The sequence below is a fragment of the Salvelinus namaycush genome, chromosome 18, assembly GCF_016432855.1.
Source record: "Salvelinus namaycush isolate Seneca chromosome 18, SaNama_1.0, whole genome shotgun sequence".
NCBI lineage: Eukaryota > Metazoa > Chordata > Actinopteri > Salmoniformes > Salmonidae > Salvelinus > Salvelinus namaycush.
The window spans coordinates 4,071,597-4,215,775 of NC_052324.1; the positions used below are offsets into that span (position 1 = coordinate 4,071,597).

The 144,179-nt window shown below is 42.7% G+C and overlaps 1 protein-coding gene across 2 annotated transcripts; it reads left to right on the plus strand.

Annotated features, from left to right (window-relative positions):
• Positions 1-6,934: 6,934 nt before the first annotated feature.
• LOC120063029 (semaphorin-6A-like) lies at positions 6,935-99,363 on the plus strand. 2 transcript variants are annotated; one of them, XM_039013139.1, is made up of 19 exons: positions 6,935-7,327; positions 43,063-43,206; positions 43,646-43,763; positions 55,015-55,075; positions 55,702-55,764; positions 56,248-56,349; positions 59,065-59,155; positions 67,466-67,585; positions 68,016-68,104; positions 69,816-70,033; positions 70,716-70,847; positions 71,626-71,781; positions 72,873-73,046; positions 73,922-74,062; positions 74,229-74,306; positions 76,143-76,201; positions 76,754-76,774; positions 79,012-79,167; positions 95,869-99,363. In XM_039013139.1, the coding sequence occupies exons 2-19, from the start codon at positions 43,107-43,109 to the stop codon at positions 96,984-96,986; spliced, it is 2,997 nt and encodes a 998-aa protein (XP_038869067.1). In that variant the 5' UTR covers positions 6,935-7,327; positions 43,063-43,106; the 3' UTR covers positions 96,987-99,363. The 2 variants fall into 2 exon arrangements, with proteins under 2 accessions (XP_038869067.1, XP_038869068.1); XM_039013140.1 differs by lacking the exon at positions 79,012-79,167.
• Positions 99,364-144,179: the final 44,816 nt, after the last annotated feature.

Sequence of the window (144,179 nt, forward strand, 5' to 3'; positions counted from 1 at the left end):
CAAGGCAATCAAACAAGCAAAGTGTCGGTATAGGGACAAAGTGTAGTCACAATTCAACGGCTCAGACACAAGACGTATGTGGCATGGTCTACAGGCAATTACGGACTACAAAAAGAAAACCAGCCCAGTGTAACGGCAGCCTTCCTCCTCTTCGTCTGAAGGTGTAGCAGGGATCGGACCAAGACGCAGCGTAGCTCGTGTTCAACATGTTTTAATAAACAAGACGAAAACGTGAACACTTAACAAAATACAAAAATAACAAACGTGGCAAACCGAAACAATCCTCTCTGGTGAAACGAACACAAAGACAGGAAACAACCACCCACAAAATCCCAACACAAAACAAGCCACCTAAATATGATTCCCAATCAGAGACAACACAAAACACCTGCCTCTGATTGAGAACCATATTAGGCCAAACATAGAAACAGACAAACTAGACACACAACATAGAATGCCCACCCAGCTCACGTCCTGACCAACACTAAAACAAGTAAAGCACACAAGAACTATGGTCAGAACGTGACAGTACCCCCCTCCTGAGGTGCGGACTCCGAACACACCACCTAAAACTCTAGGGGAGGGTCTGGGTGGGCATCTGTCCGCTGTGGCGGCTCCGGCGCTGGACGAGGATCCCACTCCACCATTGTCTTTGTCCCCCTCCTTAGCGTCCTTTGAGTGGCGACCCTCACCGCCGACCTTGGCCTAGGAACCTTCACCAAGGTCCCCACTAGACTGAGGAAACTCCTCCGGACTGAGGGACAGCTCATGACAGAGAGGTAGCTTATGACAGAGAGGTAGCTTAAGACAGAGAGGTAGCTTAAGACAGAGAGATAGCTCAGGACAGAGGGGCAGCTCCGGACTGAAGGGCAGCTCCGGACAGAGAGGCATGACTGGAGGGCAGCTCATGACTGGAAGGCAGCTCATGACTGGCGGGCAGCTCATGACTGGCAGGCGACTCGGGTCGCTCCTGACTGAGGGGCGGCTCCGGCAGCTCCTGACTGGCGGGCGGCTCTGGCAGCTCCTGACTGGCGGGCGGCTCTATCAGCTCCTGACTGTCGGGCGGCTCTAGCAGCTCCTGACTGGCTGGCGGCTCTGGCAGCTCCTGACTGGCGGGCGGCTCTGGCAGCTCCTGACTGGCGGGCGGCTCTGGCAGCTCCTGACTGACGGACGGCTCTAGCGGCTCCTGACTGACGGACGGCCACCCAGCTCACGTCCTGACCAACACTAAAACAAGTAAAACCCCCAAGAACTATGGTCAGAACGTGACACCCAGTCACAGACACTGACGTCTTGCTTCCAGACAAACTAAACACCTTTGCCTGCTTTGAGGATAATACAGTGCCACCAACATGGCCCACTACCAAGGACTGCGGGCCCCCCCTCTCCTTCTCCGTGGCCGACATAAGTAAGACATTTAAACGTGTTAACCCTCGCAAGGCTGCTGGCCCAGACGGCATCCCTAGCCGCGTCCTCAGAGCATGCGCAGACCAGCTGGCTGGTGTGTTTACGGACATATTCAATCGCTCCCTAGCTTCAAGATGGCCACCATTGTTCCTGTACCCAAGAAGGCAAAGATAACTGAACAAAATGACTATCGCCCCGTAGCACTCACTTCTGTCATCATGAAGTGCTTTGAGAGACTAGTGAAGGATCATATCACCTCAACCTTACCTGCCACCTTAGACCCACTTCAGTTTGCATACCGCCCCAATAGGTCAACAGACGATGCAATCGCCACCCCACTGCACACCGGTGCCCTATCCCATCTGGACAAGAAGAATACCTATGTAAGAATGCTGTTCATTGACTTAAGCTCAGCATTCAACCCCATAGTACCCTCCAAGCTCATCATTAAGCTTGAGGCCATGGGTCTCAACACCAGGGGTGTCAGGAAAACGACCTCTCACGCAACGTCAACAAAACAAATCAGATGATCGTGGACTTCAGGAAACAGCAGAGGGTGCACCCCCCTATCAATATCGATGGGACAGCAGTGGAGTAAGATGGAAAGTTTTGGGTTCCTCGGCGTACACATCACGGACAAACGCAGGAGGCTGAAGAAATTTGGCTTGTCACCTAAAACCCTCACAAACTTTTACAGATGCACAATTGAGAGCATCCTGCCGGGCTGTTATCACTGCCTGGTAGGGCAACTGCACCGCCATCAACCGCAAGGCCCTCCAGAGGGTGGTGCGGTCAGCACAACGCATCACCGGGGGCAAACTACCCGCTCTCCAGGACACCTACAGCACCCGATGTCACAGGAAGGCCAAAAATATAATCAAGGACAACAACCACCCGAACCACTGCCTGTTCACCCCGTAGCATTGGATAGAAAACACTCGGAAGTTTCTAAAACTGATAAAATAATGTCTTTGAGTATAACAGAACTGATATGGGAGGCGAAAACCAGAGGAAAAAAGTTTTTGAGGTCACAGGCCATTTCAATGCTAACCTATGGGAAACCAGAACCAGATTGTATTTCCAGTCTCTAGAAAGGGTTTCAGGCTTGTTTTTTGAAAAATGAACAAGTAGTTTTTCCAAGGTGTCCCTCATTAGAAAAGGAGTCTTGTTGCCTGTGTGAATGAGGTGTGCGCTCTACGTTATTTATCTTTCCTATTGAACATACTATTCTCCGTCTTTAATTGTATAGTTTATTTAGATATTAGAGTACCTGAGGATTAATTTGAAACATTATTTGACTTGTTTGGACAAACTTTACCGGTAACTTTTTGGATTCATTTGTATGCATGTTGAACGAGTGGATTACTGAAATCAATTGCGCCAACTAAACTGACTTTTTTGATATTAAGAGGGACTTTATCAAACAAAATGACCATTCATTGTATAGCTGGGACCCTTGTGATTGCAAACAGAGGAAGATCTTCAAAGGGATTTTGGGATTTTGTGATGCCTGTGCTGGTTTGAAAAAGTATTTTGATGTGGGGCGCTGTCCTCAGATAATTGCATGGTATTCTTTCGTCGTAAAGCCTTTTTGAAATCTGACAACGGGGTTGGATTAACAAGAAGTTACGTTTTTAAACGATGTAAGACACTTGTATTTTCATGAATGTTTAATATTACAGTTTTTGTTTTTTGAATTTTGCGCTCTGCAATTTCACCGGATGTTGTCGTAGTGGCACGCTAGCGAAACACCGATCCCAAAATGGTTATAACAGCTGCACCAACGTATAGGTACTCACACGACCAACGGACATGGGAACAATAACTGACAAAGACAGAGGGAACAGAGGGCACATATAACATACTAATTAGGGGAAATGGGAACCAGGTGTGTATAATCAGACAAGACAGTCCGGGGTTGATGATAATGAATCCCGTTCAGTGAAGCCTAGAAAGCCAGTGACGTAGACCTCCAGAACTTGTGAACAGAATGAGCATCAGTACCGGGGGGTTCCGTGACAGGTAGTTGTTGGGGAATTGTTAGATTACTTGTTCGATTTTACTGCACTGTAGGAACTAGAAGCACAAGCATTTCACTACACTCACATTAACCATGTGTATGTGACCAATAACATTTGATTTAGATTTTATTGGATATCTAAGGGTTTCAAGCTAGTATAAGCATATGTTTTGTTTTGTTTTATTTTATTTGTCCTGTTATTTCCATTTAGTGATGTCATCAGTATGGTTATGTCATGTTTGTATACATTGATTCTGTAATGGTGGCAGCCATGGTATAAATAATATTACCACACATAATTACAGGTGTGACATCATTCATAATCTCGTTAATTTATGTAAAATGCACTTGACCTTTGCAGCATTATACCATTTCACCATTAAATCATTTTTTATGTTGTCCACACTATCAAATAAATGTAGGCCGAGAACATATGGCACAACAACTTGAAAGAGACAACAGTCTGTAGGCCTACTCATTTATCTGGGATAATAGTTTATAATCTTTTGGCCATTGACTCACACACAAGGATCCACCTGCAGTGTAATTATGTAATAGTGAGTTACTCAAATTGCAGACTTGAATTCGCCATAATTCAAGAAGATAAAGGCGAAATGCTGACATAAATCAGTTTACATTACTGGACTGGAACCATGAGGAAGGTGTACATTGTAAATTATATCAGCATGTCTAAATACAATTTGTTGCAGCAAGCATCTGGCCAAGTGGCTATAGTTTAAGGAACATAACTAATGCAGCCATCCCCATTGGGCTGTTATTTCATAAAGCAAACATTCCCAATCTGAGCATGAGCCATTATGAATCCTTGGCCTTCTGTCTTAATCTAGTCCGGTGGTCCGGTCCTCTCCTGGCACTGCACAGGGTTTATTATCGCCCTTTAGCTGGTTCCACATAGTAGTTTGTGGGGTCCTTATCACACACGTGTCTAGTTAACTTTTACCGCCTCTCAACCCCGGATCCGGGATCACCCCCCACCCCCCCCACACTGATTAGCATCGCTAGCATAGCGTCACAATTAAATAGTAGCATCTAAATATCATTAAATTACAAGTCCAAGACACCAAATGAAAGATACAGATCTTGTGAATAAAGCCACCATTTCAGATTTTTAAAATGTTTTACAGGGAAGACAAAATATGTAAATCTATTAGCTAACCACGTTAGCAAAAGACACCACTTTTCTAACTCCATCAGTTTCTTACTCCATCAGGTGCTATCACCAATTCGGCCAAATAAAGATATTGATAGCCACTAACCAAGAAAAAACCTCATCAGATGACAGTCTGATAACATATTTATTGTATAGGATAGGTTTTGTTAGAAAAATGTGCATATTTCAGGTAGAAATCATAGTTTACAATTGCACCCACCATCACAACTCGACTAGAATAAATACAGAGAGCAACGTGTATTACCTAATTACTAATCATAAAACATTTCTTAAAAATACACAGCTCACAGCAATGGAAAGACACAGATCTTGTGAATTCAGACAATATTTCAGATTTTCTAAGTGTTTTACAGCGAAAACACAATAAATCGTTATATTAGAATACCACATATGCAAACGTTACCCGAGCATTGATTCAAGCCAAAGAGAGCGATATCGTTATCATCGCCAAAATATATTAATTTTTTCACTAACCTTCTCAGAATTCTTCCGATGACACTCCTGTAACATCATATTACAACATACATATAGAGTTTGTTCGAAAATATGCATATTTAGCCACAAAAAAACGTGGTTATACAATGACAATACTAGCAAAACTGGCCTGAAAATGTCGGGCGCCATCTTTCACAGTGATCTTGTCTCATGAATAACTATTCATAAACTTGACTAAAAAAATATAAGTTGGACAGCTATCGAAAGACAAATTAGTTCTTAATGCAATCGCTGAATTACATTTCTAAAATTATCCTTACTGTGCAATACAGGGTTCGCCAAGCGAAGCTATACCAAAAAAAATGGCGGAATATGCGTTTAACATTTTTCGACAGAACAACGATTTATCATCTTAAATATTTCTTACTATGAGGTGATCTTCCATCAGAATCTTGGGCAATGTATCCTTTCTTGGGTCTAATCTTCTTTTGGTCGAAAGATGTCCTCTTGTCCGTCGAAATGCCCACTAACGTTCGACCGGGACCCCGAAACGTGCCCGGCGCTTCAAAGTGCATCACATAGAAATGCCTCAAAATCGCACTAAACGGATATAAATTGCTATAAAACGGTTTAAATTAACTACCTTATGATGTTTTTAACACCTATAACGAGTAAAAACATGACCGGCGATATATTACTGGCTAAACAACAGCTTGGAAAGAGAGCAGGTCCGACGTCCATCGTGCGTCAGGCGCAGGGAGCAAAAGAACGGTACATCCGGTCTTTGGCCTTTTATACAGGCCCTGATTGCGCAATCAACTCCATTCAAATTGTCACCACTTACTGACATCTAGAGGAAGGCGTGGGCAGTGTTTGTATCCTCATAGGATTTACAGGGACTTTAAAACTGACCCGGGACCAGAGGCCAAGATTTCTGAAATCTCACTCCATGTCAGGAAAAGTGCTGTAGAATGAGTTCTGTTTGACTCAGAGACATAATTCAAACGGCTATAGAAACTAGAGAGTGTTTTCTATCCAATAATAACAATAATATGCATATTGTACGAGCAAGAATTGAGTACTAGGCAGTTTAATCTGTAGAGCAAATTATGCTAATGCGAAACAGCACCCCCTATAGTGGCAAGAAGTTTAAGTAAAGGTTCAATAAAAATACGTAAATACAATTATCAGAATAACAGCAAATCCCTCTGAAGTTGCAGCTACTTTTGTTTTTATGTCTACTACACGAAAAACAAAAACATGTTAATCTCTAGATTGAGGCAAGACGCATTGAAATCAGTCTTACCATCTGTTACAAGGTGCTTACACTCTAGAAGGCCAAGGATTCATAATGGCTCATGCTCAGATTGGGAGTGTTTGCTTTATGAAATAACAGCATATAAACCCTGTGCAGTGCCAGGAGAGGACCGGACCACCGGACTAGATAAAGACAAGAGAGGCTTTGAACATGGTTGCATTCCGTTTCGCATTGGCCCGGCACGGAACTCTCAAAGCAATGGGGGTACAATGCGTAACTGTGGGCATCATCATTGTCACAACAATATTGTTTCTGACAGTTTCCGTGCAAGCCAGATAGGCTTGTGCTTCACGTTTCCATTGCCTATATAAATGTAATACATCGTTTGTTGTTATTTCTCTTAAACGAATAATAGTCTGTACATAATTATTATATTTTGTCATTTAGGCTATAATGATTCGATTTTTGCATTATGTCAATGTCTTTTCATGGAATAACAGTGTACATCTAAAAATACAGTCGTCATAAGAGGCACCCATGAAACAAAAGATCCTATTCCACCAGCACGCTCCGGTCTAGGGCTTTATAGCTCCTCCCTGTGTGTAGCGGGTGACAGCTGGGATCGCTGTGCACTAGTAAGAAGGCTTCATCTCCAAATAGGATGACCAGCAGCTTTTGTTAGGGGGACTGAGTTCGGTTGCCACGAATGGTTCGGAACGCTCCATTGTTAATTCTTGAACGCCAGGTTGGTCCTGCTCAGTTTTCTCAAATGAGTTTTTAAAACCGCTGGGTTTCAAGTGTATTTCCGATGGATATTCCGATTTGAAGAGGTGCGTAGCCTACAAGAGCGGCATGTAACAAAAAAGCACCAAGAGGTTTAGAAAAGTAGCGTTCGCATAGTTTTTTCTCTCTCTCGAAATGAGCACTGTCTGAACTGCCTTTTGAGCATTCGTTTTAATGGATTAAAGGAAGAGCAACACATTTACCCCAAGGCATATCCATTCATGAGCTGAAGGTATTGTATTTTGATTTTTAACCTTGTATGTGCATAATAGTAGCTTATTTCCGTAGAGCCTATAAACTATAGCCTAATGTTTTCCAAATCACTGTAGGCTATTACAAGCGCACAACGCGCGTATAACAAGGTAGTCTACGTCACTTCAGTAACTTTATGAAATATCTGTCTGTTGCAGTTAATCAATAACCATTCATTGGGAAAGCGTAGGATTATCTCGTAAAGATATTAGGTATTTTGGCAATTTATATATAGAATGTTTGTGCGTAAATAAGCATTTACACGTAGCCTATTAGCCAAGCTGTCACGGGTCCATTCAATATAATTTTAAAGAATTTCGACGTGCTTGTAAACCTTCAGAAATGATAGATTATTATAGACAACTCTCCGACAATTTTCCCCAGGTTGTGAAATCGTTTATAATTTCAACGCCTGTCATTTATGGAGACAAACTCTCCCTTGCTTTTACTGTGCTGTGAACTTAGGCTAGCAGGACTCAACATTATAGTCTACTTAAATCATCTGAGCTCTCCTTCGTTGTTGGGCCCTCCATGGCTGCGCAATGAGATACAATTGTCATGTGTGAGAAGACAGACGGGCATTTGGATTGTCAGTGTTGGCTAAACGAATATCACCTGTTTCTTTTCCAGTGGAAAACAATGTATTTTATCGCAGCAGGTTATTTCAATGTATTGGCCTTTATCATTCTTCAACACATCATACATTATTTATTGATGTGGAATTAAATATAGAGTAGCTATTTCATAAATGTATTTTCACTTTTATTTAACCACAATTGGGTCCAACTGATTTCAGACTGACATTTCTTCAACTGATGTACTGTAGATGGTTTCAGTTACACCACTTGTCTCTCCGTCTCTCTCTGCCTTTCTCCGTCTGCCTTTCTCCGTCTCTCTCTCTCTCTCTCTCTCTCTCTCTCTCTCTCTCTCTCTCTCTCTCTCTCTCTCTCTCTCTCTCTCTCTCTCTCTCTCTCACACACCCACCCACACACAGAGATAGAGATTAGGAGCGAAGCGTTGTCCACACAGGGTGTGTTTAGTGACTACAGGCTTTAAGGGCCATTTCAGGGATGGTCACTGTTGTAATTCCTCCATTGGGCATCAAATATGTGTTACATGTATGTAATGTATTTCCTTTAGAAAGAGATACAGCTGGTGTGAGCAGCCATATATACTGGATGCTGAGTTTACCCCTTATTTTTTATTAGGTGGGCAGGGAGGCCCCATGCAACACGCAGGGCTGCTAACACCTCAGCTCTCTCAGCCAGTTTGAATATGTCTGGGGTTGTTGTATTTACAATGGGAATCTAGTTAAGGATAAGGGATGTTTCTCAATATGTTGAAACCTCCCATTTCCTGTGTGTTTATAACAACAAAATTAGGAATAGTGCTAAATGGCTGTGAGCAAAATATATTTATTCACGTCGTCTGTTATTGCAACAGTAATATGTGATATTTTGGGGGAATTATTTATAAGATGGGATGGTCTTGTAAAAACATTGATAGGAAAAAGAATAGTCTGTGATCCATTATTTCATGAAATCATTGGAAAAAATATTTGATGCATTCCCATTCTCGGCACTACTGCATGGATATATGGTGTAACAGTAAAGTTGAGATGAGATACTGTAGAGGATATGTACTATAGGTATCTCTGTGAGATATACACTACAATATTCTTACAGTGATGGGCAATAGTCCTGGAGCCATTTTGAAACACCTGCCACGATACATTGTTCACAAGACATACTCTGAAAGCAGATCATCCTGCCATTGATGTATGTGTACATGTGTGTCCGCCACTGGGTGACTGACTACCTTTGGAGAAAGCATTGTTTTTCTCTTCAAGCAGACAAGAGGAGAAAACCAAAACACCAGCATGCATTGTGGTGCCTCTATTCGGAGCTATGCTCTGTGAAACATTTGATCTGCAGCTTCCCAACAATAGCAATGAGGTTGGCATTGTGTGTGACTGATGTGGATTTGTCACACTTGTGTGCTTGGATCCGCTGTGCAGGGGTGTGGGTTGGTATTTACATTTGTCAGTCAAGGATAGATAGACTTGCTTGGTCTTGAATAATTGATCAATGGCATGCCGATGTGTAATGAATTGAACTCAATTACCCAAAGCGAGGCCTTGTTAATCATTGTGTTCTAATTTAGCGACAATACTGTAGGTCCAATAGATTTGTGTATTTCTGCATCTTTTATGAATGTATGTTTTATTAATGTGCATCCAGTGTATATTTTGTTGTTTAAACAATTCGTGTATGAGAGCATCATTAAATTCCTCACACTCATCAACATGTGATTTATTTATGATTAAACCTTTATTGATTTATTATTTTTATTGCAGTTCTCTTTATACTTGAATCATTTAAAATTCAGCTTTCATCGCATTTTTGATGGGCTACCATAGTAGTCCACTGATAGCAAAATAAAATACATTTTAATACCATAATCCTTTGGGGAAATTATATCTCATGTAGCCCATATTTAACTAGGCAAGTCAGTTAAGAACAAAATCTTATTTACAATGACGGCCTATCCCGGAAGATGCTGGGCCATAGGGCAGCGCACAATGACAGCCGGACGTGATTCAGTCTGGATTCAAACCAGGGACCGTAGTGACACCTCTTGCACGGAGATGCAGCGCCTTAGATCACTGTGCCACTCTGGGGCCCAGTGGCAGGATATAGGCTAAGTTTCAATGTGACATGAACCGTCTTTCACTGTAGCAACTTTCACCTTCTTGCCAAATGGAAAATGCATTTTTTTTTGTGTGTCTATTTCCATGAGCAGCTCTCTGTGTGCCTCCTACTGATATAAAATGTTAAACACCTTGCATCCTCCATCCACCCCCACAATAGAATGGTGTCAAGCTCAGATGAAACAAATAGCATGCTGGTGTTCAGAAGCTGCATGACATTCAGAGAAAGTTTTTTTTTTCTCCACACATTATTCCCCATATTGCAAATAACATGACATTGGCATCATATTTAGTGGGAAAGCTCCACTCAAAGGTGAAATAGCAGAACCCATCCCATAGTATCAAACACTTGACCATTGCTCTGACAATAATATGTTCAGTGAAATCCAAAGCACAGTTTGTATTTGGTTGTGGGATATGGTTCATCCTGTTCTGTATACCTAATTTCAAGTGTAATACTTTGTTCAATTGTAACCTACTGTAGCGTCTGTTTCTCACCTGGCATTACCCCCCCCCCACCCCCCCCCCCTAGAATCTTAATGCACTGCTTCTCTTTCTTGAATTAATAGGCCTTGTAAAATTCCCTTCCCTTAGACTTGTTAAATTAACATAATGGAGCTCCTTTTTAGTGTCAGAATAGCCAAGGATGTACAATATGGAGCTGATTTTTGACAGAACCTCTTAAGCCAATGGCTGAATTGGTAGAGTGTCTTTTGACATGCTCACCGTTGCTCTTAAGCTATACTTTGCTTATAGAAATGAACACAATTAAATTGTGATTGGCAATCCTAGGAGGAGAGTTGATGTAGCCGACCTGCCTGTGTTTCATAGAAGTTATCAGAGATGATCCACTTCTCTGGGATATGTGTTCGCAGATAGACAAGTGTTGATAAGGCACCTAATCTGATGCCAGACAACACCGTTTTATAGTATGTACAGTTGAAGTCGGAAGTTAACATACACCTTACCAAATACATTTAAACTCAGTTTTTCACAATTCCTGACATTTAATCATTGTAAAAAATTCCCTGTCTTTGGTCAGTTAGGATCACCACTTTATTTTTGGATTGTGAAATGTCAGAATAATAGTAGAGAGAATGATTTATTTCAGCTTTTATTTCTTTCATCACAGTCCCAGTGGGTCAGAAGTTTACATACACTCAATTAGTATTTGGTAGCATTGTCTTTAAATTGTTTAACTTGGGTCAAACGTTTCGGGTAGCCTTCTACAATCTTTCCACAATAAGTTGGGTGAATTTTGGCCCATTCCTCTTCACAGAGCTGGTGTAACTGAGGCAGGTTTGTAGGCCTCCTTGCTCACACACGCTTTTTCAGTTCTACCCACAAATTTTCTATGGGATTGAGGTCAGGGCTTTGTGATGGCCACTCCAATTGACTTTGTTGTCCTTAAGCCATTTTGCCACAACTTTGGAAGTATGCTTGGGGTCATTGTCCATTTGGAAAACCCATTTGTGACCAAGCTTTAACTTCCTGACTGATGTCTTGAGATGTTGCTTCAATATATCCACACATAATTTCCCTTCCTCATGATGACATCTATTTTGTGAAGTGCACCAGTCCCTCCTGCAGCAAAGCACCCCCACAACATGATGCTACCACCCCTGTGCTTCATGGTTGGGATGGTGTTCTTCGGCTTGCAAGCCTCCCCCTTTTTCCTCCAAACATAACGAGGGTCATTATGGCCAAACAGTTCTATTGTTTCATCAGACCAGAGGACATTTCTCCAAAAAGTATGAACTTTGTCCCCATGTGCAGTTGCAAACTGTAGCCTGGCTTTTTTATGGCGGTTTTGGAGCAGTGGTTTCTTCCTTGAGCAGCCTTTCAGGTTATGTCGATATAGGACTCGTTTTACTGTGGATATAGATACGTTTGTACCTGTTTCCTCCAGCATCTTCATAACGTCCTTTGCTGTTGTTCTGGGACTGATTTGCACTTTTCGCACCAAAGTACGTTCATCTCTAGGAGACAGAAAGTGTATCCTTCCTGAGCGGTATGATGGCTGCGTGTTCCCATGGTGTTTATACTTGCGTACTATTGTTTGTACAGATGAACGTGGTACCTTCAGACATTTGGAAATTGCTCCCAAGGATGAACCAGACTTGTGGCTGTCTACAATTTTTTTTCTGAGGTCTTGGCTGATTTCTTTTGATTTTCCCATGATGTCAAGCAAAGAGGCACTGAGTTTGAAGGTAGGCCTTGAAATACATTCACAGGTACACCTCCAATTGACTCAGAGGATGTCAATTAGCCTATCAGAAGCTTCTAAAGCCATGACATAATTTTCTGGAATTTTACAAGCTGTTTAAAGGCACAGTCAACTTCTGTATGTGAACTTCTGCCCCACTGGAATTGTGATACAGTGAATTATAAGTGAAATAATCTGTCTGTAAACAATTGTTGGAAAAATTACTTGTGTCATGCACAAAGTAGATTTCCTAACTGACTTGCCAAAACTATAGATTGTTAACAAGAAATGTGTGGTGTGGTTGGAAAAACAACTTTTAATGACTCAAATCTAAGTGTATGTAAACTTCCGACTTAAACTGTAAATAGTTAAATGTGTACTGTACTTATACAGGTGAGTGACCATGAGTCACAAATGGCGCTTGCTGTGAACACTCATTATGAACAACTGTGGCTTCCGGTTGTGTTTAGCTCATTGGGTGCTCATGAGGTATGCATCGATGCTTGCATAGGACTACATGGATGCTCTACAGCAGCTTGTCCTGGGAGAGTTCCATGACACTGTGTTGGGGGGGTGCTTGTTGCGTGCTTTGCTGGCCCTCCTTCCACCTTCTGTGCCTCGGTGTGTGGCAGTGTATCACAGAGAGGAGCGTGCATCTATCCCCCTCCCTAGGCCCATCGCGATTGGCACTGCATTTCTCATCTATTAATCATTGAGGCTGCTCTCTTATTCCGTTGCCATAGTTTCAGGGCCTGATACGGTGTTGGGGTGCCCAGAGAAGGCCAGGAGAGATTGCAGGGCAGCACTCGGATCAGCACTCTCCATGGGTGTCTGCTTGAAAAGGCAAAATGGTTTCCACTTTCATCTCACAGCGGTGCGCTCCCTCTATAGAAGGAGGAAGAAAATGTAAGGAGGCTTTCACAGTAGGCCTCATCCCTGGAATCATGTGTCTTTCACTGAAGAGGCTGACGCTACTGTATGTTTACTGGAGACAATATGGGTCTTATTGTCCTCCTGGGTTTGCAATGGGTGATCTCAAGAGATAGAATTGGCCTCCATTATTACACAGAATGTGTTTAGAGAGATTCCTTTTGTTGTCTGGTTTAAGAAGACAACCCGTAGAGAATTTGTAGAAGATGGCGTCACTCACCAAAAAGAAAGATGTCAGTATGTTGAGGCTAGTAGTGTGTTGAGCATTTGTTTTTCATTCCTCTAAGATGGTCTTTCTTGGCCGTGTTGTACCTCCCACATGAGTCTGTCATCTCTGTTTACTCTTGTAATGGTTTAACGTCGCCATATTGTTGCTGTATCATATTCAACTTTGCCTGTGGTATTTTCAGGGGAGCTTCGTGGGCAGAGCCCTCTAATCATGGGGACTTTCTTCTTGGCCTTTCATGTGGGCCACATTAAGAAGAAAGAACCTTGTAATTGTTAGTGCCATTGGGATGTAATCCAAGCCTGGGTGATTTAGACACTGCAATTCTCTCATCTGGGTGACCTTTCTGGAGGGACTCCTACCATGGGTTTACAATGGAGAATTGGCCTGTTTGCTCAATTTACCCATGCAGACGTTTTATGGCTTTAAAGTGATATGATTGTAGACTCAGTGACATAATTTTTTTTAGGTGCAGGTGACTGGCGAGAGGGCAGGGCTTGTGGATTATTGTCAGTCTGTTATTTATGTGGAGAAATGCACTGTGTAAAGTGCTATGTGAGGGATGCTGCTCTGAGGCAAGGTCTATCTCGAAAGCTTTTATCAAAGTACACCCGTGGTTAGTAAGTGTTATTTAATAGAGCAAATGTCATTTGTAATGCCCTCCCAAGTCATGTAACCTTTCAGACTATGACAGATTATGTGCAATATTGCTTTATGAGGTACAGCATTTCCACATTACTTATTTTACCTATATGAAAGCAATCTCATCAATTGATGGCTTTTACATGTTAGTTTATTTAAAGATAAATCAAATTTACATAGATTTTTCATTAGCTCTAAGTAAAGGATGTTACTACAGACATACAAGAAAGAAGGCTCAGTCACAGTTGCTGGCTACAAATAAAAACCCTGAGAGTCTTTTTCCATTTCTGAATCCAATCAGGACAAGAAAGTGAACAATAATACCTCTGTGTGTACATTTATGACATACCTAATGAACAAATTGCAGTCATGTGGCGTGGTCGTGTGGCTGGTAGGAGACGCACACGACCACAAGGCCCCCAGTGTTTCAGCACTCCTGCCTATCCATCAGCTCAGGTGGACCGGTGGGCTGGGAACACTTATCCTCACTCTCATAGAGGCCACACAATGTCCCCCTTGCTCACATTTCACTCAACCCTGATTAAATGTATGGCAGCGGATGCTGCATTGTTCCATGCATAGTGATGTGTTCATTATCTAAATCCTCATCTTATTAAGCAAGCAGCACAAGGTTAGTGTGTGCAGGCGGAGGAATATGCTGTTATTATGAGGCATGTTGTTGTGATTGAGCTCTACATTTTATTGAGAAATGCACAAACAGCATTCCCAACACTGTTGACGACTACCATACTTTTACTATGCATTTCAGATGAATGTGAACGCTCTGGATGCACTAGCCATTTGATGTGTTTAAATGGTAGTATTTAGATCAACGTCACTTGTTTACATCCTGTGTACAACCATCAACTCGGCTCTTTATTGATTATGCTGCTAAGATCATTGAACGCTTGCTTATTTAATTGTGTTTGGAGACCGTATTAAGATGCATGGCCCTATCCTCAGGTGTAGCAGTCGCTGAGAATATGGTTTGACTTCACAAATGCAGGTCTTTCGTGAATCTTGTTCTGGAGGCAGCTCTGCAGAATGGTCACTAGCTGGCACAGCCACAAAGTCATAAAATCTGATTTGAACCTAACCTGAACCCTAAACTTAACCACACTGCTAACCCTAATGCCTAACCCTAACTTTAAATAAAGACCATAAAGCACATTTTTATTGTCATGAATTTTTACAATATAGCCAATTTTGACATTGCAGTTGGCCTAAGGATAAATCACTCAGTTCTGCTTCCAGGACAAGACTCATGCTTCACAAACAGTCTGAGAATCTTTTAGAGCATTCTCCCATTTGTTTTCTTCTGCATGCCATTTTATGAGTTCAAACAGGTTCCTCAACGACTGTCCATTTTAAGTAGGTAGTTAATTATGAAAAATGACCATCAGCAATTCATTAGTCACCCCCTCTTACGTTTCGGTTGGCTCCCCTGTCAGTCGGTTAGTGCACGTGAGCTAATGCAAGGTAACCAGAGAGGAAGGAAGGAGACAATCTACAGGCAGCTCAGCACAGCTCCTGTTCATCATCTGACCTACATAAGAGAAGGATCCTCTGGTGCTGTTGTTTCTGGAACAGTATTTCTTTCTACCTGACTTTGATCTCCACTCCTCTCAGGGTGATGCTGTGTGGATTTCTTTCCCTCTGTAGGCCCATTGAGGTGCAGCCTGCCTGCCTGCATCCATACTGGGCCTATGTCCCAGGGCCAGCTAGCCAGCTAACTAAATTCCCCTGCATGATGGTGTATGTAGACACTATCTAAAGCAAACACCATGTAATGTGGCCTCGGTAGATAAGATGGGTCATTGCTGTTAAATGGTGGCGCCGTTGTGTAATCACTCAATTCTCACACTAACAGGTGAATGGCTTAATGTGGCCTTGTGTTATACAGGCTGGCTGCTCCTGACTGTGGTTGAGTCACTGGCAAATGAATGGTCAAAGATAATGGACGCTGTAGAAAAGGTTATGTTGTTGAATCAGGGTTTCAGTTTCAAAATATTGTTTGTGCAAGAATGACTATAGAAGTAATTAGCCAATGATTGGTGTAAGAGTCACTTCATGTCATTCCATGAAAGCGGAGATCAATTGAGTTACTGATTTCAACAGATATTTCTAAAAATCATCTGCTCAAGAACTACCTCAGGAAAATCAGGACTCGTGGTAGTGCCAACTACAGTATCTCTTAGGGAGGGCTGTGATTGTTCCAGAGTAACAGACAACCAGATTAATTACCCAAGGACCCCATAGTTCTCAGCTCCACCATGACTGTAGTAATAAGGCGTGATTTTTCTATCCAAAGTGCTCATTGCTTTCCCTTAAGGCAATGTCGACAGTTATTACTGCATCACGGTAATTTCCACGGCTATAATGCTGGACTAATTGATAGAGTAAATACTACAGCTGCATCACTCTAAAATATTTCCTGAATGGAAGTATGAATGGAGCGTGGCTCTATTCTTTCCCCACCGTACAATTCCCCACACAGTTTTAGTTCCTAATTCTTCACGCCACCATATTGAAATTGAAGAGAGGTTGCGGTTGGAGGAATATTGACTTTAGCCAATAGAATGTTAGCAGAATCTTGGGTGCTTTTTATAGCCATTAGTAATGATTATTTATTCAGCTGGACGCATTGTATTACATCTTGGAGGTTATTGCGCGGACGCAGAGATACTAATCAATGAGAGCATTAGTACTCCTGTTTGTCCTGTACTCTCAAACGACTGCCTCCTCGCTCCCCCAGAGCCAAAAGCTTTGACAAAGAACTCGTGTTGTTCAAATGGGCCAATGTGTTTTGTCATCGTCATGTGGGTTGGTCATAAGAACGGCCTTGCCCTAGTTGCCAATAAAGATCAAAATCGGCCCAAGAGGAGGTTATTATTCAGAAGGCATGAGTAGAGAAAAAAGGGCCTAACATAGAATAATTAAGGTGGAGTTACATTTTACTTGAAAACAATCGCAAACTGCCCGGGGAATAGATATACTGTACGTGTGTCTTCGTATTGGATAACATGGATATAGAACCCCATCCTCAGTCTCTAGAGTTGGGCCCTGATGTTTGACTAGATACCAGAGAATGCTAATGATAACATAAGCCTTTTATGGCATTGTGACGGTTGAAACTCAAGATGACAAACCCAGTTATAAAACAGTTGTTGTTGCTGTTTTGCTTAAGTGCCCTTTGGGTGGGTTATGGCATGGTCTGGGTATGTTAGCCACTCTGGTATCTAATGGGCAGGGCATGGCGTATAAAGTATCTGTTGGAAATGTACTGTGGGTCAGATATCCTAGTGGTCAGATGAGTGGCTGATCCCGTGGAAGACAGACTGATTAGGTTTCCTTGGTATTGTTGGGGTCAGATGTCTGCTAGAACTCCTCAATCGGTGCCATGTTTGACTATCACATGTATGCGGTATATGAAATGGTGTATCCTACATGTGATATGATGAACATGTATTCTGTCAATGGAACTACAACTGATTAAAGTTCTCCATTTCAGATTATGTTTCCACCCACCCCATAGGTGAGAATGTAAACTAGAAGTTGATCATAATAACCTATTCACCAAACTTCCCCCTCCCCAAAACAGATCAAATGAATAGATAAGACAAATAGGCCCATGTTGTGTATAGGGTCAACAACATGATATTTCCTGTGTTCACGATATGGATGCTGTTGGATGTGGTGGATTATTGTGTCAGAGGACTGATATGATAGAGAATCAGAACAAGGTGGTGATATTACATTCACCTTTACATTCTCAAGTGTGGATAAGGAATGGCATCGTTACGTAAAGAGATCTCCATGATTTTGCCTGGCCTCCCAGTGCACAGTATGGTAGGTAGTTCATTGTGTGTGTGTGTGTGTGTGTGTGTGTGTGTGTGTGTGTGTGTGTGTGTGTGTGTGTGTGTGTGTGTGTGTGTGTGTGTGTGTGTGTGCCCCCTGTGAAGCAACGGTGCTTGCATCCTGTGCATACAGCAGCAGGGCACACAAGCGCTCATTGTACACTTCAAATAACAGTGCTTGAGTACAGACAGTTTTGTCCCAGTGGAGATCTGTCAAGGTTATAAATTATTCCACAGTTTTCATATGGTAATAATTTCTGAACTTTTCAAATGGAGTTGTTTTAATGAAAGTAGTCGTTCATTGTATGCTCCTTAATGTACTGTTTAGGTGGCTTAATTGGCCCTCCATAGAGATTGAAGGGTAGAAAGGTGAAAGGAAGAGGAGCCTTCCTTATAACACAGCCAACACGCTTCACTGGCATTTCTAGTTCGTATAAAACCCATTGTTTTATTGGTAAACACAGAACAATAGACGGATGCACTGAACTTCCCTCTTTTAATGAGGACATTGTCAAGAATTATCATCATTATAATGACATTTCTGTTGATTTCCTATTTACTGTATACAGTAGCCATTACAATGACGGGGTCTGAATTCGTTTTTTTGTTGCCAGTTACAAATGTTTGTCTGTGTGCTTCATCCAGTGAGACATCAACTGTTTATGTGAGATTTTCGAATCATTGTTATTAAGTCATATTTTCCTGGAACCAAGAACACTGATTGACCCCGGTAGGTTTTGTTTATGACACCAAGTCCTAAGTGGATGTGGTTAATGTCGTTGTATGTCTATGCCAGATTAAAGCTATCTTGGCTGCAGAGACCAAGTTAAAAGGCGAGGTGCAAGGCCACAGGAAGGCTGGCAGTCCTCTTTCCATCTGTCTCAACCTGGAGGTGGCCTGTAATCAAAGCTGGCGACCAGCGAGACCTTCCCAGACCTTGCTGAATAGAAAGCTTTTCCTTTATTTGGCTTAGTGGCACCCAATCTCTGTAGCTATTTTAAAGTGATGCTCTGGAACTTTTGTTTCATTTCAACCAGTAGTTTTGGAATTGGTGCTCACGAACCAAAACTGGTCCCCGTTTTTTGTGTACTACGTCATTCAATTGTGAACGATGTCATCCATTTCGTATGATATGTTACGTCCTGCAAATGTAAATTTTTGGGCCAATTTGATTAATATGTTATGAATCCAATTCGTACAATACTGTATGTTACACATTTGTTGTGCTTAAGATCTCGTACTTCGTTTTTAAGGCACCCTGAACTTCCCATGCTCTGACTGTGGGGATCGACAAAGTGGTGGTTTCACCTTCATATTACAGGTCAATATGAAAGTACATCATGGGAAAAACTTTTAAATTACACCCTTAACCAGGGGTGAAAGTAGATTTAATTTCTTACCGGTACTGGATACCCAAGTTTGCGCACACATTTATTTTTATACTACAAAACGTACACGGTAGCCTACTCTGCCGATACTGACAAACAGATCAATAAAAACGATGTTGTCCATATAATTGGTCTTCGAAAAGGGGACACACAAATAAAATACAACGTCTATCGTCTGGAGGAGGAAATTATTATCCAAAAACAAACAAAAGTGGCACTGACCCAATAATAATGTCTGCATATGCACACTCATCGGGATATGGCCAATGTTCTCCGCTGGTGCCAATAAGATAGGCTACTGTTTGCTCAATTAAGATTGGAGTCTTTTCATTGTTATCTCTTTAAAGCAATAGCCATTTGCTTACCAAACAGTTTTTTCCCAATTGTATTTTTAAATATTGCGATATGCCTGGCTGGGTCTCTCTGCTTTTCACTGACAGTCGCAACTCAACAATCATCTATCTGGTATTTGCAGCGCGCGCTGCCCAAATTGCGGGCACTTCCGACAGTAGGCTATGCGATTTTAAAACAATCCACAGCTTTCTTTTTAAGAAGCTAATGATCCTCTGTGGCCAAATCATGCTTTCTGATGTAGTAGCCTATTTTGAATAATTGTATTTATTTATGTATAGACGGGAGTAAGCTAATTAGGATATATCATTTTGGCAATTTAGTTCAAATTACTTTAGGGAAAGCTTAGCTTCCCCTAGCCTTATGGACGTGCCGCCTACGCCTTTTAATGTGGCATAAACACAACCAGTCATGATGTTTTCATCTGATTGTCAAACAATCACTTAACAAAGGCGCTCCTGTAGGCTACCCGTCCACTCACAAAATCATTTCACCATCCAAACCACAACAGTGCACTGTGCACCCGCTTTTTGATGAAAGGAAAGAGACAACTGTTAACAAACACCAACGTGTATTGTAATGACAATGTGATTGTCATTAGGCTTACACTTGTAGCCTGAGTTGATGCATGCACTGTTGTCCACTCATGCCTCGATTTCGGTCTTGTCATCTCCGCCTTGTCCGTGAGCATCTCGGCCACTCATCTCTGCCTTGACAAAATGTAAGTGTTTTTCTCAAACCACAATGCAATCTGGAGAGTATACCACTCGGTTTCCAGTCAATTCGCAAATGTTTCATGTGGCTGACATACAGAAATGTTAAATAACGGTCTAATAGCCTATAGTTTATTGGGCATGTTGTATTAATTATGATAGGCTCACGTTTTACCGGCATTATCCCACTATTTATTTTGCCGGGACGCCGTACCGGACCATACCACCTTACTTTCACCCCTGCCCTTAACTTCACATAGCCCTGTCAACTTTTTCACTCAAGAACTCGCTAACCTCCACATGAGAAGATCATGTTGAATTTTAGGCACTCTGAATCTGCATAACTCCTCTGGCTTATATTGTTGCAAAATTCAGGTCGGTATTTCTCTGGCGTGTTGACTAAAAGAAGGATAAAATTCTCACTGACTGACCAGTGGTGCATTAAATAGCCTGCCTGAGCACGGTTGATTATGAATAACAAAACCGTATGTGCGTCACTCACCGTGAAGATAATTCTTTTTCACCAATTTTTTTTTCTTCTCTGAGATTTAAAAGGGAGAGGAGAATGTTTTTGTCATGACTTTTGCCGATGTTTATTTTCCTCAGATTGGTGCACACAGGCCTAGAGTGTGGTATAGTTTGGGATGATGTTATTGGCGTGAGTTAGTACCAGCGACAGTTCCACAGTGGGAAGCCAGCTCTGGTGGGGAGACCTCATGTCCAGATTTGGCCTACATTCCAGACACTCAGTGGTCAGTCTGAATTATATGGCCTGAGGTGAAAGAACTGGGGGAAGGAGTCGAGGTTAGTCCTGGGGTCAGTTTGTATGTGGCTGTGGGTGTCTGTGCATATGCCTGTGTAGAAGCAATTTATTCAAGATAGATGTACCATAAATGAAAAGATATGCCTGTGGTGCTGTCGGTATTGCTGTAGTGGATATCCAGGTGTATTTAAGCAATTCTCTGGAGTATGATGGAGAGTAGATTAGCTATTTTGGATGTTGTAGGAGGACTGTTTGGAAAATCTACAAATGAAGTTGCTGCATTGTAATTAAAGGATGTCTAAAATGTACAATACCAGTAGGATGGATGTGGCAACACAGCAAATATGCTTCTAGGTTGAATACAGAGTAATGCCTACTAAGACCTTCTCTTTCTCTGAAAAGGTTTGAAGTCAAATGGCTATAAAAGCTGTTGATGTGGCTTGTCCATCTTGTCCATCTGCAGGTTAAGTCACCAGCATGCTGCCTTGTTTATTTGGATACGGGATGTTAAGCACTGTTGTTGTTAGTGTCACTTGGTGATTGATGGGAAAATCCACCTCAACTGACCTGGAAAGCCAGCATGCACTGCTGTTTACCTTGTGAGACATACCGAGACAAACAAGGTATTGAATTTCATAACAACGTGTAACTGTGGTATCCAGACGTACAGTATACTGATTTCAAAAACTAGAAGCATTATACTGCACTGTTAACAGTTAAGGCTTCATAGGCATAACTGAGGTTATATGCATGGACTGTTTGGAGGTCCCTCTATTCATTGGCCATGTCCCCCCATAGGGGTTGGCTAATTGGTCGTCCCGGCTAGCTCCTTTTTGTCCTGGGCTCTCAAAAAGGTGTCTGGAGGGAATTATAGAAGGCACACATGGGGGAAAAGGGAAGCAGATTTCCTATACAAAGCTGTGCTGGGAAGAGCTGAGCCGAAGGGGGTCTCACCGGTTTGGGGGAACAGATCCTGCCAGTTGTTGGCCTCCACAAGTTAGCCTTGACCCACATAGCCACCCATGTGTGAGCCGTTTCTTTACAGAGCTCCTCTCACTTGAAACATTGAAATATGGGTGTTCCTGAATCTCCCTGCTTGTTTTCTCCACTGGGACCAAGAGGAGGCCCCATGTGGGCTGACATTGTTCCCCCCCCGACCCAAGGACAATAAGCCAGTTGGCTCTGCCAAGCAGAAGAGTGCTTCAGTCTGGGAGAGAGTATTGATTATTCTATACGCTGAATGTCTTCAGCTGCGCTAGGATACAGGGGGAGGTCGTTATTGCTCCTGAATCATGGAATCATAGACGTTAGTGGGTCTTTAACATACTCCATGTTGATTACGCTGGTAGAAGAATTATATGTTTTTTGAGGATAATGCATTCTGTGTAATTCGCACCTGGCCTCTAAAAACACATTCAGAGACATTACACTGGCTGGGTAAGGGCTGCAAAGCTATGTGATTCAAGAAGGGATATGCTGAATGAGAAAATGGCTAATTTCTCTACTGCTGATTTTATTGTCCCTTAGGCTTTTTCACCCATTTAGGAGTCAGTGTTTTTTTTGTGTGAAGAAGCCGATGACCTAATCTTGATACTTTATCTTAAAGGCATAAAGACTATGAATCAGTGAATTGTGAGCGATGAGTAGGTCATGGATCATTTATAATTTACCCCCTTTCCATTTGGCCATGATTAGTGTTCCACCCGTACGGTCTGAGACCATATAATTGAAGTAAGTCAAGTGATTGTGATGATAACTTAGGCAACATATACCTCCTCACCCGTTTTACCACACACACACACACACACACACACACACACACACACACACACACACACACACACACACACACACACACACACACACACACACACACACACACACACACACACACACACACACACATATACAGAGGGTTGGGTAGGTTACTTTCTAAATGTAATCAGTTACAGTCTTTAGTTTTTGGATTACAGTCTTACAGTCTTTATCTTTTTGGATTACTCTGATTACTTTCAGTTACTTTGAAATTACTTTCCCCTTAAGATGCATTCGAAGAAGACAAAAATGTATATTACCATTTGAACAACATATATTGCAGGATAAATCAATGTTAGAGTTTACATAGCTGGCCATAAATGGATGTTGTATTTGACTTTATGGGTTATGTAGGATTCTTCTGACCCATTGCTTTCTACTTCAATACAGAAAATAATAATATTAGTCTTTACATTAAAAACCAAAGTCTGTCAGATTTCCAGTCATATGGAAATATAGATTAGCCAAATTGTTTTACCTGAGCATAACCCAAAAACTAAGGATGTATTTACTCTGTTGTTTATGATTTTGTTTTCATGGAGGACTGATTGCTTCGTGTTGAAAAATACATTCTGTTCTCATGGAATGGCATACTTTGAGCACTATGGGGAAAGTGCTATTTAGATGTGAAAACTGATTCGGTGACACTTTGAAATCTCGATCATTTGCAGCTGTTTAAGTCTATCAAAAGTGTGTGAGTTTGCGCATGTGTCCATTAGGCCTATGGACTTTTTAAAATTAATCAGCACAAATTAGAATGAGCAATAAAAGCCCCACTCGGGGTCTTCTTAAATTAAACTTGTTTTTGACAGTATGGAGCACAATACCACAGAGTTTAGAAGAGCTAATTTTTCGCTTACTGCCCACAGGTCGCAAAAACAGTGATTGAAAGGCAGCTTCAACTTCTCCAATTCAACCATTATTGGGTTAAAATACACCTATACATTTGTGAACAGCCATCCACAACAACCACAAATAGCCAAATGAGAGAGCAGTAGTGTGATTCACATCATTGGGCAATGTAGATTTCAATAATAAGTGATATCCGTATGGCCATTAGGCCACACCACTGGTGTCATCTTAACCTCCAAGCGTTTATTCAAATCGGATGCATAATCTTTGGATGTCGACAGTAGTCGCACCATCGGAAGACATAGCTTGCTTGGACTGTAGCCTACAGAAGCCTATTCTTGCTCTTTTCCCGTGATCCATCAAAACACATTTGGTGTGCCATCATAGTAGTCTCTGATTGTGGTCAGACTGCAGATTCTTGTCAGCTGCCATGTTTTGGGGGTGACTGCAAAGATCCAACCATCTTCAACGGAGAGTAAAGACTGGTTGGGTACCACTTTTACATCATAGAAGCTTAGAAGGACCTTTAAAATCTTTATACAACGGAGATTAAAGACAGTGGTAGGGTACTACTCTTACAGCATAGAAGCTTAGAAGGGCCTTCAAAAGCTTTTTGCTTTGACAAATATGTTCCTCACATTGGTTTTCAGTTTTTAAAAAATAGGGGGGGGGGTATAAAAACAGGCTTGCAGCTAACACATTTTTTTTAATCTAGGATGATGGGGCTCTAGTTTTCTTTTCCCAACACACACTCATATAAAGCACACATATTCAAACACACGCACGCTTGCACACACACACACACACACTAGCATGGAATCAAAAGCTTAGAATTAAGCTGTGGGTATGCTGCTTCCCCTTCACCGAAGCCCATTTTTGGGGGAGGAAACCACATGAAACAGCCTGAGCCCTCCCACTCCCACTCAGCAGCCATGAAAAGATTAGACAACTTTACCGGATCTTATAATCAGTGATGAAATGCCCAACAAAATGCATTTTGATATCTCAACAAGAAGCCAGAGCCATATGCAGGTCATTACAGACTCTCAAAGCCAGCTGTCGTTTCTAGACCTGACTGAAACTCAAGCATACATTTAAAGTAATTACCATGTCAGAGATCAAGGCTGGTCTGACACCACTTTTTCAATTACTCAGAAAGGTTGTTAAAATGCAAATTCAACTAAATGGCTAAACCCCCCCCCCGAGAGGGATGTTGTTTCTAACGTTTCCTTATCTCATCTTTAAGGGTGAGGGCTGCAGACTAGAGGAATTGACTGTGCTATTCCTCTTTACCCTGTATGAAAGCTGGCTGAGCTTCAGAATCTTGTAATTACAAGGCTGGCACTGGGAATGTCCTTCCCCACACAATTCAGTGAAGATTCCGGAGTCTGCCCTTTTTGTGGAGAAGGAGCCATCTGACATGTATTGTATAAAATGATATAATGTTATTCTTAAAGATGAATGTTGTATTCTTATAATTGACCTTTTTATCCATAACCGGCACAGCTCTCTCTGTTAATTTAAAAGTTTGTTTTCAATGTTCTAGTATTTGATTTATTTGGAGGATATCTTGTAATGTCTATGAATTATGCAGCTTTCTCTATGTCTCTTGGCAATTTATATTACGTAATGATGTTATTTTGCCTTCGAGTGCTTACTCAGACATGCTGTACAAGTTAGTCAGTGCTATTTTTCCAGCCTTGACACCCAGGTATTTGACTCCACAACAAGATGCCCTCAGATATTGCCACCACAGTGGCACCGCAGTGACAGTGACATCATCACTAGTGGACAGATCCTGGAAAGGTTCACTGGCAGGGCTAATCAGGGCTACTGTATATCGTGGCAGGAGAAAGCCAACTTGGAATCAAGCAGGGAGACGGGGGAGGCGGGAGAGGGAGGAACGCAACGCTGACTGGAGCAGGGAATGCTCTGAGGTCATGCCATAGGGGCCAATCCCGTGGGGCCCACCCTGAATCCAATGGCAGCTATCCTCACCACTCTGGGGGGAATGCCAGATAGCTGGGTCCTGGAGACTCCACAAGCCTTGTACAATGAATGGCTGTATATTAGCTCTTCCCTCTCCCCCTCTGTCTCACCAGTCACCACAGCCTCGCTATGAAGGGCATGACGGGGGTAGTATAACTCTCAGGGAGTTCTTGTGTCGTGTGGAAGAGTGCAGCAGGATGTAAGGAATGTGTCTAGAAGGGTTTTCTTTACAGTTTAGAAAGTAAAGGTTTGGTCAACACTTTCTATGAGCCTCCTGTGTGTAATGCATTGATATTGTCTTCTATCACAGAGATGATCCTCCTTTAATCAGAGCGAATGACAGCATATGCACAACGCTGCTTGTCCTTGTGTTAATTGAACTCAGACTTTGCTGGCATTTATTTGCACTTCCAAGCATCCATGTTTCAGTGTCTCTCTTTGTGTTGAGTTAAGTAAACATGATTGTATATCCCATGTGTCCTGTCCCCCTTCTTCTCTCGTTCATTCATGCCATTGGAGCAGTATAATGAGTTGTAATCAGCAGCAGCCCTGCTGGCCGTATTTCATTACACTTTTGGCATGGTTGTGCGGGCGTTTTTATTGCAGCTCCGAGCTGCTCTCAATGAGCTTATGGCAGACCTTGATTAGATGGAGAGCTTGCCGAGCAGCGATGGACGTCACCTTTTTTTAAATAGTTAATCTGTTCCTAAAAGGACAATGACTCCTTTAACCCCCCTCCTCACTGCCCCCATCTTCCCCTGGCCTGGAGTAGCTCATGACTGAGGCACGGCGTGGATTAAACTCTGTTATCCACTCCTGGCTGCCTCATATCACACATAGGGAATACTGTTGCCATTTATTTTGATAGAGCCATCTTATAGGGCCAAAAGCAATAACCATATGTTCCAAAGCAGTCCAAGACAGCAGTACTTCTCCGCCATAGTTACTTTCTCTGAGCCACCACACGGTGCAATTAGAGTGCACGGTGTGCCACGGGCCGATTTTACGGAGGCGTCATTTCAGAAGCCTGTAGGAATTAAATGTTCAAGATTGCTGCTCTGAATGAATTCGTATAAAACAGACAAACATCAACTAGAGAGTAGCAGAGTGTTAGTTCTAAATGGAAAATGTTAATTCATTCAGGCATTATGGAGGTGGCTTAATCTTGTACAGTTGAATAAAGAGGAGCTACTTTGATTTGTAGTGCTGTGGGGGGGGGGGGGGTCTGTTCCCACCAGATAGAGCCATATCTTGCAGCCCTAGAGTAAAGCTTTCACTAATCCCCTCAATGAGCCTCTCCAAGGAGGATTCACCTGAAATTCTCGATACTGAAATGTGGCCCTGCATTGTTTAACAATTTCATGCAGTAATATTGATTTCTCCCCCCAATTTCTCAATTTCTCCCTTATTTTTATTTGTCAGCCCCACTTTCTTTCCACAGTACTTTCTTGAATAGGAAAGTAATCCATAGATTCTTTGTACTTACTCACAGAAAGAGAAGTGACTTAATGTTGTATACTGTCCTACAGTAAATAAAATGGCCTTAAAGCAGTCATAATATTTGCATAGTACAGGAATAATGTGTTTCTAAAGCTGACACCTTTTAATAAAATAAGTCATGTTGACGTAGGTACCACTATGCAAATACCACGCTATTATTGCTGTGTATTCAATGCCCCAGGAAATAAGTAGCCTGGTAACTTCAGAAGAGTACTCTCAGCCAGCGTGAGTAAAGGACTTGGACAAGGTATTAGGCCTAAGAAATGTCTGGCAGGATTGTCCATTGTTTCCCCCCAAATTCACATGTCTCCAGTATTAAATGCACAAACAGTTAAATGTTTTAAGGCAGAGGATGAGCGGGCTTATCTTCTTAAGTCTTAGGGCCTGACACTGCCAGTAAAGCAGACACAGATTTCATTGTTACTGCTAGCAGACAGTAATTGCTATCTGCACTCCTGGATGCAAGGCTTGTCTTTGGATTAAGCATGTTGGCGGTATGGTGGAGGCGGTTGTTGTATAGGCTGGTTCTTACATCATTGGGGGGAAGAAAGAATGTCGTCTCTCCAAGGACAGTATGGCAGGAGATAGCAACGGATAGCAGAGGGTTAGCAGGGTAGAGCAGCAGAGGCACAGTTGCTGTTGCCATTAGTTGAGTGGATATTTTGAAACTAATCTGTCTCAAAGAGATAGTCGCTGTGTGTCTTCAATTCCATTAAGTTGATTTACATTATTCAGTTTAGGCTTAGGCGGTACACTCTTGGAAAATTAGGTGATATCTAGACCCTTAAATAGTACTTTGGCTGTCACCATAGAAGAACCCTTTGCAGAACCCTTTTGGTTCCAGGTAGAACTGTTTTGGGTTCCATGTGGAACCCTTTTCACAGAGGGTTCTGCTTGGAACCAAAAAAGTGTTCTCCTATGGGGACAGCCAAAGAACCCTTTCGGAACCCTTTTTTCTAAGAGTTTATTTTGTATATTGGAGTATTTTGAAGTATAGACGGTATGATTTCCAATACCGTCCCAACAAATAAAATAAATACATTATACTTTTTTTCTTATTATACATTTTTTTATTGAACCAGTCACAGGGCATGTTTGTTTACGAAGAGAAATGAGGATCCACTGTTGAGAAGCACAAGATTGGTGATGAAGTTACACTTCAAATTCACTACTAATGTTTGCCAGCTAAATATTTTATAACTATAAATGAGCTATCTAAGATGTGCCAAATACATTTTCTCCAGTTCAGGGCTCCAGCTTCAGTATGCATTTGGTTTGCTAACTTGCTAGCTATAACGTTAGGTGGCTAGTTTGCAATATCAACCTTCTTGATTACAGCAGAGACAAGTGAGATATAACTTTATGCGCTGGGTTGTCTGTTCATTTAGTTTATGTTCACTTGCGCTTGTTAGTATTTAGCTAACGACCGCTATGGGAATTCGCTAGTACTCTGTTAGAATTTTTTTATTTAAATAGAGCTCCTTGTGTGCACTGCAGATAATACCGTATACAGCAGCGGTATGAAGGTATGGAAATCTGGATACCGCCCAACCCAAATGTTCCCCCTGATTTAAGCTGCCTGTCAACCAGAAACATGCAAAATAAAGGGATAGAGAGAGAGAGAGAGAGAGAGAGAGAGAGAGAGAGAGAGATGGAAACTATTCTGTCAGAGAGCCTTAGACAAAATAGCCTTGGTCTGTGCAGTTCACTGAGATTGTGCTCATCCTTGTGGATATTGTGTCTGCATGAACAAACCCAGGCCAGTGTGTTTATCTCAAGGCCCAGAAAGGGGAGGCCAGCATCCAGCCAGCGATGATGAATCACATTGACAGAGGGAATCAGAATGAAATGTTAATGGAAGTCTACTCGTGAACGTAGCTCCCTGTGGAATAAGATGAGGATGTATTCCACGGGGGAAACAATTTATGCAGAAATTGGAATTCATATTTTATTTGTTGGCTGTCGGTTCATGGCGGAGATTTATATTGGTTCATTATATGCAACAGCAAGCTGTGAAGTGTATTTTGTATATACGTTGTCAAGGAAACAGCTATATGTTAACCCTTATACAAAAAGATGTGATATTTACAGCATTATTGACATGATACTATACACAGCATTTCCGTTGTCTGGCATCTTTCTTACAAATGAGCTGAATGCTGGTGTGATTACCTACACATGCCTCATCTCATTCATGCACCATTATGAACTGATACTGTGTTCCTGACATCTATTGAGGTAGTTTAACCACTGAGCTTTCCCCTATGTACTGTACCTAAATGATTGATCAAACTCTTGAGAAAAGTGCTCGACCACAGTGTCTATCTTCTAAATAAATACTTGTTACGTATTCGTCTGGTATGCATAAGGGGATACTTTTTAAAGTTTTTCTCCCTCTTTTTTTCTCTCTGCGATATCAAAGTACAGTTTACAGAAGTTGGTTTAAGCTGCTCCATGCCTGGTGTTTATTTGCTGGCAGGCTGGATTTCTGGCTGAAAGGAGCGGTAATCCTGGCATTAGGCAAACATCACAGAGTGAGGCTGACAGGTTCAGTCTCCTCCGCGTCTCCAGACTTAGGGCTGGGAGCTGCAGGTAGAACGCTGGCACTGATACTCCCCACATGCAGGAACGGTCTCTTTATCCAAGAAGGATCTCCATCCTTCATCTTCACTCACTTAGACTGGTGTGAACCCACAGCACAGAACTTCTCTCTCTCTCTCTTTCTCTCTCTCTCTTTCTCGCTTCACTTTTATCTTCCATACAGTCTGGTCAGACAGGAACTCGTAAACGGGATGTCTTTAGATCTAGCGCGAGAAGGAGGTAATGGAGAAGGTTAAAAGGTCAACATGAAAGCAACAGGAAGTTGTTGAATTCGGAGGTGGAGCTTGTAGGTTTACAAGGAGGATACCAACAGTTAAAATACGTTTTTGGGGGGGGGGGGGGATAATACTTTTTTTCAGTGAACGTATCTGTGAATAGTGACGTTGTTCCTGTAAAAAGTCTCACATAAAGGCAATATGTTAAATGATACGACGATAATTTTTTGTTATGGTGTTATGAAGCTGTCATTGCCAATTACGCATAGTGATTGTAAACTACAACCAATTGTTTTTCTGTCAGTTTACCGATCTTCTCCCCTGCATATTATTTCTTTACTGTTCCAGTTATATACATGTTACTGCCTGCCTTGGGTGTTCCTTGAAAGCAAGGCTAAGACAACATGCCCTCCTCAGGCCCTCTAGGGAAATTTATGGCCATGATCTATTGCCCCGGTGACTGAATTAATGAAACATTTCCATTATAATTTTTTTATGACACAGCCGATATAAGAAGTTATAGCGATCAAAAATGTCCTGTGACACAGCAAGGAAAATGACTTATTGAAGAACCGTCAATCGTCCTTAGGTAACACCTGTGATGGGAGGGAGATAAAGTGTGTTGGTTCATCCCACCGGGCCATCCGTGTGATTGAGATGCTGCAAGGGAAGCTTGTATACCCTGCAGTATTCACTGGTTCCAACTAGTAGGGGAGTCCCACTCTGGTGGGTCGCTGCTGTTTATTTTATGTGATAAAACTGTTCGCATCATACGATTCACATTCTGGCCAGGGGCCATGGTCCGAGATGGGTTGCTGTGGTGTAACTTCAGTCAACAACATGTATTATTAGTGTCACACGCTGTTACATTTAGAATTAGCTGGTGTAGTTAGTAGTGGGATAAGCAGCCAAGCATGCAATTAGGCTATGTGCCCGTGGACTTGCGTTACATTCGTTTGTCTACAATCCTGTAGAATATCTGAAGGATTTTCTTGTTTTTGAAAATGTCACTTTATCTGCTTTTCTCCTCTGACTTTTGTAGTGTAACATACAGTACATGTGCGCTGGTGAAACTTCACGATCGGTTGCTCTTTATGGACTTTTCACTCATTTAGAGGAAGCATACACCAGCATCAGTAATCTGCTTATTTCCCAAGAAAATACATGCCAAGTTGCTCCCAGTTCCTGTATTTGACTCAACAACATGATGCAGGGTATATCGCATTCGGAAAGAGTTCCTGTATTTGATGGAAAAGCATGATGCAGGGTATATTATCGTATTGGGAATGACTGATATCATACAGCTTAAACAAGTGTTGACTGTAACAATAAAATGGTCTTAACCAAAATGAACCAATAAGTTTAGCCCCATATACGTAAGCTTAAATGGTTTCACTGTATTGCTAATGGCTAATGGTACAGTACAATTGCATCTGCAAATGTTGACATTCAGTGAGCTCTGTGCCCTGATTGGCTTGGCTTGGGTCTAATCAGTCAAGGTTTAGTTCAGTAGTAGAGACACTGGTCTCTAAAGCACAATATCCAATTAGGTGGAGCAAGGCTAAGTCACAGAGCAGGTGAGGGGGTTTGTCTCGTCAGTGCTCTCTCCCCTCCCACCTTAGCAGTCTCTTCACGTCCAGACGTACCACTACAACAGGCTAGGCTGCACCATTCCCACGGTACACTCTTATAAAAAAAGGTGCTATGTAGAACCTAAAAAGGTTATTCGGCTGTCCCCATAGGAAAACCCTTTGAAGAACCCTTATTGGTTCCAGGTAGAACCCTTTTGGGTTCTATGTAGACCCCGTTCTACATGGAACCCAAAGGGTTCTACCTGAAACAAAAAATGGTTCTATCTTGAACCAAAAAGGCTTCTCCTATGTGGACACTTTTTTCTCAAATTCCATTAGGTTCTGTTGTTTTCATTGCAAGGATTTGATGTCCAGTTGTCCAGAGTGACTTCTAGTTGCCATCCTATCTCATTTCCCCTGGCCTGCTTATTAGTTTGAGAAGATTAGCATCATACTTGTTCAGATCAGATGGCTCTGCTAGAGCAGCCAGCCATTTACCAAATCTGTGGGAGTGCTCATGTAGAAAGGGAATAATCCAGGGTTGAGAATCCCAGACGAAAGTCAATATCACACCTATTATAACCACGAGGGAGTGAGCAAAATGTGTGGTCTCCGGTCTTCACACACACAGATGGATGCAACAACTGCTCGTTCACACATCCCTCTTGAATACTGTAACAACCTGTTTGTTAGCAAGACAAGTGTATGGAACCATGTGAAAAACATGGCATTGAGCTTGCGGAAGTGTATTTGTGCAGATGTGTTTGTAAACATGGACATATGGTAGGGTTGAGGTTGTTTGCTTGAATCACTCCGAAGAGTTCTCTCCCCCCTTGTTGGAGTTGTAAATGTATTCAGGTTGGAAACGTTGCACACCACACCAGTATATTTCCTCTCTAACTCTATTACTTCGTGGTCAAGGGCTGAGGGTGGATGGCATAAAATCACACCTTTCCACTCCACAAATCTCTCATGCATTTATACCGGTCAAATTGATAAATGTGATCTCGTAACTGTATTGAGGTGAAGACTTTTCTCATTTAGACTTTTGCCTCTGAGGGAAAAAGGCCTGTGAATATACACTGCTCAAAAAAAGTAAAGGGAACACTTAAACAACACAATGTAACTCCAAGTCAATCACACTTCTGTGAAATCAAACTGTCCACTTAGGAAGCAACACTGATTGACAATACATTTCACATGCTGTTGTGCAAATGGAATAGACAACAGGTGGAAATTATAGGCAATTAGCAAGATACCCCCAATAAAGGAGTGGTTCTGCAGGTGGTGACCACAGACCACTTCTCAGTTCCTATGCTTCCTGGCTGATGTTTTGGTCACTTTTGAATGCTGGCGGTGCTTTCACTCTAGTGGTAGCATGAGACGGAGTCTACAACCCACACAAGTGGCTCAGGTAGTGCAGCTCATCCAGGATGGCACATCAATGCGAGCTGTGGCAAGAAGGTTTGCTGTGTCTGTCAGCGTAGTGTCCAGAGCATGGAGGCGCTACCAGGAGACAGGCCAGTACATCAGGAGACGTGGAGGAGGCCGTAGGAGGGCAACAACCCAGCAGCAGGACCGCTACCTCCGCCTTTGTGCAAGGAGGAGCAGGAGGAGCACTGCCAGAGCCCTGCAAACTGACCTCCAGCAGGCCACAAATGTGCATGTGTCTGCTCAAACGGTCAGAAACAGACTCCATGAGGGTGGTATGAGGGCCCGACGTCCACAGGTGCAGGACGTTTGGCATTTGCCAGAGAACACCAAGATTGGCAAATTCGCCACTGGCGCCCTGTGCTCTTCACAGATGAAAGCAGGTTCACACTGAGCACATGTGACAGACGTGACAGAGTCTGGAGACGCCGTGGAGAACGTTCTGCTGCCTGCAACATCCTCCAGCATGACCGGTTTGGCGGTGGGTCAGTCATGGTGTGGGGTGGCATTTCTTTGGGAGGCCGCACAGCCCTCCATGTGCTCGCCAGAGGTAGCCTGACTGCCATTAGGTACTGAGATGAGATCCTCAGACCCCTTGTGAGACCATATGCTGGTGCGGTTGGCCTGGGTTCCTCCTAATGCAAGACAATGCTAGACCTCATGTAGCTGGAGTGTGTCAGCAGTTCCTGCAAGAGGAAGGCATTGATGCTATGGACTGGCCCGCCCGTTCCCCAGACCTGAATCCAATTGAGCACATCTGGGACATCATGTCTCGCTCCATCCACCAACGCCACGTTGCACCACAGACTGTCCAGGAGTTGGCGGATGCTTTAGTCCAGGTCTGGGAGGAGATCCCTCAGGAGACCATCCGCCACCTCATCAGGAGCATGCCCAGGCGTTGTAGGGAGGTCATACAGGCACGTGGAGGCCACACACACTACCGAGCCTCATTTTGACTTGTTTTAAGGACATTACATCAAAGTTGGATCAGCCTGTAGTGTGGTTTTCCACTTTAATTTTGAGTGTGACTCCAAATCCAGACCTCCATGGGTTGCTAAATTTGATTTCCATTGATAATTTTTGTGTGGTTTTGTTGTCAGCACATTCAACTATGTAAAGAAAAAAGTATTTAATAAGAATATTTCATTCATTCAGATCTAGGATGTGTTATTTTAGTGTTCCCTTTATTTTTTTGAGCAGTGTATAATTCCCACTGAAAATGAATGTCATTGTTTTATTGTTTTCTCATTTATCTACTGCGAGAGCTCCCTCCAGACCTGACCCATCCCTCAGACTTCTCCGTACTCAAACTCATTTTGGGATTCATACCTCGTAGAGTCAACACTTTCAATGAGACCCACAGCAGTGCTTATTTATTTTGCACTCAACCACACAGCTTGTCTCAGTTACTCGATTGATTCCTTGTGCATGTTTACTCACATGAAGCAGCCGTTCATGTGTTGTGGGGTTGTATTCATTACACAAATTCTGTTGCAAAACGTTTTGGAACAGAAACCGTTTACTCCAAACGGAAAATGTTTTGCAACGAAAACAAGAGTTTCTATTGGACATATTCAGGTAGGTCCGTCCCCGTAGTTTTTTTTATCTGTTTGCTTCCGAATGATTTTTAAACGGTAAACGATTTATGTTGCATTACGTAATGAATACACCCCTGCTTGATATTGTGAGGTGATGTCGTAGCCCTAGTTTGTTTCCGGCCCCTTTGTATTTTTTGGGGACATAGATTTGAGTGTGATGTGAAAAAATCTACTCTCAGTTCTCAGGTTTAGTCACAGGCACACAACAGTTAGCATCAAATAGTTTGCCAGCAAATTGGAATTATTCAGCATGACAATTCAGAGCCCTATCACATTTACACAGTGTGCTAGGCTGTCATGGTGGCATCTTTTTAGGTAATTTGACATTTAGCTTTTGTGAATTTTTTTGCCATTGTGCCGTGGCTCAGTAAGAGGCTATATTTTCACCCTGCCCTTCTGATTGGTGCATTTGTTTGGTCAAACATAATATCAGAGGGCTGATGATCTTGGTTGTGCCGACACATTTTGCTCACTCTCCAGATCCAGTTCCTTAAAAAGAAGGAATGGAAATACGTGGGTAAACAGCATGATTACAAGAATGGAATACATCAGAGAAGAAGACAGAGCTCTATCAGAGGAGGTAGATAATTGGATCAAAAGGGAAAAGTCGTCTGATACCAAGCCACCTTATCTGTAATAGTTTTCCCTTCTGCCAGCCGTCTCAGTATCAACCCGCTCCAGATTGATTAAGTTGTGTGGCCTGTATCATCTTGCGTGATTGGCAGCACTGGGAAAGGTTCTGATATTTAAATGTGTAACCTCATTCTTTTTGGGGTCAATCTTTTAAGCACCAGTCGGGGGCCTTCATAAATGATTTTCCAGGCAGAGTGAAGAAGCAGCTTGCACCACAGACTGCTTTTTTCCGCTCAGCATCGGGAGATGAAGGGAGCAGGAGACATGAGAGTGGGTTATATGGCACATGGTATTTAATACTGTTTGCTGTGCAGTGCAGTACTGAAGCTCCCTGGACTGTAGCTGGCCCTGTGTTGTCAGTGACCGTCTTGGTTATGTTTACTTTGGCGACACTCCTGTGGAAAACGCCAAGCCTGCCCTGTTCGGTTCAGTTCAAGACATCCACCTCAGGATGTGTTGAAAGGCCTCAGTGGTACAGTATTGTCAGATCAGGAAAAAATCCTTGTTTCAGTTTGCTAGAAATTCTCCTCATCTGTAATGTGCAGATCAGTGCTATTGGACTTGAAAGAGAACCTACAAAGTGTTTACTCAGCCAAGGATCGCCTAATTGTTGTTTTCGATCATCTTTAGAATTCATTTACCCTTGTTGGACAACAGTGAGCAGCAGTGCCAGTCATTATAATGTGTTTTGATCAAGAGGTATACTGTACACTACAAACCAGGCTAATGAGAGGCGGAAATAATTGTGCAAGAGGAAATGGCTTCAGTTTTACGGGCTCCTAACCAATTGTGCTATTTTGTGTGTTTTTTTTTTTGCGTTGTTTGTAACTTATTTTGTACATAATGTTCTGCCACTGTCTCTTATGACCGAAAAGAGCTTCTGGATATCAGAACAGCGATTAATCACCTCAAACTGGATGAAAATGTTTTCTTTAACGAGGCGGACGTGATGGATTTACTCCAGATACCGGACCAGGCCCAAATCCCTGTCATTCACACGAAGAGAAGCTGCCGATACACGGGACGCAGGTCCGTGTGCCTTGTGAGAATTTGTTGGCGAGTGGGTAACCCGCCTCTTCCATCAGTCCTATTGGCCAACCTGCAATCATTGGAGAATAAACTGGATGAGCTCCGTTCAAGACTATCCTACCAACGGGACATTCAAAACTGTAATATCTTATATTTCACGGAGTCGTGGCTGAACGACGACATGGATGATATGCAGTTGGCTGGTTTTTCCGTGCATCAGCAAGACAGAACAGCTGCCTCCGGTAAGACAAGGGGTGGCGATCTGTGTCTATTTGTCAATAATAGCTGGTGCGCGAAATCAAATATTAAGGAAGTCTCAAGGTTTTGCTCACCTTAGGTAGCGTAACTGATGATAAGCTGTAGACCACACTATTTACCAAGAGAGTTTTCATCTATATTTTTCGTAGCTGTCTATTTACCACCACAAACCGATGCTGGCACTATGACCGCACTCAACCAGCTGTATAAAGCCATAAACAAACAATTAAATGCTCATCCAGAGCAGGGAAACTTAAATATGTTTTACCTCATTTCTACCAGCGTGTTTCATGTGCAACAAGAGGAAAAAAACTCTAGACCACACACAGAGACGCGTACAAAGCTCTCCCTTGCCCTCCATTTGGCAAATCTGACCATAATTCTATCCTCCTGATTCCTGGTTACAAGCAAAAACTAAAGGAGGAAGTACCAGTGACTCGCTCAATTCGGAAGTGGTCAGATGACGCAGATGCTAAGCTGCAGGACTGTTTTGCTAGCACAGACTGGAATATATTCGATGGCGTTGAGGAGTACAACACATCAGTCACCGGCTTCAAGAATGACGAAATTTGGCTTGTCACCTAAAACACTCACAAACTTTTACAGATACACAATTGAGAGCATCCTGTTGGGCTGTATCACCGCCTGGTACGGCAACTGCACCACCCACAACCGTAGGGCTCTCCAGAGGGTGGTGCGGTCTGCACAACGTATCACCGGAGACAAACTACCTGCCCTCCAGGACACCACAGGACCCGATGTCACAAGAAGGCCGAAAAGATAATCTAGGACAACAACCACCCGAGCCACTGCCTGTTCACACCGCTACCATCCAGAAGGTGAGGTCAGCACAGGTGCATCAAAGCTGGGACCGAGAGACTAAAAAATAGCTTATATCTCAAGGTTATCAGACTGTTAAACAGCCATCACTAACACAGAGAGACTGCTGCCTTCATACAGACTTGAAATTATTGGCCATTAACAAATGGATCACTAGTCACTTTATTAATGCCACTTTAATAATGATGTTTACATATCTTGCATTACTCATCCCATATGTATATACTGTATTTTATACCATCTATTGCATTTTGCCTATGCGGCTCGGTCATTGCTCATCCATATATTCATATGTACATATTCTTATTCCATCCCTTTACTTAGATTTGTGTGTATTAAATAGTTGTTGTGGAATTGTTAGATGACTTGTTGATATTGTTGCACTGTCGGAACTACAAGCACAAGCATTTTGCTACACTCGCATAAACATCTACTAACCATGTGTATGTAACCAAGAAAATTTGATTTGATTTAAGTGCATCGATGACGTTGTCCCCCAGTGACCGTACGTACATACCCCAACCAGAAACCATGGATTGCAGGCAACATCTGCACTGACCTAAAGGGTAGAGCTGAAGCTTATAAGAAATCCCACTATGCCCTCAGACTAACCATCAAACAGGCAAAACGTAAATACAGCACTAAGATTGAATCCTACTACACCCGCTTCGACACTCGTCGGATGTGGCAGGGCTTGCAAACTATTACAGACTACAAAAGGAAGCCCAGCCGCAAGCTGCCCAGCGACACAAGCCTACCAGATGAGCTAAATTACTTCTATGCGCGCTTTGAGGCAAGCAACACTGAAGCATACATTAGAGCACCAGCTGTTCCGGACGACTGTGTGATCACGCTCGCCGTAGCCGATGTGAGTAAGACCTTTAAGCAGGTCAACATTCACAAGGCCGCAGGGCCAGATGGATTACCAGAACGTGTACTCTGAGCATGCGCTGACCAACTGGAAAGTATTTTCACTGACATTTTCAACCTCTCCCTGGCCGAGTCTGTACTACCTACATGTTTCAAGCAGACTACCATAGTCCCTGTGCACAAAAACACAAAGGTAACCTGCCTAAATGACTACGGACCCGTAGCACTCACATCTGTCGCCATGAAGTGCTTTGAAAGGCTGGTCATGGCTCACATCAACACCATCATCCCAGAAACCTTAGACCCATTCCAATTTGCATACCGCCCCAACAGATCCACAGATGACGCAATCTCAATCGCACTCCACAATGCTCTTCCCCACCTGGGCAAAAGGAACACCTATGTGAGATTGCTGTTCATTGACTACAGCTCAGCGTTCAACACCATAGTGCCCTCAAAGCTCATCACTAAGCTAAGGACCCTGGGACTAAACACCTCCCTCTGAAACTGGAGCCTGGAATTCCTGACAAGCCGCCCCAAGGTGGTAAGGGCAGGCAACAACACATCTGCCACGCTTGCGTGGCCAAGCACGACTCCAACACCATCATTAAGTTTTCCGACAACATAACGGTGGTAGACCTGATCACCAACAACGATGAGACAGCCTATAGGGAGGAGGTAAGAGACCTGGAAGTGTGGTGCCAGGACAACCTTTCCCTCAACGTGCTATTTAATTTTTTACTTTAGTTCATTTAGTAAATATTTGTCTTAACTCAATACCCCATAATGACAAAGCAAAAACAGGTTTGTATAAATACATTTTTGCAAATGTATTACAAGTAAAAACGGAAATATCACATTTACATAGGTATTCAGACCCGTTACTCAGTACTTTGAAGCACCTTTGGCAGCGATTACAGCATCGAGTCTTCTTGGGAATGACGCTACAAGCTTGGCACACCTGTACTTGGCGGGTTTCTCCCATTCTTCTCTGCAGATCCTCTCAAGCTCTGTCAAGTTGGATGGGGAGCGTTGCTGAATAGCTATTTTCAGGTGCTGCCACCACCATGTTTCACCGCAGGGATGGTGCCAGGTTTCCTCCAGACGTGATGCTTGGCATTCAGGCCAAAGAGTTCAATCTTGGTTTCATTAAACCAGAGAATCTTGTTTCTTGAGAGTCTTTTGGTGCCTTTTGGCAAACTCCAAGTCTACTGTCATGTGCATTTTACTGAGGATCGGATTCTGTCTGGCCACTACAATAAAGACCTGATTGGTGGAGTGCTGCAGAGATTGTTGTCCTTCTGGAAGTCTCTCCCATCTCCACAGAGTGACCATTGGGTTCTTGGTCACCTCCCCGAAGGCCCTTCTCCCCCCGATTGCTCAGTTTGGCCAGGTGGCCAGCTCTAGGAAGAGTCTTGGTGGTTCCAAACTTCTTTCATTTAAGAATAATGGAGGCAACTGTGTTCTTGGGGACCTTCAATGCTGCAGACATTTTGGTACCCTTCCCCAGATCTGTGCCTCGACACAATCCTGTGTCGGAGCTCTACGGCAAATTCGTTCGAACTCATGGCTTGGTTTTTGCTCTGACATGCACTGTCAACTGTTGGACCTTATATAGACAGTTGTGTGCCTTTCCAAATCATGTCCAATCAATTGAATTTAGCACAGGTGGACTCCAATCAAGTTGTAGAAACATCTCAAGGATGATCAATGGAGAGAGGATGCACTTGAGCTCAATGCCAATTCTCGTAGCATAGAGTCTGAATACTTATTTAAATGAGGTATTTCTGTTGTTGTTCTTTTATACATTTGCAAAAATTTCTAAAAACCTTTTTTCGCTTTGTCATTATGGGGTATTGTGTGTAGATTGCTGTGGATTTGTCTTTATTAATCCATTTCAGAATAATGCTGTAACGTAACAAAATGTGGACAAAGTCAAGGGGTCTGAATACTTTCCGAAGGCACTGTAGGGTTACAGTAGGGTGTATAGTGCGGCGTCAAATTATTATTCTGTATATTATGCTCTACTAATCAAGCATTGATTGACTGAATAAGCAGCAGTTTGGGGAAATTGTCTGATCATTAGCGTCTACTGCTTTGGCATCCACCCTGAGGTCTCCCTCCATAGGATATTGGAACGCAACACTGTATTTGCCCCATCATCAGATAATGGATGCCATCAGTGGATCCTTCTCACCCTGGGTGGAGCTGTTCAGTCCAGAAGCCTCTCTCTCTCTTCACTACTTTACTCAGTGCTGGGTGTTGTTAGTGTGGTGTGCTCCTGTGTTCACACCGCTGTGTACAGTCCATGTCTGGTCTCGCCAGGCTGATGTCAGGGCTATTCCCACACTGCGAGAGCTGCAGAGGCTGGTGTAAATGACCTCACTGTCAGTCAGTCACCACTGAACTGTTTATCTGTTGGACTCTCATTGGGGCTTCAACCACTACCACTGCTGCACATCTGCAGGTATTTCATTAAATCCCAGTCCCAACCTAGTGTAGGGTATGCTGAATATGAATGAGTAGGTGTTTAATGATAGACATGCCACACCTCAGGACTCTGAACAAGATACACATGCGCAGGAGCTGTGTTTTCATGGTGCCCTCTCGTGCACGTTGTAGATGAACTACATGTCTGTTATTGTGCATGGTCGCCGCATGTCCCTAGCTAACGTGTTGATGCAACAGCAAAGATAATATTGTTAGGCTGGTAATGTGTTTATGGGGGAAGTTAAGGGTGTTTGGGACTATGGGCCTAAACCTGGATTGGCTGTATTTTACTCACAGTGAGGCGGTAGTCATTCCTAGCTATGGCTAGAGCATGGCGCAATTTCTTCACTCTGAGAGGGTTCTCTTGTTGTTTAGTATCTGCTGCTGGCTCTCTGCCAGTATTGGTCTTGATTAGCCCGCCGTTATGTTCCACAAAAACAAGAGACACTTTATAATTTAAAGTGTGTGTATAGGGTGTAAGCTTTCAGAATGTCCACGTGTATTAGTACTTACAGTAAGAAAAATACTGGACAGCTTTGTGCTTTGTTTGTGGTCGTTTTCAGCAGGGATTTTGAGGGATTCTATACTTCAACCCCCCCATTTGGTTCGGAGGCAAAATAATAATTCACTCTGAAAGTTTGCACATGTGTAATCATTCATCTCAGTCAGTAGTCAGAGGCGGAGAGATGTCGTCAAAAGAGCATTTGACACCAGGACTGAACAGACTGAAACAATTTAGTTGCCACAGTGACTGCAATTCAGCAAAGACCACATTTCCCTGGGTTTAGTCGTGTGTGTCGGAAGGTAATGAAAGGGCTTTGAAGAGCACGCGGTAGTTAAATCATTTTGTGCTCAATTTCTTTTCGCTATTATATGATGCCCTGTTGGATGGTTTTGATATGATGAAGAGTTTGGTAGTGAATTGAGCTCTTCTGTCCTGTGACATGATTTATGACGACTAAGATTAACTATCAAACATTAATTTGTCAGAAAGAACTGTCTGCAGTTAGGAGGCACAACAATGGCTCATTGTGCCCTGTAGTGTCTAAATTAGAAATGATAAAGCTGTTTTCTGGAACATCATAATCGATTCAGCTCCCATGTATCATTTCATGGTATATTATTCAGTTAGCAATTCTGTGTTACTTTTCTATGTTTGTTGGCTCTCCATTTGTCATTTACAATAGACAGTTCCATAGGAACACTGGCATGTCTCCTTCCCCATCCTGCTCATCAATCAATTATTGCTCGACTTTCAGGTCAAGGTTCATGAAACAAAACAGCCCCCATAGTGGTATATGTGCAGAATCTCATATTGGTTTGAAAAAGGAAAATGCACAGGGCTAACAGAGATTCCAAGGGCTTATACCCAGGCCTTCTGTCTATTGTTGTGCCAGCATGTCTATAAAGTAGGTGAGGTGAGGGAAAAAATAGCCTTAGCGAGAAGGAAATTCAACAACCAAGGTCGTTCCCTTGGTTTTATTTGTATTCTCTTCACTGTTAAAGTGAATCTCCCAGTGAATAATGTTTTCACTCTCTTTCTGAATGAGATTCACAGGAGCATGGAGAGAACCCCCCCCCCATCCCTTCCTCTCTCTCCCTCTCTCTCTCTCTCTTTCCCTCTTTTTCTCCTCCAACAAACAATACAGAGCCAGTGAACAAATGTGCTGGGGATAAACAACTTTTATCATACAACCCCCCCAAAAACATCTACCGTTTGGCTCAGGATAAAAGGTCTCTGAATTAAATGCTTATACTCGATTAGATTAACGCTGCAGTAATTGTCAGGGATGATTTATTGAGGTAATTTGTTGCCACAACACACAAGAAGCATCAGCATGGTCACGGGCTGATGTAAATACAGTTAGCAATCAGGGGCCAACTCTTAGATGCTGATAATTATTTACAAAAAATGGTGCTGCCCTATTAAGTCTGCCCAGACACCAGGATCCAATCATAGAAGCTCTCCTATTAATTCAGCATATTGGCCAGGATGCAGTCCAGTAGAACTACCACTCCTGATGCTGCTCAGTTAATCACAACAGGTCTACTTCAATAAGACCTAGCCTGCCATCGTTCTATGAAGCATATTACCCTGCTAATCCAATTGTTGTTTGATTGCTTGCAATGCAGCTCTCTTGATATATATATACATCTCTGACAGATTGCATCGGCTATGAAAATCAGATGCTTTATTTGTTTCATAATCTTTTTTCTTCCCTGTCTTCTCTTTGCAGGCTAAAGTAAAGAAGTTATCGAGGAAGGAACCAGCAGTGCTACAATGAGGTCTGAGGCCTTGTTGCTGTATTTCACGCTGCTGAAGATCGCAAGGGCTGGCTTCCCGGAAGACTCTGAGCCAATCAGTATTTCACATGGCAACTGTGAGTACCTCGAGCTGTTTCCAACTCCCCCCAAACACCCTGCTATCCAACCACCACCACCCTCTACCCCCCCCCCCCCCCCCACTCTGAGTGCTTTTGGAAGGTAGAATGTAGTTTGGTGCCCAGGGAATAAATAAAAAAATTAGGAGTTAAAGCAGAATTTGAAACGGAGCCCACCCTACATCAAAGGATAATCCTGTATTTTCCTGTTGGGGCTTTCATGCAGTGTGTGATAGTGTAAATACCATATGAGGCTAAGATAGGTTTATTGAGCTTTCTCTCTGTTTGGGTAGACTCTATATTCCTCCCAGCCATGCATCCTCCAGCAACCTCAGAAAGACCTTTCTTTCTATCAGGATTTGTTAAAACATATTGCCTTGTGTGGGAGGGGGGGGGGGTTGCTTCTGATATTTATTGTTTTTGTTCCCCCTCCTCACAGATACAAAGCAGTATCCGGCTTTCTTTGGACACAAACCTGGAAGAAACAATACACAACGGCACAAACTGGATATCCAGCTCATCATAATAATGAACCGAACGCTGTATATCGCTGCCAGGTTAGTTCCTGCCCTTTTTCTCGCAGGCCACTAGCTCTCATATCAGTCCCAGTTTTTGATATTCCCCACAAAGTCATATCAGATGAGATAACAATGAATTGGGAATATGTGATGCTATTTTAATCTAATAATGTGAGGCCGTTCCTTGTGTAATGTCAGGTAATTTCATTGTACTGTATGTGAATGTTATTTTGATTTCATTATTGAAATGTATTTGGGGGGGGGGCATGGTGAAGTAACATATTAATAATAATAATAATTTTGTACATCCCATTTCTGTTTAAGTGGATACGCACACAAAGAAATTGTATAAATATCAAACCAAAACAAGGTATACCAGTTCAATTCAATTAAAATCAACTAGATTCAAATCCACTGAATACAATTTCATTGATTTAATGTAAATCAATAAATTATTTTTAAAAATGTGTGTGTCGAAGAGACTTAAAAAAAGACACTGACTTAGCCAGACTGGTATCTTTCGGCAGACAGAGGTGCACAGCGGATAAGCTATATTCTCTTTTAAGTATGATACTGTTTGTGGCTATTTCTCTTTGTATTAATCGTATTATTGTAGTCCATCAGTCTTGCTGTAAAAGTTCTTCCAAGCACCTTAAAGAACTTTCTTGCAACCTTGTGGACCCACTGAACACAGGCTATAAATAAAGGGTCTAGGCTGAAACTGATGTTGTCTGATGGAGATGCCAGAGTCTGCATCAATAGTTTTCTCCATGGGGAAAGGATATTGATTTCATTTCATTGTGTATCATTCTTTTTCTGAAACTCAAATGTACTAGCTTGCTTGGACATTGAAAAAAACAAAATAATAGACCTTACATGTTACAATGTGAACAAAGCCACAGCATTCTCCACTGCATTGGAGGATACAGATGATACGGATCTGTGTCTTTTTCCAATCAATCTACGATTACATAGTAGATTGATTGGATGCTTTTGAAAGCAACAATGGGTTGCGTTGTTTTCTGAAAGCGCGACAAAATAAGTGGCCATTGAAGCCTGGTTTCTAAGTAGCAGGACTGTTTAACACATCTGTGGTCATTAAGGAGGTGTTGGGCGCTTTGGAGTCCTAGCCTTTGGTCGGACTGCTGCCTCCCACCTGCTCCATACCAGGCCTGGGAGAAATGAGAAAGGGAGGTTTTTATTAGTGTTGGTGGTGTGAGGACAACAAGGTGTGCCTCTCACTAGCATATTTAAAGGAATTCCGACGGACACATGGCGAGGGGGGAATGTGACACAGGGATTGTTGGAATTGCTGTCGTTGAGAAGAGTAGATTGATTTTAACTGGGAGAAATGTTTGAATCGATAGAATTATGTCAACAAAGCAAAGTGGACACCGAGATTGCTGAGCGCAAACGGATATTAACAACTAGATGACCAACAGTATAAAGCAAATAGTTGGATGGTCATTGCAAAAACAGAATTCAGAGTAAGTCAACAGGCCAACCGTACAAACCATACAATGAAAACTTTGCCTAATCAGATCTCAGTAGAGGCCCATAAGCTGCCTTTACACAGGCAGCCGAATTCGGATTATTTTTCCACTAATTGTGACTCACCACCTGGATTCGGTCTTATGTAGCAAAATTGTTCATGTTTAAAATAAAAAATAAAAATTACATTGGAAAAAAGTAGAGACTCAGAGCTACAAAATGGTATATCATACATGGCATTTTTGAGGAACAAAGGGAAAGTATTTCTACTTTGAAAGTTGATACACTTGTAAACTCACTTTTGAGAAAAGGGCCTTTGAATGTTTTGGTACCTACTAGAGAGCTCTCCTTTGTCTACACCCATTCAGCATTGTTCACACCCTCTTAAGCCAGCCCCACCCATCTCTTTAAGGATTCACATGTGAGGTCATGTGCTAAACAGTGAGTAGTGTAGTAAAGATTAAGACTAAAAGTGGCATTAAGCTCCAAAAATAAAAAATTAAAGAAAAAAATATGAGATGACGCTTACCCAGACACACTTGTCTAAATTGATGTGAAAGAAATGCTTTAACCAGCAGCCGCATCCAAATCAAATCAAATTGATTTATATAGCCCTTCTTACATCAGCTGATATCTCAAAGTGCTGTACAGAAACCCAGCCTAAAACCCCAAACAGCAAGCAATGCAGGTGTAGAAGCACAGTGGTGGAAAAAGTACTAAATTGTCATACTTGAGTAGAAGTATAATTCATTTCAAATTCCTTATATTAAACCAGACGGCACAATTGCATATATATATATTTTTTATTGACGGAAAGCCAGGGGCACAATGTACTTAAGTATCAAAAGTCAAAGTATAAACCATTTCAAATTCCTTATATTAAGCAAACCAGACGGCACAACTTTATTATTTTTTAATTGATGGAGAGCCAGGGGCACACGCCAACACTCAGACATCATTTACAAATAAAACAATTGTGTTTAGTGAGTCTGCCAGATCAGAGGCAGTAGGAATGATCAGGGATGTTCTCTTGATAAGTGTGAATTGGACAATGTCCCTGTCAAAATGTAACAAGTACTTTTGGGCGTCAAGTGTATGGAGTAAAAAGTGCAGAATTTTCTTTACGAATGTAGTGAAGTAAAAGTTGCCAAAATTATTAATAGTAAAGGAATGTACAGATACCACAAAACAAAAAAATACTTAAATAGTACTTTAAAGTATTTACTTAAGTGCCTTCATACCAGTACATTAGCATACTTTATATACTGTTACACATGCACTTATCACATAGTATTCCATACATAAGTTAAGGCCATGCAAACTGAATTGAAACCTGAGTGAGGTGCACATGTACATTACATAAACAGGGGCATGCGCCATATATTTATGTGGTGGACACTTGATACGATCACACGATATTGATGTGGTATGTCACAAAATCATGTTACGACCACACATATCAATATTCATTTTATATATCACTATTTTGCTAAGTCTGGCTATGTGGATTGTCTCTACAGAAGGTGTAAATGGTACAGCCAAATGGTTACTTGCATAGTAGCAATATCAGAAATAGATAGTGTCAACACAAATACAATATACAGTATGTACAAGAACAATATCAATAACGATATCAATGATAGACGAGGTAGTAATATGCATACAATCAGGGATAAAGTGGCTGAGAAGCAGGATAAACAAAAAAAGTGTAGCAGCAGTGTATGGTGTGTGTGTTAGGAGAGTGTCATGTGAATAGAGGCACTGCAGATAGTGCCGATGACTGGTCCGTCCAAACCACACATGAAGGGAATCTATATTCGGAGAGCCTGTTTCTGTCCTGCCCTTGACTTTGGTGCAGGGCATGTGATGTCCATAGCCTCTTCTTCGCAAAACTCCGTGATCTTCTCAAAATTATAGTTTGTCTAGCTGTGTCCAGTCCAGGTGGTGATTTTACAGGCAGACTATCTATGAGAGGAAGGATGTCAGCATTGCGCAGCAGCTGAAACCTGGTCATGATAGTCCAAATGCTCCTTGGGGACAACACCAGGCTCCAGAGCGTTGAATCTGTAAAACAGGGAATAACAAAACAAATCAGAAGACATTACAACCCTGCACAACATCAATTCACTTCCCAAGCTTAGATAAGAATAACCTCATACAATGAAAATAATTTTTTACCTGAAGTACTGGTACTGCTTGATCTGTGGCAGTGGCCTGAAGTATGGAGTCAGGTGTTGTTGCCAGCCATAGCTTTCCACCAGCACCGTATCATCCTCCTGTCCAACCAGCTGTGGGATGTTGACCCCTGTCACAGTGCCGTCCTTCACAACACCAGCAATCTCAGACAAGATGTTCACTCTGGTCTTTCTGAAGCGCTGCTTGATGAGGCCGAAGCACCAAACTTGGTGTGGTCTGTGATCAGGAAGTGAAGGTCCAGATTGTGGTGGAGCTTGAGCATGGTCCAACAGGCACAATACCAGAGCACAAACTTGTTCTTGTTTTGGCCACTGCCGTTATCACAATTCAGGTCCACACGTGTTTTCCCAACTCCGTAGTTGGTTAAGAAATGGTGCATGTAATTGATGACTGCGCTGCTGCCTTTGGTTGTGCCAGCTCTCTTTTTGTTGACTGTATGACTGGTGGATTCGTGTCAGGCGTGTTCTACTGATTGATGCTGAAAGACAAATTCCAGATACAAATATTTTAGCATTATTATACAATAGATGTGAAATGGCGTTCTGAGATATCACTACACACAGTTCACACAGGTAATGTTAGCTACTGTAGCTAGCCAGACATCTAACGTCAGCTGTCTCGCTAACAGCAAGCTTTAACTAGCAATACAAACCGATTGTCATAGCTAGCTAAAGTTAACCAATAGGTTCAATGTTAGCTAGCAAACATTAGGCTAAAACTAGCGATGCAAAATGGCATTCTGAGAAAACATCACTAACGTTACACACACCTCATACACATAAGTTAATGTTAGCTAGCAAGCCAGCCACCTAACCTCAGCTAACGTTAGCTAGCTAACAGCGAGTTTTAACTTGAGATCTGTCATTTAGACATGTTACGTTAACGTTAGCTAGCTAAAAAATGAACTATAATCCCAATCCATAGAGTAATGTTACTAGCAATACAAACCGATTGTCATAGCAAGCTAAAGTTAAACAAATAACGTTAGGTTTAATGTTAGTTAGCAAGCCAACCATCGAACTCCCGCTGGCTAGCTAACAGCAAGCTTTAGCTTGCAATGAAAACAAATTTCTGACAAAATTAGAAACGCATAACGTTAATATCTGAATCTGTAGAACTATACCGGTAAGAACTAGATTCTTACCGGTATACATGGATGAAAGCTTCACGGCAGACTGCAACCCCTTTCATAAGACATCCTGTGTTGTTTCTGTTTAGTTTGCACAGCTTGTTTGGCCCTTTGTGTTGCACTGATTTTGAAACGTGTTATTTTCAGCGTGAGAGAGTCAGCATTCGTCGTCCAGAAAGTAGTCCATCACAACTTTTTCCCACTGACCTTTGTCGATAGTGCCTGATAAATTCAGGGCAGCAATGCTATTGAGAGCAGAAGAAGCATATTTGCAGGTCTCCATGGCTAACGTTATATCTTTCAAAAATACTATTACGAGCAGCTCATTTTATAGACACAAGATGCAACACCACAGACCAATCCAAACTCATCTCTCAGCATGTCCAGCCCACTCATTATTTCAGCCAATCATGGCTAGCAGGAAGGTTGCTGACTTTCTCTGTGGCTAAACCAACTAGGCTCTTAATTTAAACATTGTATTCGTATTTACAGATGACATACTAAGGCACATGAAAGTTAAGGCACATGAAAGTTCACATGTTCGAGAAGGCATTTCTGCCCAAAAAAAACGCATTTTGATAAAAAAAAATAAACGTTCAAAAGGCTCTCATGTGAAGTCGTGACTTGAGACACACGCCTAGTTTCCTGAATCGGGTCACAATTGGTCTTTTGACCAATCAGATCAGCTCTTTTGCCAGAATTGGGCTGCCGGTGTATAGTCATAACCCAGTGAAATGTGTCTGTTGTGGGCCAGTGTTGGGCCCAGTTTTGTGAGGCCAGTGTTGAGGGCCCAATGCTGTGGGTCCAGTGTTATGGCCATTATGCCATGCCTAAAGACCAAAAATCTCAGTGTGCAGCCTGCAGATGGTCAGTGGAAACTGTGTCCAAAACCAAACTCTGTTTCAGGCCATTTTGTGAATGGTATAAATCCTTTTGGTTCTTGTTTACCGCTAGCAATAACACCACAAGCTCTTTTAGCAGCAGGACATGCAAACATATCCACTGCCAAAATGGTAAATAGACAAAAGTGTCTTAATCTGGAGAAAAAACGTAATCTTTGGCAATGCTGGAGCTCCAACATATGCTGTAATTGACATTATTTGGTCTTTTTGGGAGTAGTTTTAAACAGTTATCTTGATTAGGTCATTCTCTTTAGTCATTTGTGGCTTGTAATATGTTAATTCTTCCATAATTATGCATTCAGTTCATGTCTGTTGTGGATTGGTTTAATATTCTGTATAATTTTCTCAATTCCTTTTTATTAAAGACATAATCCACATGCCAGGATATTACACGTTTATCTCATTTGAATCAGTCATTTTCTTTGACTAGCTGTTAGTCTAATATCTTAGTGGGAATATTACTTTTAAGTAATATCTTTTTAGTCTATTTTATTTTTATTTATGTAACCTTTATTTAACTAGGCAAGTCAGTTAAGAACAATTTGTGTCATAGGCCTATCTAGTAATTCTCATGGTGATGAGCAATGACATTATGAGATAGCTGTAATATTTGTCTGCTTTAATTTACCATATTTCTAAGCTAAAGTATGCATACATCGATGTTGTCATGAATTCTAATACATTTTAATGGGAATTAATGTCACCACCCAGTGAGCACAAGACGTTGAAAATACATATTTTCACGTCTTTTCAACCAAAAAGATTGATGTTCAACGTCTTGTGTTCATAGGGCAGTCTGGCTCCTTCTGTGCACTGCCCATACTCAGCCTGGCATGGGTTGTCAGAGGCCTACTCCCTGCTGTATGTTGAGTGTGTTCTTGTGGTGCTGCTGTGTGGGCGTGTGTTTCCTAGCCCTGGCCAGGGCCGACTCTGTGATCAGAGGAAGAGCGGACACTGAGGCTTAGCCCAGTCTTAAGCTCTGTCCTGGTGTCTGCCCGCAGAGACGATCAACCGGCCACTGCTAGCCTGCCAATAGCAGCCAGCAGGTACCCCAAGACCCAGGTCACGCCGCATGCTGGGCATAGTCACCATTCCCTGCCCTCAACTCCTGCTAACCATGGCAACGGCACCCACCCTCTGTTTACCCCCCTCAATAAGGGTGGGAAAGGGAAAGTCTGCCTGCGTGCATGTGAAGCATGTCCCCGGTCCTCCTGAAAACCCTGGGTCTCTTTGGGCTGCCCCACTGGAGGCGCATGGGTCTCAATTATTCTAGTCACCATCAAATCCTGTTAAAGCCCGTTAATGACGCGGATTACACTTCCTCTGCCTCTCAGAATCAGGCCGTAATTTTTTCCACTGCAGTGTTCTGCCTGTACAAAATGTAAATAAGACTCGGCCAAAAGGACAGCCAAAAAATACTCAATGAGGCTCCTCTTTAAGCCACTCCTGAGTGTAATTGTGCCCATTTTGCCTCTCTACCCTCCCATACACTTGTGTTGGGATGTGAGCGAAACAATGTACAATGCCCCCCTACCACACATAATCTAGTTATGAAGAGGGTGGAATATGGGGAGGGGGGTGGGGGTGTTCCATTTGGAGGCGATGGGTGTGGGATGCATACTAATCAGGGCCCCCTTTCTGCCGTCCGAGTGCGAGATTGTTTCACAAAGGGTCACCAGATAGACCGCACTGGCCTGCAGTTCCCCCAGACGAAATGGGGTGTTATGAAAACGACATTCCCTTGCACAAAGCCCCTCTGTTCTCATGGTTGGATGTCCAAGTCCTCCTCTTTCCCCCTAGACCCACCAAAGCGTTACTTTCAACTTTCAATGTTTAGAGCCGTGCGGATATTTACATACCTTCCATCCAACTCACATTCTTACGCCCCTATTTTCGGGAAGTACAGAGCCCACTCCGCAGTGATTAATTTCACCCAAAAAAACAGGTTGTGCGAGCCCTGAATGCTGATTGGCTGAAAGCCGTGGTACTGTATATCACATCGTATACCATGGGTATGACAAACAATGGCTATTTACTGGTCTAATTACATTGGTAACCAGTTTATAATAGCAATAAGGCACCTTGGGGGTTTGTGATATATGGCCAATATACCACGGCTAATATACTGTACCATGGAAATTTACAAGATGTATTTTAGAAGTTACACTACCACATAGAACGCAGTGGAGATGAGAGGCGATCTGGCCTGCTGTATATTTAATAGCTCGACCATATATTTTAGTGGAGGAATGGAGGCCAGCAGGAAATGAATGGGGACTTGATCTGACATGAGCCCAGGTGCAGACAGTGTTTGACTGCTGGTGTTGACACAGAGACAGCTCCAGCATTGTCCTGCCAGGATGTTTGCATGACGAATGGCTTGGCTCTGTCTTATCTCTGCTGGAGCTCTGCTCTGATTCGACTGCTAGAATCACGAGGCTCTGAAACACTGGCCACATCAACAGGAGGGAGCAAATAATTGGAAATATGGACTTCTTGGAACAATGTCTCCAATTTGGATCAATTAGGCAAAGCATGTGGTGGAGAGAGAATCCAGAGAATCTTAATGAAGAACATTTTGAGGAGGATGTCTGTGGCCTGAGCTTGAATCAAATTTTTGTCGCAGCTGTGCAGTGCAATTATTTGCCAGTGCAGATGAGAGTGAACTTTCTCCCAGAAAGAAGATACTTTTGGATATATAGTGTATGTGGACACCCCTTCAAATTAGTGGATGTGTCTATTTCTGCCACACCCGTTGCTGACAGGTGTCTAAAATCGAGCACACAGCCATGCAATCTCCATAGACAAACATTGGCAGTAGAATGGCCTTAATGAAGAGCTCAGTGACTTTCTAGTGGCACCGTCATAGGATGCCACCTTTCCAACAAGTCGGCTTGTCAAATTTCTGCCCTGCTAGAGCTGCCCCGGTCAACTGTAAGTTGTCTAGGAGCAACAATGGCTCAGCCGCGGTGGTAAGCTATACAAGCTCACAGAACGGGATTGCCGAGTGCTGAAGCACGTAGCGTGTAAAAATCGTCTGTCCTCGGTTGCAAAACTCACTACCGAGTTCCAAACTGCCTCTGTAAGCAACGTCAGCACAAGAACTGTTCGTCCGGAGCTTCATGTGGGTTTCCATGACCGAGCAGCTGCACACAAGCCTAAGATCACGGTGCGCAATGCCAAGCGTCGGCTGGAGTAGTGTAAAGCTCGCCGCCATTGGTCTATGTAGCAGTGGAAATGCGTTCTCTGGAGTGATGAATCACGCTTCACAATCTGGCATTCCGATGAACGAGAATGCTACCTGCCCCGAATGCATAGTGCCAACTGAAAAGTTTGGTGGGGGAGGAATAATGGTCTCGGGCTGTTTTTCATGGTTTGGGCTAGGCCCCTTAGTTCCCGTGAAGGGAAATCTTAACGCTACATCATACAATGAAATTCTAGACGATTCTGTGCTTCCTACTTTGTGGCAACAGTTCATGACAATGCCCTTGTGCACAAAGCGAGGTCGGTGCGGAAGAACTTGACTGGCCTGCACAGATTCCTGACCTAAACCCCATCGAACACCTTTGGGATGAATTGGAACGCCAACTGTGAGCCAGGCCTAATCACCCAACATCAGTGCCCGACCTCACTAATGCCCTTGTGGCTGAATGGAAACAAGTCCCTGCAGCAATGTTCCAATATCTAGTGGAAAGCCTTCCCTGAAGAGTGGAGGTTGTTTTGGCAGCGAAGGGGGTACCATCTCCATATTAATTCCCATCAGCCCAGAGAGATTAACTATTCAATTTATGACGTAGCGCTGATAACATAACTTAGTCAGGTTTTATCCTCTTGGACAGGTATTCCCAAACCAGGGATACGTGCAATGCCGTCGGGGGTACGCCAAATAAAAATCTGATTCCCATTTTTTTTTTTTATATATATACAGTATTTAAAAAATATATATTTTTGTTAAAAACAATTGCTTCACATTTTCAAACAGTCCATTTATATTTTCCAACGGGGCTATACATTTGGGTGATTTTTTTTTTTTTAACTGAGTAGCCTCGTTTCACTGCCAAAATTAAAATTAAACCATCTAGTGTTCAGCGAATTAACAACACAATGTCAAATACAGGTAGCCTAGTCAAATAATTAACATCCAATCACATTAACCGAGTTTCTCACACGACTGGCCTATCTGGGTGATGTTTTTTCTCGCCTGAATGATCTGAGTTTACGATTACAGGGACTCTATATACAATGTGCGGGACAAAATTGAGGCTATGATTAAGAAGTTGGAGCTCTTCTCTGTCTGCATTAACAAGGACAACACACAGGTCTTTCCATCATTGTATGATTTTTTTGTGTGCCAATTAACTCAAGCTTACAGACAATGTCAAATGTGATATAGCGAAGCACCTGTATCCTTGTCTCATCACGCACCAGCGACTCCTGTGGCGGGCCGGGCGCAGTGCGTGCTAACCAAGGGAGCCGGGTGCACGGTGTTTCCTCCGACACATTGGTGCGGCTGGCTTCCGGGATGGAGGCGCGCTGTGTTAAGAAGCAGTGCGGCTTGGTTGGGTTGTGTTTCGGAGGACGCATGGCTTTCGACCTTCGTCTCTCCCGAGCCCGTACAGGAGTTGTAGCGATGAGACAAGATAGTAATTACTAGTAATTGGATACCACGAAAATTGGGGAGAAAAGGGGGTTAAAAAAAATATATAATAATAATAAACTCACACTCAATCTTGTGTTTAATAAATGTATCGTATAGTGTGTGTGTGGCAGGCTTACAATGATGGCAAAAAACAACATTTGAGAGTGCGCTGACCCTGGTGCTAGAGGTGGTACGCAGCTGGAGGTTGAAGGGGCTATAAAACATTTGGGAACCACTGCTCTAGGAGATGCCGGAGTCCCAGGAAACTCATATAAGTGGATTCATTTCAGAATTGCTGTTCCTCCAGACTCCAGCAAACTTCTGTGCAGGTTGGGAGTCATAATTAAAGCCCAAGTCAGACAACGTCTGTTACAGACTTTGATTAAAACTACATTCACACAGTCGTCTCAAAAAAATGAATCTCAAAAGTGGTTACAGCGTTGAGCTCGGTCACCTTTCCCTCCGCCAAACAGGCCTGTCAATCACTCTCAGAGCCTTTCTTCACGGTCAGTAAACACAGTCTGCCAGAAAGGTAGTTAACTCCTGAGTTTATGTGTTCCATATGGGGGTAGGAAAGTATGTATTACCAGTGAAACGCATAGGTCTTGTCTGCGCTTTAATGAGTGTTAGTATAGATTTCCTATGGCTGAACATAATGCTTAATTGACCTGAACAGCACAGAGTGACTTGGCAACCCCCCCCCCCCCCCCCCCCCCACACAAACCTTTCCCATGAACAAAGAGGCTTTTGTCTGGGCGGCAGCAGCACTGTAAACTTTTGGTGACTGCTTCTGTCTGACAGCCCCTTTGTATATTGTTATTTTTTCCCTCAGTTTGAACAAAGTTTAGACAAATATGAACCGTTTAAGATTTACTGGTGGAGAAATGGTTGAATTGTTGTTGTTGAGTGCCTGTCTTATTTCCTCTCTTTCAGGGATCACATATACACGCTGGATACAGACACCGCCAACTCCGAGGAGATCTTTTTCAGCAAGGTGAGTCTTTTTTTTGGAAGACGTGTTGTTCTGCGCCGTCCTCCTGGGTGACCGTACCGAAACACTCGCCTAATTACCTGGCGGACCGTCCTGTCCAGTCCCTCTCCAGCGGCTTGTCTGGCGTGAGACACTGCAACGCCGTGACCCCACTAAGCACGTTATCCTATCAGGCACCAACCCACATGCGTCATTGCTGGTCAGCGGGACGGGGCCAAGAGAGAAACCTGACAACCCCCAACCTCCAACCTCAGTGTCTCCTCAGTGTCTGTGTGATCCACCTAGTTGGGGCAAATAATAAGAGCAAGCCGGAATCTCTCTGTCTCAAAGAGACTGAGACAGAGAGATTGATCATTGAGAGCCTGTTTAGCAGTAGTCTTTAATCAGTGGCCAGGCTCCAAACACTAACACTGTACTGTAGCTGTAGTAGAGGCTACTCTGCTGTGGAATGGCAGCTCGCTGGCTTCAGAGCAGCCTTGAGAGGACCCACAGGGCACAAGCAGAGTGCAGCCAATCGTGCGAGGTGACTGCCTGGTGCTCCGGGCCGGGCTCTGGCTCTCTTGAGGAATGATGACCACGGTAACTAAGCAGAGATCTCAATTGATTCCCCATCAATTTACTCTCCACAGAAACTGACATGGAAGTCCAGACAGGCAGATGTGGACACCTGCCGTATGAAGGGGAAGCACAAGGTACAGACTACTGATCTACTTATTCTCCCTCTCCTCAATGTACTGAATGTCACAGAATACATAATAATAACTAGGGCCAGGAGGTTTTCTTGACCATGGGACCTTACCAGGAAAATGCATGTGCATATTCATTTAAACCTACTTATGTAATCTCAGAATGCCTTGCTGTCTCAAATGCTTCTATATGAATACTCTATCGTGAAATGAATATTTACCTGTTATTTTTTTATTATGGCATGGACAAATCCACCCATTTCCTTTATTGTGTAATTCATGTTATTGTGCATGTTTTTGTTTTCCGTGCATTTGACATTCTCATCAAATAATACACTGTACAGTTAATAGCATTCCAGGAACATAAACTAGTCAGTCGCCATCATTCATTCCTTTGAACGTAGCTGTCAATGTCATTTCGCTCTAGTTTCTATTCAGCACAAGAATGGATCAGTCACAATTAACATGTTTTTCCCTTTTCTCCCCAAGGATGAATGTCACAATTTCATCAAGGTCCTCCTGCAGCAAAACGATGACACCTTGTTTGTGTGCGGAACAAATGCTTTCAACCCCTCCTGTAGAACGTACAAGGTACAGCTCGCATTGCGCACTACTACCCATGCTCTGACTTCACCTCTTAAGAATATGCTACAAACACAGTGCTGTATTTCACCAATATGGGTACGACGTAAAGGAGAAGAGGTGTGGAGAGATGGACATTGATGGATTACTTTCAAAAGCCCATGGTCATATCTGTCTCTTTTTCTACGTGTAGTTTGTCATGTTTGATTTAAAAGCAGGTATATGCTGACATATAGGCATAGCAGTTATATTGAAATATGATGCTCTAATCAAGACAGGCGGCCACCTCGGTTGTCAAGGCATTTTTGGAATAGTTTCAAGATTTGGCTTTGGCTTTGGCTTTGGCTTTGGCAGAATTATTAAGCCTGTCTTCTTTAGAGAGGAGCACCATCTGATTAAGGCAGCCCCCCGCACCTCTCTGAATCAGAGGGGTTGGGTTAAATGCGGAAGACACATTTCAGTTGAATGCATTCAGTTGACTAGGTATCCCCCTTTCCCCTTATATGTCATCCTTAGGAAAGATATCTCTAGAAGGCAGTTGTTGTTGGCATGTTGGGAAATAAAGTGGTGCCACAGTAGACTTGATTTCAAGGTGTTGTTGAGAGACATCGGGGATTTGTTGTTTATCGTGAGGTATGTTTACCGCTGAACAAGACTCTTTGCTTCATTGGGTTTTTGGTTTCAACGAAGCACAGAAAAGGCTTGTGTTCTCACTTGAGCATTCTTTAGAGAATGCAGAATTTATGTCCACATTTTATAGGCATGGTTAGTTTTACAGTTCCTCTGCTCCCGTTTCAGACCGTTTTAATTGTTATTAGTGGTATATTGTCTGCGGAAAGCTGACATCCTCACTGACATACAGTAACACTTAACGAGTGGCGCTGTAAAATGTGTAAACGTTATGGGGAAGAGGTGAAATGAACAGGCTGCGCCTGTTGGCTGTAGGTCGTTGGCAGGCTCTCCTAGCCGACCGATTCCAGGCTTTTGAGGTGCATCCACTCATCAATGCTCAGCCTGGTTTTGATTTAGGGGGAGAGAGTATGTGTGCGCATGCATCCACCTTGGCTACAGTTTGCCTCACCATCTCGATGACCTGACAGGCCTGAAAAGAGCTTCTGTTTCGGGGCCAACCTCATCCCACATTAATCAGAGCCACGGGGAGGGGGGAGGGCTATACAAATGTGGCTGTCGACGGCAGCTACACCCCATGCCCCCCCCCCCCCACACACACTCCTGAGGGCCGCTCAGACAGACACCTTGGCAGCCATGGGCCGCTCCCCTGAGCTAAGGCCCAGCTCGCTTTGTGTAATAAAGCCTCCCTCCCTAGCTGCCTGATATTCTATGGGTGTCCATTACGTCACATGTTGCCGGGCGGAGCAGGGGAACAGTCCTGAGAGGGCCCAGGTGATATGGGTCAGCCATGGTGTAAAGCCTCAGCCTCAGCCCTAGCCCGACAGGCAGCAGAGAAATGGAGTGTGACTGTCTCAGTGGGAGAGTCATTGCACTGAAATTGTGCACACTATGATTTCCCATAGCAGTGATAAACCCTATAGGATAGCAACATAGACATGCAACGAATTACAAGGCCCCTTTCCACTGTGGAAGCAACCACCTGAAGGCCATGCTAGAAATGTCCTTATTTTCTATTTCTATTATTCATTTTCATATCTGGCCTTAATTATTGAGTTAATGAATGAATTTACATCCTCAAGGTTAGGTATAGCTTTCCATGTTTCTAATTGTTTATGGAAAAATAAAATCATGTCTTCAGGAGCATAGTGGATTGACCTCATATATCTCCCAATTGCCTTGGAGTCTCTTCCTCCTATTCAAATGGCAGGAATATATCACTGACAGAGAGCCAAGGCCACAGTAGACAGAGGTCATTGCCACTGTGAAATTAAACAGGCAGAAGGGGGGCCTCCCTCCCTCCACCAATGCGCAGCAGAACCCAGTCCAAGTAACAGACAGTCCAAGAGACTCAGGCATAGTGCATCAACACCCACAGTGATACAGTTGAAATGAGTGCCCTCAGACTAGCTACGCCATATCTTTGATAGAAAATAAATGTAATTGCAATTTCCTGTCTCAAAAAATGTGTATCCTTTAAAGGGTCTCTGTTTATACAATTATTCATATCTTGATAGCCGAGAGAAAAATCCACTGCTGGTGTTAGTTGTCTTAATAAAAGGTCATGAGTCATTTTCACTGCCAAAACAGCTTCATCTATTTCTCTGGCAGGGTTTTCTGCACTTAGTGAGAGTGTGTGTGACCTTTTTAGTGGGCAGATGATAGCGGTTTCCACCGAGACAGGAATAGAAAATAAAATGACCTGTTTAGAGACCAAAAAGGGCAGTGTAAGCACTTCGCCTTTCTTGGCAAGCTGCAGTCTTTGTCAAAAGTATGCTAACTTTGTTAGCTTTGTTAGCATACAGTGATCTTCACCTCAGCCTATGCCCCGTATGAAAGACTCATGCCTGCTGGGGATGACACGGGCACCCATGGGGGAGGTAACTGACCTTTCACCCGGATATGATACTCAGCCACTGCCACTACTGCTGCAATGTTGTGTGAAATATGGTGCCATATTTAACACAATAACATCATTTTCCAATGAGGATAGGGTTGGGTTGGGGTTTGGATGGGTTGGGTTGGGTTGGGATGGGGTGACTGGTAGCTTTTGGGTGGATTTTCCTCTGACCTTCTTCCCTTCCCCCACTGTAGATGGACACCATGGAACATCTAGGGGAGGAGATCAGTGGGATGGCGCGGTGCCCATACGATGCCAAACACTCTAACATCGCCCTGTTTGCGGGTGAGAGACCATAACTAATTTGTTACTGGAATGTGGATGTGGCCTGGGAAAATATAGGGTACACTTTAGCCTAAAGCTTGTATTACCACATCAATATGAGTGCAATATATATATTATGTTGAGTGTGTAATGTACTGTGTTTATTTTGTATACAGCAGTACCAGAGGCGATCAGTGCCGTTTAATATGAGGGAGGACGATTGTTTTTTCATGAGCATGGCCTTATTTCTATTACAGCATATTGGATGACTTTCATTCATATTCCATTCACCCAGTTCAGTGTAACAGCGATAGGTTTAAGCTACTATATGATACTCAAATTTTCTCTATACCCATTATGAGGTTGCTACAACCTAGCCTATGAATGAAAGTTTACAACGTAGATGCACACAGGTCGAGAGACAAATTTGAGTTCACAGACAGTGACACATGGACAGACATTGACGTTCAATACCACCTTGCACACTCTTGCCTGCATCTAGCTGATATAGGGTGTAATCATTAGTCCAAGAGTTGCTCACAAGAGTTTCTATTGGACAAATTCAGGTATGTTTATCCCCATTTTGTTCCATTTGCTTCCATTTAAGAAACGTTTTTCAACAGAATCGGTGGAATGAATACACCTCTGATCACTCGGAAACAGTTTACTTTGATAGCAGCCACGTTGTATTCCTTGCCGCATCTATGCGCTATACTCCGCTCACCTCTTCCCTTCGCTCACCTCTTCCCTTGCCATGCTTGTGTGACAAGGCGGAAAAACCTTCCCAAGCCAAATCGCTAGACACAGCCTACATCGTTGTCACCATATTATCTAAAGTAACGTCATAGTCAGCATAGCTAATAGAACTAATGCGTTAGTAAACCTGCTACAATCATGCAGTAACGTTACAATGTACAGTCAGTAAGCAGTTACACTGGCGGGCCCCGGTGGCAATAAATTAGTAAGACTAAAAGCTTACCTTGACTTGGAAGAGTTCCAGTGTTGTGTTGGAAAGTCATAGCCAGCTAGCTAACATAGTATCCCTCTGTTTGAGCAGGGTGTTTCAGTAGGCTAAACTAGCTAGCTGCATTTGCTAGCTAAGTAAGTGAAACTGAAAAAAAATGACAATCTCTCTATTTCTCTCTTGCTTCTCCTTCATTTTGGAAGATATTAATTTGTTAAAAACTGTTCAAATATTGTCTTTCTCTCTTTGAGTCAACTACTCACCATATTTTATAGACTGCAGTGCTAGCTAGCTGTAGCTTATGCTTTCAGTACTAGATTAATTCTCTGATCCTTTGATTGGGTGGACAACATGTCAGTTCATACTGAAATAGCTCTGATAGGTTGGAGGACGTCCTCTGGAAGTTGTCATTATTACTGTGTAAATATATGGAAGGGAGTGAGAACCATGAGCCTCTTAGGTTTTGTATTGAAGTCAATGTACCCAGAGGAGGACGGAAGCTAGCTGTCCTCCGGCTATAAATTATTTGGTGACATGATTATATTCAGTATAGGTTTAGCTAAAAAGGAGAACTTTTTAAATGTTTAGCAATTAAAAATGTTATGAAATTCACTGAGGAGGATGGTCCTCCCCGTCCTCCTCTGAGGAGCCTCCACTGAGCAGTACTGTGTGTCTAAGACAACTTTCCTCTCGGGGACATTAAAGTTCTTCATATTCTATCCAATACTAAGACAAATTAAACCACTTGTATGAATGCTATGTCAAGAATGTGTATTTATTTACAATGTATCAATATGGCTCACAGTAATTACTTAAATGTATTATGCAAATGTTCCTTTACTCTTAGTCGTTAAACATTAGCTAGATAGGAGAATCTTTCTCTATTTTAATGCAAGTTTGCATTAGGTATACTATCGTGCATTTAATACTTTGTGGCCCATTTTGATATCAATATACTAACAGTACAGTATGTCAGGAATAAGTGGCAGTCTGTTACATGCTGTTGAACAAATTGTTGAACTCTGGGCCACATTTGTTCCGTGTTTCTGGGAAGACTCTTTCTCTTGGCAGATGTAGATTGTGGGCAATATAAGTATATAAGTGGTTTTGCACCCCCCAAAAATTGAATCTTCTCCCGAATGTGGGGATTAAAAATGAATCAAAAAGACGAAACCCCAAATGAGTCAGATTATCGTTGGTGGGTTACAACTCCTCCAACTGAGGAGTTGTTAGTGATTCATTCCCATTGATATTCACTGTGAACCGATTTATGAGGTTTTTGTTCAATTCAACCTGGTCTCAGGGCATTTCATATTATTCTGTATGTAAATCCAAGACCCTCCATTTAGTATGATATGTTACGTTTTGTATGGTATGTATTCATTTGTGGATGTCCATCACTCATTTTGAAATGTTACGAATTACAAGTCGTATTATACATTATACTGTATATAAACTCAGCAAAAAAAGAAACGTCCTCTCACTGTTAACTGCGTTTATTTTCAGCAAACTTAACATGTGTAAATATTTGTATGAACATAACAAGATTCAACAGCTGAGACATAAACTGAACAAGTTCCACAGACATGTGACTAACATAAATTGAATAATGTGTCCCTGAACAAAGGGGGGGTCAAAAACAAAAGTAACAGTCAGTATCTGGTGTGGCCACCAGCTGCATTAATACTGCAGTGCCACTCCTCCTCATGAAATGCACCAGATTTGCCAGTTCTTGCTGTGAGATGTTACCCCACTCTTGGCATTGTCCCAAGCCCTCACTCTCCGATCCAACAGGTCCCAGACGTGCTCAATGGGATTGAGATCCGGGCTCTTCGCTGGCCATGTCAGAACACTGACATTCCTGTATTGGAGGAAATCACTCACAGAACGAGCAGTATGGCTGGTGGCATTGTCATGCTTGAGGGTCAGGTCAGGATGAGCCTGCAGGAAGGGTACCACATGAGGGCGGAGGATGTCTTCCCTGTAACACACAGAGTTGAGATTGCCTGCAATGACAACAAGCTCAGTCCGATGATGCTGTGACACACCGCCCCAGACCCCTCCTCCAAATCGATCCCACTCCAGAGTACAGGCCTCGGTGTAACGCTCATGCCTTCGACGATAAACGCGAATCCGACCATCACCCCTGGTGAGACAAAACCACGACTCGTCAGTGAAGAGCACTTTTTGCCAGTACTGTCTGGTCCAGCGACAGTGGGTTTGTGCCCATAAGTGACGTTGTTGCCGGTGATGTCTGGTGAGGACCTGCCTTACAACAGGCCTACAAGCTCTCAGTCCAGCCTCTCTCAGCCTATTGCGGACAGTCTGAGCACTGATGGAGGGACTGTGCATTCCTGGTGTAACTCGGGCAGTTGTTGTTGCCATCCTGTACATGTCCCGCAGGTGTGATGTTTGGATGTACCAATCCTGTGCAGGTGTTGTTACACGTGGTCTGCCACTGCGAGGATGATCAGCTGTCCATCATGTCTCCCTGTAGTTCTGTCTTAGGCGTCTCACAGTACGGACATAGCAATTTATTGCCATGGCCACATCTGCAGTCCTCATGCCTCCTTACAGCATGCCTAAGGCACGTTCACGCAGATGAACAGGGACTCTGGGCATCTTTATTTTGGTGTTTTTCAGAGTCAGTAGAAAGGCCTCTGTGGTGTCCTAAGTTTTCATAACTGTGACCTTAATTGTCTACCGTCTGTAAGCTGTTAGTTTCTTAACGACCGTTCCACAGGTGCATGTTCATTAATTGTTTATGATTCATTGAACAAGCATGGGAAACAGTGTTTAAACACTTTACAATGAAGATCTGTAAAGTTATTTGGATTTTTACGAATTATCTTTGAAAGACAGGGTCCTGAAAAAGGGACATTTCTTTTTTTGCTGAGTTTACAAAAGTATGTGGAAACCCATTCAAATTAGTGGATTCGGCTATTTCGGCCACACTCGTTGCTGACAGGTGTATAAAATCGAGCACTCAGCCATGCAATCTCCATAGACAAACATTGGCAGAAGAATGGCCTCACTGAAGAGTGATGGCACCGTCATGTGCTGCCACCTTTCCAACAAGTCAGTTCGTCAAATGTATGCCCTGCTAGAGCTGCCCCGGTCAACTGTAAGTGCTGCTATTGTGAAGTGGAAACGTCTAGGAGCCGCGAAGTGGTAAGCCACACAAAGTCACAGAATGTGTCGTCTGTCCTCGGTTGCAACACTCATTACAGAGTTCCAAACTGCCTCTGGAAGCAACGTCAGCACAACAACTTTTCGTTGGGAGCTTCATGAAATGGGTTTCCATGGCCACACACAAGCCTAAGATCACCATGCGCAATGACAAGCGTCGTCTGGAGTGGTGTCCGCCATTGGACTCTGGAGCAGTGGAAATGTGCTCTCTGGAGTGATGAATCTCGCTTCACCATCTGTTAGTCCAACAGATGAATCTGGGTTTGGCGGATGCCAGGATAATGCTACCTTCCTCAATGCATAGTGCCAACTGTAAAGTTTGGTGGTGGAGGAATAATGGTCTGGGGTTGTTTTTCATGGTTTGGGCTAGGCCACTTTGTTCCAGTGAAGGGAATCTTAACACTACAGCATACAGTGACATTCTAGACGATTTTGTGCTTCCAACTTTGGGGCAACAGTTTGGGGAAGGCCCTTTCCTGTTTTCAGCATGACAACGCCCCCATTAGAAAGCGAGGTCCATACAGAAATGGTTTGTCGAGATCGGTGTGGCAGAACTTGACTGGCCTGCACAGAGCCCTGACCTAACCCCCATTGAACACCTTTGTAACGAATTGGAATGCCAATTGCGAGCCAGGCCTAATCACCCAAGATCAGTGCCCGACCTCACTAATGCCCTTGTGGCTGAATGGAACCAGGTGCCCGCAGCAATGTTCCAACATCTTGTGGAAACCCTTCCCAGAAGAGTGGAGGTTGTTATAGCATTAATGGCGGGATCAACTCCATATTAATGCCCATGATTTTTCCTCTGACACCGACTGGTATAGAGGTCCTGGATGGCAGGAAGCTTGGCCCCAGTGATGTACTGGGCCGTTTGCACTACCCTCTATAGTGCCTTGCGGTCGGAGGCCGAGCAGTTGCCATACCAGGCAGTGATGCAACCAGTCAGGATGCTCTCTGGTGCAGCTGTAGAACATTTTGAGGATCTGAGGACCCATGTCAAATCTTTTCAGTTTCCTGAGAGGGAATAGGTCTTGTCGTGCCCTCTTCACGACTGTCTTGGTGTGCTTGGACCATGTTAGTTTGTTGGTGATGTGGACACCAAGGAACTTGAAGCTCTCGTCCTGCTCCACTACAGCCCCATCGATGAGAATGGGGGCGTGCTCGGTCCTCTTTTTCCTGTAGTCCACAATCATCTCCTTTGTCTTAATCACTTTGAGGGAGAGGTTGTTGTCCTGGCACCACACGGCCAGGTTTCTGACCTCCTCCCTTATAGGCTGTCTCATCGTTGTCGGTGATCAGGCCTACCACCGTTGTGTCATTAGCAAACTTAATGATGGTGTTGGAGTTGTGCCTGGCCGTGCAGTGATGAGTGAACAGGGAGTACAGGAGGGGAATGAGCATGAACCCCTGAGGGGCCCCTGTGTTGAGGATCAATGTGGCGGAGGTGTTGTTACCTACCCTTACCACCTGAGGGCGGCCCGTCTGGAAGTCCAGGATCCAGTTGCAAAGGGAGGTGTTTAGTCTCAGGGTCCATAGCTTATTGATGAGCTTTGACGGCACTATGGTGTTGAACGCTGAGCTGTAGTCAATGAATAGTATTCTCACATAGGTGTTCCTTCTGTCCAGGTGGGAAAGGGCAGTGTGGAGTGCAATTGAGATTGCATCCTCTGTGGATCTGTTGGGGAGACATGCAAATTGGAGTGGTCTAGGGTTTCTGGTATAATGGTATTGATGTGAGCTATGATTAGCCTTTCAAAGCACTTCATGGCTACAGACGTGAGTGCTACAGGTTGGTAGTCATTTAGGCAGGTTACCTTAGTGTTTTTGGGCACAAGGACTATGGTGGTCTGCTTAAAACATGTTGGAATTACAGACTCAGATAGGGAGAGGTTGAAAATGTCAGTGAAGACACTTTCCAGTTGGTCAGCGCATGCTCGCAGTACACGCCTTAGTAATCAGTCTGCGGCCTTGTGAATGTTGACATGTTTAAAGGTCTTACTCACATCGGCTGCGCAGAGCGTGATCACACAGTCTTCCGGAACAGCTGGTGCTCTCATGCATGGTTCAGCGTTATTTGCCTCGAAGCGAGCATAGAAGTAGTTTAGCTCATCTGGCAGCTCTCGGCTGTGCTTCCCTTTGTAGCCTGTAATGGTTTGCAAACCCTGCCACATCCGACGAGCGTGAGATCGGTTGTAGTACGATTCGATCTTAGTCCTGTATTGATGCTTTGCCTGTTTGATGGTTCGTCGGAGAGCATAGCGGGATTTCTTATAAGCGTCCGGGTTAGAGTCCCGCTCCTTGAAAGCGGCAGCTCTAGCCGTTAGCTCAGTGAGGATGTTGCCTGTAATCCATGGCTTCTGGTTGGGGTATGTACGTACGGTCATTATGGGGACAACATCATCGATACACTTATTGATGAAGCCAATGACTGATGTGGTGTACTCCTCAATGCCATCGGAGGAATCCCGGAACATACTCCAGTCTGTTCTTGCAAAACAGTCCTGTAGCTTAGCATCTGCTTCATCTGACCACTCTTTTATTGTCACTGGTGCTTCCTGCTTTAATGTTTGCTTGTAAGCAGGAATCAGGAGGATAGAATTATGGTCAGATTTGCCAAATGGAGGGCGAGGGAGAGCTTTGTATGCGTGCGTCTCTGTGTGTGGAGTAAAGGTGGTCAAGAGTTTTTTCCCCTCTGGTTGCACATTTAACATGCTGATAGAAATTTGGTAAAACGGATTTAAGTTTCCCTGCATTAAAGTCCCCGGCTACTAGGAGCACCACCTCTGGGTGAGCGTGTTCTTGTTTGCTTAAGGCGGAATACAAATCATGCAATGCAGTCTTAGTGCCAGCCTTAGTCTGTGGTGGTATGTAAACAGCTACGAAAAATACAGATGAAAACTTTCTAGGTAGACAGTGTGGTCTACAGCTTATCATGAGATACTCTACCTCAGGCGAGCAATAGCTCAACACCTCCTTAGATATCATGCACCAGCTGTTATTTACAAAAATACATAGTTCGCCGCCCCTTATCTTCACCAGACGCCACTGTTCTATCCTGCCGGTACAGCGTATAACCAGTATGTTGATAATGTTTACAGTTTTGAATGTCCCGTTGGTAGTTTAATCTTCCGCATAGGTCATCTATTTTATTTTCCAAAGATTGCACGTTTGCTAGCAGAATGGAAGAAGGTGGGGGGTTAATTCGATCGCTTACAAATTCTCAGAAGGCAGCCCGACCTTTGGCCCCTTTTTCTCTGCCTTCTCTTCACGCAAATCACGGGGATCAGGGCCTGTTCCCGGGAGAGCAGTATATCATTCTCGTCGGGCTCGTCAGACTCGTTAAATGAAAAAAAGGTTTCTGCCAGTCTGTGGTGAGTAATCGCAGTCCTGATGTCCAGAAGTTATTTTCGGTCATAAGAGACGGTAGCTCCAACATTATGTACAAAATAAGTAAAAAAATAAGTATCAACAATGCAAGGAAACGAACAAAAAACAATTGGTTGGGGACGCGTAAAATGTCAGCCTTCTTCTCCGGCGCCATCTTAATATGCCTTCTGAACACAAATGCATCTTTTGTAAATGATGTCTGAGTGTTGGAGTGTGCCCCTGACTATCCATACATTTTTAAAACAAGAAAATGATGCCACCTGCTTTGCGTAATAGAAGGAATTTGAAATGATTTATACTTTTATGTTTGATACTTAAGTATATTTTAGCAATTACATTTACTTTTGATACTTAAATATATTTAGAACCAAATACTTTTAGACTTTTACTCAAGTAGTATTTTACTGGGTGACTTACTTTTACTTGAGTAACTTTCTATTAAGGTATCTATACTTTTACTTAGTATGGCAATTGGGTACTTTTTCCACCACTGCTCTGAGACCATGTTGTTCAATTATGTAGTTAAAGTTTCCAATGCAGCCATCCATTTGAACCTGAGGAGCTGAGTTCATCCTCGCTGCGGATAATGCATCGAGGCGCATGTGTCTGTTTGTTTTCTGTCAATGAGCCTGAGGTTTCTGTGTGTATCCATTTCTCTCGTCTTGGTTTCTCTACATGTTCGTGCATCCAGTGATCAACATCAGCATCTTTGAGTGTTTGTTTGTGTGTTTGGCCCATGACTGGTATGGCGGTTGACTTCTTATCCCTCTCCCTCTCTCTTCTCCCTCCAGATGGAAAGCTCTACTCCGCAACAGTAACAGATTTCCTAGCGATTGATGCAGTCATTTATCGTAGCCTTGGAGATAGCCCAACTTTGCGCACTGTCAAACATGACTCCAAGTGTCTCAAAGGTGAGGAGAGCCATCGGATATATAGACCTGAGGGTTGAAAGAGGTGATAACATGGACAATGAATGACGGGTTGGAAAACAAATCAGAGTTAGAGTGAAAGGGGGGTGATTTGAGGGATGATTTGCTATTGCAACACACTTTATTTGATGCTGTCACTCTCACAACCAGTCCCATAGCAGTTATGTACTCAGGAAATTGGCTGCCCCTGGAAACGAAAAGAACATGACCAGGTTGTCCAAACTGAATGGGGAGATCCCTCATTCCCCCCAACATGTAAATAGCCCCCTAAATAGAGATGATGGATTGAGCTACTCCCTGTGCTGTGCCTGGGCTGTGCCTCACTGCACACTGTGATTGATACTTTAGGTATTGGGTGTAAAATGGGGTGTCTGATCTGTTTTGTGATGATATGCCTTCTTTTTTTTTACAGAGCCGTATTTTGTACAGGCAGTTAACTACGGTGACTTCATCTACTTCTTCTATCGAGAAATTGCCATGGAGTACAACACAATGGGAAAGGTAAGCTGATTGGGGTTGTCTGTCCCTTTTCAGGAGAGCTTTGGGAAGTAAACAGGAAGTGGGTGTATCAAGTATCTGGAAGGGCGTTCAGCAAGACCAAAATGGTCAACCTTTTTCGATACAGAAAAAACATTTGCAGGATGTAGGCCTAAAAATAGTTGAAAAACATGTTAATGCCGCCTGGAAAGTCATTTTGAAGTCTAAATATATTCTCTGACTTGCATGTCCGTGCTACTGTTTGACCTGTTGCTCACTCGTGCTGTTTCCTCAAAGGGTTTCGAAGTTTTTCTTCGAAATGAGACAGACAGACAGGAAAAGAGAGGAAAGGAAAATTACTTTATTCTTCATTCAAGGTTTTAGACCAGAGGGATATGAAACATGTTTTGATTATTTCTTTCATTTCAGTTTGCATGGAGAAGGTTTAATTGGGTACCTACAAGGAAATTATATAATTATATAAACATTATGTATTTTTGATTAAATGGAGGTGGAGGGGGTGTATTCACCCAATTTCGACTGACGTGTTGTACTGCACATGAATACCAAGTGAAATTCTCTGGTTATTTTTGAAAGGGATATCAATATAACGAAGCATGTGGAGTAGTGCGCAAAGTGGTTTGGTTGATCATTTGCGGTAGAGGAATGGCACTTTCTGATTGATTAACTGGAGTTTCTTTTGACAATCTGAAATGTAAGAAGTTCCACAGTCATTAATAATGTGTGCTGTTGTATATTTATGCATGATTCATATTTACAAGACCATGGCTCTGGTCTAAGAGATCTGCCTAGTTATGGAGACCGAATAGTAATAAGCTGTACCTTCTGTGAGTGAGCTGGTTGGGGAATAAGGAGAACAGCCACACCACAGTTCTGTGGTGTAAATGTCAGCAAAACATAGGAGTTGATTATTGACTTCAGGAACCAGAGGAGGGAACATGCCCCGATCCACATCAACGGGACTGCAGTGGAGTGAGTCAGCAGTTTTAAGGACCTCGGTGTCCACATCACCGAGGACTTGTCATGGACCACTCTGGTCAAGACGGCTGAAGAAATTGAGCATGCCACCCCGGGTCCTCTCTAAATACTACTGCCGCACCATCAACAGCGTCCTGACCGGTTGCATCACGGCCTAGTACGGGAGCACAAGGCCCTCACTGGAACCGTGCTCCCACCTATCCAAACGGTGCCTGAGGAAGGCCCCGCAGGATCATCAAGGACCCCACACACCCCAGCCACCAGCTGTTCTCTCACTTACCATCGGGCAGACGGTATCAGAGCATGAGGTCTGATACCAACAGGCTCAGAGACAGTTTCTATCTACAAGCCATCAGACTTCTGAACACTTGAACTGGACTGACCACCTGCTCTGATTCTCACATTCCATAGCACACGTGCACTCACTGCACAATTTAAAACTTGCCCCCAATCCCCCCTTCCCCAAAACACGTGTAAATGTTGGACTATAAATTGTCCCTTCCTGTATTATGCTTATGCTAAAATGTTTATTCTATTCTACTGAGCCATTTACTTTATGTTCATTTTCTTATCTTTTCTTATTTCTTGATGTTGTTGCATTGTCGACAGGAACCTGCAAGTAAGCATTTTGTTGGACGGTGTATGCCATGTGTATCCCGTACATAAGACTACTAAAACGTAAAACTTGAAACTGGGTGTGTCTGAAATATCCACTGAGTGTGTGTGCGTTGTGCAGGTGGTGTTCCCCCGTGTGGCCAGGGTGTGTAAGAGCGACCGGGGCGGCTCCCAGAGAGTTCTGGAGAAACAGTGGACGTCCTTCCTGAAGACCCGTCTCAACTGCTCCATCCCGGGAGACTCCCACTTCTACTTCAACATCCTGCAGGCCGTCACCGACGTCATCCACATCAACGGACGCGACGTTGTCATGGCAACCTTCTCCACACCTTACAACAGGTACGAGGAAATCAATTTCCCAGGCCACCCCAGCGCGTAATTCACTGTCACAATAGTTGTATGCCCTTTGGTCAGGTGCGTAATGTAATTCCTGCATTATTCATATTGAGAATGTAGAATCGTTTAAGTGTGAGTTTTTATCTAAATTGAAATTACAAAGGAGCAGTAGAGCTGCTACATATTGTAATTCCCATTTATGGTGGTTTTTAGGCAATAAGACAATTGCTTGTGACAATGCAATTGAGCATGGTTAATGGGCATTAAAAGTCAATGAAGCGGCTTGGAATTTCTATAAGCGAATTTGATCCGGGCATGAATCGCAGTTAGTGAGCGAAATGAGAGGGAACAGATTTTGACTGGAGGTAGCATTCAGGATTTATTAGCCATTCATTTAACCAAGTTCCTTGGCAGCATGGCTTGCCTCTCGCTCTGTACATAGCCAACGCTGGCTGATTACTAAGATTTACAGCCTTGGCCACGAGGTTAACAGAATAACAGCTCTGTAACCGTCACAATCCTGTCCTTGTACATGCTGTCTCTTAATGCCAAGGCAGCTGAAATGCCCATAAGAAATGACTGGGAAATAGTGATTCAGAGCTATGCTATGCGCAGTTTGCACAGAGTGGAGTCCTATCAATCGGACTGATTTTTTTTTTTTTGTGGGGGTGGGATGTATACACAGCATTCCTGGGTCGGCTGTCTGCGCCTATGACATGGCTGAGGTGGCCAATGCGTTCATGGGACGTTTCAAAGAGCAGAAGTCCCCTGATTCCACCTGGACACCTGTTCCTGAGGATAAAGTTCCAAAACCAAGGTATGCCCCCCTCTCCCGCACACAAACAAAGCCACACCTGCAGCATGAAAGAAGCTCGCTATCAGCAAACAAAGCATGAGATCATATTCCAGATGGCTGCCTGATAAATCTCCATCTCTGCGTTCCTAATTACCCGGCAAAGAGCAGCTCTTTTTCTCTAAAAACCGAGATCTGTGGAGGGGGATCGTAAGTGGTGTATATCCCCATATGGCTGATGATGCGGAGAGCAACAGGATACCACCCCTGGTGATTAGCATAAAATGATGTGTTTGTGTAAAACAAGGTCAGGTGTTAATGAGATCTGAAATCTACATCTTGTTTATTCAATGTCATTTCTGTCAACGTTATCAGCAGACAAACAGAAGGGAGTTTTCACAATGTTGCCCAGGTTTTTTTTACTGTCTCTTCTGCAGCAGCAGTAGCAGCAGCAGCAGACATGCCGTGTGTCATCGTCTCCCTGACTGATCTGCCTCTCGTGCTCTCTTTATGTACTGTAGACCTTATTACATTCTGCAGTGTCTACCATGGAAAAGAGATTGAATCGGGCCGTTTCAATGTGGATAACTTGGTGGATTTTTTTGGCCTGGGTGTACCGTAGTACTCGTAAAAACTTTTTATGGCTGTCGAGAGGTGAGATGTCTTTGAACAGATCTCCTATCAAAGGCAGCTTCACTTTTACAGGGCCCCTCTCCTCTGCTCCTCTGTCCTTATAAAGAGATCAAATGGCCGCTCTCGGACTCTCTCTTGTTTGATTCCCTGCTGCTTTCATCCACTTCAGGCCCGGGTGCTGTGCTGGCTCTTCGTCCTTAGAGAAGTACAAGGTGTCCAACGAGTTCCCTGACGACACCCTGAACTTCATCAAGCAGCACCCTCTCATGGATGAAGCTGTTCCCTCTATCGCTAACAGGCCCTGGTTTCTCAAGACCATGGTGCGGTGAGTATAGCATCACTAGCTAGGATGGTACGCTAGCTAGCTTGCTAGATAGGTCTGGGTTATGGGTGGATTTCATCAACATCATGCATGCATTATGCATTACTATTTGTAATAACCGGTGGAATCTTTACATAAATACATCGTAGTAACATTTGTGATTTAAATGGCAGGGCACATAGCAAAGTGTTATGTTACATGCAATGTCAGCAGTTAAAAGCATTATACAAGTCTAAAGCAGTCACTTTTATGAGGGCATATGGTGGAGAGGCGGTTTTAGTACACATACTACACACAGCCTCTGTGTGTAGTATGACTCTGACACAGGAAGTCAACTGCAAACTGACTCTGTAATAGGACTTTATCTCGTCTATTCCCCAAAGGGACATCTCTGAATTCAAGCTTTTGTTACAAATTGGAGTCGACGGTCAAATCCTATCAACTATGAAAACCTATTCCGTTCCCCGGTGTACAGTGTGCTCCAGCATCTAGCCAGTCACAATCTGTAGATTGTCCCTCTTAAGATGTCCCATTATGGGACAAAATCATGGGCATAGTTCTTGAGGTTGTTGTTATTCTTAATAGGACAGAACCATATCATACTTGCTGTTATTGTTTATGGTACAAAACCATGGGCATAGTGAACGCAGACATTCAATGTCATTTCAAACCAAACAGTCTCGACTGGGAGAGAAGGCCTCTTCTCATTAATTTGATTGTGATGTGCGCATTTACTCCGGGTAATGTAAAATCATCCTGTGCTCTCATTCCAGCGTTCAGGCATGGCACATGTTTTATATCTTGTGACCCTGTGTAAAGGAGAGATGTCTTTAAACAGCCAGATGGAGAGGATGTGGGGGTCCTTAAATTACTGAATAATGTCTTTAATAATTTCCATCTCACTTAATGAATAGCTATGAAAATGTATTTGCGTATGGATCTGCAAATTATACATCCTCACGATAACACTAGGAGCTCCATGGTCTAAATGTAATTGGATATTCCTCTAGATAACACTCAATGGAGTTCAGCCCCAAAAATTAAATCAGGAAATTCATAAATGTGTTATTCCCGGTATTTCATATCCCTTCCAGATACCGGCTCACCCGGATCTCCGTGGACAACGCTGCGGGACCCTATCGGAATCACACTGTCGTTTTCCTGGGCTCGGAGAAGGGGATCATTCTGAAATTCCTGGCCAAGATGAACAGCGGTTTGCTGAATGACAGTCTCTTTCTGGAGGAGCTCAACGTGTATAACCCGGAGAAGTGTGTATTCCATTACCCAGCCATGCTACCTAAACCAGCAGCACTACCCCAGCCCACCACATGGCTACTCTATCATTTAAAGCCTTTCATCAGGTTACACTGCACTGACCACAGCTCTTAAATTAAAGAGCTGGCCCTGGAGCTTCAGTTAACGGGGGCTCAGACCGCAAAGCTTTACTCTTACAAATGCAGGATGATTAAAGAAAACAGAGAGGGACTGTGTTAGTCTTTAAAGCCAGACTGAGATCTCTCCTTAATACATTATGAAGGGGCTTTTAGAATATTTGGAATGGAAGTAAATGAGGGAAAAATCTGCCTGGGCCTTGCCAATGCAAATATTTACATGGCCTGATGATGGGGTAGAGTCAGTGAGCGGGGATGAAAGGCAGGGCTTTCAAGGTGACGGGCGTTTGTTATCCAACATTGTAGCGGCACGTGACATGGGTGGGTGTGGAATAAAGTACGAGCCCCCTCTTTCCCTCTCCCCCCTGTCTTCGTAGCATGGGCAGAGCAGTCTCTGGCCCGCAACCATCTGGCCTGAGTGGATAGCGCAAGTGACTTGCTGGGTTGGATCAGGATCTGGGTTTGCCCACCGCGCATTACATAGTGTAGATGGACTATAAGCTCTAATTGAGGGCTCTAATGCAGGGCTGGAGGTAAATCCCTCCTCTGGGGTAGATGGATGCTCTGCATAGGGGGATTAGCATGGGGCTCTCTTATACCCCGCAGACAAAGATGCTTGGGTGGGGCTTTGAGCTCCTATCAACAAAGACTGGAGCTGTTTTAAGTGCTCTGTTAGTGTTGACAACTCATGCCATCCATCTGTCTGTCTGTCTCTCTCTCTGCCTTGCCGCTAACTCTAACTCCCCATCCAGGTGCAGCATCGATGGTGTGGACGACAAACGTATCGTCAGCATGCAGATCGACAACCAGGGCCACTCTCTGTTTGTGGCCTTCACCTCCTGTGTGGTCAAGGTGCCGCTCTCTCGCTGTGAGAGGCATGGCAAATGCAAGAAGTAGGTTTAGAAATAAAACCCTGCATCCATCCATTCTCTTAGATTCAGGGATTTTGTAATGCATTTGTAATGTCATAACTAATCAGTCATCAGGAAAGTAAAAGAAAGGCTGTTAAGATACACGCTGTGATGAGAGCTGTGTGTGTCTGTGGTGTGTTTCCTCCAGATCATGTATTGCCTCCAGGGATCCCTACTGCGGCTGGGTGTCCGAAGGAGCATGCAGACAGGTGGTGCTCGACCCAAAGTACGTTCCTGCTCATTCTCACTATCATACTATCGATTTCATGTACAGTAGTCATAATACGATCTGTGCCATGTGATGACTGGTGACCTCAATGACTTCACTCTATCTATACAGTTGCAGTTTCTATGATTAGTCACATTTTTGTGGTGCTCTATATTTTCTTCTAGCTGAAATGGCCATTGGAAAGGCTGATGGAAGGAAAGGGATATTTGCTCTGGCACTGAGGCTGGGACTGGGACTGGGTCATGGGTTTGCGAGGAGGGGGTTGATGGTCACCATAATTTGTAGCTATATTTATGACACAGAACTAGATGCATTTTGAACAAACAGCATATGAGGTTTCTGTGGGTGGAAACCAATTTTACAGATGAAGTCATAATAAAGGAACAGCTTTTGATGTTAAATGAATTTAATCCCAGCCAAATGATTGGTCTTGCATGCTACATTACGATATCCTATTATTATTTCTAAAGCATGGGCCTCTCGACTGTTCTGATTGAGTTTCCACTTTGGAAATTGAGTAGACAGAGGCATTAGGAGGTTAGATGACCTCACTTTTTACTGTACAATATTTCTAAGTGAGTGAGTGGGGTTTCGAGAGCTATTATCTGTTGGTTTTGTGGCGAGCTATTGATAGCATTTGGACGGACACGTCCCAGTGTTTAACAAAAGGCCTTAATACCAACAGGTCCTGGAGAGAGAGTCTCTCTCTCTCTCTCTCTCTCTCTCTCTCTCTCTCTCTCTCTCTCTCTCTCTCTCTCTCTCTCTCTCTCTCTCTCTCTCTCTCTCTCTCTCTCTCTCTCTCTCTCTCTCTCTCTCTCTCTCTCTCTCTCTCTCTCTCTCTCTCTCTCTCCCCTCTCGCGCTCCCCTCTTTCTTACCCCCAATCTCACACTTTCTCTCTCTCTTTCCCCCTCTCTCTTTCTCTCTCACTCTATCTTTCTCCCTCTCCACATCCATCTGGACTTGGGGGATGATTTGCCAGCACTTTCATGTCAAGATGCCTCTTTTAATGTCTGAAAACAGATTGGTCCCTCGTCACCTGCATATTCCCCCTGACCAGCTTGCATGTGATGTGGTTCTGCTGTTGACTACTCCTCCCCATGCTAACACCTGTACTATAGTATAATAACAGGTTCCCACTTGCACCTCCCTCTTGCGTATTCCCTGAGAAAGCCAATGCTAGATAAATCGAGATCAGATTAAAAACTATGCAGCATGTGTCTGGAAAGGTTTTAAGGTTTTGTTCATGCATCTAGCGAGTCTGGTTCGTGACTATGTGTCTATGATAGACAAATCAGATTAGCAGATTAGGAGATTAGCAGATTAGGAGATACCAAGAGATGGATTTTGTTGTGCATTTCTTCTTTCTGCATTTCAGACAAAATTATTTGATTAAGATCCTTCTTCTGGTTTGAAGCCTTGTAGACTGGCCTGTGTAGAGCATGATCCACGTTCTGATTGTGAGCAGTGATTTACGGAGTGTGGGCTGTCATCCGTGATTGTAATCTCTCTGACAGTTGGCCGCTCTGTTTCACTGCATGGTTGGTGGTCCTTCAGGAAAGGCGGGTCTCAGCTGAGCATGGCTGGGAGAAAATGGCATCTCTTTCACGAGAGCTTCCACTGCCCTAGTGTCCACCTTCCTTCCTCCTCATTGGCCTGGCCCCTGGTCCCGATGCGTGTGATTAGATGATTGGACCGTAGACCTATATCGATAGTGATGGTAGACAGTATGGTTGTCCTCCTGGCTGATTGTGCCTGTGCTCATCCTGTGTGAGTCCAGATCTGTCCAGGCCTGTGCTCAGTATTTTACCATGATGTCTCTGTTAATTATGCAGATCGGCCTTCGAGCAGGACGTGGAGCATGGCAACACAGATGGACTGGGAGACTGCCAAAGTAAGCAGGCCTCTTCCCTCTGTTGATCTGGGCTCAATGTGCCTCTGTCCTACAGGATAGGGACAGGTCTTTCACCCCACCACAAACAGCAGAAAACACACACACACACACACACACACACACACACACACACACACACACACACACACACACACACACACACACACACACACACACACACACACACACACACACACACACAGCTCCATGCCTAGTTAAATAAAGGTTAAATAAAATAAAAAATACATCACTAAAGAGGCTTACACAACAATTGTTTGTATAGACTAGAGTAGAGCACATAGCTCTGTGTTAGTTTCTGGTTAATACCAATTAATTAGCAGAAAACAAGAAAACAAACACTTCACAATCCTTTAACCAGAGAAGCACTATAGATCACAATGGATGAGAATGCCTATCTTCAGTTACGATCTTCAATTACTTTAAAGAGGTGAATGAAAAGCTATTGAATGATCATGCCAATGTATCATTCATCTTGCAGCTTTAGCTTTTGCTCTTTGAAAACATTAACACATCTTTCCTTTGACTTTTCAGATACGTTTGTGGCCCTCAACGGTAAGTAACCACACTAAATGAACAAGATGATACCTACCCTCAACCTTATTTATTTTCAGCCCTTCACTTCTATCAATTCTTTGCTCTCGCCGAAATGAAGCCCTGCCCACTATTTCACAGGTGACTAAACGAACTGAGCTTTAATTGAATTCATTCCCTTTTCTTTCTGTAGATGTTCAGTCCAGTCCTCATGGTCATGAAAGGGCTCGCTATGGTCAGTTTACTTTTGTTTTCCCCCAGTCTGTTTTAACGTGTAGTACTGTAGCTTCTAGCGCCCTCCCTAAATCCACTCCCTAGTGTTCAGAGTCCAGACCTTCTCTCCCCTCCACCCTCTTCCTGCCCTGGCCTGCTCTGCTGTGAAAGATCCCTAGACTGCAATGCAATAGTATTGATTTGTCCTGACTTTTTATTCCCTAATTGGATGGATCTTGTTGTTAATAGAAAAGGCCTCCGAGGTTCACTGTGGTTGACTAGACTCATCAGGGCACATGGGAAAAGATGGAGGGTTGTTGACAAAGGCTAACATAGGAAGCGGCGACATTTTTCATACAAACCCACAGCCACATGAATACACACGCAGACGGACTGCACAATTAAATTCCACACTTACACCCATCGAGTGTGTTTATGCTTGATTCTTGGTGCTGGTTGATCGAAACCATTTCCCCCCGCAGGCTTATGAAGTCTTGGTTAGCCTGCAGCGATGTCACAGTCTTCCATTGCACCTCACACATCACACTTGAGCTGTACAAGATTCACACTCCCATAAGGAATGACAAGAATAGCAATTATTTGAAGTCATTCCAGAAATACCCCCCACACTCCTTCTTTTCTACCCCCTGTGTTTCTCCCCAATTTCCCCCATTTCTTCCTGTCAGATTTCGGGTCAAATACAAAGCGTTTGCTATTTCAATGCAGCTCAACAGTAGTGTGTTTATTCTCCCCAAGGTCTGACTGTGTTTTTGAGGCAGTCAAACCCAAGCATTTCAGGTTCCGACACAGACTGTTGATATAATATTTAAATGCAACTGCAAATGCCTCCCCAGACAAGCCACTGCCTCTAATTAATTTATAAAAAAGATATCTGCACAAGTCGGCAGTTTAGGATTTTCTTTTCCAAGGAGCTGATCCTCCGACTCCGTATGTGTGTCATCAGGCTGAATTGCACTTCCCCTGGCCGTAGAAAATGAATTATAAAATAGTCCTGTCACGCTAATCTCTCAGCCCACGGTGCATTGTTAAATAAATCATGTTAATGATTGCCACACGGAGGCTGCGGGGCTGTTGTGCATGGAAGACCAACAGCAACAATCCCGGCCCCCTACCACCGCTCCCCCTCCCCCACCAGCCTCTCTATCCACAACCACCACTCATGAGAAAGCGTGTTGAAATGGTTTACTGTGAGCTGGCCTGATTAACATACGAGCTGTTGATTACAGTATGGCCGCTCACCGCCTGGGAGTAGCCTCAAATTATTGCTCTAAACAGGAGAGACGTGGAGATGGTAATGTGATAATGTGATTTATATGGTTTTATTGTCAGAGGAGCCACCAAAATATACAGACTGGAACTTAAGGCGGAGGTAGAACGAATATTGATATTGATACAGCATAGAAAAATAACGGTGTATGGTAGGGTCTAGTTTTAGTCCTGTTTTAACTGTGGCCTGCGATAAGCCAGCAGTGCAGGGTGTCATTAAGGAGTGTAATCAGAAGGGTAATTTAGGTTAGAGGACATTAATATCTTACCCCTCATGATTAATATGGTCTTGAAGTAGAGCTTTTTCAAAGAGCTCTACTAAATATAGCTGATAGATTGACATTGAAACGTAACGGGTAGAGGAGAGCCTGGGACGTGAAGAGAAGGGAGGATTGTTATAAGGAGGTATAGGGCTTTTTCTTGCTCTTCATATCAAAGGTATGCTTCCCTGAGGTGATTGAGTGAGAGGTGGTTCAGTTCTTGCCAGCGGCAGCATGACATGTGAGTGAGGAAAGGAAAGTTTCTCCTCTCCTCAGAGACTCTCTATCTCTCCCTTCCTGCAAGGTCACAGCTCCCTGGAGATACAGGGTCCAGTAATCAGTTGTCCAGGGTCGCCTCACTAGGCAGGCAGGCACACTGTCTTGTAGCTTCGCACAGCCCATCTGCTCCTCGAGTGTGTGTGTGTGCGTATGTGTGCGTATGTACATCTGTGTGAGAGAGAGAGTGTGAGGAGAGTTAACATGTGTTGTGTCCGGCAGGCCATCCCACTCTCCCATTCCCCACCACGGCCCATCCCCCTGCAGGAGGACCACTGGGTCGGGGCGGCATGGTGGAGCAGGCGGACACCCCCATGCCCTCAGATAACAGGGACCCCTATATGGCAGTGCCCTCTCAGACCCAGCAGGATGCCAATGGTAAGCCTTGGAATAGAAAAGTCAATTTCTCCTGTGGCAGGGATGAGATTTACTGTGTCTGCTTCCAGCTGACTAGCCCGGAACTGAAACAGTGTCAGGAGAGAACAAATTGCCACGCCCCGGAGAGAGAGATTTATTAAACAAAGACTCTAATGTCCCTGAGGAGATGTAATACACAGACCATTACGCTTCAGGAAAAAAAGGAAGATTTCACTGTATTTATTTCCCCAAGAAGATGGCCCCAGTTTTATCTTGTGCAGGGACATGACATTGAATGCCCTTTCTTGCTGTCTTAACATCCCAGCTGGCTCAAGGTCACTTTAAACCCAGACACATAAAGATGCCGGGAGAAAACACAGCCATGATTACACTGGCATGATCAATGTCATGTACTGTAATAGAGCAGGAAAACCATTAGAAGTTCCATTACACCAAATGTAATGTCTCATTGGTACATTACCTGAGTCATCTTATTAGATGAGTGGTTACCATGAGTAGATATTGATCATCAATAAGGATGATTAGAGGTGACCGGTGGCCTCATAGATATCCACAAAACACACACGTACCAATGAGGAGTACAGCTAGAGGACTGTGTGTTAGGGCGAGGTCATCAGGGAGGAGGAGTCTATCTCTCTCTCTCTCTCTGGTACGTGGCAGTGTGTGAGGTCTCTGGGGTTGTACTGTAGGGATGGGTCACAATTCTCCACCCTTCTCCTGAAGTGAGCACTTCCCATCACAGATTTGAAAGCATTGGTGAAAATATTGACTGGAGGGAGTTTCCTCCATTGTCATTGTCACCATCCATGATGGAAATTGTGAGAAAAGACTGGAAGGGTGGAGAATGGTGATGCAGTCTAGGTGAAGCTCAGTGAGCTAGCCGTCTCTCTCCTGTCGCTTTCCTCTCTGGAAGCTGGAAGCAGACACCTGTAGGCAGACCAGACAGACACAATGGTGGCAGAGAATACGGCATGGTGTTGCTACCCTCGTTGCTGTTACCTGGGTCCTGGCTGGCCCCGTTCATCATGGCAACCTAGTTAACAGCAACAAGGGCTCACATTCAAACTCAAGCTTCTCACAGTATTTTTTTCTATTTTCTTTTCAACGTCACTTTTGCAGCTTGTCTCTGTATTATCAGTTCAGTTTCAGCTCTAGCTGGGTTTTTTTGCTATGAAAGTGAGCTCTGATGATATTGTCTGTTTTGGTTCTGTGACTGTTTGCATGGCTTGGTTTTTAAACTCTGGCTTGACTATTTATGTTCTTGCTTGGATTACTTTGATGTATTAAGCTCCGTTTTGCCTTCATGCAGCTTAAACCATCGCTGCATGGCAATTGAGCACCACTTTCGACAGTACTCATCTCCTTATGTCCTTATCCCTCTTTCCCATGTGCAGGTGCACTTCTCTTCTCATTCCTAGCTCCAGGTGCCAAATGTACTGTGAAAACATAGTGCTGAGTGCCAATCTAACACATTAAGGTTATAGGGTATGACAGCCACTGTCTCAAAGCATAACCATAGAGTCATCAAACCTCCATCTTAGCCAAATGAACATGAATACTGTACATACAGTATAGGGAAATCTGAATTCTTCATCACCAGATGTTTTGAACTAAATGTAGTTGCATTGACATTAATTAAACAAATTAAACTATAAATATTGCAGATGTAATAACTCCCCAAATTCTGAGCCCCCAGATTAATCTTTGCTTGCAATTAAAATGATATAAAATTCCAACTTTCTATTTTGAAGCTCACTCATTTGTGGGATCTGTTAATGAATATTACAGTACCAATATGTATTAGGGCAACACATTGGAATGATTAGAATGGTAAAATAATGAGTATCCGCACTGTGGATATTTAATAGTTCACCCTCTGCCAGAAAAGAGCACCAATGTTCCTTGGTTTGCTGTCCCAGTACATTTGAGCACCGTTGTGTCTGGGCTCATCTATCTGTGTGATATCCCACCTCTCCCTCCCGCGACCCTCCCTCCCCCCCTACCTCTCCCCGCACCACCATCTGCTACCATTGTGAACAGTCTCCCTTCCACAGGACCTTTCATCTGTCGAGATGGAATGTTCCAAGGCTGTACCTTATGTAGTGTAAATGTATTACTAACCATATTTATAGAACATCCTACCCTCTGCCAACTGAAGTCATATCTATCTATATCTATCGATCGATCTATCTATCTATCTATCCCCTGCCCCGTCTGAGGCAATGAGTCCCGTCCTCCCCCTCTCTCCCTTTTCTGCCCCGCCGACCTGTGGCCATCTCTGTGTGTCTCTCCAATTTATGGGTTCATTACAAAAGCTATCCAGACAGGGCGAGGGGAAGGTGGGAAGGGAGGGAGGGAGGGAGGGAGGGAGGGAGGAATTCTCTCCCGTCGCTCTGTGGCCTTGGTCGTCTGTTGCACAGTCACTGTTCTAATCCCTCCATGGATACATTTTTGAGTTGTATTGTTTAAAACCCCATGAAGTTAGGGGCAAGTTGCATCTAGATCGGTTATTTTCAGCTTCAGTTGACTGGCACCTGTGTACCAAGGAGAGTGGCATGATAGGGGCACAACCTTGGAGCGGTGCCAATTACTGTGCCAAGATGTAATTTCAGTTTGAACACTCACCATTATCAGGCTGGAAAGTCTACTAGGAAACTCTGAATAAAGGGAATAATAGAAATGAGGTCCTCACTGCTCAGCGATCTAATTTCCTGTATTGTAATGTCTAAGTAACATAATTACTCAGGAAGCCTCTGATTGTATATACTGCAATGTAATATTTAGGTGAACTGGGAGAAACAATGATATGCCATCTCCTATTGAGTCTATATACAGTACGAGTCAAAGTTTGGACACACCTACTTATTCAAGGGTTTTTCTATATTTTACTTATTTTCTACATGTTAGAATAATAGTGAAGATATCAAAACTATGAAATAACACATATTGAATCATGTATTAACCAAAAACGTGTTAAATAAATAAAAATATATTTGAGATTTGAGATTTTTCAAAGTAGCCACCCTTCGCCTTGATGACAGCTTTGCAAATGCTTGGCATTCTCTCAACCAGCTTCATGAGGTGGAATGCATTTCAATTAGCAGGTTACCTGGAATGCATTTCAATTAGCAGGTGTGCCCTGTTAAAAGTTAATTTGTGGAATTTCTTTCCTTCTTAATGTGTTTCTTGCAAATCCGTTGTGTTGTGACAAAGTAGGGGTGGTATATAGAAGATAGCCTTATTTGGTAAAAGACCTAGTCCATATTATGGCAAGAACAGCTCAAATAAGCAAAGAGAAACAACAGTCGATCATTACTGTAAGACATTTCTTCAAGTGCAGTTGCAAAAACCATCTAGCGCTATGATGAAACTGGCTCTCATGAGGACCGCCACAGGAAAGAAAGACCCAGAGTTACCTCTGCTGTAGAGGATAAGTTCATTAGAGTTTACCAGCCTCAGAAATTGCAGCCCAAATAAATGCTTGGACCAAGAAACACAAGCAATGGACATTAGACCGGTGGAAATCTATCCTTTGGTCTGATGAGTCCACATTTGAGATTTTTGGTTCCAACCGCCATGTCTTTGTGAGGCGCACAGTAGGTGAACGGATGATCTCCACATGTGTAGTTCCCACCGTGAAGCATGGAGGAGGAGGTGTGATGGTGTGGGGGTGCTTTTCTGGTGATGCAGTCTGTGATTTATTTACAATTCAAGGCACACTTAACCAGCATGGCTACCACAGCATTCTGCAGTGATACACCATCCCATCTGGTTTGTGCTTAGTGGGACTATCATTTGTTTTTCAACAGGACAATGACCCAACACACCTCCAGGCTGTGTAAGGGCTATTTGATCAATAAGGAGAGTGATGGAGTGCTGCATCAGATGATCTGTTCTCCACAATCACCTGACAACCCAATTGAGATGGTTTGGGATGAGTTGGACTGCAGAGTGAAGGAAAGCAGCCAACAAGTGCTCAGCATATGTGGGAACTCCTTCAAGACTGTTGGAAATGCATTCCAGGTGAAGCTGTTTGAGCGAAGAGTGTGCAAAGATGTCATCAAGGCAAAGGGTGTCTACTTTGAAGAATCTAAAATCTAAAATCTATTTTGATTTGTTTAACACATTTTTGGTTACTGCATGATTCCATATGTGTTATTTCATGGTTTTGATGTTTTCACTATTATTCTACAATGTAGAAAATAGTAAAAATCAAGAAAAACCCTTGAATGAGTAGGTGTGTCCAAACTTTTGACTGGTGCTATATATTTCATTTCTTTAGACTTCTCAGAAATATTGGTTGCAGAAGTCTGAAAAAATAATCTGACGTGTTACTTTTACTTTTGCGCACTTCCGCCTTTTATGTCAGGCTTCAAGCCACGGGTTTCCTTTCTCCCAATTAGCTTGCATTATGTTGCCCCGCTAGGTTGTCCTTTTCCTTTGCGTCAGAGACCACATACAGTACAGTGCCTCTGCATCCTCTTTGTCTTTTTCTAAGGTGGTCTTACATTTAAACCCAAGTCGCTCTCTTTAAATTATACACCGTAAATTGCACTGCAATTAAATTAATGAATCATTTCCGCAGCATACGTTTGATCTGAATAGATCTTCACATGCTTAGCTTGAGCACAATGTTCTTCATCATAAATCGGTGGTCTTTCAGTTGTAATTGTTTGACAAAATTAGTCGTTATAGGTGCATAGGTGGATGTAGCCATGACTCCAAGCCTGATGTGAAAAGATCTGATGTGATTGGTCAAAAGACCAATTAGTGGAACAAATATATAAAAATTGGGCTGCCTGTGTAAACGCAGCCAACAGAGAAGGATATATGCCCATTCAACTAGAGCACATGTGTCAAACTCAAGGCCCATTCAATGCGGCCCGCGAGGGGTTAAAACAATAATAATTGGGACTAAAAACAAATGGAAACTGAAGAAATTTGATTGGACTTACATCTCTTCACTCTTTCCAGGTCGCTAAGAATCTCCGAAACGAAAGCTGGATAGTCAGGGAGCATCGATTATAAAAAATAAAAAAAATTATAGATTACAATTTTTTTGATAATTTTGACAGCAAAGAAATGTAAAGAATTTTCAGTGTGGCCCTCTGAACCTCTGTGAAGACTGAATACTGCTCACGGGCAAAATGAGTTTGACACCCCTGAACTAGAGAGATAGCCTTTCCGAGCCTCCGACTAAAGAGTTACATAAACATATATTGTGTAGCTTAGCAGAGAGAATATGTAAATACAGTCATATTTGACTGTCTATAGGTGTACAGTAATTGTGTATGAATTCAGTGAAGTATCCAATATGCCCATTTGCCCATAACAACTCCTATCATGAATTGGTTTATGGTCAAGTGTTCCCTCTTACATTAGCTCTTGGTGGACAAAGCATGTCTTGAGGGTATGCTTGGATGTCGAAAGGGTCTGTACATTGGTATCCTCGGCCGAGTACCTAACAACCGGAAGTTCCGGTTTTCAGAGGATAATGGAAAGAGACTCTTTCCATTTGGACGTTAACAAGGCGACACTCCTTCTTAACTCCTCCTCCACATTTACTGGATTGGTTGAACAGTGCAGAAGAGAACCTCGCCCAACAGTTTTTTTTTTCTTCTCATCAAGACCAGTATGTAGGAGATCTAGTTTCAGATGTTTCTTTTTTGCCTGTTACAGTGCTTTCAGAAAGTATTTACATTCCGTAACTTTTTCAAAATGTTGTTGAATTCACCTTTCAGCAGGACAATAACCTAAAACACAAGTGAATGTTCCTGAGTGGCCGAGTTACAGTTTTGACTTAAAATATACTTCAAAATCGATAGCGAGACCTGAAAATGGTTGTCTAGCAATGATTAACAAACAATTTGACAGAGCTTGAAGTATTTTGAAAAGAATAATGGGCAAATGTTGTACAATCCAGGTGTGGAAAGCTCTTAGAGACTTACCCAGAAGGTTAGGCAGCAATGGTAGTGGCAACAAACAATGACAGACAAAATTGTTGCTTGTTTCATAAAATCAGCTAATTAGTATAGGTCCATTTCCTAATAAACATCTCTGGACATATACCCCTAATAAATACAATAATCAATCCCTAAAATATACAATCACAATATGATACACAATAGGCATGAAAAGACCATATCATGCTATCCAAAGGAATTTTCTTCTCACTCATGTCATACGACTCACTTTTGAGACATGCTACTATTTAGCCATTTTTTCAGTGAGAACTTCAAACTGCCTATGGAGGTTATACGTTTCAAATTCTTGGATGACTACTCCAAAGAATAGTAGCTGAGTACAAAAAGGTTTCTTTCCCCATACCACTAATACATCTTAAAAGAAACAACGTCAGTTTCACTCCTTCTAGTGGAATAGTTATGGTTATCCCGGGCCAAGTTACATACAGTGCATTTGGAAAGTATTCAGACCCCTTGACTTTTTCCACATTTTGTTACGTTACAGCCTTATTCTAAAATGTATTCAATCTTTTTTTTCTCATCAATCTACACACAATACCCCATAATGACAAAGCAAAAACAGGTTTTTAGAAATGTTTGCAAATGTATAAAAACTGAAGTATTACATTTACATAAGTATTCAGACCCTTTACACAGTACTTTGTTGAAGCACCTTTGGCAGCGATTACAGCCACCAGTCTTCTTGGGTATGACGCTACAAGCTTGACAACCTGTATTTGGGGAGTTTCTCCCATTCTTCTCTGCAGATCCTCTCAAGCTCTGTCAGGTTGGATGGGGAGCGTCGCTGCACAGCTATTTTCAGATCTCTCCAGAGATGTTCGATCGGGTTCAAGTCCGGGCTCTGGCTGGGCCACTCAAGGACATTCGGAGACTTGTCCTGAAGCCACTCCTGCATTGTCTTGGCTGTGTGATTAGGTTTGTTGTCCTGTTGGAAGGTGAATCTTCGCCCCAGTCTGAGGTCCTGAGCGCTCTGGAGCAGGTTTTCATCAATGATCTCTCTGTACTTTGCTCCGTTCATCTTTGACATCCTGACTAGTCTCCCAGTCCCTGCCACCAAAAAACTTCCTCACAGCATGATGCTGCCACCACCATGCTTCACTGTAGGGATAGTGCCAGGTTTCCTCCAGACTTGACGTTTGGCATTCAGGCCAAAGAGTTCAATCTTGGTTTCATCAGACCAGAGAATCTTGTTTCTCATGGTCTGAGAGTCCTTTAGGTGCCTTTTGGCAAACTCCAAGCAGGCTATTATATGCCTTTTACTGAGGAGTGGCTTTTATCTGGCCACTCTACCATAACGGCCTGATTGGTGGAGTGCTGCAGAGATGGTTGTCCTTCTGGAAAGTTCTCCCATCTCCACAGAGGAACTCTGGAGCTCTGTTAGAGGGACCATCGGGATCTTGATCCCGCGGCCAGCTCTAGGAAGAGTGTGGTGGTTCCGGACTGTGGCCCGTCGTTGGAGGTTCCGGACTGTGAAACGTCGCCGGAAGCTCTGGACTGGGAACTGTCGCCTGAAGCTCTGGACTGGGAACTGTCGCCGGTAGCTCTGGACTGTGGAGACCCACTGGGGGCTTGATGCGTGGGAACGGTACCGGTGGCACCGGGCTGATGACCCGCACCTCAGGACGAGTGCGGAGAGGAGGCACAGGACGTACTGGACTGTGGAGGCGTACTGGAGGTCTAGAGCGCAGAGCTGGCACAACCCAATCAGGGACAGTTGTCTATCGTTGTCTCTGATTGGGAATCATACTTAGGCAGCCTTTTTCCCACCTGTGTTTTGTGGGTAGTTTTTTTCTGTATAGTTTATGCACCTTACATAACTGTTTCGGTTTTCCCTCTTGTTTATTTTGTTAGAGTGTTTTGTGATCAAATAAAAACCATGAACACTTACCACGCTGCGCTGTGGTCCGATCCTCATTATGACGAGAGCCGTGACAGCACTGTTGATTTCCCACAAAGACAAAAATGTGTTTGACAAAGCCCTCAATGCTGAACTTATGAATGTCAGTAAATGGTTATATGACAATAATCTGTCACTCCACCTTGGAAAAACAGAGTCCATCTTGAACGTGTCCAAAGTGAAACTGAGATTAGCCCTTTACTTTAAAGTGGTAATAGGTGACATAGAGTCACGGCAAAAGACTAAGTTAATTATCTTGAATGTGTGCTAGATAACCATCTGACAGAGGAGAGCGTTGCACAAAAAAGTTCTCTCCAAAATGAACCCTAAAATGTGGTTTCTGGCAAGAACCTCCACATTTCTGGATAAGAATCAAATGGTGGCATAGGCAGGGGCTCTTGTTCAGCGCCACTTTGAGTATGCATGCTCTTCCCCCAAGATAAATAAAAATCAACTGTAGAAATCTCAGAACAAATTAGTCTTCTAACAATACCCCATAAGGCCAGCATCCTGGAGTCACCTCTTCACTGTTGACGTTGAGACTGGTGTTTTGCGGGGACTATTTAATGAAGCTGCCAGTTGTGGACTTGTGAGTCGTCTGTTTCTCAAACCAGACACTCAAATGTACTTGTCCTCTTGCTCATTTGTGCATCGGGGCCTCCCACTCCTCTTTCTATTCTGGTTAGAGCCAGTTTGACTGATCTGTGAAGGGAGGAGTACACAGCGTTGTACAGGATCTTCAGTTTCTTGGCAATTTCTCACATGGAATAGCTGTCATTTCTCAGAACAAGAATAGACTGACGAGTTACAGAAGAAAGTTATTTGTTTCTGGCCATTTTGAGCCTGTAATCGAACCCACAAATGCTGATGCTCCAGATACTCAACGAGTCTAAAGAAGGCCAGTTTTATTGGTTCTTTAATCAGAACAACTGTTTTCAGCTGTGCTAACATAATTGCAAAAGGGTTTTCTAATGATCAATTTAGCCTTTTAAAATGATAAACTTGAATTAGCTAACACAACGTGCCATTGGAACACAGGAGTGATGGTTGCTGATAATGGGCCTCTATAAAAATCAGTCGTTTCCAGCTACAATAGTCATTTACAACATTAACAATGACTACACCGCGTTTCTGATCAATTTGATGTTATTTTAATGGACAAAAATGTGCTTTTCTTTCAAAAACAAGGACATTTCTAAGTGACCCCAAACTTTTGAACGGTAGTGTATCTGCATAAAGGAAAAGTCACATGTACAGGCAGATTTCAGATAATTTACAGTAGAAAGAAAAGTGGACCCAGCACACTCCCCGCAGTTCAAGGTTTTTTGTTTAGACAGAGTCCCATCCAACATCCACTATCTATTTTCTTCCTTGCAGATAAGAGCTAACCCATTTCATGGCTAAGTTGTTAAAGCCCATGGCTCTTAGTTTGATTAACAGAATCTCATGATCCACTGTATCAAATGCCTTTTAAAGATCTAGCATAACCATACCACAAAATGTCCCTCCATGTAACGTGATTTCCTGATGCCAGCTTGGAGCTCATATATGGTAGTAGGTTATCTAAGGAACTATTCCTGTCAGTCTGCTCAAACATAATCTTTTCCATGACCTTCGATGAAATACACAGGATTGAGACAGGCCGATAGTTTCCATGATCCAACTTATTCCCTTTTTATATAGAGGAATGACCCTTACAAGTTTTAGTTGACTGGTTAAAATTCCTAGTTTAAAAGACAGATTTACAATGTGAGTTATGCAGGGGGTGATAATTACCTCAGCATCTCAGAAATCTGGCAGGAATGTTGTCAAGGCCAATTCCTTTGGAATGGTTAAGTTCTTTCAGCTTTTTTAGCACAGTTGACTCAGACACTTTTTCGATTAAAACTCAAAACTGCTAGACTTGACTCTCCCCATCCAGGCTGTATCACATCCTGCCGTGATTGGGAGTCCCATAGGGCGGCGCACAATTGGCCCAGCGGCGCCCAGGTTTGGCCGGGGTAGGCCATCATTGTAAATAAGAATTTGTTCTTAACTGACTTGCCTAGTTAAATAAAGGTTAAATATATATATTTTAAACAACAACCTGATTGACAAGGTAACTTGCTAAATAATGTGTTAGCTATAGTTGTGAAGTAGCTTTTCAGACTGTCTACAACCATGGTCTTGTCTGATGTAACCTTTCCTTCAACGTCCAGGCTAAGATTTCGAGCTTTGTTCTTTAATCTGTTAGTGTAACCTAACAGCTTCAGACACATCCATATTTTACTCGGATTGTTCCTGTTCTCACCTATTTTGTCATTAAAACAATATTTCTTGGCCTTCTCTATCATCCTGTTAGCCTCATTTCATAATTTATTATAGTCTATAAAAACGTAATCTGCCTTGGATTTCCTGAACTCCAGAAAGAGTTCATTTCTTAGCTTAATTGCCTTTAAAATGTTATTATTTAGCCATGGTTCTGTTCTTTGTTTAATTCAAAAAAAAAAATATCCGGAGCCAGCTTGTCAACAGCATCTAAAAAGAATTATTTAAAATTGCCCCAGGCATTTTCCACCTCATTGCATTTCAATACAGTAAACCAGTCCAATTTGCTCAAACAATTAACAAAAGCATCTGCACTATAGTTCTTCATAGACCACATTTGTATTGAGTTATGACAATTAAAAAACTTTTTCTGAACCTTCCTACTACAAAAAATGATGGAATGATCACTGAGCCCATAGTTTACATCCCCACTGTTTGGTATCCTTGATCTATCCGACACCAACACAAGGTCAATGATGGTTTGGGTAGAAGGGCAGACCCTGGTGGGCTCATTAATCAGCTGGTGTAAGTCAAACAGATTAAAACACATCTTAAAAGCTTTCAAAGTAACATTGTCCTTTTTAAGCGTGTCTGAATTAAAATCACCAGTAACAATAACCTCTGATTTACCAAAATCTGTACAGTTGGAGCAAGTCTCCTCCAACAATTCATAAAACTGGTCTTGTAGTCTGTAACAGGTTCTGACTATAATGGGTTTGCATTTTGGTAATAGAATGTCCAGCAACACAGCTTCAGTCTCATCATGACTTAAATCTAAATCTGTAGTTGAACCCAATATCTGATCTTACATAAGTTTTAGTTAACACCCCCGCTTTTGCGATCGCGGTCTATTCTAATTACTATATCATTTTTATCTTCAATCTCAGCGTTTTTTATCGAACCATCTGGCCATGTTTCAGTAAAGCAAAGCACTCCCAACTTACAGTTACTGGAGAGTAGGCGAATTTCCTTGATCTTGGGAGGTTAGTACATTGGTAATGCCTGAGTTGGGTGGTGAGATAATAGCATTAACTAGTTTTTGCTGATTCATCCATATAATACTAGCAGATGCGGAATAGATCCAAATGGTGTGAACATAGTTAGCTGGATGTGATGGTCTACCTCTTCCTCCAAGTTGAAAAGACAACCGGGACCACAACCGTAATCTTTGAAAACAGAATTGGGTTCTCCAATGCATGGTAGATGTACTGTAACCTCAAAGCATTTCCTTTCATCCTCCCTTCCAGTCAATGGGGTATGTACTGTGTTTTGTGTTCGCACCATTTAGTCTTTCAGCGAGTGGCAGTGACACATCAGTGAACACATTTCAGTGAGATTGAGATTTTATCGTTTTCAGACAATGCCTGTGTATGTAGAGGTTACAGCTCTGGACAACCGTGCTATGAAGTACAAGTGGCTTTGAAGTCTGCCCAGACAAAGCAGGCACTATAGGCAACAACTGGATTCCACGAGCTACACAGATTAAAAGACTGTCTATGAGAATGTTCACACATCTGTCACACTAGATGACAATGTTTCTCATTTACAAGGAAGTGCTGAGTTGTTTTGACACGTACGAATGTGTATTAAATATCTGTGTCAAGGCTTTTGGAGGTATGACATTCAAAATAGATTGTTGGACAGGAAATGTATTCTCCTGGTGGCTATTCACACTGCAATCTGACAATGAGAGTCAAAACTAGATGATATAAGTCACCTTGGATAAGAACACATTTTTAGGCAATGAATAATTAAAATTGCTTTACAGTGCCTTTCAGAAAGTATTCACAACCCTTGACTTTTTCCACATTTTGTTGTGTCACAGCCTGAATTTAAAATGTATTAAATTGAGATTTTATGTCACTGGCCTATACACAATACCCCATAAAGTCAAAGTGGATTATATATTTTTTTATCTTTACAAATTAATGATAACTGAAAAGCTAAATAAGTATTAAACCCCTGTGTTATGGCAAGCCTAAATAAGTTCAGGAGTAAAAATGTGCTTAACAAGTTAAATAATAAGTTGCATGGATATAAAGGAAACCGCTCAGGGATTTCACCATAAGGCCAATGGTGACTTTAAAATGGTTACAGAGTTTAATGGCTATGATAGGAGAAAATTGAGGATGGATTAACAACGTTGTAGTTACTCCACTTCTAACATAAATGACAGTGTGAAAAGAAGGAAGCCTGTACAGAATACAAATATTTCAAAACATGCATCCTGTTAGCAAAAATATACTGAAGTAAAACTGCAAAGAATGTTGCAAAGAAATTAACTTTATGTCCTGAATACAAAGTGTTATGTTTGGGGCAAACACAACACATCACCGAGTACCACTCATCATATTTCCAAGCATGGTGATGGCTGCATCATGTTATGGGTACGCTTGTCATCGGCAAGGACTAGGGAGTTTTTTAGGATAAAAAGAAACAGAATAGAGCTAAGCACAGGCAAAATTCTAGAGGAAACCGTGGTTCACAATGCCTTCCAACAAACACTGGGAGACAAATTTACTTTTCAGCAGGACAATAACCTAAAACACAAGACCAAATGTACACTGGAGTTGTACATTTTAATGTTCCTGAGTGTTACTGAGTGGCCTGGTTAAAGTTTTGACTTAAATTGGCTTGAAAATCTATGGCTAGACTTGAAAATGACTGTCTAGCAATGATCAACAACCAACTTGACAGAACTTGAAGAATTTTTAAAACAACAATGTGCAAATATTTTACAATCCAGGTGTGCTGTAATCACTGCCAAAGGTGTTTTTTTTTGTTTGTTTTTTTACAAATGTTAGTTTTTTTTTCTCCCACTTTGACATTAAATAGTATTTTGTGTAGATCGTTGACAAAAAAATGACAATTAAATCCATTTTAATCCCACTTTGTAACACACCAAAATGTGGAAAAAGTCAGGGGTTGTGAAGTTACTGTAAATGTCGAGCCTCAACACTGTCCTTGATACTCTGGGGCTCAAGGTCATCCAAGAACATTCTAGTAGTAAAAAGTTGAACGTCAGTTTCCTTGATGAATGAGCCCTTCAAATGAATAAAGCCACCTTGATTTAAAAGACTGCCATCTTCGGATTTGTCTGAGGCCTAGTGTCCTTTATGGTTGCGCCCTCTTTGAAGTTAAGATGAGAAACAATTGACTTCATACATGAAAGATATAAATCTTCAAAGGTCTAGGGAGGCCTTAGGGTTGTTTTTAAATCCCCCCTAGTTGCTCTAGGCAGGGCAGCTATGTTTGATGGAGACCAAGTCACTGCTGGTTGAGAAATGCCTTAACCCTCCTCCTACACTGTGAGAAGACGGACTGCCAGCTCCACAGCACTCCTCTCTCAACAATGGATGCTTAGGTCTGACATTCTCAGTCCTCTAACTGTGTTGTTCTCAAGTCAAATCCAACTCTTTGAACTGCACAATTGTGGACGATTAATATGCTTCAATTCAATGTCACTAAAGTTTTCCATGCCCTTCCGAAAGTAAGCAAGTGAGACAGAGACATATGTATTTATGTTTTAGAAGGATTATAATGGAATGAGCAAGTACCGCCAGACAACTGCTCATATACGGCACACACTTTTTTGGGGGGACAAAATATTTTAGAGCTGCTAACCTCAAGTGCTGTTTGGTTATCTGTTCGGCCCTATATTTATCTATAAGTCAAACGTTTCAGTCCAACACTTCTCAAATATAACAACATCTCCAGATGTAATTTCAGTCAATAACAAGACAATAACTTAGAGACCACAGGTGTCACGGCTGTTGAATGAACAGGACCAAGGTGCAGCGTGGTGAGCGTACATGTTCTTTTATTTAGAAAAGACGCCGAACAAAACAATACACACTACAAAACAAACCGTGAAGCTAAAGGCTAAGTGCCATAAACAAAGTCAACTTCCCGCAAAGACAGGTGGGAAAAAGGGCTACCTAAGTATGGTTCTCAATCAGAGACAACGATAGACAGCTGTTCCTGATTGAGAACCCTACCCGGCCAAAACATAGAAATACAAATAATAGAACATAGAATACCCACCCCAACTCACACCCTGACCAAACCAAAATAGAGACATAAAAAGGATCTCTAAGGTCAGGGCGTGACAACAGGCCTAAATTGGAGTGGAATGATGTTTTTAGAATTTTTTACAACTTAATCAAAAATGAAAAGCTGAAATGTCTTGACTCAATAAGTATTCAGCCCCTTTGTTATGGCAAGCCTAAATAAGTTCAAGAGTAAAAATGTGCTTAACAAGTCTCATAAGTTGCATGGACTCACTCAATGTGCAATAATAGTGTTTGACATGATTTCTGAATGACTATCTCATCTCCGTACCCCACACATACAATTATCTATAAGGTCCCTCAGTCGAGCAGTGAATTTCAAACACAGTTTCAACCACAAAGATCAGGGAGGTTATCCAATGCCTCGCAAAGAAGGGCTCCCATTGGTAGAGAGGTACAAATTAAAAAAAACTCAGCTCAGTGATTTCACCATGATGCCAATGGTGACTTTAAACAGTTACAGAGTTTAATGGCTGTGTTAGGAGAAAACTGAGGATGGCTCAACGACAACATTGTAGTTACTCCACAATACTAACCTAATTGACAGAATGAAAAGAAGGAAGCCTGTACAGAATAAAAGAATGTGGCAAAGCAATTCACTTTTTGTCTTGAATACAAAGTGTTATGTTTGAGGCAAATCCAATACAACACATTACTGAGTACTACTCTCCATATTTTAAAACATTGTGGTTACTGTATCATGTTATGGGTATGCTTGTAATCGTTAAGGACTGAGGATTTGTTTTTTTTAGGTAAGCACAGGCAAAATCCTAGAGGAAAACCTGGTTCAGTCTTCTTTCCACCAGACACTGGGAGATGAATTCACCTTTCAGCAGGACAATAACCTAAAACAAAAGGCCAAATCAACACTGGAGCTAAGCACAGGCAAAATCCTAGAAGAAAACCTGGTTCAGTCTGCCTTCCACCAGACACTGGGAGAAAAATTCACATTTCACTAGGACAATAACCTAAAACACAAGGACAAATCTACAGTGGAGTTGCTTACCAAGAAGACAGTGAATGTTCTTGAGTGGCTGAGTTACAGTTTTGGTTTAAATCTACTTGAAAATATATGGCAAGTCCTGAAAATGGTTGTCTAGCAATGATCAACAAACAATTTGACAGAGCTTGAAGAATTTTTTACTGAATAATGGGAAAATGTTGGACAATCCAGGTTTGGAAAGCTTACCCAGAAAGACTCTCAGCTGTAATCATGCCAAAAGTGCTTGTACAAAGTATTGACCCGGGGGTGTGAATACGTATGTAAATTAGATATTTTTGTATTTCCTTTTTTCAATAAATTTGTTTTCACTTTGTCATTATGGGGTATTGTGTGTAGACGGGTGAAAAAAATCAATCACAAAATGTATTTTGAATTCAGGCTGTAACACAACAAAATGTGGAATGAGTCAAGTCAGATCAAATCAAATCACATTTTATTGGTTACATACACATTGTTAGCAGATGTTAATGCGAGTGTAGCGAAACGCTTGTGCTTCTAGTTCCAACAGTGCAGTAATATCTAACAAGTAGTCTAACAATTTCCCAACAACTACCTAATACACACAGATCTAAAGGGGTGAATGAGAATATGTGCATATACTGTAAATATATGGATGATTGATGGCCGAGCGGCATAGGCAAGGTGTAATAGGTATAAAATACAGTATATACATATGATGTGAGTAATTCTGGTAGTGGTAGTTCTGAAGGCTCTGTAACTCTAGGAGCATGGATGGGCATTGGGTAACACATTCATCAAGGAGTTGGAGGTTATCATTTCGCTCTCCATGTTTATAGTGAAGAGGACTTCTAATGGAGCCATTTTATTAAAAACAACCCACTGCCGTTTCACTTGATGCAGTATCTTCTCCCTCCCTTTCTTTGCCAAGATGCTTGTCATCTCTTCTGCTGCATTTTTATTGAATCATCACTTTAGTAGCCCATAACCGCCTGTCTTTTTTTCTCCTCTTTTTAAAAAAATTGATTGTCCTGGAAAGTGACCTCTAAGAAATGTATGACACAGCTCCTTTGATTTGGAGGTCTAATCATAAATGTAATATATTCTCTGATATATGAGATTGTATCATAGCCATATAAAACGAGTTACATTTGCATCAAAGAAAATAAGCTTTCCCTTTGAACGTTCATTTATCTAATATCTTTTTTTCATTTCAGCTGCCGATGTTTAATCTTTTAATTCTTTGTATAAGCCATAACATCATTTTTTCCAAGTGTAAGGCTGGATTTAAGCTGATAACATTTTCTCAAAAACAAGAGTCTGCAAATCTGCTGCAAATAGGACAAATTAGATAGGACAAATGCTTCGTTATTATTTGTGCTTTATTCGTCAATTAATTTAACCATTTGATTTTCACCTATATCATTGATCACTAATTCATTTGCTGATATATTTGAAATCATTTCATCCTTGTCTTTGCAGGAGTTATCCGCGAGAGTTACCAGAAGGGGCGTGACCAGCTGGTCCCTGTCACACTGCTGGCCATCGCTGTCATCCTGGCCTTTGCCATGGGTGCCATCTTCTCTGGTATCCTCGTCTACTGTGTGTGTGACCACCGGCGACGAGACATTGAGCTGTCTGGGCGTAAGGACAAAGACCACGACAGGAGGGGCTCCATGAACAGCGTGACCAAGTTGACAGGCCTGTTTGAGACCGGGGCCAAGGACAGTCGCCCTGAGGCCATCCTCACCCCGCTCATGCACAACGGCCGCCTCACCAATGGTAAAATTCTGATCAAAGCCGACCAGCACCACCTGGACCTGGCTGGCATGCCCACCCCAGAGTCCACCCCCATGCAGCCCCGACGCAAGCCCAGCCGGGGAAGCCGCGAGTGGGAGAGGAACCAGAATCTGATCAATGCCTGCACCAAGGACCTGCAAACCATGGGCACCCCAGTCATCCCCACTGACCTGCCCCTGAGGGCCTCCCCAGGCCACATCCCCAGTGTGGTAGTGCTTCCCCTGCCACAGCACCAGCATCAGCAGCCCTACCAGCATGAGTATGTAGAGCAGCCCCACCGCAGCGACCTCAGCCAGATGAGCCTGGGTGACCAGGGTGCCACACTGGAGTACAAGGCCCTAAAGAGCCCCTGCCACAGCCTCAACCTGGTGGAGAGCGACGGACTGCCGCCCCGAGTGCCCCAAAGGGAGGCCTCCCTCACCATCCCCCCTGCCGTGCCCCAGATGGGCAAGCGGCTCGAGGTGCACTCCTCTGTCTATGGCCATGAGTACAAGCGGGGCTACCCGATGAGTGCCCAGAAAGGCTCTGCCCTCAAAAAGCACAACACCAACTCATCCAACTCCTCTCACCTGTCCAGACACCAAAGTTTTAACCACGTGGAGTCGCCGCCCCCCGCCCCACAGAGGGTGGACTCCATGCACATGAATTCCCAGGGGATGTTCCACTCCCGACAGCCCAGCATGAGCTCTTACGGTTCATTGCCCCGGACCGGGGTCAAACACCTCAAGCCTGACGTACCGCCCAAACCCTCTTTAGTGTCCCTCTCAACGAAAGTCAATTCCAATGACTCCTGCACATAATCAGCACGCTCAGAATACAGAACAGGAAACACAATTGCATCTCCTTTTGTCCTTGGTCTGTGTACAGCAAACACAACACACTTTTTAAAAGATTTCTTTTCTTTTATATATATGTAAATATTCTACAAATGGTTGATGTTGAGCTCAGGCTGTTGACTCCCAGTTCCCCAGAAACACGGAACACTTGCTACTGAGAAGAAAATTACTTTCATGAATATTTAATTGACAAGCAACATGTCACCCCTGTAGCATTCAAGACAGTGGCTGTGTTGGACTTTTGAACACTATGACTTGACTGATGTTTTGTTTTCTTAACTGACTGCTAAACGCACATAGACAGTGGGAGAAAAGTGGAGCAATTATATACTGAGGACTGGGGTGTTCTCCCAGCAAGCACTTGGGCACAGCGAGCTCTGACTGGAATGACAGCTTCAGTTTACGTGGAAAACTGTGAAATGCCTCTCAGTGTTACAGCTACTGGACACGGCAATCAAGTTCTGCGTTGGTTGAAAAAAGCCTTGGTCTGAGAATCTTCTACTGCATTGGTTACTGAATAACACATGACTGTTAATAGTAATAGCTTGTTGTATTTATTTTTAATAAGTGCTTTTGAAGAAAATACTGACATTTTAGGCTCAGAGAGAAGAGTTATTTAAATATGAATTATTCAAGAATTAAATTATTTAAAGTCAATCAACTGGAGCCAGTACAACTTTCTTGACACAAAAGGTCCACTAGGTCTTCTAGCGCCTTGGGTTTTTGAAGCTTGGGATATATGTGACCTCTTTATGGAGGATATATTTATTTAACTGTGCCAGATGGGACCTACATGATGGAGCAGAACCTCCCATGTTAAAGAAGTCAGAAAAATACAAAAAACAGAACTCCTGAAACTCACTCCCTCGATCACTCCTCCATGGGCATCTCCATACGTTTGGCACTGTGGTTTTGCAGTCAGTCTCTCTCTCCCGGTTGGCTTCTGGCTCACTGTGTATTAACAAGGTTCACTCTTGCATATAAACGTGCAAAGGGAATAAAACGTGGAATTCCACACATGAAAAAGAGAAGCGTGAGGATGTTGGGCGCTCTGCCAGGTGTGGAGAGCGGCCATTTTGGCAGGTACTGAAATGTCTTGTTTTCTCTAGGCGCGTCACGCAGTCCTCTGATTGAATTACATCTGTTGATAGCCTGTTTCACTTCCACATGTAAAGTTGTGCCTTACACCCTGAGTAGTGACATTTTCTTTAGCTGGTAACTATGTCTCCTCTTTGTATTTTCTTATGTCATCTTTCACTGGTTTGATAAAGGCAAATAAAGAATGTGTTCTTGTTGTAATTCTGTTCCCTAGAAATATACAGACATATTCTTCTTTGTGGTTCATTTCTGATAGTGCCAATGATGCGCTTAAAGCAACCCTTTTTGTTGTGCTGGCAGTGTCGATGATGTTGTTGTGTGTGGAATTTTTTACTTTGCTGTTCGATTGGAGGGATTCATGGTTGTTCTTGAAATGGCCTCTTAGGGTCTTGCTGGTGCACAGCAATAATCAAACACTAACATATGAAAAACACACCAGTAGACTGTACAGACATGGCACCAGGTTCCTAGTGTACACGATAACACTTCAGTTTCTAGGCAGTGAAAAGCAGGCTGGTTCCTGTGATAGAAAAGAGTTTTTTTTAAATTAGGAGACGTTTTTTAAAAACACATGTTCCAGGACGATTAGAGTAATTTAATTTGTACTAACTCTCTTTATCAATGTCTTATGAATGACAGTTTCATTGACCAATCTGATCACATTTTCATTGATCACATCTCCCCAAATCAACAGAGCACTCCTTTAGTATTGTGTGTAGATAGGTGAGTTTCTTGATCTCAAGCAGATTTCCATTTACAATGGTGGAAAGCCAACTATTTCTCATCCACAGCCAATGCAAGAAGAACGAGTAAGATAGTTCCACTTCTGAGGCATATACAGTATGTGTTAATTGAACTAACGTGTACATAGAAGCTTATAGGGTTCGATTGCAGCGACTGCGACATGCATCATGATCAGATTAGGTTTAGTAAAGGGAAGGTCATTTGAACTTTCCACCCCAATAGTGCAGATTGCATCTCTAGCCACGGTTGACATGGCTACTGTGAACAGTGTGTCTCTTTGGTGTGTGTGTGCCTTTGTCTGTCACCCTTGCTATACACTGCTAGATGCAACTGAGACAGACTCAACTCGTTTTGAACTTTGTAAGCTTGTAAGATATTGTGATGTCACACGTTTTTTTGTTGCCCTACTCCACTTAACATCTGATTCACAGCTTAATGTATGTTGTAAAAAAAAACATTCTCTTTAATAAATGCAAAATGTAATAAAAAAAATAATATTGTCATGAAGATGGTTGTATTTCCATGATTTGAGAGCAAAACATACTATAAAAAAAGGATGCTTGCTCTGATGTTAGTACAACAGAACAGATCAAATGCTTTTAGCTTATGGGAAAATACAGCTAACTTCCGTGATATGGTTCTTATTCTTATAAGAGTACAAGAGGTAGCACTTTAAAACCTATGTTATGTTGATCCAAGATATTTTGGAGGATTGTTGGCAGTGTTTCAGTGTGAATGAACAGGCTGATAAGAATCAGTCTGGAGCCATTAACTGGTTTCCAGGTTGGAGTCATTCATTCAACATCACCTTTATGATACGAAGGTGAGTCACTAATCCGTAGAGATTAGGTTACAAGGATTTGACGCTAACATTAAGGGTCCTTGTTCTCTCACAACCTTGTATTGTTCATTCACCTTTTTATTACCTTTGAGTCACATTTTCACCACTAATATAGCAATACAGTCAGTGGTAGAGAGCACAATAAGTACACAATCAGCTCCTTTCCATGGTAAGTTCAAAAAGGAGACTGGAACAGCTCCATAGCATCACAAATTCAAAGCAAACGTTATCTTATGCATCTACCATATGTCTTTGTGTTTGTTAAACCAGTTAAACAGATAGGTTCAGGAACAACAAAGCTTTTGGAAAAAATACACATAGAGAGAGATCAGGGGCCTGCTAATAAACAGACAAAGTGCTCACAGGCCATTGCTGGATATAAAATGACAATGTATCCAAACGTAATGTAAGATAATGTATATGTACACTACATGACCAAAAATATGTGGACACCTGCTCGTTGAACATCTCATTCCAAAATCATGGGCATTAATATGGAGTTGGTCCCCACTTTGCTGCTATAACAGCCTCCACTCTTCTGGGAAGGCTTTCCACTAGATGTTGGAACATTGCTGCAGGGACTTGCGTCCATTCAGCCACAAGAGCATTAGTGAGATCAGGCACTGATGTTGGGCAATTAGGCCTGGCTCGCAGTCGACATTCCAATTCATCCGAAAGGTATTCGATGGGGTTGAGGTCAGGTATCTGTGCAGGCCAGTCAAGTTCTTCCACACCAAGTTCGACAAACCATTTCTGTATGGACTTCGCTTTGTGCACGGGGGCATTGTCATGCTGAAACAGGAAAGGGGCTTCCCCAAACTGTTCCCGCAAAGTTGGAAACACAGAATCGTCTAGAATGTCATTGTATGCTATGGCATTAAGATTTCCTTTCACTAGAACTAAGGGGACTAGCCCGAACCATGAAAAACAGCCCCAGAACATTATTCCTCCTCCACCAAACATTTTGCACTATGTATTCGAGCAGGTAGCGAAACCCAGATCCATTCATCGGACTACCAGATGGTGAAGCGAGATTCATCACTCCAGAGAACATGTTTCCACTGCTCCAGAGTCCAATGGTGACGAGCTTTACGTCACTCCAGCCGACGCTTGGCATTGTGCATGGTGATCTTAGGCTTGTGTGTGGCTGTTTGGCTATGGAAACCCATTTCATGAAGCTCCCGACGAACTGTTATTGTGCTGACATTGCTTCCAGAGGCAGTATGGAACTTGGTAGTGAGTGTTGCAACCGAGGACAGACGATTTTTACTCCCTACGAGATCCAGCACTCGACGGTCCCGTTCTGTGAGCTAGTGTAGCCTACCACTTCGCGGCTCAGCCATTGTTGCTCCTAGACATTTCCACTTCACAATAACAGCACTTACAGTTGACCGGGGCAGCTCTAGCAGGTCAGAAATTTGACAAACTGACTTGTTGGAAAGGTTGCATCCTATGACGGTGCCACGTTGAAAGTCACTGAGCCCTTCAGTAAGGCCATTCTACTGCCAATGTTTGTCTATGGAGATTGCATGGTTGTGTGGTCAATTGTATGTTATGCCTGTCAGCAAAGTGGATTAATTTGAAGGGTGTCCACATACTTTTGTATGTATAGTGCATCTGATAATGGACAAAGAAAAATAGGCACGTAATAAAATTGGCTGCATGTTATAAATACTCTCCTGGAAGAAAAAAAATCTATTGGAATTCTGTTTGAATCGTGATCTACTGTGACACAACGGTGGGACTACTCGATAGCTTCAGTGTTTGCCAGTAAACGCACAAGCACAAACATAACACCCCCCCTTCCACCACCACGTCTCCAATCCCTGCTGGCAAGGCTCTGTGCTCATTTTGAGTGCTGCTGCCCCACAATCTGTGGTCACAACAAGCTTAGTAGAGTAATCCTTGACCTCTCATCCAGCTATCAGTTCCCACTACTGATACATCTCTTAATGCCCTACATCCTCTTAGTATGTGTGACATTCCCTGCCACTGGTCCACTGTTTCAGCCAAAAGAGTAACCATCACAGAGACTATACAGTACAACAATGTCCCTCTTAATGTCCGTTTGAATTAATACAGTTCAACAAGTCATTAACCACCAATGGCCCCATTAATGATAATTCTCACTGGTTGCTGTGGTTTATTTTTCATAATGGTATCATGTGTCTATTTTACAGTGTATGATTGTGAAGCACGGTCCCTAAGTCCTCTACCCTATTCTACCTCCTGCTAGCCCAAACCACAGGAGGAAAACCTAACACAAAGCAAACCTGAGAATGGAATGTAAATCAAGGATCTATGATGTTGGTGGCTGGCACATAATGATTGTTCATATGAATTCCTATGTCATGCGTATTCAAGACACAACGTCCCTGAGAAAACTCTATCAGAATCACACAAAAGAAGAAGAGCATGCTGGGGCCCCTTGACAATTAGGTACTACTACTGTGGCATTGAGATTTTAGAACACAAATAAAAAGAGGGAAGGTTGATGTGACATGTGCAGGACGGTTTATTTTGAGGGCATCATGGTGGTGGTGGGAACAGGGCAATGAACTATGGGAATGAGGAGAGAAGAGGCATTCAGTGCAAATCTTGAGCACACATGTGGCTTAGCATAATGGTTGGCAGGGGGATCAAAACAATGCCCACGGGTGACGTGAGGGAGTAGAGCCGAGCAGAGAAGAGCAGAGCAGGGGGACTTGGACATGGTCCTCCCCCTCACTCAGAAGCCACTGCCTAGGACTGGAAGTGACTGACTGGCTCTATCTAACAGGAGCAGGGGGTAATCCTCGGAATAGGTTTATATGCTGAAACCTGACTAGGAGCAGCGCAATGTCCTCATAACACTGTCATGATTAAATGAAGACCCTTTTCTATTGAATTATAACAGGGGCCCGTAGTTCTTCCTGGTAAGGTTGCATGGTCAGGAAGAACTCAGATCTCAAATCATGACAGTGTTTTCTGGGTATTCTGATGGCCACGCCAAGGTTCTTTCACATGGCAGTCCATTTTGTAGCATGATCAGGAACAAGCACCTGGTTTGAGAAGTGTGAAATAATAGCTCTTAATGATTGTTTAATGAGTTTCATGCCTCGTGATGATGGGTAATAGTCAGATATCTGGTTTGACTGGGATTATTGTCGGTCATCCCAATGGCAGTTGGCATTATGATGACCGCTCTGATAAATTGTGACTGAATGTTGTTAAGGGTATGTATGGCTAGAAAGCGCAGACTGGCCACTGTTCCCCTTCCTGTTGTAATTAAGAGTGGTAGAGTGGGAGGTCAAAGGAGCGATGTAGCGAAACTCTCACCTCAATCAACTGACGCAAAACTAAAAGGAACATAGAAATGTGAAAGTTATCTCGTAACTGAAAATCGGTTGTGAAAGTTACATTTCCTACAGACACACTGTCACGTCCTGACCATAGTTCTTGTGTGTTTTGCTTGTTTAGTGTTGGTCAGGACGTGAGCTGGGTGGGCATTCTATGTTGTGTGTCTAGTTTGTCTGTTTCTGTGTTCAGCCTAATATGGTTCTCAATCAGAGGCAGCTGTCAATCGTTGTCCCTGATTGAGAATCATATATAGGTGGCTTGTTTTGTGTTGGGGATTGTGAGTGGTTGTCTTCTGTCTTTGTGTTCTGCACCAGATAGGACTGTCTCGGTTTTCACATTTGTTATTTTGTATAGTGTTCACGTTATTGTCTCTTCTTTATTAAATCATGTTGAACACTAGCCGCGCTTCATTTTGGTCCTCTCCTTCATCCCAGGAAGAAAGCCGTTACACACACTGGTTTTATCATATTGTTTCCTTTTCTCTGATTTGAAGACGTGTGTTGTTCTATGACTTTGTTGTTCTATGATTTATTTATTTTATATAAAGGATCATTTCATATTTATTTGGTATCATTTTTTGCCCTACACTTTTCAGAGAGCTGCGTCAGCTAGAGCAGTAAAGTACACTGACGAACAGTCATGGAAATTATCAATGAGCGTGTCACCAGCACGGTGGCTGTGCGTGCCTTCAAGGCTATGGTGAAATGGATGGCATGACAAAGGACTATGAACACATCAGCTGGCATGGCATATTAAAGTGAAGAAGAACTGGCACCAGAATCATTCATCCACCTGTCTTGTCCGAAAGTCTACCAACATGGCCGTTTATCGAAGGATGCCATAACCATTTGAGATACAGACACATAGTTGGAGCTGGTATGATTGATAGGACACAAACACATGCAGGGAAACATCTCACTTCACTTCAGATAGGGCCACAAAAAATACTCACGACTGCCTAGTGCAAAACTTTTGTCTGCAAACAAAATTGACACAAACAACTCCCCAATGGTCAGACACATGTGGTTTGCACTTCCATGCCATGTAATTATCTCAAACTGACAAAACAAACAAAATTATACACAACCAGACACTTGAACAACTGTTAGTCTGTGTCACCCAATTACAGAGTCCTGAATGAACAGAGCTAATCCACCACCATTAGAAATCACTTACTGCATCTTCACACATGTATTTTTTTAACCAGGCAAGTCAGTTATCAAATTCTTATTTTCATTGATAGCCTTGGAACAGTGGGTTAACTGCCTTGTTCAGAGGAAGAACAACAGATTTTTACCTTGTCAGCTCAGGGATTTGATCTTGCAACCTTTTGGTTACAAGTCCAACACTCTAACCACTAGGCTACCTGCCGCCCCAGTGACATCCCCTCTGCTATCAGGCCTTGTCTGATATCTCTGTACCCAGACTTGCTGTGGGTGTGTGTGTGTTTATCTCCTAGGTGTGTAGTGGAAAGATGTCATTGACCTTGGATTAAATCACCAACGCTTTCTCTTCAATTCTCAGACTAAGAAAGTGAGATGAAACGTTGGTGTGAAATTGCAAAAACCAAATTACAAAAACCCTAGCTACTTAGATGTGTTGTTCTTAAATGTTGTGAAATGATTTTCAACTTGGCATCTGTTCCAAAGCTGAGATTACCCTCGCTAGCTACACCATGTACCTGTCTCACCTTGCCCCGTGCCGCTGCCTGCCGTGCTGCTATGATGCTCTGCTATATTTACTACACATTACAACTCATTGTTAATAATCATTCCGAGGATTACCTGGAGGTAGTCACATGATGTGTGGCGAGCAAAAACTAAAGCCAAACTATCTGGCCAGGCCTGCACCCTGTTGGAATACTGTTGGAACACTGGACACGCAGACAGACATGGCGAATAATGGCCCCTCGTGCATCACCCCTCCTTCCTTCTCTGCCTGCCACCACCCCTGTCACCTGATCCTGGCGGTATGGGGAACGGCTGTCATGTCTGTCCCCTCCCCGCACACACACCCACCCACACAGATACAGACAGTCTCTCTCTCTCTCTCTCTCTCTCTCTCTCTCTCTCTCTCTCTCTCTCTCTCTCTCTCTCTCTCTCTCTCTCTCTCCAATTCAATTCAATTCAATTCAATTCAATTCAATTCAATTTCAATTGAATGTAAGGGGCTTTATTGGCATGGGAAACATGTGTTAACATTGCCAAAGCAAGTGAGGTAGATATTATACAATATATATATTATATTATATATATAATTATATAATAATAATTATATAATTATATATATTATAGAGATATTATCTCTCTCTCTCTCTCTCTCTCTCTCTCTCTCTCTCTCTCTCTCTCTCTCTCTCTCTCTCTCTCTCTCTCTCTCTCTCTCTCTCTCTCTCTCTCTCTCTCTCTCTCTCTCTCTCATAATCAGGGGGGCACAGCTGTGGCCAGGGTCACCGAGGGCTGTAGAGATCACTCGTGGAGGATGGCTGAGGAGCTGGAGGTCACCAGTGTCGTAATTATACGCCAGAGGTGGCCCGGCATGGAGCACTCCCATTGATTTTTATGTCACACAGGATGGAAATTCATGGATGAGATTTATTTCCGGAACCGATGAAAGATTTCAAAGTTGCCTGGTACAAGGTCAGGTATCATCATTTGATTGATTTTGGCACGATTATGTTTTTATGTGTGGAAATTAATTAATTCAGAGATTTTGATAGACTGTCAAGTGTGTTTGGGAGGATTTCGATTCCCAAATATGGAGACGTGACTGAAGTTCAAATCATCACAGCCCCAAATTCAAGAGCTTACAATCAAAATCACTGAATATGAAATAATTTACTGTAGCACATGCATGACTAAAGGATTTAATGAATAAATCAACTCTTTAGTCTCATTTGTGATTATCTGACCGCAAACCAATTGTCTTATGATAAAGAGCTTATACCACACTAAGTCCTTATTGTAATTTCTGTGTCAAACCTATTTCATATCATTACAAGGGAGGTCAAGGTTCCGGACCGATTCTAGGTGGATCATCAGTCACTTTTGACATTTAATATTGAGCCCTATGTGCCTGGGTCAAAAATAGTGCTTTACATATGGAATAGGGTGCTATTTGGGACGCAGCCCTGGTCTGAGGCACATTAGGGAGCGCAGAGTGAGTGCCTGAGACAACTCATCCCCATGACAATATGATTGGAACCAAACCCATTGGAGACGTTTATCCCATCACTTATTGCTATTTTTTCTTGTAATTATTATGGAGATTACTGTTAAGGGTTGTTCATTGTTTGCTCACAACCATTAAAGTGACAGATCATTGATAGATACAGGGGAGAATGATTTATTACTGCAATTCCATTGATTTAACACAGAATGTATTGTTGTAAAATAATTGTATGCAATCATGCTATATAATAATATGATGAGTTCCTATCTAACGCTGAAATATCAATGTGAGCAAAAATGTACAGAAATGAACAATTATTTCTTACACATTGATGTTGCATATCTACACTAATTCTAATTCAATTTTTCCCAGAATTGATTTACTATTTTTTCTAAACATGTCACACATCTCCCTCTCCATGCACTAATGCAGGTCCATGTGAATCCTAATGTGTGAGTTCTCAGATGTGTTGCTGTGCTGATGATGTGTGATGTGTGAGATAGTAGGGCTGAACACCATGACCAGGGCATGCGTTGGTTGGTTCCCAGCTGTGAGCTAGCTAGGGTTCTGTCCCCATCTCTTCTTCATCCATAATAGATGAGGGGGGTGAAACGTCCCAGGGGTCTGTCCTCTCCCTCCCCATCTCGCCAGCTGTTCTCAGCCAGGGCCCCATTTGCATGCATGCTTGTCCACTTGCATTCATTATGCTGACAATGCAGCTGATCCACTACGGCAAAGCACACACCACAGCCGCTCTCACCAGGCTTCTATGGTACACATAGGTTAGTAGCACAAGGCCTGAACTGGCTCCCTTCAGGAAGTGAAGTAGTGTACCTTTAGACAGTGTTGCACAGTACCGCGAAGATCACCTTCTAATGGGCCATCTCTTAACGCCTCTGGAGATCAACTGCTATCCGCACACATCTACAGATACATGATAAGGCCGGGCAGGCTGGCTGGCTGGCTGTACATCTCCTACTACACCCAGATAATGTTATGTATTTCCTCCGCCCTGACTAGATGGAACAATCAGAGGGGTGCTTTTTAATGGGGCTGGCTAGTGAGGTTTACAGCCTTGCATAATGAAGTAACAAATACAGCTAGGATTATAGTGCAGCCAGGGATACCGTTGTCTCGGCTGGTGGACTGGAGATAGAGACCCTTGTGTCTTCATCTAGACTGATCTAGAGTGGCCCATGGATGATGTCTGGTGGGGGTGGCCACAGAGGCAGCCCTTCAGCTCAGACTGAGTCAATGTTCCCTGAGGTCAATCTGCCCTCCTCCCCCCTGCAGATGGTGGAGTACCGGAGCTTTTCCCTGAAAACAACTAAATAAATGAAAACTTCACTAAATAGTCTGAATGAATAAAAAATGTGACTCTTGGTTGACTCCATGTTGATGTGCATCAGAAAACATGTCTCCATCCATAAAGTAAGCCTCTCTAAGCAGTCTGTGTAACAGCTTTCTTCCTGGGATGAAGGAGAGGACCAAAATGCAGCGCAGTTAGTGTTCAACATGTTTAATTAAACAATAAACAATGAACATTAACAAATAACAAAATAACAAACGTGAAAGCCGAGACAGTCCTATCTGGTGCAGAACACAAACACAGACAGGAAACAACCACCCACAATCCCCAACACAAAACAAGCCACCTTTATATGATTCTCAATCAGGGACAACGATTGACAGCTGTCTCTGATTGAGAACCATATTAGGCTGAACACAGAAACAGACGAACTAGACACACAACATAGAATACCCACCCCAACTCACGCCCTGACCAACTAAACACATACAAAACAACAGAAAACAGGTCAGGAACGTGACAGAACCCCCCCCTCAAGGTGCGAACTCCGGGCGCACCCCTAAAACTCAAGGGGAGGGTCTGGGTGGGCATCTGTCCGCGGTGGCGGCTCCGGCGGTGGACGAGGACACCACTCCACCACTGTCTTTGTCCCCCTCCTTAGCGTCCTTTGAGTGGCGACCCTCGCCCCCGACCATGGTCCAGGAACCTTCACCAAGGCCCCTCCTAAATAGAGGAGACAACTCAGGACCGAGAGGTAGCTCAGGACAGATAGGTAGCTCAGGACAGAGAGGTAGCTCAGGACAGAGAGGTAGCTCAGGACAGAGAGGTAGCTCAGGACAGAGAGGTAGCTCCGGACAGAGAGGTAGCTCCGGACAGAGAGGTAGCTTAGGACAGAGGGACAACTCTGGACTAATGGCAGCTCCGGACTGAGTGGCAGCTCCGGACTGAGTGGCAGCTCCGGACTGAGTGGCAGCTCCGGACTGAGTGGCAGCTCCGGACTGGAGGGCAGCTCCGGACTGGAGGGCAGCTCCGGACTGGAGGGCAGCTCATGACTGAAGGGCAGCTCATGACTGAAGGGCAGCTCATGACTGAAGGGCAGCTCATGACTGAAGGGCAGCTCATGACTGAAGGGCAGCTCATGACTGGAGGGCAGCTCATGACTGTAGGGCAGCTCATGACTGTAGGGCAGCTCATGACTGGAAGGCAGCTCATGACTGGAAGGCAGCTCATGACTGGAAGGCAGCTCATGACTGGAAGGCAGCTCATGACTGGAAGGCAGCTCCTGACTGGCTGGCGGCTCTGGCAGCTCCTGACTGGCTGGCGGCTCTGGCAGCTCCTGACTGGCTGGCGGCTCTGGCAGCTCCTGACTGGCTGGCGGCTCTGGCAGCTCCTGACTGGCTGGCGGCTCTGGCAGCTCCTGACTGGCTGGCGGCTCAGATGGCGCTGGGCAGACGGATGGCTCAGATGGCGCTGGGCAGACGGATGGCTCAGACGGCGCTGGGCAGACGGATGGCTCAGATGGCGCTGGGCAGACGGATGGCTCAGATGGCGCTGGGCAGACGGATGGCTCAGACGGCGCTGGGCAGACGGATGGCTCAGATGGTGCTGGGCAGGCAGGCAGTTCAGACGGCGCTGGGCAGGCAGGCAGTGCAGGCAGCTCAGACGGCGCTGGGCAGACGAGCAGTGCAGGCGGCGTTGAGCAGACGAGCAGTGCAGGCAGTTCAGACGGCGCTGGGCAGGCAGGCAGCTCAGATGGCGCTGGACAGACGAGCAGTGCAGGCGGCGTTGAGCAGACGAGCAGTGCAGGCAGTTCAAACGGTGCTGGGCAGGCAGGCAGCTCAGACAGCGCTGGACAGACGGCGTTGAGCAGACGAGCAGTGCAGGCAGTTCAGACGGCGCTGGGCAGGCAGGCAGCTCAGACGGCGCTGGACAGACGAGCAGTGCAGGCGGCGTTGGGCAGACGGCCGACTCTGACCTGCTGAGGCGCACAGTAGGCCTGGTGCGTGGTGCCGGAACTGGTGGTACCGGACTGGAGACACGCACCTCAAAGCTAGTGCGGGGAGCAGGAACAGGGCACGCTGGACTCTCGAGACGCACAGGAGGCTTGGTGCGTGGTGCCGGAACTGGAGGTACTGGGCTGGAGACACGCACCACAGGGAGAGTGCGTGGAGGAGGAACAGGGCTCTGGAGACGCACTGGAAGCCTGGTGCGTGGTGTAGGCACTGGTGGTACTGGGCTGGGGCGGGAAGGTAGCGCCGGATATACCGGACCGTGCAGGCGTACTGGCTCCCTTGAGCACTGAGCCTGCCCAACCTTACCTGGTTGCATGCTCCCCGTAGCCCGTCCAGTGCGGGGAGGTGGAATAACCCGCACTGGGCTGTGTTGGCGAACCGGGGACACCATGCGTAAGGCTGGTGCCATGTACACCGGCCCGAGGAGACGTACTGGAGGCCAGATATGTAGAGCCGGCTTCATGGCACTTGGCTCAATGCTCACTCTAGCCCGCCCAGTGCGGGGAGGTGGAATAACCCGCACCAGGCTATGCACCCGTACAGGAGACACCGTGCGCTCTTCCGCATAACACGGTGTCTGCCCGTACTCCTGCTCTCCACGGTAAGCATGGGAAGTGAGCGCAGGTTTCCTACCTGCCCTCGCCACACTACCCTTTAGCCCCCCCCCCCCAATAAATTTTTGGGGTTTCTTCACGGGCTTCCAGCCCCGCTTCCGTGCTGCCTCCTCAGACCACCGCTCCTGGGCTTTAGCTGCCTCCATCTCTTCCCGAGAGCGGCGATCTTCTCCAACCTTAGCCCAGGGTCCTTCTCCGTTAAATATTTGCTCCCATGACCATTCCTCCTGGTACCGCTGCTGCTGTCGCTGCTGCCCGTTGCCACGCTGCTTGATCCTTGTTTGGTGGGTGGTTCTGTAACGGCTTTCTTCCTGGGATGAAGGAGAGGACCAAAATGCAGCGCAGTTAGTGTTCAACATGTTTAATTAAACAATAAACAATGAACATTAACAAATAACAAAATAACAAACGTGAAAGCCGAGACAGTCCTATCTGGTGCAGAACACAAACACAGACAGGAAACAACCACCCACAATCCCCAACACAAAACAAGCCACCTTTATATGATTCTCAATCAGGGACAACGATTTACAGCTGTCTCTGATTGAGAACCATATTAGGCTGAACACAGAAACAGACGAACTAGACACACAACATAGAATACCCACCCCAACTCACGCCCTGACCAACTAAACACATACAAAACAACAGAAAACAGGTCAGGAACGTGACAGTCTGAGAATATCTATGGTATTTCTGTAGTGCCTCCTCTAATTTTTATATATATATTGCTTATCTATTAATATATTTTTTCTCAGTGCAGTGAATTACTGGTGTCATAAACTTTTTTTTACATTTTTTGCCCTCAGAACAGCCTCAATAGGTAAGGGAATGGACTCTACAAGGTGTCGAAAGCATTCCACAGGGATGCTGGCCCATGTTGACTCCAATGCTTCCTACAGTTGTGTCAAGTTGGCTGGATGTCCTTTGGGTGGTGCACCATTCTTGACACACATGGGAAACTGTTGAGCGTGAAAAACCCGTTGCAGTTCTTGACCAACTCAAACCAGTGCGCCTGGCACCTACTACCTACCATACACAATACATGTCTCAATTGTCTCAAGGCTTAAAAAACCTTCTGTAACCGGTCTCCTCGTCTTCATCTTTTTATTTAACCTTTATTTAACTAGGCAAGTCAGTTAAGAACAAATTCTTATTTACAATGACGGCCTACACCAGCCAACGCTGGACAAATTGTGTGCTGCCCTATGGTACTCCCAATCACGACCAGTTGTGATACAGCCTGGATTCAAACCAGGGTGTCTGTTGTGATCCCTCTAGCACTGAGATGCAATGCCTTAGACCGCTGTGCAACTCGGGAGCCCAATTCATTTACACTGATTGAAGTGGATTTAACAGGTGACATCAATAAGGGATCACAGCTTTCAACTGGATACACCTGGTCAGTCTATGTCATGGAAAGAGCAGGTGTTCATAATGTTTTGTACGCTCAGTGTATATTGCAATCTAGTTCTCTATATCTCTAGTTCAATACTTCAAACTGCTTCTCTGGATCTATTTCAATTATACATTTCAGAATCAAAATCTGTACTAAGCAGATGAAATCCTCCCAGTGGTTTTTTCACACGATTGGAAAAACATGTGGTCTTTAACGCAAGGGGCACGCTGAAGAATGTACCCTTGCTAGGGATGGGGGAAAAGTGTGACACCAATCAGGCCCCCGAGGACTGGAATTGCCCAGGCCTGTTCTAGACGATTCTGTGCTTCCAACTTTGTGGCAACAGGGGAAGGCCCTTTCCTATTTCTGCATAGCAATGCCTCCGTGCACAAAGCGAGGTTCATACACTTTGACATGTTGAGTTGATATTTTTGTTCAGTGTAGATTCACAGTTGCCATCGAAGTCATTCCAAAGGGTAGGTTGAACAGAGCAAATTAAAGTTAACCATACTCTATAAGCCATATATCATAATAATACTATTTAGCCCTACATAGCATTTGCAAATGTTAATACGATATCTGAATGAGAGTGAATAACAAAATCAATGAGGGCCCCCAGGAAGTCTGGGCCCCTGGGCACGTGCCCTGCATGCCCGGTCGGTAATTCGGCCATGATTACTACAAGTTTATATAGCTGGCTAGACTAACTACACTAATTTACCAATCTAAAAACTGCCATGGGCTCATTAAGTGACTGTCAGTGACTGACATAACAAGAGAAAAACTGCTGATGCACACCCAAGTTTTGAAATTGCACCGTATGTATTCTATTAGTCTAACTCTCAAAAGTAAGTTTAGACCCCGACTGAGTCCCTACGTTTTATTTGTATTATTATTATTTGGTGCCCTCGTACTGTATGTAGCTAGGGCCCTGCTTGCACTACGTACCTTTGATGTAATCTCAACCGCATTCCAGGTCATTTGGTTGTGTTATTAGATGAAGCACAGTGAGAACACATTAAGTTGTTGTGCAGATTCAACATATCTGACATTGTATTCCCATTTGACCTTTGTTGCACAGTGATCGCACATTTAGATGACAACTAAACCAAAAATCAGACATTGTTTTTTTCCACTGGAATTTTGGATGGTTTTAGATGGTTGAAAGTATAGTGATGACACATTGGGAATTCAACAAACTTCTGGCCGTCGCAACCAAATATTACCCACATTTCCATGTTGAAATTAAGTGGTGTGCCCAGTGGGATGGTAATTCATATTGGCTGAATGGGTAGTAATCATGCACGCTGGAAAGCGTTCTCCATCATGCACGTTAAGTTACTCACACCTCACGCAGCTGCCGACCCTGCAGTGCCTCAGCCAAGCACATTATGGCATTATGTAGAGTAGACTGTAAGCACTGCAGACTTTATGTGTTGTCAGACCTACTCGTTTAGCGGAGAACTGTGGCTCTAGTCTCGCACACATACTTCACACCTGTTAATATTATGACATGTCCATGAGGCGATCATAGCACAGCAGCATCACAGAAAGAGGAATGAACTCTTCTGCAGTAAATGGATGATCCTTTTACTGGTGCACAGTCATATTTAACCATGATCGCCACTGCAGCATTGAGAGCACGCTAAGCTATAACTTACTTTAACTTGACAGCAACAAAGCTCTTTTATCCACTACGTCAACATGGTACCGGAAAATGTTCATCAGACAATATAGCCTACTTTAGTAGCTATTTATTTAACATAATTCACAGTCTTTTATTAGTAGTGTAGGCAAAACGTGCAATTTGCATGATCTTGTTGTGACGACCCTCCCACTCTGTCTGCCGTATTCTTTCTGTCACGCCCTGACCGTAGAGATCCTTTTTATGTCTCTATTTTGGTTGGTCAGGGCGTGAGTTTGGGTGGGCATTCTATGTCTGGTGTTCTATGTTGTCCTTGTTTTGTATTTCTATGTGTTTGGCCTGGTATGGTTCCCAATCAGAAGCAGCTGTCTATCGTTGTCTCTGATTGAGAACCATACTTAGGTAGCCTGTTCCCACCTGTGTTGGTGGGTAGTTGTTTTCTGTTTTGTATGTATACCTTACAGGACTGTTTCGTTTCGTTCTCTCTCTTTGTTGTTTTTGTCATTCAGTGTTCAGTTTATTTTATAACATTAAAATGAACACTTACCACGCTGCACCTTGGTCCTCTTCTCCTTCTCCCGACGACGTTCGTTACACTTTCTCGCTGCTCTTGTTTTCCTTATTAGAATGTTCCGTGGGCGGAGCTGGAAGGGTTGTCAGCGAAATGGGTGTGTCCCGGGGATAAATATACCTTTCCCCCATACATCGAGGAGACTCTCTCCACGCAGACACACATTTTTGCTGTGGCATTTTAGGGCTTCTATGTGTTCATTTGTTTTGGCACCTCTCTACACCCCTCATTATCATCATCTATGCACTCATCCACTCACTTACACTACTGACTACACACACCATTGTCACTTGTATATAGCTTATATATAGCTTATATACACTGCTCAAAAAAATAAAGGGAACACTTAAACAACACAATGTAACTCCATGTCAATCACACTTCTGTGAAATCAAACTGTCCACTTAGGAAGAAACACTGATTGACAATAAATTTCACATGCTGTTGTGCAAATGGAATAGACAACAGGTGGAAATTATAGGCAATTAGCAAGACACCCCCAATAAAGGAGTGGTTCTGCAGGTGGTGACCACAGACCACTTCTCAGTTCCTATGCTTCCTGGCTGATGTTTTGGTCACTTTTGAATGCTGGCGGTGCTTTCACTCTAGTGGTAGCATGAGACGGAGTCTACAACCCACACAAGTGGCTCAGGTAGTGCAGTTCATCCAGGATGGCACATCAATGCGAGCTGTGGCAAGAAGGTTTGCTGTGTCTGTCAGCATAGTGTCCAGAGCATGGAGGCGCTACCAGGAGACAGGCCAGTACATCAGGAGACGTGGAGGAGGCCGTAGGAGGGCAACAACCCAGCAGCAGGACCACTACCTCCGCCTTTGTGCAAGGAGTAGCAGGAGGAGCACTGCCAGAGCCCTGCAAAATGACCTCCAGCAGGCCACAAATGTGCATGTGTCTGCTCAAACGGTCAGAAACAGACTCCATGAGGGTGCTATGAGGGCCCGACGTCCACAGGTGGGGGTTGTGCTTACAGCCCAACACCGTGCAGGACGTTTGGCATTTGCCAGAGAACACCAAGATTGGCAAATTCGCCACTGGCGCCCTGTGCTCTTCACAGATGAAAGCAGGTTCACACTGAGCACGTGACAGACGTGACAGAGTCTGGAGACGCCGTGGAGAACGTTCTGCTGCCTGCAACATCCTCCAGCATGACCGGTTTGGCGGTGGGTCAGTCATGGTGTGGGGTGGCATTTCTTTGGGGGGCCGCACAGCCCTCCATGTGCTCGCCAGAGGTAGCCTGACTGCCATTAGGTACCGAGATGAGATCCTCAGACCCCTTGTGAGACCATATGCTGGTGCGGTTAGCCCTGGGTTACTCCTAATGCAAGACAATGCTAGACCTCATGTGGCTGGAGTGTGTCAGCAGTTCCTGCAAGAGGAAGGCATTGATGCTATGGACTGGCCCGCCCGTTCCTCAGACCTGAATCCAATTGAGCACATCTGGGACATCATGTCTCGCTCCATCCACCAACGCCACGTTGCACCACAGACTGTCCAGTGGTTGGCGGATGCTTTAGTCCAGGTCTGGGAGGAGATCCCTCAGGAGACCATCCACCACCTCATCAGGAGCATGCCCAGGCGTTGTAGGGAGGTCATACAGGCACGTGGAGGCCACACACACTACTGAGCCTCATTTTGACTTGTTTTAAGGACATTACATCAAAGTTGGATCAGCCTGTAGTGTGGTTTTCCACTTTAATTTTGAGTGTGACTCCAAATCCAGACCTCCATGGGTTGATAAATTTGATTTCCATTGATAATTTTTGTGTGATTTTGTTGTCAGCACATTCAACTATGTAAAGAAAAAAGTATTTAATAAGAATATTTCATTCATTCAGATCTAGGATGTGTTATTTTAGTGTTCCCTTTATTTTTTTGAGCAGTGTATATTGCTTAATAAATATATTTTTGTTATTTCTTCATCTCCGCTTTGTCTCACTCTTTGTTACGGGCTACGAGCTGGTTCGTAACATTATGCAACATATTAACTCAAAGTCGATGAGTTGTGTCGCATCTATAACATCAGTGAAATACTGTAAAAGACCTTGACCGTAACAGTTAAAGATCATGACCATTAGAGACCATGCCAAAAAACAGTCATCAAATTCTAGGACTACTAATTTGAAGACTAATATTTTATTTGCATGGTCTAACATTCAAGTCTACAGAAGTGTAATGAGATGAATACAGTTCTAATTGCCTGTTTCTGAGAAGTCCCAGTAAAATAAGGTTAAGGGGGATGAGAGTAGGGGTTAGTGAGGGGGAGGGCTTGGCTGAGCTGGGCTGAGGGAGGTAGTGTGTCATGTGTGTGAGCACAGCAAGCAGCATGGCTCCTAACCAGCATTGTCAATCTCATTAGCACACTCATGCACATGCACACTTCCCTGCCTAGAAGCAATGACACACCTCCTTAATCTGCTCTTCATCCCACAATATCCTCCCACATACGCACAAACACACACGCAAACACAAACAAGGAAGCATGCAAGCGCATGAGAGCTACAGTACAGACACATGTACAAGCAAATACACAAGCACGAACAGGGACACAGGCAGAAAGACTGACTGGCGCACACAGGCACAATTACAGGCACACACGCACGCACGTACGCACACTACTTAATAAATTGTGTTTGGCACAGCAGTCCTGTAACAGCTGTCCTTCCACTTTGGGTGAAGACGGCATCATCTGGCTATTGAAAGATTTGTTCTTTTCCATATTAGGAGACACACTCATATTACACAGGACAGAATAAAGACCCATAAATACTTAATTCCTGCATAAATAAATGAACAGAATAATAAATAAACAAGCTAGTTAGTTACAGCAAACAGCCAAACACACAGACTCAAGCAAAGACTATGTATGTGGGTGTGCAAGGCAGGCACTGAACAGCAGGCCAAAATAACAAGTAGTAAAGTTGGACAACATTTAACTAGGCAAGTCAGTTAAGAACAATTTCTTATTTACAATGACAGCCTACCACGGCTAAACCCAGACGACGCTGGGCCAATTGAGCACCGCCCTATGGGACTCCCAATCACAGCCGGTTGTGATACAGTCTGGGATTAAACCAGGGTCTGTAGTGATGCCTCTAGCACTGAGATGCAGTACCTTAGACCGCTGCGCCACTCGAGAGACCATGGTATGGAGTAGATTTCAGTATTAGGAAGCTGCAGAAAGACAAAGATTCTGGAGTGAAAGATTATTTTATGGTAAACAGGTGGAAAAATGTGCAGAGGCAATAGGATTTTCTCTCTGGAACCATAGGTACTTGGATTTGTGAAACAGGATTAGCTGGTGTGTAATAATATGGATGCTGTGGGGGTAGACTAAACTCTGGTGTGTGTGAGAGTGAGTGAGTGAGTGAGTGAGTGAGTGAGTGAGTGAGTGAGTGAGTGAGTGAGTGAGTGAGTGAGTGAGTGAGTGAGTGAGTGAGTGAGTGAGTGAGTGAGTGAGTGAGTGAGTGAGTGAGTGAGTGAGTGAGTGAGTGAGTGAGTGAGTGAGTGAGTGAGTGAGTGAGTGAGTGAGTGAGTGAGTGAGTGAGTGAGTGAGTGAGAGAGAGAGAGAGAGAGAGAGAGATAGATAGAGAGATAGAGAGATAGAGAGATAGAGAGATAGAGAGATAGAGAGATAGAGAGATAGAGAGATAGAGAGATAGAGAGAGAGAGAGAGAGAGAGAGAGAGAGATAGAGAGATAGAGAGATAGAGAGATAGAGAGATAGAGAGATAGAGAGATAGAGAGATAGAGAGATAGAGAGATAGAGAGATAGAGAGATAGAGAGATAGAGAGATAGAGAGATAGAGAGATAGAGATAGAGATATAGATAGATAGATAGATAGATAGATAGATAGATAGATAGATAGATAGATAGATAGATAGATAGATAGATAGATAGATAGATAGATAGATAGATAGATAGATAGATAGATAGGGTTGAGGATGTTGTTTCAACATAACGTAGCAACATAATGTGACGTGGAATCTTGGTGGAAAATCCATTGGATTTGGAGAAAAAATAATCTACATAAACTGTTGTTTTGAGGGTTACATTTCTACCACAGGATCATGTCATCATGGTAACCAGTACGTCGAACTGGCCTCACAACCACAGACCACGTGTATGGCGTTGTGTGGGCAAGCGGTTGGCCCGATGTTAACGTTGTGAACAGAGTTATGAGAAGTCCCAGTAAAATAAGGTTAAGGGGGATGAGAGTAGGGGTTAGTGAGGGGGAGGGCTTGGCTGAGCTGGGCTGAGGGAGGTAGTGTGTCATGTGTGTGAGCACAGCAAGCGGCATGGCTCCTAACCAGCATTGTCATAACAGAGTTATGGTATGGACAGGCGTAAGCTACGGGCAACAAACAATTTCAATACACAGAGATACCGTGGCAAGGAGATATAAGAAAGCTCAGGAAATATTGTAGTTTTTTGGACACATATTTAACCCCTTTTTTTGTTTGAACAAAACTACCTCCATTTTTTTTTTTTACCTGCACCGGGTTACCTTTAGACGAGTCCCGTGACACCATTGTGTTCATGAGAGTCTAACCTTTCCATATAGTCTTCACATTAGTTAGCATAGGCTTTTCGGATGCTACAGCCGTTTTCATGAGAAGACCACATTTTGGGATATCTCCTGGTCTGACAAACAGCACTGTAGCTCTGCCACTTCCACCGCTGATGCGAAATGCTGATATAGGCAGATGCGGTGGATTGAGATGCAGCCCATGTAAAAAAACGGATATCTCTAGCTTAAATTGATGGATTTTGATGTGGATTTTTTATTACCTTTATTCAATTGACGCAGGGGTGGGTAAATAGACTCTCACAGGAAAAATCCACCCAAAACCATAATTCCTTGAATTTACAGTGTTAAATAACACTAACATGTGAGAACAATATTTTTTGTGAACACATTTTTATTTTGTCCTTATAATGATGTTGGATAGCAACATGGAAAATCATTGTGGACATTTTTTGCTGCTCAAGTTGACTACAACATCCACAGTGCAATGCTCTCTCTAATGGCTGGCTGATTTGCTAGGTAGCAAATGTAGCTACACACAATAATACCAAAGACAATATCAGCATGTAACGTAGCTAGTTAGCTGTAAAAACAAATTGCACTATCAATTTAGGAGTCTACAATCTCACCATGTTCAACCTGCAGATCGATGTGCCTCACAGAGTAAAGTCTAACATTCGTATTGGCAGATCTACTTTTGAGGAGATGGGAAACATTGCCCTTGCTACGTCAAGCTCTGAGAGCTGTCCTTCAAGGAGTGAATGGGAGTCTATTGGGCACTAGCTCAAAAACCCTACATTAGAACGAATTTCGTCAACAAGAAGTACAACATTACAAATCTTTTCAAAGATATGAGATAATTAACTTATCTGTAGGATCGTATAGCATTGGAATCGTGACATTACATACTTTCGAGGAAAATAGGGACATTTCTTGACATATACACTGACTTTGAGAAGGGTTTGCTGTGACAATTAGCTTACCAACCGCGTGTCACAGCATGACAACATGAACGCCATTGGTCACCAGTCTGCTGGGTGGGGCGTTACACGTTCCTTCATTAATTTTATTCCTATTTCCTTTATATAATATCTGTGGCAACTGCACCATGCAATGCACCCAGGAATAAAGGAAACATGTGCTAGACCCTCCATTAAATGACACATTTCTCGAGGTAGGAAAATCTCCAAAATATTATCAATGGCTCCATCGAGAGAATACATTCAGACATCGGCCAGTATCGAAATCTGACATGTATGATAGACATTTTCACTATCTAAAAGTCGTATTCCTATTAACTTCCAGTGTAGCGAGAGTAACTTTATCACAGCGCTACGTAATACCAGCGGGATTTCTGCCTGCTTGAACACCAATAAGATACACATGAAAACATGAAATGACCCAGGGAACCGATAGAACATCACTCAGAAATGCATCAAATCAATATAGCATTCAAAATGGGTGAACCTTTCCAAAATAATAAATATTTTGGATTCACATCTCCATCTCAAACAAAAATAAAAGTTAAAGAATAAGATGAAATCAAATCAAGCTGTATTTAAAGTGCTTTGAATGTTTGTCCAGTGTGGCTCAGTTGGTAGAGCATGGCACTTGCAATGCCAGGATTGTGGATTCAATTCCAACAGGGGATCAATACTAAAAAGTACAAGAATGTATGCACATACTGCTGTAAGTTGATCTGGATAAGTGTTTCTGCTAAATTACAAAAATGTGAAGTATGATTTTGTCCAATTCTTACATTTTTGGTTGAAATGGAGACGTGAATTAATTATACACTTGACGTGAATCAATTATACACTTGTAGACAAACTGGAATTATATTTGGCTCCATTGACAACCAAACACATTTCAATATCACTTTTACAATTCGGTAAATACCAGTATTTTCAACAGATCTTTTTAAATATATGTTTCTTTATTATTCCCTGCTCACCCTACCCTAAACTAATAAACAACAACACTTAGGCTTCTACTTTCAGCTTATACATACTATATACAGTTGAAGTCGGAAGTTAACATACACCTTACCAAATACATTTAAACTCAGTTTTTCACAATTCCTGACATTTAATCCTAGTAAAAATACCCTGTCTTAGGTCAGTTAGGATCACCACTTTATTTTAAGAATGTGAAATGTCAGAATAATAGTAGAGAGAATGATTTATTTCAGCTATTATTTTGTTCATCACATTCCCAGTGGGTCAGAAGCTTACATACACTCTATTAGTATTTAGTAGAATTACCTTAAAATTGTTTAAATTGGGTCAAACGTTGCGGGTAGCCTTCCACAAGCTTCCCACAATGAGTTGGGTGAATTTTGGCCCATTCCTCCTGACAGAGCTGGTGTAACTGAGTCAGGTTTGTAGGCCTCCTTGCTCACACACACTTTTCCAGTTCTGCCCACAAATTTTCTATAAGATTGAGGTCAGGGGTTTGTGATGGCCACTCCAATACCTTGACTGTGTTGTCCTTAAGCCATTTTGCTACAACTTTGGAAGTATGCTTGAGGTCATTGTCCATTTGGAAGACACATTTGCGACCAAGCTTTAACTTCCTGACTGATGTCTTCAGATGTTGCTTCAATATATCCACATAATTTTCCTGCCTCATGACGCCATCTATTTTGTGAAGTGCACCAGACCCTCCTGCAGCATGATGCTGCCACCCCCGTGCTTCACGGTTGGGATGGTGCTCTTCGGCTTGCAAGCATCAACCTTTTCCTCCAAACATAACGATGGTCATTATGAACAAACAGTTCTATTTCTGTTTCATCAGACCAGAGGACATTTCTCCAAAAGGTACGATCTTTGTCCCCATGTGCAGTTGCAAACCGTAGTCTGGCTTTTTTATGGCGGTTTTGGAGCAGTGGCTTCTTCCTTGCTGAGCGGCCTTTCAGGTTATGTCGATATAGGACTCGTTTTACTGTGGATATAGACACTTTTGTACCTGTTTCCTCCAGCGTCTTCTCAAGGTCCTTTGCTGTTGTTCTGGGATTGATTTGCACTTTTTGCACCAAAGTACGTTCATCTCTAAGAGACAGAAAGCGTCTCCTTCCTGAGCAATATGATGGCTTCGTGGTCCCATGGTGTTTATACTTGCGTACTATTGTTTGTACAGATGAACGTGGTACCTTCAGGCGTTTGGAAATTGCTCCCAAGGATGAACCAGACTTGTGGCTGTCTAAAAAAAAAATCTGAAGTCTTGGCTGATTTCTTTTGATTTTCCTATGATGTCAAGCAAAGAGGCACTGCGTTTGAAGGTATGTCTTGAAATATATCCACAGGTACACCTCCAATTGACTCAAATGATATCAATTAGTCTATCAGAAGCTTCTAAAGCCATGACATAATTTTCTGGAATTTTACAAGCTGTTTAAAGGCACAGTCAACTTAGTGTATGTAAACCTCTGACCGACTGGAATTGTGATACAGTGAATTATAAGTGAAATAATCTGTCTGTAAACAATTGTTGGAAAAATGACTTGTGTCATGCACAATGTAGATGTCCTAACCGACTTGCCAAAACTATAGTTTGTTAACAAGAAATTTGTGGAGTGGTTGAAAAACGAGTTTTAATGACTCCAACCAAAGTGTATGTAAACTTTCGACTTCAACTGTACATTTTACGGACACAATCTATTTTTCAATAGTTATATTTTGTTTGTTTTTAGTCCTGGCCTTCTTCTATGTCTGATGTTCATCCAGTTTGATTTCTATTTGCCATATATTTGTAACTGTGCTATTTCACAAAATTTCTGAACCTATATACATTTTACAGACCCTGTATGTTATACATTTGTTATCTTGTTGATTTTAGTCCTACCCTTCAGCTCCATTCAACCCCTTCCATCTATCTCTTAACACCATCCATATTGGATCTCTATTTGCCATATATTTTTCAACTGTGCTGTGATGCTTCACAAAAGTTCTGAACCTTTCTATTCTCATAGTTTCTGCAGATTGTAAATTAAAGATAATTGAAATTAAAGATAATTAAAAATAATTATTATATTATTGATCTTTTGACTATGACTTTTCAAATCACCCAGTATTGCTATCTGCAGCGTTAGCTCTAGGTAAATGTTGCAATTCTTCAGCCATTCCTGGAACTGTGACCAAAAATGAGCTACATATGGATAGTACCAAAATAAATGATCTAATGATTCTGCCTCCTCATAGCAAAATCTGCAAAGCTGGGAAGGTAGTATCCCCCATAACATTACATTGGTTTCAAGAATTTTGTAAATAATTTAAATTGAAAAATTTGAAGTTTTGAATCCGGCGTCGTTTTGCATGTCAATTCATAAACCACGTGCCATGGAATCGGTACATTGAAAATCTCTTCCCAACTATTTTGCAAATTATATGTCACATCTGTCAATTTCTTGGTCCTTAAAAACTGGTATATGTTTTTTATTCATCACAATTTTCTTTAACCAATTTTGGTCTTTAATGCAGGGCTGGCAGATAAGTTCCTTACTTTTTCCCCCTTCCACTTGCCTCTTCCATTTTTGCGGTAATGCCGCAATTAGTTGGTTGTAATTTTGGGTAGGGCAGACATTTCCATATATCTCTGTTAGCTGCGTGTGTGACATAACTCCACCAGTCCTATTTATGATATAATTTACAAAGATTATACCTTTTTATAATAACATTTTTTTTAAATGATCAATTAGTATATTTGAGTTTAACCACAATATTTGTTGTATTATTTGTTCTGTCTTTACAGGGGGATTAAACCGAAATTGCAACCAACTTTCTATGGCTTGTTTAAAAAATAACAATATTTTGGAGATGATTTCGTTTTCAAATAACCGAAAGTGAGCAGTTGTAATCTGAATAAAGAGAAAAAGGCCCAATTAGCCTATTAACTTGTCGACAAATTAACAAATTATGTGTTGGATTAACGCCCCCCATCTCAACCAAAAATTAAAGTAAAAAAATACAGGATTAAGCCAGTGGCATAGATGGAACTATCCAAGCAGTAGATACATCTCCTTTAAATTTTTATAGTTATGTATTTATATTTATTTGTATTTGTATTTAACTTGGCAAGTCATTTAAGAACAAATTCTTATTTACAATGACCGCCTACCAAAAGGCAAAAGGCCTCCTGCGGGGACAGGGACTGGGATTCAAAATTCAAAATAAAATAAAATATAGGACAACACACACATCACGACAAGAGAGACACCACAACACTACATAAAGAGAGACCTAAAGACAACAACATAGCATGGCAGCAACACAAGAAAACACAGCTTGGTAGCAACACAACATGGCAGCAGCACAACATGGTAGCAGCACAAAACATAGTACAAATATTATTGGACACAGAAAACATCACTATGGGCAAGAAGGTAGAGACAACAATACATCACACGTAGAAGCCACAACTGTCAGTAAGTGTCCATGATTGAGTCTTTGAACGAAGAGGTGGAGATAAAACTGTCCAGTTTGAGTGTTTTTTGCAGCATGTTCCAGTCGCTAGCTGCAGCAAACTGAAAATGAATGACCCAGGGATGTATGTGCTTTGGGTACCTTTAACAGAATGTGACAGGAAGAAAGGGTGTGGAGGATGAGGGCTGCAGTAGGTATCTCAGATTGGGAGTGAGGCCTAAGAGGCTTTTATAAATAAGCATCAACCAGTGGGTCTTGCGATGGGTATACAGAGATGACCAGTTTACAGAGGACTATAGAGTGCAGTTACAGTATGTGTCCTATAAAGAGCATTGGTGGCAAATCCGATAACCAAATGGTGAAGAACATTTAGCCGCTCGAGAGCACCCTTACATTCCGATCTATAAATGATGTCTCCGTAATCTAGCAGGGGTAGGATGGTCATCTGAATCAGGGTTAGTTTGGCAGCTGGGGTGAAAGAAGAGTGATTATGATAGAGGAAACCACATCTAGATTTAACCATAGCCTGCAGCTTTGATACGTGCTGAGAGAAGGCTGCGTTGTCAACCAAACACAATTCAATACTACTTTTGTAAGACAGTAAATAAATAGCCTTGTATTTTACAAACTAATATAACAGTATTTATTCAACCTTAAAATGACTAACACATCCATGGCCACATTTTTTTGTTTACTGTAACAATAAATGTCTTCTTGTGTAATCATAGAAAGCGTCCATGCTCAGGGTCGCAGGGCTGTTGAAATCTTCACAATTCCTATAATAATCTGCACTGAATCTCGAACGGCATTGATCACTTGCACCGTGTACTCTACTTGAATGTAATCTCAACTAACTGCAATCCAGGTCATTTGTTTGTGCTATTAGATCAAGCACAGTGATAACAAATTAAGTTGTATAAAAAAACTAAGTATCTGCCAAAATATCTGTATTCCCATTTGAACTTTGGTGTGCTTTTAAGTGGTTGAAATCGCAGTGATAACACATTTAGGTGACAACGTATTACCCAATTCTCCATGCTGAAATGGCATGGTGTGCCCAGTGGGTGGTAAAGATTAGAAGATCTCAAGGATTAAATGGGTTTTCTCAGAATTTTAAGAATTTATTTGACTCTCCTAATTTTAGGACTTTGGCTGTGGTAAAATATGAATGAGCAGGTTATTTTTGTAGGGCCCTCTCACACAGCATTGACAGTACTGAAAAGCAAAAAACTATGTCCCCAGACAAAGACAGCTACAAATTACACAGGAAGATCATGGCAGGCGGTCATCCCTCTCTCATGTCACTCCTCTATTACTGAGGAAATGGCAGCTTCGCTCGTAACTCCACAAGTGCTATCTAGACAAACATAATTTCGCAGTGATATCAACAGTCTTGTTTTTCGGCACTCGGACACAGCCTGGTCCCATTTACAGGCTATCTTTTAAATGTGTTAGCATTCAATACATGGCTCACAGCATGATCACAAACACAAATTAATATAAAAATAAATAAATAAGAAAATGAAAATAAAGCGAGGATTGGTTGTTTGATGGAGTGCCTGCGGGCTGAGCAGTATGTTTGCGCTGACGGCCACCCCTCAGTGTGTTAGTAGAGGGCGAAGAGGGCTCTTCTCTCCCTGAACCTGCCATGTGTACCACCACCGCCTCCCATCTGTGCCTCCAACTATTTACCCAATGTACTGCAACAACACGGAGCGCCACCACACTTTATGCAACACATAAACAAGGACATCTGCAGCAAACCGAGAGAGAGAGAGAAAGAGAAAGCAAACGACTTAAAGCAATGATCTAACAGAATGGAAGAGAAAAGACAACGGTTGAAGAAACGGGTGAGGAGAAAGAAGAAGCTAGTGTGTAGTGACAGTACTGTCATGGAGCGGCGCTGCCAAGAAGACTGGAGACGTCCTCAGCAGACACTGGCCTCCACTCAGACAGCAGCAGTGGAGCTGCAACAATGGCGCTTGTTTTCCAGACCCTTGGGATGATTCGGCCCCTTCTGCTGATTTCAGGCATGAGCGTGTGTGATAAGGGAGCACTGGGTCTGATATGAGGAGGCATTGTTGGCGAGGCTCATGGCTCGGGCTGAGGCTGAGAAGACCCTGCGGGCCCCTACAGTACAGTAAGTGGGCTGATGAGTCTGGCTTCATTGGAGGGGTGGATGGTGCGGTTGTGGGGCTGTGTGCATCCTCAGGGCTGGTGATGCCCCCGGTCCCAGCTGGCTGTGGATCCAGAGCACCCCACCCCATCCTGGCCCGCCGTACCATTACATCACATCATCCACCACAGTGGAGACACCATATAGATAGAACACTTGTTATATTGTCAATGGGAAACAACTGTCTCTCAGCACGCACTAGCTCACTGTTAGCCATGCAACTCACACAGACTAGGCCTAATACGGATTGCATAACTCCACACAGAGGCCTGTATTAAAAATGTATAAAAGGAGCAAATTGTGTCCTATTATCTGTCACTAAAAGCAAGATTTGACTTTAATATAGTTGCAATGATTGTTCTGTGAAGCATTAGCCTGGCGCCCCAAAGACTTTTCCATCAAATCTGCAGTTCCTTCGACACACTACAGATTTGTCCCTATTCTGTTTTCCATGTTATTGTCCATTTTTATGGTTGGTGTGGTGATCGTGTACAGACCATTGAGGGGTTTTTTCATTGTTAGTTTGTGATTGGGTTCAATTGTCTGTCTGCGTCTTCTTGGCCCATTTGTACCAGAGCTGCCATTATCTCTGCCTATTATTTCAGGGCCAGCGTTCTTTGCACAGTAGTCGACCAGTCTTATCCAGGATTAGTGCATTCTCCACTTATTTGAGTTAGTTGGTTCAGGCCACCCCTGACACTTGCCCATAAAAACCTGAATGCTTTGTGTTTACAATAAAGGTTCAATAAAAAATAAATAAAATTAATACTGTCCAACAGGCCTCCTGCACATGCACAGACACTCGAGAAGGACTCTCTGTTCTGTGTTTTGCTTTCTCTCAGTTGGAGACTTTTAGCACCAATACTTTTTTCCATGGCAGGCTGCGATATGCCATCTGTTCCTCGTGCTGTGGAACAGACAGCTCCCTCACGCAGTGACTTTGGTGTTTTTTTCACATGGTGGCAAAACTGTAAATTGGGTAAAATAACAGCCATTACAGAACACTAGTGAGGTTTTCTAAAGAGAGGTGACTGCCCAGGTAGCAACAAATGTTACCACACCTTTAGAGAACGTTCCCTTAAGAGTCTCATTAGGTCATTAACGTTTTCATAGGAATGTTCCCATGATGTGCAAGGAATGTTTCCAAGAGACCATTCCCTTAATGCAAGGATGGGCAACTCTAGTCCTCGAGAAACCATGTTCTGTGTATGTTTGATGTGACGTTGATGGAATATTCTCCCAACCCTCAGAAAACTGGACACATGAATGTTCTTGCAATGTCCCATAAAATGTGTCTAGAATATGAATGTTGTATGTTCTGAAAACATTGTAACCACGTTCTAGATGAGTTCTGCTTGACATTAATTAAGGTAATGTTCTCCTTACTTTAACACCAAAACATGCTAAACATCTACTCAGAAGGTTTTTGCTAACATAGTTCCGTTAAGTAACAGAAAACTGGACACTCAAACATTAGGGGAAAATTACGGGTAACATTACAAAAACGTTCTCTCGCCCAAGAATTGTTAACTAGGTGGAGGAGCCTTTTTTGCTTTTCAACATCAGGTTCAGAGAGCTTACCGCCTGGCATCTTCACTTCAGAGTTCATTCAAAGAGGACCAATGTACGCAAGAGTTTTTTTTTTAATTCTCCAACATGTCCTGCCTGTGGCAGAGAAGCATGGAGGAGCTGTCAGAACCTACTCTTCAGTGAGTGACTAACTCATCCATTTTACAACAGCTATAGATCCCATTCTACATGTTTATTATCCCATTAATTAAGTTAATAACCTCTTATGGCTGCGATCCCCATACAGGAACCAACATCCGGGGAAATTTCAGAGTGACTAACTAAAAATACAACGTCGTAACATTAAACATTCTTGAAAATGCAAGTGTCTTACATCCTTCAAAAGATTAGAATCTTGGTAATCAAACTACGTTTTCCGATTTAAAATAGCTATTACAGAGAACAAATGCCATGCTTTTGTTTGAGAAGAGCGATCAACAACAACAAACATTTTCCGCCATGACAGTTTTGACAAATTCACATCTGAAGGTAAAATTATGACTTACATTCTGATATCTTGCTCTTATTTCTCTTCCTGAGGGTCCCAGTGATCAAATGAAGTGCCGTTTTCTTTGATAAAATCCATTTTTATAGCCTAAAACGAAACATTTTGTAAACCGTTTGTGTCGTGATTTCCATCTCTATCAACTTTTTACGGAGCATTCGACGTAATTACACACAGTAAACAATCGTTTATCTAGTCATGGTTGGTTTCATTGCAATCCTCTGGATGTTTGCAACACAGCCAGACGTAATTGTTTTTTTTTGTGGGGAGTATTGACCGAAGTGAACTGATTTGAAGACAACAAGCAATTACCTCTTTGCGCACCAATAATATTGGCGAAGCTTCGTTGATTGACTGTATTTCTACCCAATGACCACTGATCTTCTTGAAATCTAGCTGGGTAGATAGCCAATGAGCTGAGGTAAACGCCAGTATGTGATGGTTATGGGTTGGACCACCATCCCTTGTTTGTAAACGCAAGCGTAACGAACTTCATTCTCATTCTCTAGTTCCAGTCACGCTTGTTACGCACAGCAGTGTTTTGTAAAGTAGTATTTTGGAACGATTTCAACGATTTCATTGAAGACATCAAGGCGAATAAATCAGGAAAAGCAAAGTCCAAGTCTAAGTATACAGATTTGCACCAGATTATAGAAGAGATTGATCGGGAAAGTGAGACAGATTTTTTGTTTGAGGAATCTTTGAGTGAATGCAGTTATGATCCAAACATTGAGGAGCTGTTTCTGAAAGGACAGGACGTACTTCTGGACTGGTAAGTGCTAATGCCGTTTTATGAAATATAAATATATATATATATTATTTTTTTTGCAAAAATATATTTTAAAAAATGTTTTTGTTGCAATTTGCAATGAAATGTGTGATGAAATGTGTAAAGTACACATTGGCTATAGTGTGTCTGTGTGTATGTATGTGTACGACCCATAACCTGTCTGTGTGTGTGTTGTTTGGGTGTGTGTGTGTGTGTGTGTGTGTGTGTGTGTGTGTGTGTGTGTGTGTGTGTGTGTGTGTGTGTGTGTGTGTGTGTGTGTGTGTGTGTGTGTGTGTGTGTGTGTGTGTGTGTTTGTTTGTTTGGGTGTGTGTGTGTGTGTATGTGTATGTCAGATATATATATTTTCAATTTTTTATTCAAATGGAATGGAGTAGAACAGCAAACACACACATATGTGTTCATATGCCACAGTTCATTACTGCAGGCATGACTGTGCCTCAGGGCCAAAAGGGCAAAGCATGGAGGCGTCGTTGTGTTCTGTGTCGCATGAAGTCCCCCATCACCTGCACCACTTGTTCAGTTTGCCTCTGCTTTACATCAGAAAGAGACTGCTATGGGACATGGCACAGGCAACAAAATATTGTGTAGAGGACTTCCAAAGGGTCTACCCCTGTTTTTTTTGTTGTTTTTTTTCTAATATTTTTTTAAACAATTTTATAAAAAATGTTGTGTGTTAGAATTGCTTTTTGATATGTTGTTATTTGCACTGTTGTATATAGTTATAGGTCATTTCACCAATTCGGCCACTTGGGTGCATTTGGGCAACTTGTGTGGGACACCTGGGTGACTTCATGCTAAATGTCATGTAGCTCACCCATTCCTGAAGTTATCAGTCTGAAACTTTGCACACCTACAGTTGCCCTCTTGTGTTATCCATCAAAATTATCTCCAGCATCCTATCTGACTGTGTGGCTATTCTAGTACATGTGAAAGATGATGCTACAACAATAAAAAACAGAAAACGTATGCTCTTTCTTTCTCTTTTCTTCCACCAGATCTACTGTGTTATATTCTCCTACATTCAATTAACATTTCCACAAACTTCAGAATGTTTCCATTCAAATGATACCAAGAATATGCATGTACTTGCCTCTGGGGCTGAGCTACAGGCAATTAGATTAGGGTATGTCTTCAGGCGGAAATTGAGAAGAAGTAGATGCAGCCATAACAAGTTTTAACACAAATGCTGCCTGCTAAGTTTGATACAAAAACAACGACAACAATCAACAACCAAAGGCTACGTATTTCTTAAGTCGGAAAGAGCTCATTGAAATGGTAACTTCTCTCAATAAAAATCTACTTCATAAATGAGAAATGAGGCCATAAAGTCTTTTATTGGCTCTCTAAAGACGGTGGGGAATACAGTTTCACTCGTCTTTTGTTTGGAGTGCTGTCAATTTGACAGGAGAGTCATTTGAGACCTTGGGAGGAAAACCTGTAGCTATCTATTTTGGTGAAACCTTGAACATTGGACAATTCAGATCATTGAATGGCACATTTGATACTGCTCCATTTTGTAACACTTATTGAAAAGAATATGTTGTATCTGGGAACCTCTCTTCTGCAAACATTGGAGACGAGGATTTGTCTAGTGCCTCTGTATCCCTATCTGGTGAAACCAAAAGTGGGGTAGGATGAGAAATAATGAGGAAACGTCTTTTTAGATTACAAAATGGTTGTATTCATCTACTGCTAAAGATTACATATACCTAATTTCTTGACACGTTTGTACATTAGTAACATTTCATACAGAAATATTCCTAAGTACACATTACCTGCATTCCACAATTAAAACACATTCATGTTGTGAATCAAAAGACACAGGTAGAAAAAGACAACTCAATTGAACGACAAAGTGAAGTTGGATGACAGTCTTATACGCACATCCTTCCCACTCTACAAACAGGGAAACATGAGATATCTCCCATTATACCAGCACATTATCAGGACAGGGGTCTTGTCAGTGTGCATTGGGAATGTTAACGACGACACGTCTTCTTGCAAAGCCGTCATCACACAAACATGTAAAAATAGAATGGGAGCCGCATCAAGTGAGGGAGTCCAACTGTTGCCATCTCTAGCTGCAAGGAGACAGAGAATGTTTGTTTGACAATTAGGAGAAAGGCAACATGTCTGAGGGTGTTAGGCAGTCAGTCATGTGGAACGTGCAGCACTGACCTTGTAGAACTCAAGCAGCTCCTGGTGGCTGAATTCCAAAAACACGATCTCCACACTGGAAGACAAGAGGAGAAAGGCTCACCGTGAGTCAAGGGACGTCACGGCCGACAACACTCCCTCAGCTTTCTATAAAAAACATCACTCCCATCAATTATTTGTGCACTTCTGTCCAGTGAAAGTAAGTACACAGTCATAGAGATGGTACATGTACTGTCTAGTACGTGTGTCCCCACCATTCTCTCTGAAATGATTTTCACCCAAAACCTAATAGCCATACTCCAACTATCATGATTCACCAAAACGTAAAACCACAATTTCAATATCAGAGGGTTTGTTGGTATTCACATTTTCAACGAAATGAAGACACTTCTTTAGCTCAGAAAAAGTGCACTTACAGTATAAGACAAGACAAATCTTGTGATCGGAAAATAAACATACAATAGAATGAATAATAATATACCTTTAAGGATTAAGAGGGAGGTCGTCAAAGCAAGACATTGCTGTGAGAGTTATCCCAGTGTTGGTCTGTGAACCAACCAACCCTTCTAGCCGGTGCTGTGGGGCTGAAGGCACAATGGAGGAGGGAATGTGTCAGAGCACATTAATGACAGGGATATTAATTAGAGCCAACATTATCATCCATAATTAAGAGGAAAATGGGAAATGTTATCTCTTGCCAAAGCCCACTTGGCATGTGCTAACATGAAATCTAGGGCACACACACCCATCCACCCACACTTGAATTGAGATTTGACAAGGTAACAGCTTTGAGCAACCATATTTGCACATTACAAATATAATAAGACACAGATCAAATATGATAAAGTGACAAATTAATAATTGGAATGAATCAGAAAGATAAACATCCACATGAATCAGAAAAAATGCCAGAGCATATTGACTTTATAATTGTCCATTCAATCTTAATCTGTTAAAGGGATCATTTGCTGGAGGCTGAGACAGGAGGGGTCAGGAGACACTGTGGCCCATTCCGACGATACCCTCAGACAGGGCCAAACAGGCAGGATATAACCCCACCCACTTTTCCAAAGTACAGCCACCACACCACTAGAGGGTTATCTTCAACCACCAACTTACCATCCTGAGACAAAGTCGAGTATAGCCCACGAAGATCTCCCCCACGGCACAACCCAAGGGGGGGCACCAACCCGGACAGGAAGACCACGTCAGTGACTCATCCCACTCAAGTGACGCACCCCTCTTAGGGATGTCATGAAAGAGCACCAGTTTGCCAGTGACTCAGCCCCTGTAATGGGGTTTGAGGCAGAGAATCCCAGTGGAGAGGGGAACCGGCCAGGCAGAGACAGCAAGGGCAGTTCGTTGTTCCAGTGCCTTTCCATTCACTTTCACACTCCTGGGCCAGACTACACTCAATCATAAGACCTACAGAAGAGATGAGTCTTCAATAAAGATTTAAAGGTTGAGGCCGAGTCTGCGTCTCTCACATGGATATGCAGACCATTCCATAAATATGGAGCTCTATAGGAGAAAGCCCTGCCTCCAGCTGTTTGCTTAGAAATTATAGGGACAGTAAGGAGGCCTGCGTCTTGTGACCGTAGCGTATGTGTAGGTATGTACGGCAGGACCAAATTGGAAAGATAGGTAGGAGCAAGCCCATGTAATGCTTTGTAGGTTAACAGTAAAACCTTGAAATCAGCCCTTGCCTTAACAGGAAGCCAGTGTAGAGAGACTAGCACTGGAGTAATATGATAACATTTTTTGGTAAAAGTCAAGATTTTAGCAGCCGTGTTTAGCACTAACTGAAGTTTGTTTTGTGCTTTATCCGGCTGGCCGGAAAGTAAAGCATTGCAGTAGTCTAACCTAGAAGTGACAAAAGCATGGATTAATTTTTCTGCATAATTTTTGGACACATGGTTTCTGATTTTTGCAATGTTACGTAGATGGAAAAAAGCTGTCCTTGAAACAGTCTTGATATGTTCGTCAAAAGAGAGATCAGGGTCCAGAGTAATGCAGAGGTCCTTCACAGTTTTATTTGAGACGACTGTACAACCATTAAGATTGTCAGATTCAACAGAAGATCTCTTTGTTTCTTGGGCCCTAGAACTAGCATCTCTGTTTTGTCCGAGTTTAAAAGTAGAACATTTGCCACCATCCACTTCCTTATGTCTGAAACACAGGCTTCCAGGGAGGGCAGTTTTGGGGCTTCACCATGTTTCATCGTAATGTACAGCTGTGTGTCGTCCGCATAGCAGTGAAAGTTAACATTATGTTTCCGAAAGACATCACCAAGAGGTAAAATATATAGTGAAAACAATAGCGGTCCTAAAACGGAGCCTTGAGGAACACCGGAATTTACAGTTGATTTGTCAGAGGACAAACCATCCACAGAGACAAACTGATATCTTTCCGACAGATAAGATCTAAACCAGGCCAGAACTTGTCCGTGTAGACCAATTTGGGTCTCCAATCTCTCCAAAAGAATGTGGCGATCGATGGTATCAAAAGCAGCACTAAGGTCTAGGAGCACGAGGACAGATGCAGAGCCTCGGTTCGACGCCATTATAAGGTAATTGACCACCTTCACAAGTGCAGTCTCAGTGCTATGATGGGGTCTAAAACCAGACTGAAGCATTTCGAATACATTGTTTGTCTTCAGGAAGGCAGTGAGTTGCTACGCAACAGCTTCTTCTAAATTTTTGTAGAGGAATGGGAGATTTGATATAGGTTGATAGTTATTTATATTTTCTGGGTCAAGGTTTGGCTTTTTCAAGAGAGGCTTTATTACTGCCACTTTTAGTGAGTTTGGTACACAGCCGGTGGATAGAGAGCCGTTTATTATGTTCAACATAAGAGGGCCAAGCACAGGAAGCAGCTCTTTCAGTAGTTAAGTTGGATAGGGTCCAGTATGCAGCTTGAAGGTTTAGAAGCCATGATTATTTTATTCAATGTGTCAAGAGATATAGTATTAAAAAACTTGAGATTCTCCCATTGATCCTAGGTCCTGGCAGAGTTGTGCAGACTGAGGACAACTAAGCTTTGGAGGAATATGCAGATTTAAAGAGGAGTCCGTAATTTGCTTTCTAATGATCATGATGTTTTCCTCAAAGAAGTTCATGAATTTATCACTGCTGAAGTGAACAGGTGGTCAATTACCATCCTCTCCTGGGGAATGCTGCTTTTTAGTTAGCTTTACAACAGTGTCAAAAATAAATGTTGGATTGTTCTTATTTTCCTCAATTAAGTTGGAAAAATAGGGTGATCGAGCAGCAGTGAGGGCTCTTCGATACTACACAGTACAGTTTTTAGAGCCAGCTCTGTGTAGAGCCATTTCTGTTCCAATTTTCTGGAAGCTTGCTCCGGTACTTTCTGTATACCAGGGAACTAGTTTCTTATGACAAATGTTTTTGGTTTTTAGGGGTGCGACTGCATCTAGGGTATTGCGCAAGGTTAAATTGAGTTCCTCAGTTAGGTGGTTAATCTACCCATCGTGTCCGATTTTTAAAATGTTTTACAGGGAAAACACAACATATATTTATGTTAGATCACCACCAAATCCAAAACACACAGCCATTTTTCCCAGCCAAAGATAGAGTCACAAAAGCAGAAATAGAGATAAAATTAATCACTAACCTTTGATAATCTTCATCAGATGACACTCATAGGACATCATGTTACACAATACTTGTTTGATAATGTGCATATTTATATCCAGAAATCTCGGTTTACATTGGCGCCATGTTCAGAAATGCCTCCAAAATATCCGGAGTAATTACAGAGAGCCACGTCAAATAACAGAAATACTCATCATAAACTTTGATGAAAGATACATGTTTTACATATAATTAAAAATACACAGGTTCTTAATGCAACCGCTGTGTCAGATTTTTAAAAAACTTTAGGAAAAAGCATACCATGCAATAATCTGAGACGGCGCTCAGAAATACACAACATTTCTCTGCCATGTTGAAGTCAAAAGAAATACGAAATTATATCATAAATATTCCCTTACCTTTGATGATCTTTCATCAGAATGCAGTGCCAGGAATCCTAGTTCCACAATAAATCGTTTTTTTGTCCTATAATGTCCAATTAGCTACTTTTGCTAGCACGTTTAGTTCACATGTCCAAACGCTGGCGCCGGTCCAGGCGAACTCGGACGAAAACTTAAAAAAGTTATATTCCAGGTCGAATAAACTGGTCAAATTAAGTAGAGAATCAATCTTCAGGATGTTGTTATCATATATATCCAATAACGTTCCAACCGGAGCGTTCGTTTTTGTCTACAGAGTAACGGAACGCATGGCCATATCATGACTAGTACACCTGACCAGGAACTAGCATTCTGCCAGACCAATGACTCAAATAGCTGCCATCCGGCCCCACATCACACGAGAGGCTTCATTCCACGTTCTACTGACTGTTGACATCTAGTGGAAGGCGTAGGAAGTGCGAACAGATCCATATCTTACTGGGATGTGAATAGACGATGAGTTTAACATCAACCAGCCCCAGAATTTCCACTTCCTGTTTGGAAGTTTGCCTGCCATATGAGTTCTGTTATACTCACAGACATAATTCAAACAGTTTTAGAAACTTCAGAGTGTTTTCTATCCAATAGTAATAATAATATGCATATATTAGCATCTGGGACAGAGTAGGAGACAGTTCACTATGGGCACGCTTTTCATCCAAAGTGAAAATGCTGCCCCCTATCCCTGCCCCCTATCCCCAAAAGATGTTTGTACTCTGACATCCTTGGGTAGGTGGAGGGAGTCTGGAAGGGCATCTAGGGAGTCTGAATTTTTGGGTTGTTCAAGAATTTATAGCACGGCTTTTGATGATCCTTGGTATTGGTCTGAGCAGATTATTTGTTGCAATTGCAAACATAATAAAATGTTGGTCTGATAGTCCAGGATTCTGAGGAAAAACATTAAGATCCACAACATTTATTCCACGGGACAAAACTAGGTCCAGAGTATGACTGTGGCAGTGAGTAGGTCCAGAGAGCCTTTTGGAAAAGCCTCCGAAAGCCTTTTGGAGTGGGTCTGTGGACTTTTCCATGTGACTATTAAAGTCACCAATTTTTTTTATATTATCTGCTATGACTACAAGGTCCAAAAGGAATTCAGGGAACTCAGTGAGGAACGCTGTATTATGGCCCAGGAGGCATGTAAACAGTAGCTATAAAAAGTGATTGAGTAAACTGCATAGATTTCATGACTAGAGGCTCAAAAGACGAAAACATCGTTTTTTTTGTAAATTGAAATTTGCTATCGTAAATGTTAGCAACACCTCCGCCTTTGCAGGATGCGCGGGGATATGGTCACTAGTGTAACCAAGAGGTGAGGCGTCATTTAACACAGTAAATTCATCAGGCTTAAGCCATGTTTCAGTCAGGCCAATCACATCAAGATTATGATCAGTGATACCACCGTAACTGGCCAGCCCCCATATCCTCCTGCATCAGGAACTTGTCTGAAATGTGACACATGGATTCAGGTATCTCTTTCAGCAACCTTCACCACAGTGGGGGTGGTCAGAAGAACTTGGTACGGCCCTCTCCAACGAGGGTCCTTCCAACTCTTTCTCCTGAAGTCTTTGACCGCCACAAAATCATCTGGGTTTGAACCGTTCTCAGCTCCACCTGCCAGGTTCGGGAAAGACACCTTCACCCAGTGGAAGAGAGTCTTAAGAACACTGTTAACTTCTTATGGCTGGGGGGCAGTATTGAGTAGCTTGGATGAATAAGGTGCCCAGAGTAAATTACTAGTCCTTCATTGTTAGTCATGCAAATCAAACATTTCTTGCTGAAAGTTTCTGCAAACACAGTTAACTTCTACTTGGTCACCATCCCGGATCCGGGAGCATCCTCATCAGTAAAAAAGCTGACTAGCATAGCCTAGCATAGCGCCACAAGTAAATACTAGCATATAAATATCATGAAATCACAATTCCAAGACACCAAATGAAAGATACACATCTTGTGAATCCAGCCATCATTTCCGATTTTTAAAATGTTTTACAGCGAAAACACAATATGTATTTCTATTAGCTAACCACAATAGCAAAAGACTCAGGTAGCTATCACAAAACCGACCAAATAGAGATATAATTAGTCACTAACCAAGAAACAACTTCATCAGATGACAGTCTTATAACATGTTATACAATAAATCTATGTTTTGTTCGAAAATGTGCATATTTGAGGTATAAATCATAGTTTTACATTGCAGCTACCATAAAAAATATCACCAAAGCAGCTAGAATAATTACAGAGAGCAACGTGAAATACCTAAATACTCATCATAAAACATTTATGAAAAATACATGGTGTACAGCAAATGAAAGATAAACATCTTGTGAATCCAGCCAATATTTCAGATTTTTTAAGTGTTTTACAGCGAAAACACAATATAGCATTATATTAGCTTACCACAATAGCCAACCACACAACCGCATTCATTCACCGCAAAGGTAGCGATCGCAAAAAAACAGCAAAAGATATAAAATTATTCACTAACCTTGACAAACTTCAGATGACAGTCCTATAACATCATGTTACACAATACATATATGTTTTGTTCGAAAATGTGCATATTTAGCTGTACAAATCGTGGTTTTACAATGTGAATACGTAGCCAAACTGCACAAAATTGTCCGGAGATATTTTGGACAGTCACCTAATCTAATCAAATAACTCATCATAAACTTTACTAAAAAATACATGTTGTACAGCAAATGAAAGATACACTAGTTCTTAAACCTACTGTACACCAATTTTTATTTACAAGATCCACCATCCCTCCTTTTGACACATTGTCTTGACCATGTGACAATTTGGCAAGGAATTGGAAAGTACAACGGGGCATGGCTGGTCTGCTCCACTCATCCAGCCATAGACCCAAGGCGTCCTTATTAGAGCACCCAGACCATGTGCGTTTCTCTGATGCATTAGCCTTTGCCTGCAGAGCAACAATGTCATTAACTTCTTATGGCTGCAGGGGCAGTATTGAGTTACTTGGATAAAGGTGCCCATTTCAAACGGCCTCGTACTCAATTCTTGCTCGTACAATATGCATATTATTATTACTATTGGATAGAAAACACTCTCTAGTTTCTAAAACCGTTTGAATTATATCTGTGAGTAAAACAGAACTCATTTTGCAGCAAACTTCCTGACAGGAAGTGGAAAATCTGAAATCGATGCTCTGTTCTAGGGCCTGCCTATAAATGTGCTTGATATTTATTAGTATACATGCACTTCATACGCCTTCCACTAGATGTCAACAGGCAGTGAGAGAAGAAATGGAGTGTATAACATGATCTGAGGTCGAATAAAAGCTCTTGGCATGACGTGACCCCAATTTCCTGTTTTCTGGAACGCGCGAGAAGGGACCTGGTATTGCCTTCTGTAAAGCTGTCGTTATAGACGACTAATATCTCCGGCTTTGATTTTATTTGATAAATGTGACAATATCATCGTAAAGTATGTTTTTTCAATATAGTTTTATTAGATTATTGAAATGTTTTCGGGACGTTAGGCGTGTTTTTTTGTCTGCCTTTGTTCAGGAAGGAGAGCTTCGCGCCACTTTGCTAGCTTTCCGTGCTAATTGACTGGAGAAGAGGACATTCTAAATCCAAACAACGATTGTTCTGGACAAAGGACCCCTTGTACAACATTCTGATGGAAGATCATCAAAAGTAGGACCCATTTTATGATGCTATTTCATATATCTGTCGAACATGTTGTGCTAGTCATTTGCGCCCAGCTTTTGGGTACTCTCTCGCTATAACTAAGCTGGATGTCGTAATGAAGTTATTTTTAGAATTCTAACACGGCGATTGCATTAAGAACTAGTGTATCTATAATTTCCTATACAACATGTATTTTTTTGTCATGTTTATGAATAGTTATTTGGTCAGAATAGTTGAGTGTCATAAAAATATTATTATATATTATAAGATATTTTTATGACACTCAACTATTCTGACCAAATAACTATTCATAAACATAACTAAAAAATACATGTTGTATAGGAAATGATAGATACACTAGTTCTTAATGCAATCGCCGTGTTAGAATTCTAAAAATAACTTCATTACGACATCCAGCTTAGGTATAGCGAGAGAGTACCCAAAAGCTGGGCGCAAACGACTAGCACAACATGTTCGACAGATATATGAAATAGCATCATAAAATGGGTCCTACTTTTGCTGATCTTTCATCAGAATGTTGTACAAGGGGTCCTTTGTCGGGAACAATCGTTGTTTGGATTTAGAACGGCCTTTTCCCTCTCGATTTAGCAAGCACACTTGCCAAGTGGCGCGAATCTCTCCATCGTAAACAAACTCAGAGAACGGAACACGGCAAAACTCCCCAAAAAATTTCAATAATCTGATTAAACTATATTGAAAAAACATACTTTACGATGATATTGTCACATGTATCAAATAAAATCAAAGCCGGAGATATTAGTCGTCCATAACGACAGCTTATCAGAAGGCAAATCCAGGTCCCTGCTCGCGCTCTCCAGAAAACAGGAAACTGGTGACACGTCATGCCAAGAGCTATAATTCGAGCCCAGATCAAGTTACACACTCAATTTCTTCTCTCACTGCTTGTCGACATCTAGTGGAAGACGTATGAAGTGCATCTAAACTAATAAATATCAAGGACTTTAATAGCCAGCCCCTAGAAGAGTGAGTCTCTCAAATCCAACCTAGGGCTATAGTCAACTTCAATAGCTAAGTCACAGTCATGGTCTTCACCGACATCTGCAGTAGGGCGAAGAGTTGAAGGGTTAAGAATTGTACATTGTTTCAGAGTAACATGGGACATTGTCAACAGAATTCTCTGATAGGCTAGCAGTCTCGCAGGTGTTCTTTCTTGTGTAATAATTGCATGCACAGCATGGGGCACATGTGGGGTAAAAGGAGAACATGCCAAAACAGCCTCAGTAGCAGCTGCTACCGATCTCAAACAGGAAACCATTCCCCTGATTACAATATCCAGTCTTTTAGAATAATAACAAACAGGTCTATATCCCACCCAATGATACTGTGTCAAAACTGCTAGTATTGTTTGGCAAACCAAGCAAGGGGTAGACATTAATGTTTGTTTCAATTTTACAGATACCACCTCAGCCTCATTAGTCCAGACCACAACTTCATCTTTCTCCCATAAATACAATCTGTTCATCTCTGCATAGTCTTTCAACCACGGACTACAGTAACCAGCCACACCCAACAAAGACATCATGCACTGCTTGGTAACAGGTTTAGGCAAAGCTTAAAAATTGCCTCTAATATATCTTTGGAGAGGGCGCGACCCTCAGAAGTAATGTCATGACCCAAATATTTAAGGAGCTCCGGCATAATTGCATTTTACTGGGGGAAACTTTATGACCATTTTCTGGCCAAAAAAATCAACAATGCCGAATGTCCTCGTGACATATCTCCTCTGATCGTGAGCAAACCAACAAATCTTATGGGGCGGCAGGTAGCCTAGTGGTTAGAGTGTTGGGCCAGTAACCGAAAGGTTTCTGGATTGAATCCCTGAGCTGACAAGGTAAAAATCTGTCATTCTGCCCCTGAACAAGGCAATTAACCCACTATTCCCTGGTAGGCTGTCATTGTAAATAAGAATTTGTTCTTAACTGACTTGCCTAGTTAAATAAAGTTAAATAAAAAAAGAATGATAATCGTCAACATACTGAACCAAAATATTCCCTCAAGGAGCAACAAAACCCTCTAGGTTACGAGACATTTCATGGGCAAAGATGGCTGGTGAATCAATGTAGCCTTGAGGCATCACCGTCCATGTCAATTTTTTTTACCAAGAAACATAAACCAGGACCACTCCTGGGACTCTTCAGCCATAGGGATGCTAAAGAAAGCATGAGTTAAATAAACTACTGAAAAACAACAACTACCTGGTGGCACCTGGGATAAAATGGTAACAGTGTTAAGCACAAGGGGTCCTCTAGCATATACAGCATAATTTACTATTCTAAGGTCTTGCACAAAACGATCATGGCCAGATTGTTTCCTAACAGGTAAAATTGGTGTGTTACAGAGCAGGGAACCAAAGCGCCTCTTTCAACTAATGCACTATGAATGGGAATGATACCATTTTTGGCTTCTTTAGAGGGTATTGAGCTTTGTAAGGTCTGTGGGTGCTTTTTGGAACGACCACAACTGGCGCAGCTCTGTTCATGCACCCAATGTCGGCCTTTGATTTAGCCCACAGTTGTTTAGGTATATCTTTTAGCCAATCAATGTGTGAATTATCTTGTAATACCACAGGCATGGCTTCAAATGGAATTGGTTATTTTCTTGGTATTGTCATTGCAGTAGCCAGGTATGGGCAATAGCAAGTTGCTGTTGAAGCTGACCACTTTCCCTCTCCTTCCCAGGCCACCCAATCAGTTTCCCATCAGCAGGGAAATCTCCATCTGTCCAGTCTTCTGTTTGGTCCAGTACCCCCCTACCAAATTCTTTGACATTACACTACACATACCTTTTGGTTCACAGCACAGATCATCCATCATACTCTTACTATTACCCTTTGCCATACTAAAACCCTTTGTTGAACTCATAAAAAAAACATCCAGCTTAACACATCATCCCACTCCCACACAACTCTCACACCGGGGCTAAACCCCTGTTCAGTCAATTAGTCAGTCACACAATACTCACATCCACATTCACTTTGTACTATTCCCAAACACACTCAGTAGTCTCCCTTATTACTCCTTAAGCATTTTCTCTTGTTGTTACCTCCTATGCATACATATGTATCTTCAACGGTTCTCTTGCAGCTACTTTCTATACATATCAAATAACACCTCATGCTCAATAACACCTTGTGCTATTACCAGTGGTCCTCAGACCACGTAGACACTTCTCATAAATGCCTACAGACAAATGTCAGTGGGACTTTTCCTGCCCTCACTATAGCCTTCTTCTAAGACTAGCACTAGCCTTCTTCTAAGACTATCGTACCTTCCTTCGTTTTTATGTATAGTTTTATTGTTTTTATTTATTATAATTTATTTAATACAAATTCATTTAAATTGACTCACTGAAATTCAGTAAACGTGTTCCTCAGAGGTTCATGGATCAGGTATCTTTCCCCGGGCAGCTCACAGTAAAAGTCTGATCTGGGTGGGTCCACGTCGTCTTTGGTCAGACAGAAATTTCCCTCACACCTTCACATGGAATGCACCACCGGTGTTCCCACGCAGACCTTCACTGGGATGCTCCACAAGTGGAATAACTGATCAAGTTCGTGACACCAGGATTGTGGTGGAAATTCAACACCAGGGACACCTGAAGTCAATATTAACTTCTTCTGGCTGCAAGCCCGAAGCCGGGCACAATATGACAACAGCCACTTCAAGTGCAGGGCGCGAAATTCAAAATATATTTTTTAGAAATATTTAACTTTCACACATTAACAAGTCCAATACAGCATATGAAAGATAAACATCTTGTGAATCCAGCCAACATGTCCGATTTTTAAAATGTTTTACAGCGAAAACACCACATATATTTATGTTAGCTCACCACCAAATACAAAAAAGGACAGACATTTTTCACAGCACAGGTAGCATACACAAAGCCAACCTAACTAACCAAGAACCAACCAAACTAACCAAGAAACAACTTCATCAGATGACAGTCTTATAACATGTTATACAATAAATCTATGTTTTGTTCGAAAAATGTGCATATTTGAGGTATAAATCAGTTTTACATTGACTCTAACATCACAGCTACCGTCACAAATAGGACCGAAGCAGCCAGAGTAATTACAGACACCAACGTCAAATACCTAAATACTCATCATAAAACATTTCTGAAAAATCGATGGTGTACAGCAAATTAAAGACAAACATCTTGTGAATCCAGCCAATATTTCCGATTTTTTAAGTGTTTTACAGCGAAAACACAATATAGCATTATATTAGCTTACTACAATAGCCTACCACACTACCGCATTCATTCATCAAGGCACGTTAGCGATAGCAATAGGCACGTTAGCGATAGCAAATAAACCAGCAAAAGATATATAATTTTTGACTAACCTTGATAAGCTTCATCAGATGACAGTCCTATAACATCAGGTTATACATACACTTATGTTTTGTTCGAAAATGTGCATATTTAGAGCTGAAATCAGTGGTTATACATTGTGCTAACGTAGCATCTTTTTCCCAGAATGTGCGGATATTTTTATGGCACTCAACTATTCTGACCAAATAACTATACATAAACGTTACTAAAAAATACATGTTGTATAGGAAATGATAGATACACTAGTTCTTAATGCAATCGCCGTGTTAGAATTCTAAAAATAACTTCATTACGACATCCAGCTTAGGTATAGCGAGAGAGTACCCAAAATCTGGGCGCAAACGACTATTTCACATGTTCGACAGATATATGAAATAGCATCATAAAATGGGTCCTACTTTTGATGATCTTTCATCAGAATGTTGTACAAGGGGTCCTTTGTCGGGAACAATCGTTGTTTGGATTTAGAATGTCCTCTTCTCCAGTCAATTAGCACGGAAAGCTAGCAAAGTGGCGCTAAGCTCTCCTTCCTGAACAAAGGCACACAACGCAACACGCCTAACGTCCCGAATAAATTTCAATAATCTAATAAAACTATATTGAAAAAACATACTTTATGATGATATTGTCACATGTATCAAATAAAATCAAAGCCGGAGATATTAGTCGTCCATAACGACAGCTTATCAGAAGGCAAATCCAGGTCCCTTCACGCGCTCTCCAGAAAACAGGAAACTGGTGACACGTCATGCCGAGAGCTATTATTCGACCCCAGATCAAGTTACACACTCCATTTCTTCTCTCACTGCCTGTCGACATCTAGTGGAAGACGTATGAAGTGCATGTATTCTAATAAATATCAAGGACATTAATAGGCAGGCCGTAGAACAGAGCATCGATTTCAGATTTTCCACTTCCTGTCAGGAAGTTTGCTACAAAATGAGTTCTGTTTTACTCACAGATATAATTCAAACGGTTTTAGAAACTAGAGAGTGTTTTCTATCCAATAGTAATAATAATATGCATATTGTACGAGCAAGAATTGAGTACGAGGCCGTTTGAAATGGGCACCTTTTATCCGGCTACTCAATACTGCCCCTGCAGCCCAAACAGGTTAACCTGTCTGGCCCCGGCGTTCCGCTAGCGGAACTCCTCCCACATTCCACTGAAAAGGCAGA

Coding starts and splice junctions, on each gene's coding strand:
- LOC120063029 (XM_039013139.1), top strand. CDS start 43,107: ATGAGGTCTGAGGCCTTGTTGCTGTATTTCACGCTGCTGAAGATCGCA. Junction 55,765..56,247: donor GTATGAAGGGGAAGCACAAG/GTACAGACTACT, acceptor TTTCTCCCCAAG/GATGAATGTCACAATTTCAT. Junction 71,782..72,872: donor TTTCTCAAGACCATGGTGCG/GTGAGTATAGCA, acceptor TATCCCTTCCAG/ATACCGGCTCACCCGGATCT.